At 42.7% G+C, this 122,535-nt stretch overlaps 2 protein-coding genes and 1 pseudogene across 2 annotated transcripts; 1 reads left to right on the forward strand and 2 right to left on the reverse strand.

Moving 5' to 3' along the window:
• Positions 1–15,430: 15,430 nt before the first annotated feature.
• Positions 15,431–15,625, reverse strand: LOC114699179 (annotated as a pseudogene).
• Positions 15,626–29,646: 14,021 nt separating this feature from the next.
• Ribc2 (RIB43A domain with coiled-coils 2) lies at positions 29,647–44,902 on the reverse strand. Its single transcript, XM_028878111.2, is given in 8 exon segments — positions 29,647–29,812; positions 30,675–30,841; positions 33,036–33,115; positions 33,118–33,262; positions 37,840–37,958; positions 40,657–41,001; positions 43,776–43,857; positions 44,583–44,902. Coding segments are annotated over 8 exon segments (1,149 nt in total). The 5' UTR covers positions 44,715–44,902; the 3' UTR covers positions 29,647–29,733.
• A 76-nt stretch (positions 44,903–44,978) lies between these two features.
• Smc1b (structural maintenance of chromosomes 1B) lies at positions 44,979–121,523 on the forward strand. The gene is made up of 25 exons (XM_028878133.2): positions 44,979–45,138; positions 52,011–52,199; positions 53,678–53,790; positions 53,877–54,080; positions 56,433–56,671; positions 58,667–58,925; positions 59,760–59,900; positions 64,031–64,113; positions 65,099–65,306; positions 67,439–67,624; positions 70,042–70,221; positions 74,838–74,984; positions 86,212–86,349; positions 86,905–87,021; positions 87,806–87,912; positions 93,746–93,887; positions 94,722–94,867; positions 96,450–96,603; positions 102,199–102,294; positions 112,954–113,110; positions 113,841–113,995; positions 114,992–115,143; positions 116,861–116,930; positions 119,525–119,635; positions 121,125–121,523. The coding sequence occupies exons 1-25, from the start codon at positions 45,030–45,032 to the stop codon at positions 121,275–121,277; spliced, it is 3,756 nt and encodes a 1,251-aa protein (XP_028733966.1). The 5' UTR covers positions 44,979–45,029; the 3' UTR covers positions 121,278–121,523.
• Positions 121,524–122,535: the final 1,012 nt, after the last annotated feature.

Genomic DNA, 122,535 nt, shown 5'->3' on the forward strand with positions numbered 1-122,535 from the left:
AAATCTGCAATGTCAAACGTCGAACCAAATCCAGCAGTATATAAAAAGAACGACCTGTCATGATGACAACAATGAAGAGGGACACATCATCAGACTAGATCAGTTTAACATTTGAAAATCAATCGGGATGATTCACCACGTTGACATGAATCATGCCACCATTTCAATATCTATGGAAAAAAAACTTGATGCAATCCAACATCCATCCTAGACAAAATATCTCTGCAAGCTGGGAGTGAAAGGAAACTTCATCTTGGGGAAGGTGGGTCTCATACTTGACCTTGAACACTGCCAGGCGTGCTGAAGGACAGCTGGCACCATTCCAGTTTGGAGCAGGAAGAATAAAGGCGTCGAGCCTTCAGAGGTAGCTCAGTGGGTAAAGCAAGAGTAAAAACCTAAGTGTGAACTCCTGGAATCCACACAAAGTCAGGCATGGTAACTCATGTCTGTAATCCCAGGGCTCCTATGGAGAGATGTGAGGCAGAGACTAGAAACTCCTGGGGCCAGTTCGAGAGCTCCTGCCTTAAAGGAGGTGGAAAGCTAGGAGGAACACCCAGATTGTTCTCTGACTGCCACACACACACACACACACACACACACACACACACCCTTACACAAGCGGTAAAAAGATTGTGCATTTCTGCTTCTGTAAGGCGGAGTGCCCCAGCGTTATTTAGCTCCTCTAGGGTGATTCCTGACTGGTATTCAGCCTCATTCTAGAGGGTTATTGAAGGATCCAAACATACCTGCAGAGTCACCTCTTTCTTTTTCAGGTGTAAATATTTTGCAGTTCTGCTCTTTAGTATAGACACATTTTGAATTGCTGTCTTGGTGGGTTGGCCCTTCACCTTCATACACGGCTCCTCCCTGGCTCTGGAAGTTCTGCTTCTGCTCCAAAGCCTGCTTTGCCTGATATTCATACGGCAACATGCTTTCTTCTGGTTAATATTTGCATGATAGATCTTCTTCCATCAGTGAGCTGTCGACCTGCCTCTACAGTTGGAAGCCCCTTGCAAGGGGCTTGTAGTCAGGGCCTGCGTTTTCATTCACGCTGCTAATCTGTGTCTTATAATTGCTCTATGAAACAGTCATGGCTGAGTATTTACTGATACACCAGAGCTGGTGTCTACCCCTTCATCTTTTTGTTCTGTCTGTTCTGTTTCTTGCTTCTTTTTCTTTTATCCTATAAAGTTACCTGACTTTTTTTTAGAATTTCATTTTAATCTCTCTATCATAAGTTTTTGTTTTCTTGCTCTGTAGTCTAAGCAGGCCTTGAATTTTCTATCCTTCCGCATCAGCTCAGCCTAGGTAGCTAGGGTTACAGGCACCATTGGGCCATTTTATAATTATCTCAAGTATTTCCTTCACATCTATTTAAAGCAGTGTTGGTATCTGAAAATAATACGTATTGGGGCTAGAGAGATGACTCAGTGGTTAAGAGCACTAGCTGCTCTTCCAGCGGACCTGGGTTCAGTTCTCAGTCCCGACATGACGGCTCACAACCATCTATAACTCCAGTCTCAGGAGACATGATTCCTCTTCTGGCCTTCACAGGCTCCAAGCATGAATGCATCACACAGATGTACAATGCAGGAAACAACTATATCTTAAAAAAAAAAAAAAACCAAACTTCAAAAAAAAGTTTAAGAAAAAAATTATTTTTAAAGTTCCATTGTTTAGCTACCTTCCTGATAATCTAAGATTTCTTATTTTATCATTTCTTTTCTCTTTCTTTCCTTTCTTCTTTATTTCTTTCTCTCCTTTTCCTCCTCCTTTCTTCTTCTTCTTCTTCTTCTTCTTCTTCTTCTTCTTCTTCTTCTTCTTCTTCTTCTTTTCCTTCTCCTTCTCTTCTCCTTCTTCTTCTTCTCTTCTCCTCCTTCTCCTTCTTCTTCTTTTGAGACAGGGTCTCACCATGTAGCCTTGACTGTCCTGGAACTCACTCTGTAGACCAGGCTGGCCTTGAACTCACAGAGATCTGCCTGCCTCTGTATCCCAAGTGCTGGGATTACAGATGTGTGTCACCACAACAGGCTCCTTTCCTTTTTTTCTATCTTTTTATTATTTCTTTTAATATTAATTTACTTAATTGTGTGTGTGTGGTTGTGTGTGCATCAGCGTTCGCACGCACCTGAGTGAACCTCTGTGTACCATGTGCATAGAGGAGCCTAAGGGAGTAAGAAAAGCTGTTGGGCCGGGCGGTGGTGGCGCACGCCTGTAATCCCAGCACTCGGGAGGCAGAGGCAGGTGGATCTCTGTGAGTTCGAGGCCAGCCTGGTCTACAAAGCGAGTTCCAGGAAAGGCGCAAAGCTACACAGAGAAACCCTGCCTTGAAAAACAAAAAACAACAAAGAAAAGCTGTTGGATTCCCTGGAACTGAGTTGACAGACAGTTGTGAGCCACCATATGGGGGCTGGGAATTGAACTTGGGTCCTCTGGAAAGAGCAGTGCTCTTAACCACAGAGCCATCTCTCCAGCTCTTTCCTTTCTTTTTCAAAAGAGCTTATTGTTTACCACTCATATCTCAGTAACCTTTTTATTTTATTTTTTATTTGTAGTTGTGTGTGAGTGTGTGTGTGCATGTGTGAGAATGTGTGTGAGTGCATGTGTGTGAGTGTGAGTGAGTGAGTGTGTGTGTGTGTGTGCGCGCACACGCGCGCGCGTGTGTGCACGCACGCACATACATACGTACGTACAGGAGCCCATGAAGGCCAGAAGTGTCAGATTACTTGGAGCTGGAGTTACTGCTTATCTTGAACTGTCAGATATGGGTGCCAGGAATGGAATCCTGGTCCTTCGAGAGCAGTGTGTGCTCTTAACCACTGGGCCGTCCTTCCCACTCTGTCCTTTTGCTCTTAACACACATTTTCACTGGGATACATGCTAACTTTTTTCTCTCAGTCTTCTAGAATGTCAAGAGCCTGCCTTCTGACCCCACAGTTAGGAGGAGGACTGTGCGGTAAGTACTGACCCCACAGGAAGCAGCACACTGTATCTCCCTTTGTTTACAGTTTGGGACAGTTTGGCCTGGCGTTGTCTTGGTGACTTCAGTTTGGAGGTTCACTGAGCTTCTCAGAGATTTGTGCATTCCCCTAATTTGGGGAGTTTTCAATTATTTCGTCTCTATCCCCCTTTCTTATTACAGAATCCGCTAACAACTCTCCCCCAGGGTTCTGCTGGGATTTTCTTCTGGTCTTTCTTCTATTGTTCTTACTGGACAATTTCTATTTTTCTATGTCTCTGTTTATATATTTCCTTTTATGATTATTTGTTGAGCCTCTATTTTTCTTTTTTCTTGTCTTCCGGACTAATTGCCTACGGAAACATTTTTATCATTACAGCCTCAAGATCTTGGCCTGATAATCTGACATGCCTGCTACCCCATGGTTGTATCCACTCCTTGTCATTTTTCACTCCGATTGCGATCTCTCTGGCAGTTGGCGTGCTGATGAGTGATTTTTCCGTTGAAACCTGAACAGTCTCGTATTTCAGCTGAGACTCTGGATCTTATTTAAGTGCCCTGCTGCAGCTGGCTTTTTCTTGTTCAGCTCTGGCAGGGGGAGGGGACGCTGCCCCATGACCACGGTGGAGGGAGAAGGCCAGCTTTCCTACTCAGCCTTCCTTGATAACCTGGGCTGGGAGAGGTCTGCTCCTTGTCACTGCTGAGTGCAAGTGACAGTCCCAGCTCTCTCCCAGCTTCCACCGATACCTGCCTGCAGCCGCGGAGCTGGTGGAGGGTCGGCTCCGCCACCGGAAGACATGATGAGAATCTTGACTCCTAGCAGGAACGAGAAAGGTGCCTTGATATTCTGGGTGAGAGCAGTCTCTCCTGACACCATGGCAAGGAACCTGTCCCCCTGGCAGGAATGGAGGTCTTGCTCTCTGCCCCGCAATACCAGCTGGCAGGAAGGTTGGCCACTTCACAGGGTCTGGCGTGTGTGTGTGTGTGTGTGTGTGTGTGTGTGTGTGTGTGGTAGTCACACCCCGACTGTTGTGCTCAGCAGAAGCACACCACTTACTCTGTCTTGGTAGCCTGCAGTGGCCTAGCTCTGTTGGCCTGAGTTTAGTCTGTGTCTGCTCCTGGTTCTGGATGGCAGCCTCCGGCGCTCCTTAGACCCAGAAGTCACTCGTCGGCCCCCACCTGTCTTGGTCAGTCTCCCTGTGTCTAGGGTTTTCAGTTGCATTTGGTGGGTGGAATAGGGAGAGGACATCTGTCTATCTGCCCAGAAACAGACTTCTCTCTGTGTTGTTTTCCACAACTTTCTGTGATTTTTTTTTTTTTTCAGAACTGAGAACTGAACCCAGGGCCTTGCGCTTGCTAGGCAAGCACTCTACCACTGAGCTAAATCCCCAACCCCCTTTCTGTGAATTTTTAATTTTTATTTTTCAAAATACAAAATTAAAAAGAGGAATATAGAAATAGCTCATTGGATAAAGCGCTTGCCACATAAACATAAGGACTGGAGTTCATTAGGCCGATGTATTGACCACATGCAATCCTGGGGTGTGAAGAGGCAGGGTGTCCCTGGGGCAAGGGGCTAGTTAAACTAGCAAAATTGGTGAGTGAGCTGTGGTCCAGTGAAAGAACTTGCCTCAATAAATAAAATGAAAAACAATCAGGGAAAACATCAACTTCAGGCTTCCCTGTGCACATGCATGGGCACTGGCATTTGTGTAAATGCACATACATCCACACACAAGCGCACCCACGTGCATTCAAACATGTATCCACATGTGCACATGAAAAAAGTTAAAAATGACTCCTAATATTGGGGTCTAATTTATTGAAACATGAAAATATAAGAAAGAATTTACAAGCAGGCGGTGGTGGCACACACCTTTAATCCCAGCACTCGGGAGGCAGAGGCAGGCGGAGCTCTGTGAGTTTCAGGCCAGCCTGGGCTACAGAGCAAGATCCAGGACAGCCAGGGCTACACAGAAAAACCCTGTCTTGAAAAACAAAAACAAAAATAAAAAAGACAGAAAGAAGGAAGGAACGAAGGAAGAACAGAAGGAAGGAAGGAAGGAAGGAACGAAGGAAGAACGGAAGGAAGGAAGGAAGGAAAGGCAAAAGTTGATATTTATCCATGCACATCAGTATATAGCAAATGCCAAGAATGGAGTAGTCACAGGTGTAGCGCAACAGTTTGGAGGCCCTGTCCCCAGGAGCAGACCCATTCGGGCATCAGGATACTCACAACACCAGCAGAAGAAGGAGAGAGAAGAGGAGCTGCAGAGAGAGGCCTGAGAGGGTGGCTCAGGGTCACCAAAGCCTTTCCAAGTGAAAAGGATTCCTCTCATGCTGAGGCCTGGTAAACCAATGAGGCCCAACAAGGCAAACCCTAGAACTGAGGGGTCTGCAGGGAAGCCTGCTTGGCCCTGTCTATGACAGGAACTGCGCCTGTCTACGACATGAGGCAAGACCACAGGCCCAGCTGCGGTGGGCGTGTGAGAAGCTGGGCTGGGAAAGTCCATCTGGCTGTGGGCAGCCAGACCGAGGGTGGGGGCCCAGTTGGCCAGCCAGACTCCTGGCTGGAGAAGATTGGAAGCATCTGGAAGGCATCATTCCCTCCAACCAATGGATGCCGAGAGACCAAACAAGGCTACAGTAAGCACAGGCTGGGTGGATCTCCCTGCTTTCTTTTAACCTTCCAAGCAGAATGTACATTTGGATGTGCCGTTTAACTTCAGAATCTCCTGGGGGAGACATGAGCATCTTGAGATCAAGATTAAAAGACATACTGATTTGTCCCACCCGGGCAGCGGGCTGATTTCACAAACATAAAAAGAACCATCCCCGCTAGGGGGATACAATATTTTGTATTTTAATTTGTATTCTCTTTCCAAACCACAGTCCTGGGATGATGAAACTCAGCTGCTGCTCTTCACTATGTCACATCTTGCAGAAAACAGAGAACTGAGTGAGAACCAGGTATGAAGAGGCCCCAGAGCTACAGCATGTGTGCGTGTGGCATAATGTGGAGAGACTGGATCCATGGTGGCCACTCTCCTTAAAGCGGTGGTTCTCAATTTTAATGCTCTGACCCTTTAATACAGTCCCTCCTGTTGTGGTGATCCCCAACCAGTAAATTATTTTCATTGCTGCTTCCTAACTGTAATCTTGCTGCTGTTATGGATCACATTGTAAATGATTTTGGAGATAAAGGATTGTCAAGGGGATCGCGACCCATAGTTGAAAATTACTGCCTTAAAGTAATTCCTTGCTTGGGGCTGTCTAGGACTCTACCTATCCATGGGTCTTCTGATTCTCTGGCCACAGCTCCATCTGCACTTTTTCCGGCGGGTCTTGTGCCCTTCTCCCTCCCCTCTCAGGACTGATACAGCTATTCCTTGATCCTTGTCACTCTTTACACCCGAATTCACGTCGCCAGGCAAGCTGTCCTCCAAATTCAGAAAAACACCCCACCATTGCCTCTTGGATGCTTGTCTGTTTCTTAGAACTCAGCCTATTTTAAACTGGATATGTACCATAATGGCTGCATCATGACCCCCATCCCCAAATTCATACACTAATGTCCTAAAACCCAGGATCTCAGCACCTGACACACTTGGAGTCAGTAAAGCACTAAGGTTGAATGAGGTCATTATGACGTGTCCTAATCCAACATGATGCTGTCCTAACAAGGAGATGGAAATATAGAAACGCACAAAGGAATAACCGTACAAGTACACAGGGAGAAGATGGATGTCTGTAAACAGCCAAGGAGAAGGGACTCAGAAGAAACCAGCCCTGGAAACATCTCGACTTTTCTGTTTTCTAGAAATGCAAGATACCTCGTCCTACACTGCTTGGTCCTGGAAATTTGACTGGGCAACGAGCAATAAGAAAAAACAGACAGACAGACACTTCTACAGAAGAGCTAGGATTGGGTGGGCTATGCTCGCTCTGATGGCAGGCACCAACTGCATCCCAGAAGCCCAGCCCATTTATTTTATAAATCTCAACAGAGGAGGCAGGTTTGTTGCATTCAACTGAGTAAGGAGGCAGGGTTAGCTAGACTATGTAGGAGGTCCCCATAGGGAAACAGTCTCAGGCTGCAACATCCCCAGGAGGAAGCTGTGTTGGATAGTTTTTGCACACATGTCAATCATTCATAAACACTTGGACCAGGAGAAGGCAATGGCAACCCCCTGAGTTTAACTGGGGGAAGGCTTTGCCATTCACATGGGTCTGAAGCATTGGTGTTCAGGAATGGCTGTGCTCATGTCAACAACACACATTCACTAGGACTTCATCTACTCCTTCACACATTGACTTGGGGCTTCCCCACCCCCCCCAGCAAGAAAACTCATTTCTGAAGTCTAAGCCCCTGGACTGTGGTGTGTTATTATAGCAGCCATTGCAAATTCTTACATGTGTCCTCACATCAAAGCCAGCTAACTGCTGTGACTGATACCAACAGCTGGCCAGCTGCTAGAACAAAGCAAGACACTTGGGACTTTCCTTCTTCTCTGGGTTCCATCACTGGCCATTCATGACCTAGATGACCTGAAGAGCTTTCTAGTGTGTTCCCATCTTTCTACCCATGCAACCCCTCCTTCACTTGAAAGGCTGACTGACCACCCAACAGGCAGAGCGGCCAGCTAAGATTGCTTCAGGGCCTGTAAACTCAGCACACAGCAGCACAGACACAAGGGATTATCCTTTTATGACTTCAGGGGTCTGAACGCAGATCCTGCCTCGACAGAGATTACTACATAACCAGGATACTAGGGCCCAAGATGGCACCATGAACGATAATGAGAAACTGGCCATGAAATCCAGGTAATATCTCTTCTTACACACAAGGCAGAGTGAGGTACTTGGGGGCTCTGTGCTTAGGATCCTCGAACCTTGGAAACCCCTCAACCCAGACCAACAGAGCCTGAGTATCCCCCCACCCCCCCCAGGAACTGGGCACTGAGGGTTTGTGCTCACTTCATAGTACATATGGTTCCTAGGTGCTTCATAGCCTCGAGGTTGTCATATGGTGGCACACGCCTTTAATCCCAGCACTCGGGAGACAGCGGCAGGGGGATCTCTCAGTTTGAGGCCAGCCTGGTCGACAAGGTGAGTTCCAGGACACAGAGAAACCCCGTCTTGAAAAATAGCAGAACAAAATAAAAAGTCTCATAGCCTCAAGGTTTTTGGGAACGAGGAGTGAGGGATTGTGCCTCTGCAACACACGTGTGTCATCATGCCTTGTGGTCACCAGCCTTTTATCACGGTGACAAAAGTTAGAAGGAGGAGTGGAGAGATGGCTTGGTTATTAAGGAACACTTGTTGCTCCTGCAGAGGACCTGGGTTCTCTTCCTAGCCTCCCAGCATCCACATGGCCCCTTACAACTACCTGTAACCCCAGTGCAAAGGGATCCGATGCCCTCTCCTGGCCTCTGAGGGCACTGCACACACAGTGCACAGACATACAAGCAGGCAAAATAGCCATACACAAAAAAGTGAAATAAGTAAATCTTTTTTTAAAAAAAAATTAAAAGGAGAAAAGATTGACTTTGTTCAGTGTTTCAGAGGGCTCAATGTAGTCCAGCTGGATCCATTTCTGTGGGCCCGAGACAAGATAAAATATCATGGCAGTGGGAACTTGTGGTGGGGGAGGATGCTTGCCTCACAGCAATGAGTAATTAGATAAACACAGAAGAGGCCAGCAAAAAGACATATCCTGTGGTGATATTGTGTTCCCCAAAATATTGTGCACCCTAATAAACTTATCTGGGGTCAGAGAACAGAACAGCCACTAGATACGGAGGCCAGAAAATGGTGGCACACACACCTTTAATCCTAGCATTCCAGAGACAGAAATCTGTCTGGTTCTCTGTGAGTTTAAGGCCACACTGGAAGCAGCCAGGCATGGTAACAAGAGCCTTTAATCCCAGGAAGTGATGGCAGAAAGCGGAAAGGTATATAAAGGCGTGAGGACCAGGAACTAGAGCTGGTTAAGGCTTTAGGCTTTTAGCAGCAGTTCAGCTGAGATTCATTCTGGATGAGGACTCAGAGACTTCCAGTCTGAGGAAACAGGATCAGCTGAGGAATTGGCAAGGTGAGGTAGCTGTGGCTTGTCCTGCTTCTCTGATCTTCCAGCATTCACCCCAATACCCAGCTCCAGGTTTGTTTTTATTAATAAGAACTTTTAAGATTCATGCTACAATACCCTTCAAAGACACCACCAGTTTCCCGCTTCTTCCAGTCAGGCCCCACCTTCTCTGGTCTCCGCTAGCCTGCTGTAGTCTGGCCAATTATTCATCCTTGATGGATGAACCGATTGTTGAAGTCAGATCCTTCATGATAAACCACCCTGCTATGCTTGGCTCCACTATCTGGACATTAAGCCTTAAGAACCAGTCCCTTTGAGGGACACTTGGCCCAAATCCCACCATGTTTTTGCCCATGTACAGGATACCAGCAAAGTCAGGGCACAGAACAGTGAGGAAAGAGCACACCAGAGGAAACCGTGCAGAATTTTGCCATCATCAGGGGTAGACAGACACTAAGATTCTAAGTTGAAGGTTTAAATTCTCAGTGAGAAGATTAGCTGGGGTGGTCTGGGTACCAGAGGAGGGCAGAGGTCTAAAAGGAGGGTGGCTCAGTTTGGGCTGGAGGATTGGATCCTCTGCAAACTGACTAGTCAGTGTGGGCAAGCCTGGGAGGGATTTGAAGACACAGAGACTTCCTTATCTCTGTTCATCCTCAAAGGAAGTCAGGACAGGAACTCAAACAGGGCAGAGTTTGAGAGAGATAGACCTAGAGACAGGAGCTGATGCAGAGGCCATGGAGGGGTGCTGCTTACTAACTTGCTTCCCCTGGTTTGCTCAGTCTGTTTTCTTATAGATCCCAGGACCACCAACCCAGGGGTGCCACCACCCAGGGTGGGCTGTGCCTTTCTCCCATCAATCATTAAAAAAAAAAAAAAAACATACTGGCTTCCCTATAGTTAGATCTTATGGAGGCATTTTTTAAATTGGGGCTCCTCCTCTCAAATGACTTTAGCTTGTGTCGCTGACATAAAACTATCCAGCACACCACCTTTCCTCTCGGGTCCTACTGTCAACCACCAAAAGTGGACAAAGGACAGTCAGAGGTGTCCCATGAGAGGTGCATATAGTAGGCATGGGAGAACCCAGAAGCAGGAAGAAAGGAGTCACTGTTGGGGCAGAGCCTTGAAACAGCGATGCTCCCAGACAGATGGAGAGAGGAGGAAGGGGAGTTTGCCAGGTGCACTGATGGGAAAGGAACCCAGGTTCATGCAAAGGTTCTCTTGGGTGTAGTTGGTTCTAGAGGGGCTAAGGCTGGACTAGCAGGCAGGACCATTACTGACGGGGCTGTAAAGCCATTGTCCACACCTGAGGTTAGACATGGTAGGGGTGGGGAGAAGGGTGGGGGAGGGATGGGTCCCATAGGGTTTGGGAGAATGATGAAGTCAGGCTGGTTCCTTGGAGGCATCTGGCCCCAAGGTTCTCAGATATCTTCACAAATGCTTCAGGGGCTAGGGGTGTAGCTCAGTTGGTTGGGTGTTTGTCTACCATGCTCGAAACCCTGAAAATAATATGATCTCCAGCATCACCAAAACTGGGTATGGAGGTGCATACCTGTAATCCTAGCACTCGGCAGGCGGAGGCAGGGGGGATCAGAAGCTCAAGGTCATCCTCTTGTTTGAGGTCAACCTTGGGCTACAAGAAACCCCTTTGCAAACCAAACAAACAAAACGTGGCAGCCTTTGTTTCTCCGTCAGATGGAGCTGATAACCCCATGTGCTGCATTGGCCTGTGTCACTGCTGAAGGTCACAGCTGTTCTCAGTTTCCTGGACCAGCAGGGAAGGACAGTTTCAGGAGGATGCAGCCCTTACTGTTGGGACTGGCCTTCCCAGAAGGAGGTCGGAAACCACACAGTCAGGAAGCTAAGCCTAAGCCCAAATAGCAGCATGGATGATGATGAGTCTGTGAGCTGACTAGACCAGGTGTCTGAGCCAAGGACCACACCCATCAGAGAGAGCTAATCTTTGAGGCAGGGCTGGTTTAACGGAACTTCTCTGTTTCACATCTGTAGTGCTAGAGCCCCAGGAGCAGTAAACAGAATGTCAATGTCACCCTCATTGAGGAGGGGGCTAGAGGCGAAGAACAGACTCTGAGAGCAGGACTGAGGTTGGGGAACCCCTATACTAGGAGAGGGGCTCTCATCCACCCCTCCTGGGGCAGAGCCCTTCCTCAGAGCGCACTTCCAGATGCCTATGGGATTCCATGTGCAAATAAAATCTGTACCCTCAGAAGTCACTGTCCCTAACCTGCCTCTTCCAGCCCTGAGTGCCATATAGGAGGGATGAGAGGACACTAGCCCACTCGATCATGCGGCCCTGGTGGCGCTTGCCCTTCTCCCCAATTCCCTGGGCCTTGCTACATTCCTAAAGCTAGCCCCCAGGTTTATTTCCTTATTTGGCCACTTCCTCCTCCTAAGGCTGACCACCAAGGTCCAGCTATCAAAGTATTAAAGTCCAGCAATCAAAAGCCCCCTTTGGTTCACCTAATTAACATGTCCAATTAAAATTAAGCACCTCATCCTCACACAGGGTTTCCCATTTTACCTTTATAAACTGCCATTTGCCTATGGGCCACATCTGTCTCCTCTCTACAAGGCAGTCCTTTGTCCCTCCAGGACAAACACCCCTGGTCCTTTTCCATTGTCCCTGTCCCCTTGTCCCTTGTCCCCTTTCTCTTTTACCGCCACACCACAGCCCATTCTAACACAGACCTTCCCCTTTTCTTAAAAATTACACCTGCAAGGCCAATTGCTGCTGTTTTTCTGCCTGAGTCAGAAAGCAGCCACTTTAACTTTTCTTCCCTGCTTAAAAAAGGGTCTCTCTGAGAAAACAGGTGTTTGTGTGTGGTTTGTGCCTAATCGGGGTCCAGGAGGGAGCCCCTGCTTTGCAGGGGTCTCCTTCAAGAGAGTCTTAGTGTCATGTTGTGCAGCAATTCCCTCTGAGACAAAATGTTCCGTCTTGGAGGGAAGTTCACTAATGCACAGGATGTTCTAAGAGGAAAATATTTTATCCTTGGGAAAGCTGGTTAAGGCACAGGATGTTAAAGGGGAGGGAAACTGTCCTTCCTATGAGGAAGCTACTTAAGACACAGGATTTTCTGGGGGGAGGCGAAACACTCCATCCTGTAGAGGATAGGCTCCTTAAGACAGGAAGTAAACAACTCAAAGGCTACAGGAAGTCCCTGAAACTGAACAGATTCACTAGGCCTCTCCTGCCCTATGCTTATATGGGTAGTAAAAATGGCTGAGGGGAGCTCTCAGATGTTCTGAGCTGCCTGGAGCAGACAAGCCAAAATGCTTGGAAGGAGCAGTGACCATCTGAGCTATCTGGAAGAGGCTGAGACTAGCTTAACTACCTGGAAAGGACACTCTCCAATATGTTGAGCCTCCTGCAGGTAGTGCAGTGAGCTCTAGGTTTCCAGCTTTAGGAAGAGGGCTTTTTTGATATAGCTACCCTTGAGTCATTTCTGTTTCCATAAGTAACCTCTCACCCATACTCCTGTAAGTAACCCTAATAAAACTCACTGATTGACCAAGATGGACTTTGGTGTTATCCACACGGTGGTCTGACCTCAGTTCCCTATCTGGGGTAAGTAAATGTTTCTTCAAGCCTTTCCAGGAAGAGTGTCACACCACACAAATCAGTCCCAGGACAGTCAAGCAAAGCCTTGCATCATTCTCCCTGAGGCTCTGGGGATGGGGAACCAATGGCTGTACTTCCCTGGTGGGCCTTCTTTGTCTGTCTTTAACCTGGTGTGATGGTGACTCATGGTTCCCACAGGGGACAAGAGCCTGAAGTGAGCAAACCTGTGTATAGCACAGAGCAGGGCCTGGCACAGGGCAGGTGCCTCATAAACACTAGCGAGGAGTCATGGGGGTGGGAAAAACACACGCCAGCACTTTCCACTGACGCCCGAATTCCGTTTGAAGGTTGTAATTTGGCCAGCGGTTTGTTTTAATTAGCGAGCTGCAGGAAGAGTGAATTTGGGGGGCTCAAATGCTTGATGATTTCTCCAGGTGGCAGGAAAAAAATATTAAATGATAAAAACAGCCTGAGAAACATTCTCGAGAGCAGGGCCTGTGAGTAGGGGCCTAAATATAGCAAAGGGTATTTTTGTAGATGGCAAAATGGTGCCCAAGGCTTGGAAGAAAACAGCATCTCTCCCCAAGTTTCCATCCAGCTCCCTCATGAATCAAGGTGACTAGCATCAGTTGGAAGCATCCATCTGCTTGAGTATCAGCCCCACAACCTGGCTCTGGGCACTGCCTGGGGCAGAGAGGCAAGAACGAACAGTATTCCAACACTGCCCGACTGTAGGATCCCTGCTCAGCCGCACCTCCAAGGCTTTTGCAAGTCTGCATTTTGAAAAGGAAGCGGGGCTCTGAGGAGGCAAAATTCAGTCAAAGAGCTTCAAAAACAAGCTCGCAGCCCGAGCCCCACAAACCCCTAATTGGGACCAGGTTAGCAGAGCCACAGCAGGGGCCCAGCCATGTGGCGTCCGACAAAAGGCTTCCTCCCCCAGAGGCTTCTTTTCTGATTTTTTGACATAAGCCATAACAAACACCATACAGAACCAATTACTCGGCGCCCCACGGAAGAGGCTGTGCTGTGGCTGGGGTGGCTGGCCGTGGACCCCCCTCTTAGGATGCCTCCTCTGTGCCGAGGCCACCCCACTGCTAGTTCTGTGACCCTGCTGTGTGCAGAGCCAGGCCTGCCAGCCCCAGAAAAACCACAGGGTGATGGATGGTGAATTCGGAAATGTGGGAATGTGCGGTGACTTCCACTCAGAAAGATGGGTTTATGGATGTTCAGTGAATGGATAAAGGCTGCCCAGGGGCTTTCAATGTCACAATCCAAAAGAGGGGCTCACACTAGGGAGGGAGAGTTTGGTGGGGTGAGGTGTTGATTGGTGTGTGACTAAGCAAAGCACCCATGCGCACCGCGGGCAAAGCTCTATTGAGTACTTTGTTCAAAGCTATGTGTGCATGGTTCCCTTAGAACCTGCATCTCAGTTGTCCACGGCCTTATGTGGAGAGAGTCAGAGAATGTGGATGATGAACGAACGGCTGGAGCTTGCTCCGCAACAGGGTGGCGCAAGACGGCCAAGCGTGCTTTCAGGAGTGCGATGTCTGAGTTCCGGGCCTCACTGCCCGGCTGACTTGGTTGCTAAGGGCTTGGAGTTCTCATCCGAAGCAAGGAGCCATCTGAGGGTGGCACTCTCGAGTGGTGTTCCGCAGAATGCGGAGGAGTCTGAGCGAAAGACAGAGAAGCGCTCACAGAACGGATTGTGGTTTCCTCTCTGGTGGAGGCTCTGGGAAGCTCATAGAACCCCACACTGAGTTCTTCTGGGCTTGTCGCTTTGGGCATGTCGGGGCAGCCTGGCAGGGAAGAAAGTCTGAGGGAAAGGGGCTACTTCCTTCACCTAGTGCATGTTTAGTTCATGGCTGCCTTCTAAAAGCAAAGCAAACAAATGCACTCAAATCTGTTATTAATTAGAAGCTCCAGAGGCGGCAGCAGGCAGGCAGGCCTACCTACACCATGGAGATGCTGGCCCAGGGCCAAGCAGCTGACTCCAGGTGAGGGAATGCGGGCCTATGTGGGCCTCCATGTAGAGTCTCCACGGCGAAGTCCTTGTTAAAGGCAGTGGAATGTGAAAGGGAAGTCAGAGAGCAGGTGCCACCTTTAGCTTTTTCTCTCAGAAATCGTCCGTTGCCATCCACTAATGCTTTGCCAGACCCCAGGGACTGACCAAGCCTTTGGTCTGCCCTGGACTTCAGTATCTTCTCTGGTACCCTCTGACCCTCTTAGGACCCTCCTTTGCCAACTTTCCTTCCAATCATTTCTGACTTGGCAGGCCCGAGTCCCTCATGGCAGGATGCTTCATTGGGGGGGGGGACTGAAAGAGACTAATAGAACATCTATTCACCCCAGATAGGACACCAGCAGACAAAAGAAACAATTACATCCAAACCAGTTTGTTTATTGGAGCTGAGTTACGGAGCCTGGGTGAGTATAGTAGTATTTGCTCCGCCCATGACCTTGAGCTATAGGGCCTGAAGGAGGTGGTGCTTCCTGCTGTTGTATGTGACCTCTTAAAAGGTAAGAGAGAAGGTTCATGAACCCCTTCTCCCTGCTGCCTACTTCCTGGTCTGATTGAACTGCCAGGTGGATTGGTTCCCGGTCAGATCAGAGGACGTCTTCAGCTGTCTACTCCGTTCTGTATTTGTGAGTGTATTTCCTCAATTTATATCTTTTTTTTTTTGAGCATCACAAATGTTTATTTATCAAAAAGTTTCATATGAAAATGTACATGAGCCAATTCTACACCCCAGACAAACAGTACTTTGGGGAGGGGGTGTGGACTCCTCTGCTGAACAGCCATTGTTTAGACTCTTTCCAAGACTTGTAATATGATGATGCTGTTTCCTCCTGTGACCACCATTCCAATGCTATTCTATTGCCCACTAGCTGCCATCTCTACACACTCATCAATAACAAGATTCATAAAGACATCAAAGCCCCGTGGTATTCCTTATCCGTGTCGGCCACCATTTAACTTCAATGATAACTTCTTGTCCATACATTTCTTCAGTTCGGGAGTGGGGCCTTGCTCGGTGACTCGGCATGATGGAAAGGAGCAGGCGGCCTCACAAATGCACACACGGCAGATCGGGTGCTGATATCTGACGTTACTACTGTGCAAGGCAATTGCTTTCTGGTAATCATTACTTTCCCTCAATTTGTATCTTTTTTAAAAATGTTTTTATTTAACTTTATTTTATGTGCATTGATGTTTTGCCATGGGTGTCTGGTCCCCTGGAACTGGAGTTACAGACAGTGGTGAGCTGCCATGTGGGTGCTGAGACTCTAACCCAGCTCCTCTGGAAGAGCAGCTGGTACTCTTAACCACTGAGCCATCTTCTCCAGCCCAATTTATATCTTAATAAATCTCTGTTACCCATTAAATAGATTCACATGGATTGATCTTAACAAGTGGCACCCAATGTGGGGCACCAAATGTAGCCAGAAGTTTCTCTGGTCCTGCCCGGCCCTGTAGTCAGGGACAAATCTCTCCCACCCACATCCTGCAGCTACTTGGCCCCAAGTAAACACACAGAGGCATATATTATTTACAAACTGTATGGCCTATGGGTCAGGCTTCTTGCTAGCTAGCTCTTATAACTTAACCCAACCCATTTCTATTAATCTATATGCTGCCACATGGCCGTGACGTTACCAGTCTGTGGGCATCTTGTTGCTCCTCGGGCGGTGAGTGGGCTGGCATCTCTTCCAACTCCACCCTTCTTCATCTCCTCTTCAGTTTGAATGCACCACCTAACCTTATTCTGCCTTGCCATTGGCCAAACAGCTTTATTTATTAGCCAACGGGGGCGACACTTATTAACAGCATACAGAAAGACATCCCACAGCAGGTGAGGGTTGTGGGTGACTCAAACAGCAGGTGCACCATCAAAAAGCATACCCCAGCATAGGTGACCCCAACACAGATGACGATTCACCAAAGCTACACCGCTGCCGCCAATCTTCCACCTCCTTTGTGTTCTAGAACATCAAGGTGGGGTGCAAACAAGGGTGCTGGAGGGGGGTGAGAGAGGGAGTAGCTGGAATCTTAAGCAAGCCTCATCACGCTCCCCCCACTTCTTCCATGAGGAAGTGCTAATAGGCCCAACCCTGTGAGGGCCTCTTGCCGGTTACCACAGTTGCTTTGCTTTCAAGACAGCAGTGGTGTGTGTCACACCCGGGGACAGAGGTCCACTAGATAGGACTTCATCAGAGCTATCCCCCCTGCCCCAGGCTCTGTACAGTACTAAGTCCCTCCACCTGCCCATAGGTACCACTGTGCTGAACATGGTGAACGAGCAGGAGGGACCGGTGCAGCCTGTACCCTGAGCATCAGGCGATAAGGGCAGTTTCTGAAAGGTCTTCCTTGGCCGATCCGAGATGCAAGTTTATATTGATGCCATTTACAATTTTTCCTTGAAGGTGGAGTTCAAATTGAGAATAGTGATGGAGTCACATCTTAATTCGGGCTTTGGGGCTTTGTTTTTATCATGTATGTATATAGGTGCATGTGTGGTTCCTCAGTAATCATTACATTTTATTTTTTTTTTTTTTTTTTTTTGGTTTTTCGAGACAGGCTTTCTCTGTGTAGCTTTGCGCCTTTTCCTGGAACTCACTTGGTAGCCCAGGCTGGCCTTGAACTCACAGAGATCCACCTGGCTCTGCCTCCCGAGTGCTGGGATTAAAGGCGTGCGCCACCACCGCCCGGCCATTTTTTTTTTTTTTTTTTAAGATTTATTTATTTGTTATGTATACAGTGTTCTGTCTGTACATATCGCTGCAGGTCAGAAGAGGGCACCAGATCTCACTACAGATGGTTGTGAGCCACCATGTGGGTGCTGGGAATTGAACTCAGGACCTTTGGAAGAACAAGCAGTGCTCTTAACCTCTGAGCCATCTCTCTAGCCCCCATGACATGTTTTTTTATTGTGTCTGTTTAGTCTATAGTATATATGAGTGCTGGGGTGTATGTAGGCCAGAGGTCAATATACAGCGTCTTTCTCTATCCTTCTCCACCTCTGTGCTTGAGACAGGCTCTCTCACTGAGGCCAGAACTCACTGATTGGCTAAGCTGACTGGCCAGTGAGCTTCAGGGACCTGCCTGTTTCAGCCCTGTTGTTATTAGGGTTACCGAGGTAACCTGACTTTCTATGTGGAGGCAGAGCACCCAAATTCAGCTCTTTGTGATTGCACGGCAGTTGCTTTACTGCCTAAGCTATCTACTTAACTTCGTTTTTTTGAGAGAGGCTTTCTCACTGGGACAGTTTACCAAGCCATCCAGTCTGGTTAGCCAGTGAGCGGGGCTTCTGCTTCCCCGGCACTGGGATTACAAATGTGCACCCCAGTGCTGGGCTTTTTACGTCGGTGTCGGGGATCAAACTGGGGTCCTCATGCTTTCACAGCACTTTCCTGTTGAACTCCCTCCCCAGCCCCACCTTCAGTTTTGGTGATGGTTGAATAGGATCTGTTTCCCCGCCCCCCTCCAAAAAGAAGATCATTTTGGCTGGCGGTGGGCTTGGAAAAAAAGAGGCACTATCGGAGCCTGGCAAAGGAGACTCCTGCAAGGCTTTGGTGTCTGGGGGAGACTGGATGCTGGGACAGGAGCCAAGTGTGTGGATAAGAGAGAATGACGTCAGAGTAAGACATGCCATCGGCTGGTAGGGGGAGCAGGAGGAGGGGTCAGGAATGAGGTCCAGGTTTCTCCTGTAGGACCATCAGCGTGGCATCTGGTAATAGAAGAGCAAGCCAGGTTGGGGGGAAATGATGGGTTTGGTTTTGACAGGTCTGTGGGATGTCTAGGTAGAAGTTTCTAGATGCGGCCAAGGAAGGCACTCAGAGGAGAAGGCTGGAGAATTGGTTGGAGCTGTGGGACATCTCCACCACCCGCCAGAAGCCTCCAAGAGGCCACACAGTCCCAGCCCACCCATGCCTGGAGAGAGGAGGCAGCAGGAGCCCCCAGGGTTGCGACATCCCTAGGTGATTTGTAGGAGAGACGTCTTATGTGTTTGTTTCTCAGCAGGCCTTCCAGAGGGAATCTGAAAGCCCACATTCTGATCCTCGGTGTAATTTCCAGTCATTTCCACCAACAACATTTGGTTCTTATTATCAAAAGATACTCACACAGATGCTGCATTAAAACCTTGGCTTCCACGGATAAAGAAAACAAGATAATCTAAAGTATTGCAGCAGCCCTCAGACATTTACGATTCCAAGAAATGCTCGTTGGCTAACTCTCCAGCAGATCCATTTCCAGTGTTTCTGGGTGGGAAGAAGGCCAGCTGCTCCGGGGAGTCAAGGCTGTCATCTGAACTTGCAGCCAGGAAGGCCGATGGGAAGAGGCCTGGGCATTTCCCCCAACCTCCAGCCTCACACTCAGGGGGGCCCTCCAGACAGGGCTAATCAGGGCTTGTTTACTGAGAAAAGAAACAGGCCAATGCCACAAGTCATCACATAAGATGTGTTCTCATTTGATGTTGCTTACCCAAGGTTCCAGCTGCTTGTCACCGGGAGGGGTGACTTTTCTACGACAAAGATGGAAAAATATTTATGCAGAGCTCATGGTTTGGACTTTACTAGGGAACGTTACCCTCCCCCTGTTGAATCTGATCTCAATGACTTTGGCTCCTTCCATGTAAATTACTGGTATGACACGCTACATGCATGAGCCCTGGATATCCCTGAAGCATTTTTTTTGTTGTTGTTGTTTTGTTTTGTTTTGTTTTTTTATGTAATTGTCATTTAATTCTCAGAATAAGATTAGGATGACAGTGTGTTTATTAACCTCATTTTACAAATGTGGAAACCCAGTCTTGGGACATTTAAGTCATATTTTCAAGCACACGAGCAATAAGAGGACAGAAGATAGAAGTGTAGGATATGACTCTACACACCCATTTGACACTGGGTCTGAGTCCCTGAGGCCACAGTGACCTGGGATGGCCAGTATGTACCTTCTCACATGTCCCATCCACTTACTCATCAATGATGTATGTCTTAGGTGAGTGACTCGGGGTCAGATACCTGGCCGAAGTCACAGGAGGCTGAGAAAGCTGAACCTAGCCCAGGCTCTGCTCCTGTCCCTCCACCCCCAACTTGTGTTGTTGCAGGCAGATGACTCAGACAACTGGACTGGGCTCCATCAAATCCTGGGAACCTAGAACACTCTAGACCTTGGTGAAGTTGTGGCTTCCCCAGGCAAGGCTCAGGGAATCCTGGAGAAGAGGCAAAAGAGCTAAGATCATATGGAGGGAGGGGACCCAGATCCTGAGACCAATGTCTTTCTTTTCCTGATTCCATACTCTTCATCTTATGCACACAGTGGACATGAAACTCAGTCAGCTCTACACCTGCCCTGGGGCTTGCTTGCCTGGCAAGTTTCAGCTGAGTCTGGGGAAGCCTCCTTTCCCCTACATGCTTGGTGCCTCAGTGACCAGTCAGCTCCCCACACCACCCAGCCAGACCTGTCACTTGGATGGCCAACTTGTCACCCCTGAGTGGAGGCAGGACTCCTAGAAAACAGACTCATGGCCGTGGGAAAGACACTGATGCCTCAGACTCATGGGAATGACAGACTTTTCCTGGTTCAGGCTCAGGGAATGGCAAGGTCTTGCCCGGTTCAAGTAGAGATGATGACAGTATTCAGAAAATATCAACCACAGCTTCCTCCTCCCCATGACAGCTTCCTTTACTAATAAAAACATCAAAATTGCTCTCAGCCATTACATGGGGCTATATGAGTTAGGTCTTGCCCATGTGTTTGCCTATTTATTTCTGTCCCTCTGCTCTCCAGACTACATGTCATTTCTTACCCTCCTCCTAATTGTTGGCCTTGAACCTAGGGCATTGAACATGATAAGCAAGAACTTGCCCACTGTGGTGGTTTGAATGAGAATGTCCTCATAGGCTCAGGTGTTTGAATACTTTGTCCCCAGTTGGTGGAGCTGTATGGGTAGGTTTTGGAGGTGTGGCTTTGCTGGAAGAAGTATATCACTAGGGGTGGGCTTTGAGGTTTCAAAAGCCATGCACCAGTTTTGAGTTAGTTGTTTTTGCTTCCTGCTTGTGATTCAAGATGTGGGCTCTCAGTATCCTATTCATGCCTGCTGCTTACTGTCATGCTTCCCTGTCATTATGGGCTCTTATCCTTCTGGAATGATAAGCCCAAGTGAACCTTTCCTGTTATAAGATTCCTTGGTTATGGCATTTTGTCACAGCAACAGTAACTAATACACCCACTGAGCTCCACCCTAGCCCTCTTAACTGCTACAGTCAGGGGCATAGCACGGTGCCTGCCACAGCATCATCTCTCATCCCATGTCAGACGAATGACAAACCGTCCCTCCTTCCAGAGTGTGAGCTCTCTGGAGCAGCAGCCCCAGCCAGCAAACTTGAGTCTACAGAGACGAGTCCCTTGGCAGTAGTATGTGACTTGCAAGGGCTACCAACCAAACCCAGGTTGAATGTGATTCCAGGTGAGTGTGGCCAGCCTCTCGATGCAGCCTTTCCAACTTAAGATGGTCAGCACATTCAACAATAGCAGGCTTGGCTAAGCATGCTCTCTGAGACCTCAAGCTGTCTCTCAGGTGCCACAGCAGGGTTTTTCCTGCCTGGTTGTCCCTCATGTCTCACAGGGGTGCTGGCCATTGGACTTGCGTTGCCCTTCCCAGAGCCAGCATTCCCCATTATCAGCTAACTGGATCAGATAACTAGGTTACACTGTGCAGGAGCCTGTTTGCCCAGGATGAATTGTTCCCTGGTGGCTCCTCGAGCATCATGTCAGTTGATCTCTGATGGGTCAGTATAGTAGAATATTATTTTAGGGTGTGTTACTTTTGTTTATGCTGCATTTGTTTAACTCTGTGAAGCTGTGTTACTGTGCCTGTCTAAAATACCTGATGGTCTAGTAAAGAGCTGAATGGCCAATAGTGAAGCAGAAGAAAGGATAGGCAGGGCTGGCAGGCAGAGAGAATATATAGAGGGAGAACTCTGGGAGGGAAAAAGAAATGGCCAGAGAAGGAACAGGACTTCAGGGGCCAGCCACCAAGCCACCTAGCCACCCAGCTACACAGCAAGCCAAGGAGTAAAAGTAAGATTTACAGAAGTAAGAGAATAGGAAAAGTCAGAGGCAAAAGGTAGCTGGGATCATTTAAGTTAAGGAAAGCTGGCAAGAAACAAGCCAAGCTAAGGCCGGACATTTATAATTAAGTATAAGCCTCCATGTGTGATTTATTTGGGAGCTGGGTGGTGAGCCCCCAAAAGAGCAGAAACAACAATAGGTCGGTTTTCCTCTCAGCTCTCAGGACACTGAGCAGGGATAGCTGTAACAATACCAGAGCCCTGGCTGTTTGGGCTCAGACTGTGAAACTCTTCCCAGACAACTCAGGCCACAAACCTGTGTGGGCCTGGCACTGTTCAAGGCTCTGGGAGAAACGGTGAATGAAGCAGCCCCTGCCCTCACAGAACGTGCATCTTAGTGGCTGAAAGGATGACAAATGATGGTTCTACGAATGAGGTAAAAGGGCCATGGAGGCAGGAAGGGTACCATGGAGCCTTTCTATGTGGGGGCCAGGAAAAGGGCTCCCCCCAATAAGGTAACTGCTAAGCTGAGTTCCTGAGAAAGTAACAGCCATGCCTGTATCTGGAGGAAAGAGCATGCCAAGCAGAGGAAATGGCGAGTGTGGAGAATGCCTAAGGCAGCCATGGGGGCACGACCAGGGCATGGCAAGGAGACAAGGGCAGTGGGTGAAGAGGAGAAGCAGAAAGGGAAGCGGCATGGCCATGTGGACTTCCGGCTCCTCTCTCAGTTGGAAAGATCTGCCTGGCATTTTCACCCTGGCTCTGTGGTGATGGCGGCTTAAGAAAAAAAAAATGTGGGTGGATGGAGAGAAATAGATACACAAGAGAAGAGATTAGGTTGATGTTGGCTTAGATCAAGGTGTCTCACCCAGACAGGTGAGACATACTGAAATTTGTTTTATGCATACATAAATACACACACACACACACACACACACACACACACACACACACACACAGAGATATTTGAAGACTGGCCAACAGGGGTCTCTCTCTTCTCTCTCTCTCTCTCTCTCTCTCTCTCTCTCTCTCTCATGTGTGTATGTAAGAGAGAGAAAATTTAGTGATGAATCCAAATTTTCTGTCCAGAGCAGTTACAAGAATGGGGTTGACATGGATGGAGACAGGTTTGGGGAGGAGGGAGAGCAGCTTGGGCACAATAATTTATTTATTTATTTATTTATTTGTTTATTTATTTATTTAAGACAGGGTTTCCCTGTGTAACTCTGGTGCCTGTCCTGTAGCCCACGCTGGCCTCAAACTCATAGAGATCCGCCTGACTCTGCCTCCCGAGTGCTGGAATTAAAGACGTGTGCCACCACTGCCCGGCCCACATAATGACCTTTTAAAAAGGACTTTATTTTTATTTTATGTGTATGACTGTTTTGCCTGAATGTATATCTGCACACCACCTGTGTATCTACTACTCAGATAAACCAGAAGAGGGCATTGGATCCCCTGGAACTGGAGTTACAGATGGTTGTGATTTGCCACGTGGGCACTGGGAATTGAACCCAGATCCTCTGGAAGAGCAACCAGTGCTCTTAACCGCTGAACCAACTCTATAGCCCGGACACACTGATTTTGTCATGAGGCATCCAAGTTGACTGATCAAGCTGGAATTCAAGACAGAGACCGGGCTGAAGAGAGAGCTGTACTCGGGAGCTGTCACCCACATAAAAGTGGTTGGGGCCGGGTGGTGGTGGCGCATGCCTTTAATCCCAGCACTTGGGAGGCAGAGGCAGGCAGATCTCAGTGAGTTCGAGGCCAGCCTGGTCTACAAACGAGTTCCGGGGCAGCCAGGACTGTTACACAGAGAAACCCTGTCTTGAAACAAACAAACCAAAAGAAAGTAGTAGGAACTTAGCCTAAACTTGTCTCCATAATTGGATGATAAAGTCTAACCCAAAATGGCTTCCATACATAGTGGAAGTAACCCAGCTTGACATTTAAACATGGTAGAAGCTAACTATGAGTATACTTCTATGACTAAGTAACTGAGTCTCCCTGTCACAGCAGTTGAATTACAGCCAATCATAAGTTACCAACTGATCAACACAAGTAATGAGCTTGTTTCTGTGTAAATCTTTTTTTTTTTTTTTTTTTTTTTTTTTTTTTTTTTTTTTTTGAGACAGGGTTTCTCTGTGGATCCTTGGCTGTCCTGGAACCTGTTCTGTAGATCAGGCTGGCCTCAAACTCAAGAGATCTGTCTGCCTCTGCCTCCCGAGTGCTGGGATTAAAGGCATGTGCCACCATGCCCGGCTCCAACTTTTTTTTTTTTTTTTTTTTTTTTTTCTGAGACAGGGTCTCTCACTGTCCTGGAGTTGTCAAGTAGGATAGGCTGGCTGGCCAGCTGAGCCAGGGAGACCTCCTGTCTGCACTCACAGCACTGGGATTACAGGTGTGTGGGACATTTTGATGTGGGTGACTGAACTCAGGTTTGCATGCTTGTGCAAGCACTTTATGGAGCCATCTCCTTGGGCCAGATTTTCAAAAAATATTCATTCTGAAAGTGTGTGTGTGTGTGTGTGTGGTGTGTGTGTGTGTGTGTGTGTGTAGGTCAGAGGACAACTTCTGGGAGTTGGTTCTCTTCTTCCGCTCTGGGTCCCAGAGGTTGAACTCAGGTTGTAGGCTTGCCCAGAGACGTCAAGCCTAACTAGACCAGCTCCCCATGTCAGCTCAATGCTTCAGGGCAGGGACTCTGCTGATGGTTGCCTGTTGGGCATTCTGTTCTGGGGAGGTGGCCAGGGCTTTGAAATCAGAACTGGATTCAAAACCTGACTTCACTTTCCCCGGCCCTGAGGACTTGGGGAAGTTAGTTTACCTTTCTAAGCCACTAATCTTCCTCTGGGACGAGGAATGTGTAAGAAAAGACGGTGAGGCTTTAATAAGATAATCATCACACTGGGCTAGCACGGTCCTGGGCTCCACAGCTGCAAGTCCACTGCTCCTTCCTCATGGGATTAAACTCTGACCCACAAAACCCTCCCCTGGAGAGGATGAGGCTGGAGATGGGGTCTGTGGTGCATCTTCCTGAACTTGAGCTGAGAATGAACACTGGGCCGGTCAGTGGACCACTCTGGACCTCTTATCAGAGAAGCAAGCCAAGGACACTGAGTGGCCTTAGAGACTTAGTGGTGACTGTCTGGCTCCTATTCTTGTCCTCAGAAGACCCAGATACCTGTGAGTCCTGCCCTAGGTTCTGCCTGGACATCTTGTCAACAAAGCTACACTGTGAACCCAAGCCCCAGATGGGAACCTTTGGAGGAATTAATTGAGAAGCCAGTCTGGTGTAGAGGAGATGGCCCTAGCATTTTCTTTCTTCAATTAGCTCTGGGGTGTTCTGGTCCCCAAGTTATGCTTAGTAGAGTTGAAGTTTCTCTGGCACCATTGAAAGAAGGAAGTTTGGAGTGTTTTCTAGAATAACTGTAAGAAAAGACTCCTGTGGGCCGGGCATTAGTGGTAAGTGCCTTTAATCCCAGCACTCAGAAGGCAGAGGTCAGCCTGGTCTACAGAGCAAGTTCTAGGACAGGCTCCAAAGCTACACAGAGAAACCCTGTCTCAACACCCCCCCCCCCCAAAAAAAAAAGACTCTTGTAGTCCTGGGCCTTCTACTGGCCATGTCCCATTTCAGGGCCATGCTAAGATGCTGACCTCCCTCATTCAAAGAAGAAAAAAAGGGGACGTTCTCCAGACAGACTTGGAAAGACCGATTGTTGCCAGATCTGGCAGAGGGCATGGGCTCCACCATGGGCAGCAAGTGCCTGAAGGTAACGGTTGGGAAAGAGACCCGGATATCAGGGGTGGGGCGAGCAATCAGAGACGAAGCCCCGCTCTGTAAATGCACACTCCGCTCAGCCCCTGCCTGGCTCCCACCTCCTGCACCTTTCATCATTGTCTTCACCATGCTCTGCCGGTGACTAGGATTAGGCCTGCCGCTCGGGGACTGCGTGGAGACCTGTCCTGTTGTCCCATTGCACTGTCGCCCAGAGTGGCTGTTGCTCAGGCTGTCACAATGACCTTCCCCTGCCAGCAGCCCCCTTGATTTGCAGAGACACTCCAGCACTTGTAGAAACAAGATGGCCAGGGCTCTGTGGAGGTTGGAGCAGGCGAGCCCGTATCGCCACCTGCTGGTGGATGTGGTAATGGCCGACAGAAAGGGAGCTCTCTTAACACTGATGTCCTGGGGTTTGTTAGGGACCCTCAGTTGCAGAACTGGTGACAGTGGGTGGAGTAACTATTTTTTATCCATGTACTTCCTCCAGTCCTAGCAAGTAGCTACATGTTTCTTTGCAGTCATCCTCCTGCCTCCTGAAAGAATAGTTTTACCTCGAACACGTGTATCTCAGGTCGTATACGCTCTTATCTTGTGTGGTGTTTCTGTTCATGGCTTCATCTCTGCCTTTTGGAGGACTTTATCAGCAACTTATTTCTGTGGTATTATGAATACAACACAGATGTACACTTGGTTACCTGTTGATAAACACTTTGGTTGATCCAGTTTAGGGCTTTAACAAATAGAAACATTATGGCCATTCCCGTAACAGTCACTTTGTGGACATTATTTTCATTTCTTTTCTAGGCCCCAGGGTAAGCACATGGTTGACTTTGCAAAAGTCAATTTCCCACTTGCAATTTGGCTGTGGGATGTGACTTCCTCATCTCACCCATCCTCTATATTATCTTCATATTACCCATCCTCTGATGGTGTCTGTTTCTGTGGGTTTTGGTACATTCAGTGTTCTATAGCCATCGGTACTAATTCTACCACATTCTTGGCAACCACAGGAATTCCATACCCTTCGGTTACCACTCAAGCCTGTCCCTAGCAGAAGTCTAACCTGATTTCTGTCTCTAAAGACCTATTCTGGACATGACCTGCATAAAAATGTAGTCACACTGAGTGTAGCCTTTCGTGACTGGCTTCTTCCCTCGTCATGTTGTCAAGGCCATCCATGCTGTGTGTGTTCTGTTGGCAACTCATCTCTCTCTAGGGCTGAATAGTCACTGTACGGAGACATCGCATTTTGTTGATCCATTTCCACATATAGTGTTTCTGTGGACATTTTACTGTCTCTCTCCTTGTCTTAGTTGATGTGGCCCATAGGCAAATGGTGGTCTATAAAGGTAAAAGCGAAACCTCATTGCCTCCTTCTATTTCTGTGAAGAGATACTATGGCCACAGCAACTCTTCTAAAGGAAAACATTTAATTGGGGCTGGTTTAAAGATTCAGAGGTTTAGTCCATTATCATGGTGGGAACATGGCGGCACACAGGCAGACATGGCGCTGGAGAAGGAGCTGAGAGTTCTGCATCTGGATTGGCAGGCAGCAGGAAGAGAGTGAGTCACTGGGCCTGGCTTGAGCTTCTGGAACCCCTAAGCCCACTCCCAGTGACACACTTCCTCCAGCAAGGCCACACCTCCTAACGGTGCCACTCCCTATGTGCCTTGAAGGCCATTTTCATTCAAACCCCCACAGTCCTCAGAGGAGGAGGCTCTGCCACCTCAGCTGGCTGTCCATTGTCTATCAACAGAACGCCACCCCAAGCTGACTTGTTTGGCCTGGGCACCCCTTGAAGGGACTCTAGTTGGCCTACACATGGCAAACAGGGCTCTGGTGGGCCTTTCCCTTCCCCCATTCCCTCTGCCTTGCTACAAAACCATCAGATTACATCCCTGAAGCTAGCACCAAGGTCTGTTCCCTTATTTGGCAATGAGGTTTCCCTTTTACCTTTATAGACTGCCATTTGCCTACGGGCCACATCTGTCTCCTCTCTATTTGGAGGCAGTCCTCCAGGACAATATTTCTCCCCCATCCTTGTTCTTTTCCCTACTCTGTCTCCCGTCTTTGTCTCTGTATTCCCTGTCCTTTGTGCCAAATACTGGTCACCCTTTCATCAATGTTCCCCATATACTTATCGATACACCCAGGGGCCCCTCAGCACTTTATTCTGTGATGGGATGGCTTGTGGTCCTACCCTCCAATAGCTCAGACTGTAACCTTACTCAGAAGTAGGGTAATTATCAGTGCACTTGTTAACATGGAGTCATCGTGCCCTGTCTCAGTGTGATTGTTGTCCTCCTCTTCCTGGCATCTCCATCACAAACTTTTTTCTTTTTTCTTTCTTTTTTTTTTTTTTTTTTTTTTTTTTTTTTTTTTTTTCTTTTTTCAAGACAGGGTTTCTCTGTGTAGCTCTGACTGTCCTGGATTTCACACTATAGACCAGGCTGGCTTCAAACTCAGAGATCCGCCTGCCTCTGCCTCCTGAGTGTTGGGATTAAAGGCGTGCACCACCACCGCCTAGCTTCCATCACAAACTTCTAACCCTCAGAACTGCAAGGAGCTAGAAGTGTCTGCTGTTGAAGCTGCCCGGTCTCTTAAGGGTCCCTCCTCAAAGCATCCACACCCACCCTTTCTTCCTGGTGTGTTCTTGTCCCATAATGCATTCTTGGAGTTAGAAACTGCTGCTCAGGAAACAGCTGAGTTCCAGAGGTGGGTGCCCTGGGCTGGGCAGTGGGGCCACCCAAGCACACAGGTGGGCACAGTGTAGCCCACAGAGGTGCCTCTGAAGGGGCTGGGCCCTGGTCTCTTCTCTGATGAGTGTTGGGATTAAAGGTGTGCACCACCGCCGCCCAGTGGTTTCCATGGGCCTCTGGCAACATTTTACTCAGTACCACAGGATTCCACATTGCTGTAGAGAAGAGAGGCCTAGTCTACCTGTGGCTGGAGCCTCTCTTCTCTACGGCAATGTGGAATCCTGTGGTACTGTGGTGCGTGTGAGTCCCTGAGGAAAACATGAGGCAGAACAACAGGCCGCAGTTCTATGACAGAGGTACAGGCTGTGTGGAAAGACCCAGGCAAAGTTGAAGCCTGTGGAAAGCTTAGGTAGATCCTGTGACTGACTAAACATCCTGGGCCGCTTGGTCACTACCACTGGACTCTCGGCCCAGGTGGGTGTTTGTAAAGGACAGGCCTTCAAGGGTATCTGTTCATACCTGTGGCCAAAAGTGATGGCCATTGAGAGCACGCTGCCATACTGAACTGGTGACCTCAACTTGGTCTGACCGTCCTGAAAGCCCAGCAGCTGTGGACAGTGTCGGTGGTGGCCTGTTTCCTAGAGAATGCATTTGTGATGGGTAAATGTGGAGGTCTCCTTGGTCTGGACATCCCCTCAAGTCTTTATCATCCTGGGGACACCCAGACCAAAAAGGCGCACTCTTGCTGGCAGGAGGTCAAGTCGCAGTGGGGATGGAGCGGAGGCGACATGGGTACTTTCTGGACCACATCCCTGAAGGGAGGGAATGCTAGGTTCTGATGACCGGGTGTGGTACAGGGTTGCAAGCTGGAGCAGAGGCTAGACCCTAGGATGGGAGCTACACCATGGCAAGGGAGGGAGGCTGAGCAAGCAGCAAGGGTACTGGGCCCTCCCCCAACCAGCGGGGCTTCTAGGGCCACTGGCTTTTGTTACAGCAAGAAATAAAAACTGATGCTTTATGGAAGCCACTGTTGCCTGGGTCTTTGTTACAGCAGCAGGGAGTTGAAAAGGCTGAAAGCCAGACTTGCCGGGTTCAATCCTGAGTGCTGACATTTCCTTGCGGTGGGGAGGAGGGGCGGGAGAATCACACCATAAACCAGATGTGTGCCTTGAAATCAGATTCTCCTACTAGACAATGGCAGAGTTACTGGTCAGCCTCTAGGATGAGAATCCAACAAAGGAGGGCTTCACAGAGCACATAGAACAACACCTATGATGCTCACTGAATGAGCTGGTGACTGCAGCAGCCAGCCCAGAGCTTGAGCGGCACACCGGCCCTCACTGTGCCTGTCCCCTGGTCCACTGTGCCCTATGTCCACAGCATTCCCCACCAAGGTGGTGAGACCCCTGGTCCACTGTGCCTTATGACCACAGCATTCCCCATGAGGGTGATGAGACTTGATGGAGATGTCCAGACCAAGGAGCAGGTTTACTTTGAAGTAAGTGTGAGTCCCAGGGCACCATACTACTATAAACAAGAAAAGAGAGTCTTTTCCATTAGCGGCTTCTTGTATTAAACTGTGAGAAATAATCTTCTGTGGGTTGACTTGAGGAAGCTTCATCCATTCGTTTTTTCCTAATAACAAAAGAAAGGAGGAGCAAATATGTGAGGCCAAACCTACAAGTATTTTATCCTCACACTATAGAATCCATTCCAACACTAATGAGCTCAAAACAAGAGTCCCCCGGGCCTAGAGAGATAGCTCAGTGGCTGGCTGGGAACACTTGTTGCAGAGAACCCAGGTTCAGTTTGCAGGACCCACGTGGAGGCATCCAACAGCCCGGTAACTCCAGTTCTAGGTGGATCTGATGCTCTCTTCTGGCCTCTACGGGCACTGCATGCAAAGGGTACACAGGATTATGCAGGCCAAACACCCACACACGTTATTAAAAATGCGTCTTTTTGTAAAGAGGCCTCTCCGCTACTCCTCAGTGGTGACACTGAAGTCAGAGGAAGGACTTGATGGCAGTGACTCATGGGGCCATCCCACATGCGGATGACTGTCCTTTCCAGCCCCAGTGGAAGCCAGGACAACTGTCAGACACAGTGTTCTGACTGCAGCAGACCCCAGGGTTCCCCTCAGGACCCGAGTTCAGGATAGAAGAACAGCTGTGTGGGCCAATGTCGCCTGGTGCTTGGATGCTAGTTTATCTGGCATGGCTGCATCCTGTAGCCACTCTTATAGCCACTCTTGGGGTTCTGTCTGTCCCCAAGTGACTCTGGCACGTGAAAGAGCCTGGGAGCCCTGCTTCCCTCTGCCTGGAGAGGCCACACAGTAGGCGGCTTCTGAACCCCAAGGCTCAGCCACGGAGACTCCTCCGGAAAGCCCTCCCCGCTTCCCCCGGTGACTCAGAGTTCCTCAGACACCTAAGGCACACACGGTGACCTACGGGTCTGCCCACCTACTCCGCACCTCGGTGAGGTCCCCGACACTCACTGTAGATACTGATCCCTGGCCAAGCTGAGGTTGCTGCAATCCAGGGCCCTGCGCAGTTCCCGCTGCAAACGCTGCTGCTGCCGCTCATGCAGGAGGCTCGCGCGGGCCTTCTGGATCCTGCGACGGTCCCAGTCCATGATGCGCTGGCGTTCTTCCTCCTGAAGCCTCTGAAGGCGGGAAAGGGGGGGTTACCACATTCTCCCGGGGCCAGGAGCTCCGGGGGGGGGGTTCATCTAGGAAACCTGGCCTCTTATGGATGGAGAAACTGAAGCTTGGAGAAGGGGAAGGGAGGTCACGTGACATCACCCACCCTACCCTTATCCTATGTGGCTTGACTGCTTTCTGGCCTCAAATAGCACTGATGCTCTCTTATTCCTGAAGGAACTGGAGACTTGGCTCCCACAGTACTCCCAGCCAGGCTGATCTCTATCAGGTCCTCAGGAGGCTTCCCAGCTGGCTTAGCAAGCCAGATACCACCTCAGCAAGCTGCCCAATATGGGGATCGTCTGTGGAACCCCTGAGCATGCTGCCATTGAACCTCACCCCGTGACAACAGTGTCGCCATGAGGGTGTGGGCAACAGTCTAGTTTGAGATGTTCTGCCTTTCAGCCCTGGCTCTGCACTCCAGATTCTTCTTTGCGAAGCATGAGGCCCTCCAGGGGACACTGGATCAATGCAGAGAAGTGGCTCCTGAGAGCTCAGCTTGGTTAGCTTCCCACAAATGATCTCCCAGGAGAAGCAACTGGGTGGGCCAGGTTGAAGGAAAGATGAGCATCCACACCAGAGGAGCTGGTGGTGTCCAGCATGGCCTCGTGTCAGGGCCAAAAGTCAGCCTGCACTGGCTTAGCCACCTGCCACCTGGGAGGAGTGGCCTTGCTTCTGGGAATCTCAGAGGCCTCTGTACAAAGGAACTGTTAAAGACACCACAGCCAGCAGCACACCTGCCTCAACACGAGCTCCATTTCTGGATCGCCCGAGGACAGAAAACACGGAGAAGCCAGAGCACCAGAGGCATGGAGCAAGGGCCTGAGCAAGATTCTTAGTGTGGTCTTTCTCCCTCTGTGTGGTCCTGCTTCCTGAGTCTTCTAGATTAAAAACTGGACCAAAATGCAGGGTTTAGGACAGGGAGCACCTCTATTCCACAGCCTAGCTGAACAGATGTATGACAGACAGACAAGGTCTTCCATTTTCGCCCTGTGCTCTCCACCACAGAGCAGCCCGTCCTCACCCCAGCACTTATGCCTGCTGGGTTGCTGAGGGGCCAGTCCACATCCTGGGAGTGTGTGGTGCAGGGACTCTTGACCCTCCAGGAACACTTTTCCTCCCCCGACCTCCAGGACATCCCTCTTGGCATCCATCTACCCACTCCTTCCCTGGCTGCCTTCAGCAGGTTCCCGCTTTGGAAATGACGGCCATGCCTGAGCCCCAGACCTCGGGGCTCCTTTCCTGTCTTCCTCACCCATGATCACACCCAGGATTGCTACGGTATTACTTTCTGTAGTTGACAACGCCAAACATAAGGCTCTAGCCTAGACCTTGTTCTGAGTCCTGATCACAAACCCTGCTTCCTCCTCAGTTTTCCCCACCTACACCTTACCTGGAAACTGTAGACAGCAAATGGTAAGAGTCCCAGTAGTCATCATTCTTTCATTCTTAGTAGAGAACCACTAGCGTTACGTTTCCCAATGTCCTTTACAGTTGGAGTAATCTAAATGTTGTCCAACGAAACAATGGCTGGGAATGTCTTGGGAAACTCCTTTAAAATGTTATCCTGACCTCTCCTGCTCCACCGTTTCCTCGTGTGTGTGTGTGTGTGTGTGTGTGTGTGTGTGTGTGTGTGTGTGTGTGTGATGGCTGGTGTTTAAGCAGTCATTTTGCACAAAGGTAGGACCAGGTGCCCAGGACGGCAGAAAACAGCGGCCATAGAGCTGCTATTTGAGCCCGAGACTGTTCTGAGGGCTGATTACAGACAGATTCTACCTTGTTTAAAATGCTGTAGTTGGGGCTTTTTGGTTTCTGTTGCCACAGCAGGCAAACCTAATCTCATAGAGGCCTAGTGGACATCATACAGTTAACACATCCGAAGCTGTACTTGTGAGCCCCAACACCACCAGCGTGCCCCTCCCACCAACTTCCCATCTCTGTAGACACCAGTTCTATCCTCCAAAAGGCCTGAAGTCATCCTTCTCTCACACGCGCCCCACATATCATATGTGCCCATAGCTTTTGGCTCTTATCCCCCCACCAGACTGAAAACTGCCTCCAGCAGAGGAAACTCTCAGAGTGAACATGCATACGGGAGCTGGGTGTCGGGGTCACTCCGGGGTGCAGAGGCGGCTCTGTGGCCCAGGAGGGGCTCACCAGCTTCTCCTGGATTTGCTGCTTCTGAACGTAGTGGATCTCTTCCAGCTGCTCCCGGCTCATGCCCTTCCAGCGGTCAGGACCACACGGTGAGGCCCGAAGGAGCTGGCGGCCTGCTGTGGGTTCTCAGAGAGCAGGTCCCCGTGTAGCAGGTTAGTGATCTCGGCCAGGTTGTCCTCTTGCTCCTGCTGCTTCTCTTGCCTCTTCCTTTCTGCCAGCTCCACAATCTGTGCAGAGAAAGACCTCAGAATACGCTAGCGTGATGTCAGGGTCAAGACCTCATCCCGGCCCTGGCTGCGGGTTCGAGACCCTGGGCTACCAGAGCACTGTTGGGCAGCGGCTGGGCGTTGGGTCGTTCCCCCACTGGGCTAGGTACAACTGTGGGTCTCTGCACCAATCTGTCAAAGCAAGGAGCTGCCCTACTGGCTCGTCTCCAGTGCAGGGCAGTGTGCCTCCCACGGTTCCTAAAACCTTCGGACATCTGCAGGCCACCACCACAAGCTGCCGCAGTGGTGACCTCTAAAGAAAGGTGGAGGCACATTGCGGCCTCAGCAGTCCTGACAGTTTCAGCACAGCCCCCATTACAAATGAATTCCTGCTGATTCACCGCTCAGAGCCTGGAAGTGAGGGCTGTGTGATTTGATTAGTACGCTGGCCCTCTCTGGCCTGCAGGTAGTTCTCTGTACCATCAACAGATGGTGTGATGGTTATCCTGGGTTGTCAGCTGGACTACATCTACAGCTGCTGAGACGCGTGTGAGGGATTTTTTTTTTTTTTTTTTTTGATCATTTGAGGTAGGAAGACCGTAGTGGTTTGCATAAGAATGGCTCCTAATGGGTCATACATTTGAATGCTTGGTCCCAAGGGAGTGGCACTAGTGGAGGATGAGAAGGATTAGGGGGTGTGGCCTTGTTAGAGGAAGTCTGTTGCTGGGGGTGGGCTTTGAAGTTTTAAGAGTCCACACCAGGAGCCGGGCGGTGGTGGCGCACACCTTTAATGCCAGCACTCAGGAGGCAGAGCCAGGTGGATCTCTGTGAGTTCGAGGCCAGCCTGGTCTACAGAACAAGATCCAGGACAGGCTCCAAAACTACACAGAGAAACCCTGTCTCGAAAAACAAAAACAAAAACAAAAACAAAAACAAAAACAAAAACAAAAACAAAACAAAAACAAAACAAAACAAAACAAAAAAAAGAGTCTACACCAGGCCCCTGGTCTCTCTCCCTGCTGCCTGTGGGTCAGGATGAAAAGTCCTCAGATACTGCTGCATTGCCATGATGCCGCCATGCTTCCACCAATGATGATAACTAACCCTCGGAAGCTGTAAGCAAACCTCCAGTTAAACGTCTTCTTTCATAACAGTTGCCCTGATCACGGTGTCTCTTCACAGCAATAGAACACTGACTAAGACAATGACCCACCTTAAATCTGGGCCACACCTGGTAAAGGACACGGGAGAAGGAAGCCCTTGCTCTTTGCCTGTCTGCCCTCGCTCTCACTGGCAAGGTCATCCCTCCACTGGCCTAAGAGCCTACATCCTTGGGACTCTGAGGTATACTGAAGACCACCGGAGACATCCGGCCTCATGGACCAAATGGACAACTACTGGGTTCTTGGACTTTCTGTCAGGAGTCAGCCGTTGTTAGAACAGCCTGACTACAGCCTGTAAGCCAGGCTAGTAAACCCCATTTTTATAGAGAGATTCATTCTATCGGTTCTGTTGCTCTAGAAAACCCTGATTAATAGAGATGGATTAGGAGACACTTCCCAGCGCTGGTTGTTCTTCCTAGAGAAGAATGGGCAGAGGACTTGAAAGGCAGAGGCTTGCCAAAGGCCAGCTGCCTTGTCACTCAGCACAGGCTTTGTGGCAGGCAAGACCAAATTCAAATATTTGCCATTTAGTATTTGGATGCCCTTGGAAAATCGCTCAGCTCTTCTGAGCCTTTTTTAATCAATGAAAAGGCATTAATCAGCTTCTCTGGTAGGACTGTCAAATAGCCAAACATGCTAGGGAATCGTTGCCAGGGTTAAAAATATCAGCCACTGGGGTTGGAAAGAGAGCTTAATGTTTAAAGGCAGAGGACCTAAGTTCTATTCTCAGCATCCACATCAGGCAGCTCCCAGCTTCCTATAACTCCAAGCTCCAGAGCATCTGACACCTTGGCTTCTGAAGGTACCTGCATTCATATGGCACACACGCATGTGCGCACACACAATTAAAAATAATAAATTTTAAAATAAATAGTGGCTACTGTTCAGAGTCCTGATGATGGCCTAACACACAGTGTGCATCCTCAAACTGAATAGAGAGCAGGTGAAACAGTTATTACGGCTGACTATGACATTGTGCCTGACCATTTATTCTGCCCTACAAAATGTGAGCAAGGCACTCGGGAGGCAGAGCCAGGCGGATCTCTGTGAGCTCGAGGCCAGCCTGGGCTACCAAGCGAGTTCCAGGAAAGGCGCAAAGCTACACAGAGAAACCCTGACTGGGGGGGGGGGAATGTGAGCTGATGGTTGTGCAGCTTCCTGGAGGACACCGATGGGACCAACCACATCCTTTTCTTTCTGTGCTGCTGGAAGCCTGGCAGTTGCTCTGACCTAGCCAAGCTGGGAGGGACATGTAGCAGAGGGGAACACTGGTTTCGTGTGGAGAGCCACTGAGGTCTGAGGCCGGCCTTACCGAACAAGAGTTAGTGAATACTGATGGGTAAGGCGGGCATTGCCTTCCCCCTCATTCTGCAGATGACAAAACAGACCTTGAAGGACTTTGCCTAAGGCTGCAGAGAAGGGCTTTTTGACTTGAACCTTGCTGGTAGCCTCTAAGCCTGCATGCTAAACCCCAATGTCACACCACCTTCTTCTTCATTTTTTTTTTCCCGGAAGCTGAGGACCGAACCCAGGGCCTTATCAAGCGCTCTTGCAAGTGCCCTACTAATGAGCTAAATCCCCAACCCGTCACACCACCTTCTAATGAAACGAGCAGTCCCCACTGTGCCTGCCCTGCTGACACAAAATGGCCTGCCTGGAAGGTTCTTTTCTTTTTATGGACAGAGTCTCTTTCTCTAGCCCAGTATGGCCAGGAACTCATTGTACCATAGCCTTGGAGTGCCAGAATTACAGATGTGGACCATCATGCTTGGTGTGGAATTTTCTTTGAATTTTAATGTGCCTGGCTAGATGGCAAAGTCCGGTTCCAGTCAGGAACAGGAGCTGTGGAGGTCGAAGTGCAGCTTCCTCGGGCGGAGGCACTGTGACAGTGCTCCCTTGAATATCCCTTCACCCAGGAGCTGTGCGGTCTGGAGGTAACACTGTAGATGCTTATTAGAACAGTATGGAATGAGCCAAGCTTAGTGGTGCATGCCTTGAACCCTGCACACAGGTGGGCAGATCTCTGTGAGTTCGAGGCCGGTCTGGTCTACATAGTGAGTACCAGGACAGCCAGAGCTACATAGTGAGACCCTGAATCAAAAAAAAAAAAAAAAAAAAAAAGTGTGTGTGCTCATGTATACATATATGTATATATGTATAAGTGCACTGCACGCACATGTGCATGCACAACACACACACAAATGTACAAATCCATGAGTGAGACACCATGGTTCTATCCCATGAATCCCAGAAGTGCTCCCAGGAAGAGCTCGGTCCACATCTGCTGAACTATAAATAAACACTGAGTGACTGTCAAGAGCCATTGAACTGTCAAGAGCTCCCTCCATCCTGCCCTTCACTGTGAGGCCTAGAGCTAAGCCTTCCCTCTGTAAAACAAAAGGACTGGGTTATGTCTAGGTTATGTTTGAGAACACTTGCAGCTTGCAGGTGTGAATCTGTCCTCTGGGTCCCTCACCAACACCGGCAGTCTGCCCACCTTTTCCTCTCCCCACTGCTGGGGACCAGGTTTCTCTGATTCACCTCAGCCTCTCCGAGTTTTGATCATGGCCCATTACAGAGCATTTTACTGCATTGCATCTCACAGATTCAGCTCACGGTGTGTTACTACCAACACCACAAACACAGCATGCGCTACAGAAAACCCACCCGGGCACCTGAGTTCTCTCTGAAGGTTAAGGTGAGGTTAAAGTAAATGCCAGTAGGGTGCAGTGGCCTTTAATCCCAGCACTTGGGAGGCAGAGGCAGGTAGATCTCTGTGAGTTCGAGGCCAGCCTGGTCTACAGAGTGAGTTCCAGGACAGCCAGGGCTTCACAGAGAAACCCTGTCTCGATTTAAAAAACAACAGCAACAACAAACAAACAGAAACCAGTAAATGTGAAATAAATTCAGCCATCTTCTTCCTGAGACCATAGGTCTAGACACAGGGAGAGCTGGTAAATCACCTGAGAATCGAACTGCGGGGAGGAAGCAGTTTCCAAAGGACAAAAGAACTTGGATCAGCTTCAGGAGGGGCTTATGGGGAAGCCAGGCAGTTGAGAAGAGCAGGATGCTATTGGTCTGCACTGACTGCCTGATTACTGAGCTTATGACATGATGAGAACAGAGACCAGCCCAGGCCAGATGGTGTTCATCTGAGCAGATGCTCCTGTTGTCCCGTTCTGGAGGTTTTAAAAACCAACACCCTCCCCCGCCCCTGCAGCTTGCATGGTGAAGTTTCCAGGTTTCAGTCTGAGTTGAGGGACAGGCCAGATCAGACCTCACCTACTTCTATCCCAGGATGAGCCCTGTCAAGGGCTCTGTCAGAGCTGGTGGTGTGAGTAGTCTGAACTTGGGGCCCCTCACAACTTAGGGAGCCCCAGGGGAAGCTGCTGTGTGCATGTCCTTCCCTTCAGACCGAGCTCAGGGTGAGTATACCTGGTTCTTGTTGAACTCTTTCGTGGCGGCACAGACTTCCTTCCTGGTGAGGCCTTCCAGCTTCTGCAAGTCTCGGGCGGTTTCATCAAACTTGAGTCTTGTCTGCAGGTAGTGATCTTCTGCCAGGAGACAAGGTGCCATCAGCCTGAGGGTGCCCACCAGAGGCACTACCTATGGCATGGTGATTCACACTCATTTCTTACCATGGAAGAGAAGATTGAGGGAGTGGAGGGGGAAAAGCTACTTGCCTCCCAGGTTCTGGAAGAGCTGGATGATTTAAGTGTAGCTCGTAGATCTTTGTGAGTAAGGGGTACTAGTGATTCCAGTGGTTGGATGATGTCTGCTGTGAACTGGTGATGTCTGCAGCAGTTCAAGGGTACATTAGTTAGGCCTTGCTAACCCTGGTCTAATCAGGAGGTGGTTTCAGCCTTACAAAGGCAAGAGGTGGCAGGGACCAGGAAAAGGGGCTGTAGAAACCAGACAAGACCTGGAGCAGAGTGCACAGATACTTGTGGAGTGGCAGCAGAAATTTGCCAGGCCAATGGGGGGGTGGGCAAGGTGAGGTGAAATTGGAAGGCATCAGGAGTGAAGTAGAAAGGTTTGGAGTCAGAACAGGCTTCCAGACATGGCCTACAGCAGCTATTGCTTAACCTCTGTGCCCCGCCCCGCCATCCCCCCATCCCGCCCTTATCCGAGGCACAGTGCCGACATGCAGTGGACATATGAAAAGTCAATGGTCAGCAGCTTCTGCTCTGTGTACTTGTGCTTAGAGAGGCTCCTCATTATCTCCAAAAACAAGGAGCATACTCTGTGAGGTGCTGGGGATGCAGGGCCTCACACATGCTAGTCAAGTGCTCTAGCACTGTGCTACAGCGCAGTCCCGAAGAACCAGACTCTCTAGGCTTGGCTTTCTGGCCTCGGCACACCTTCATCCTCAGCTCACTCTTCATCTGTTAATCTGTCAGGCACGGGGCAGTGATCAAGAGCCTAGACTGGGCCCCACATTGCTCAGGATGCACACAACCCAGAGGTGAGAAACTGGGGTTCAAAGCACACAACCTCCCCCAAACAGATGTACAAAGTGTCCATAGAGGAAAGGGAGGATGAGAGGAAATGATGGAAATACCTGACTAGGGGAGTTGGAGGGTAGGGACCAAGAAACTGCTTTTCTAGGAGACTTTTATTCAGATCTGAAGGACTAAATGGTCAGGGCAAGTGCAAAGGCCCTGAGGTGGGAGACATGTGATGGAATCCAGAGTGAAAGAGCCAAAATGTTCGAAATGCCATGAGTAAGGTGGAGACATCAGCTGATGCTGTCCAGGCGAGCAGAGGCCCAACGTGTACAGTCTATGGGCTGTTTTATATCTTATTCTACATCCCACGAAGACATTAGATAGCTTTGAACCAGGACGAGGGCATGGGTGTGGCATGGTCCAACTTGACATTATTTGAGAAGTATCATTCTGCCGGACATGTTAGGAATGGACTAGAAGGGGGAGTAAACAGTTAGGAAGCCACTAGCAGAGGTCTAACCAGGTGAGAAAATTCGATGCCACTGTGGTGCCAAAAGGGATGACGGGAGGTGTGCAGTTCAAAGTATACGTAGGAGGTAGAAGGGGCACAATGGAGGATGGCTGAAGATGGGCTCAGGATGGCCTCTCGGCTCTCTGGTTTGACAGGCAGGGGGAGGCTGGAGGAGGAGCAGCTCCAAGAGGGCAACCAGCGGAAGAACTGGCCGGCAAGTCCAATCAAGGGGGCTGAGGCTGAGAGCTGACTTCAGAGAGGGGAGCAGGAGGTCGTGGGCCAGGCTGGCCACAGCAACGCGAATGGACAAGGTGGCCAGAGGAAGAGGCTGGGAGGGAAGACAGCAGGGAGAAAAGAGGCGTGGAGGGGCCCAAGCTGAGCGAAGGGACTGAATTAACACAGGGACAGGAGCAGTTGAGGAGGGCAGAGCGGTAGCCCCCACATAGCTCTGGTTTGCTCTTCCTGGCAGCTCTTCCCTGTTCTGTCACCAGTGACCTGCTCAGAGCTGGCTGCTGCTGAGAGTGCCTGCCAAGGAGGGGCTGATGGCCTCCACAGAGGCAGGACATTTTTTTGTTCTCCATAGAGAGGCCCTTTCATGTCTGAATCCAGAGGTTCTCTGGGTCCAGTGAGTCCTGGTGAGAACCTGCTAGCACTGGGCCTGGGACTGGGCTCCCAAAGTACCCCGTGGAACCTCCATTTCACACCCAGGCAACTTGGAAGACCTTTCTGTTTTTTTTTTTTTTTTTTTTTTTTTTTTTTTTTTTTTTTTTTTTGGTTTTTCGAGACAGGGTTTCTCTGTGTAGCTTTGCGCCTTTCCTGGAACTCACTTGGTAGCCCAGGCTGGCCTCGAACTCACAGAGATCGCCTGCCTCTGCCTCCCGAGTGCTGAGATTAAAGGCGTGCGCCACCACCGCCGGCGGAAAGACCTTTCTATATACTTTCATTCATCTTCTCAGCAGGCTCTGCTTCAGCTCCTGCCTCCAGGTTCCTGCCCCACATGAGTTCCGCCTTGGCTTCCCTCAGTGATGGACTGTGACCTGTGGGTTAAACAAACCCTTTCCCCCCAAGATGCTTTTGGTCATGGTGTTTTATCACAGCACACTAGGGCAATAGAGTGATCAGAAAGCGTTTCCTGTACTGTGGAGGCACGTTTGGAGATGTCGACTCCTAGGGCTGATGATGTTGTGACTTTTGTAATGTTGGCAGAGCTTTTAAAAGCACCCACAAAAACTGAGCTAGGGGTTTGACTTGCTGGAAAGACTCTTGAGATCCACTTATCTTCTCTTTCATTACCTGCAAGTTTGTGGTCAGCCCGCGCTCGCTCCCATTCTCTGTGCTGTTGCAGAGACCATTCTCTGTTCTGTTCCTCTTGGAACCTCTTCCTCTCTAGGAAGTTTAAGTCCTCTCCCATGAACTTCTGCATTCCTGATATGGTGTTCCTCATGTCACAGTCTGACACCCGGGCTGGGAGATCTTTCTTAAGGGCCAGGGGGTCAGACAGATCGAACTCACGGCGAGTTTCTGGCTTCTGAAAGCTCTGCTGGAAGTCATTGATAGCGCAACAGAGTTGTTTCCTGTCCCTCCGTTCGCGGTCATGTAGTATGCACATGACTTTGTCATTGTGCCTCATTTCAGCAGCTACGAAAGACACAAGCATACATATAAGCTAAGATGAGTAAAAATGAATCCACTTTAAAACCAGTTTTCATGCCTTAAGGACAATGTTCCCAAACTGTAACATAGCCATTAAAAGAACAATATCCACATATGTGGTGATATTGTGTTCCCCAAAATATTGTGCACCCTAATAAACTTATCTGGGGTCAGAGAACAGAACAGTCACTAGACACGGAGGCTAGAAAATGGTGGCACTCACACCTTTAATCCTAGCCTTCTGGAGGCATGGATCTCTGTGAGTTAAAAGTCACACTGGAAATAGCCAGGCATGGTGACTCACACCTTTAATCTCAGGAAGTAATGGCAGAAATCAGAAAGGTATGTAAGGCGTGAAAACCAGGAACTAGGCTGGTTAAGCTTTTTAGGCTTTTGAGCAGCACAGTTCAGCTGAGACCTATTCTGGATGAGGACTCAGAGGCTTCCAGTCTGAGGAAACAGGTTCAGCTAAGGAATTGGCAAGGTGAGGTGGCTGTGGCTTGTTCTGCTTCTTCCAGCATTCACCCCAATGCCTGGCTTCTGGGTTTGTTTTTATTAATAAGATCTTATAAGATTTGTGCTACACACATATATAAAAAGCACCTATAAACAGACCTTAAATACACAGGAAAACCAACTGAAAAATGAGCACAGGCTAGCAAAGGCAAAGCACTGTGAAGAAACCCAAGTGGACAACATACTTAATATTAAGGAATATTAACCTTTCATGGGATACATCAAATGAATATCAGGCAGAACACTTAAAATGCTGTCTATGGCATGCATCAGTAATGATGTGAGGAAGGAGATTGAGACTTTTGCACTCACTGCTGTTGGAGCATAACTTGGTACACTTCTAACAAAGCAATCTGACCCATCAATTTAACTCCAGTACACTCTCACATGTGTACAAGGGACATAATACATGGACATTCACTGCAGCAGTATTTGCCAAAGATATTTTAAAATCTGGGTATGGTGGTATGCTGTGGATATCACTCTATATAAATAAAACACTGAGCAGTGACCAGCAGGAAGTATAGCGGGACAAAGAGAGAGAAATGGGAAAAGAAGAAGGAGGAGAACACTGCAGCCACCACAGGAGAAGCAGCATGTAAAACGCGGAAGCACAGCAGTGAAAGGTATAGATATAAAAATGGGTTAATTAAATAAAAAACAGTAGCAAAAGCGCATGCCATACAGTTTATAAGTGATATAAGTGCTGAGTGATTATTTTATAAGTGATTGTGGACTGCGGGCTTGGACTGAGAGAAGCCCTCCAGTAACAGTGGTACACACCTTCAGACCTAGCACTTGGGAGGGAGTGGCCTGCCTGCCTGGTCTACGTGACCTCTATGCTTTCATGGGCATGCTTACCTGCACATACATACCACACACACACACACAGACACAAAGACACATGAAAGCAAGTTATATTATTAAGGATACATTAACTAGTATATGCATAAACACATTGGAAATGCACACTTCTTTAGAGGAAAAAAAGGGGAAATTATAAGGAGGTAGGGGTACTTGTGTTATATACAACATAGTTCTCAGAACTCTTTAAGACATCTGAGACCAGCCGGGCAGTGGTGGCGCACGACTTTAATCCCAGCACTTGGAGACAGACGCAGATGGATCTCTGTGAGTTCCAGGCCAGCCTGGGCTACAGAGTGAGTTCCAGGACAGGCACCAAAACTATACAGAGAGACCCATGTCTCTAAAAAAAAACCAAAAAAAAAAAAACACCTGAGACCAACATGTCAAAATGACCTGGTTTACCAATAAACAAGATTTAAAAGTTTGGAAAATGTATAATAGTATAAAGAAAAGCAACTTCACTCATAATCCAACCACTCTAACAACGACTGATAACAACTTTTGTCTTTTTCTCATCATATATCTTAAAGCCTAAATTGACACATATTTGTCTCTACAATTACATGTCCAGCTCTTTCATATTTAAAAAATCCTATGATATATTAAAAGCCAAATGTTCAACAATTGGTGAAATCACTGGCCATGAAAGGAAAACTGGATTCTGTTTGAAATTTTGAACTAGAACCTAGTAAGCCTAGTGAGCTGTGGACATTACTGAGTTAGCTCAGAGGTCTGAGCTCCAGGATTTGTGTGTCACTTTACATCAACAGCTGTCCTCCATAGGTCAGCTTTGAGTTTGAAGTGAAGAATGTGCACGAGTGTGTGTTTAAGGCTTTCCCCTTTTAGAGCAAGGATTTTTAAAGAAAAAAATGAAAAACACTCCTTTTATTTAAAATATATTTCCTAAGATGTACATGAAAATTCTGTAACTCCTTTTTCCTGAGAGGAAGAATATGCTCATTAAGTCAACTAAGCACAAAAAATTGTGGATTTTTTTTTTTTTTTGTTTTGTTTTTCAAGACAGGGTTTCTCTGTGTAGCTTTGCGCCTTTGCGCCTTTCCTGGCTGGCCTTGAACTCACAGAGATCCACCTGGCTCTGCCTCCTGAGTGCTGGGATTAAAGGCATGTGCCACCACTGCTGGACAAAATTGTGGAATTTTTAAAAGGAGAAAGACCATGCAAATAATAACCGTGTGTGTGTGTGTGTGTGTGTGTGTGTGTGTGTGTGTGTGTGTGTGTGTGTTTGGATGTTCTCATTCATGCACATGCAGGGGACCGAATCCAGGGCCCCGAGAATACAAAGCATTTGCTCTGGTTTTCACAGAAATGAAGACACGAGGCCTTTAGTGATAGATGAACACTGTAGAAATGCTCACCAAAAGTTTCATCCCTAGCTTTCTCAGTTGCTTCTTTTATCTTCTGGTCACGGACTTGAACATCCCAGGCTTGTGTGTCTCCCTAGGAATGGACATGGGAGGAGAGGTTAGAGCCAGCTAGCATTATTCAGTAGGCCACAATCCCCCTCGTCTGGCCACAGCATCAACAAACTGCCTCCCCATGCTTGTATAGCTTTGTTTATAGCTGGGTGTCCTGCCTGTACTGTCAGCTTTCACCAGAGCATCCTTCACTTCCTTAACACACACACACACACACACACACACACACACACACACACCTCACACCCTGAAACCTGCACACACACACACACACACAACACACACACACACACACACACACCTCTCAACACTCTTCTGAGAAACCCTGCACACACACACACACACACACACACACACACACACACACACACACACACCCTCTCAACACTCTTCTGAGAAAACCCTGTGTGATTTCCCCTTCAGGCTCCGGTCTGTGCTGGTTGGTGCTGATCCCACTGCATTTTCTGTGGCCGTTTTAATAAGGCATTGCCTCTTTCACTACGTGGTAAACTCTGCAAGGTCTCCCACTTCCTGGACCCAACTCGGGCTAGCCAGGGCATTTGTCAGCTGGAAGAATGGAAAACTGAGCGAAGTAGGGGAAAGTAAACCTTGTCTCCATTCCCCCACTGGCTCCCGCTGGGACCCTGCTGGAGGGCTAAGGCTGTTCAAGTCGACCCAGCCAAACCTGGTGCTTCGATATAAACGCTCCTTCCAAGCACTGGCTCCTCTGCGTCCCCGGTGCCTCACCCCAATGATCCTGTTCCTGGCGTCGAAGACTCGTCCCTGCCTGCACAGCTCCATGTACCGCCTCTTGGCTAGGTTAGCGTCCTGGCGCAGGTCCTTAAGCATCGCTACCTCCATGGCTTTGGAATCGGGCATGAAACAGCCTTCAGAACACACACGGTAAGAAAAAGGCCACGGAAATAAGCAAGCTGCAGCTCTGAAAAGCAGCGCTCCCGAAAGTTCCGGCGCCGGCCTGTCCCGGCAGCCACCCGCAGCCCGCTTCCCGCAACAAGCGGCGCCGCAGAGATCGGATTCCCAGGGAAACGTCAACCAAGCCCCGTTGCTAAGGAACGGCGCCTCTCTCGCTCTCTCTCGCGCGCGCTAGTCTCGCGAGACTTGGCCAAAGCGCCTTCCCGCGCTTTTCCCTCCTGGCGCACGCACGAGGAAGCGGCTGAGGCGCGGAGGGCGGCCATGGGGCGGCTGGAGCTGCTGCTCGTGGAGAATTTCAAGTCGTGGCGAGGCCGCCAGGTCATCGGTCCCTTCAAGAGGTTCACCTGCATCATCGGCCCCAACGGCTCTGGTAACCGGCGCCCCGGGGCAGTCCGGCCTGAGGGGACGCGCCGGCCGCTGTCGCCCGCTGTGGACCCGAGAGGACCCAGGGGCCCCGGCCTGGACCCAGGGGCCCGTGGTTGGCCTGAGGGGACCCAGCCACTCCCAGTCCCCACTGTCACCCGCTGTAGGCCCGAGGGGACACCCCACTCCCCCCACTTCCTCTCCTCCGCCCCTTGACCCCTTGACCGCTGTAGGCCCGAGGGAACCCACTGTCGGCCTGAGGAGACCCAGTGACCCCCCAAGTCCCTGCTGTAGACCCGAGGGGACACCCCACTCCCCACCTCCTCCCCCCCTCCGCCCTTCCACTGTAGCCAGGTACCCCTGTCGCCTGAGGAGACCAGTGACCCCCATCCCTGCTGTAGACCCGAGGGACCCCCACTCCCCCCCCTTCCCTTCCCCCCTCCTCCGCCTTTGACCGCTGTAGGCCCGAGGGTACCCACTGTCGGCCTGAGGAGACCCAGTGACCCCCCAATCCCTGCTGTAGACCCGAGGGGACACCCCACTTCTCCCCCCCACTTCCTTTCCCTCCCCCTCCTCTCCCCCTCTTCCTGCCCCCTCCTCCTCCCTCCCTTGAGCGCCGTAGGCCTGAGGGTACCCACTGTCTGACTGAGGGGCCCCAGCCACCCCCAATCCCTGCCGTAGCCCCGCTTCCGGCTGATGCCCTAGGCCCGAGGGTACCCAGGGACCCGGGTGTCAGCCTGAGGGGGGACCCAGGGGTCTCTGTAGCCCGTTGTTGGCCTGAAGGGACCCAGGGTCACCCCCACCCCCTCCTCCACCCCCACCCCCATCACCCGCTGTAGGTCTGAAGGGGACCCAGGAGCCTGGGGCCGCTGTGGCCCGAGGTTTCACGGCTTCCTAAAGGACTGGGGCCAAGAGCCCCAGACTGCTCCGCCACCACCCTTGCCGGCTGTCCTCGCCCATCCCCAGCCCTCCTCCGCTGTCCTTCCCCACCGCCTCACCCCAACAACAGCAAAAACTGAGAATGAAATGGATTTGGCCTTTGTTGGAAAAACAAAACTCATAGTAACCCGAGCGTAGTTAATGTAAAGAGAGGGAATTATAGTGCCTAAAAGATAATTTCTAAAATAGGTTTCCTTACTGGTGCTGCGTTTAAATCATTCACAGCAGAGGTCTCCAGTCTGAACACAGCAGATCTGGTGTATTCATCTTTTTCAGCAAATGATTGTTAAGCTTCCACTGACAGGCCAGCAGTTAATGTTTACTAATCATACTACCTGAAGTTACCCCCTGATTCACCATCCGGCTTATTTTTTTCCATTTTGGATAATCTAGTGGTACAATCTTTTTTTTAAACAATATTTTCATATAAAAATAGTATACATGGCTGGGCAGCAGTGGCACATGCCTTTAATCCCAGCACTCGGGAGGCAGAGCCAGGCGAGTTCGAGGCCAGCCTGGTCTACAGAGCAAGATCCAGGACAGGCACAAAAGCTACACAGAGAAACCCTGTCTCAAAAAAAAAAAAAAAAAAATAGTATACATGTAACATACAAAACTTGAAAATAAGAATAGAAAATCAAACATTTCTTTACAATTTCAGAGATGATAGCTCTGTTCTTTTGGGGCATCTCTATACAGATTTTTCCCTATGTAAACTTAAAAAAAAATGAGTTAATATGTACTGTTTCTCCTTCAGAAGATTAGCCTTTCATTACATGTTCATCTGATGTTCAAATTTAGATTTCCTCAACTAATTTCAAAAAAGTTTTCAGCCAGAACCCTTTCCACTTCAGACCTACATAATGTATCAGAATGTTATATCCTTTAAATTTATCTTTAGTTTAGCTCAGTGCTTTTATTTTTAAATCCTTTCTTGGCTTCCCATAATCTAAAACATAAAGTTCAATTCCTTTAATGTAGTATGTTGTAATTCTTAGATAACTTATCCAGGCTTTTCTTTTACACTCCCAAGTATAAACTTTATAAAAGCAATATTCTGCTTTAAAAAAAAAAAACTGGAATAGTACCATGCTTTTTTTTTTTTTTTTTTTTTTTTTTTTTTGGTTTTTCGAGACAGGGTTTCTCTGTGTAGCTTTGCTACGCCTGGCTCTGCTTCCCGAGTGCTGGGATTAAAGGCGTGCGCCACCAACGCCCAGCTGTACCATGCTCTTTTATTCCTTTGTAACTATGATCAAGTTACTCTCTTTTCCTGGAGTGATATATTTACTTTTAACACTCCCCTCTCCAAATTGACTTATTCCTTGAAACTTAATCTAGAATTATTTCCTACAAAGCTAACTCAGTCGAGAGAAATGGCTCAGTGGTTGCAAGTACTAGCTGCTCTTCAGAGGACCTAGATCCAGTTTCCAGGACCCATGTGATAGCTCACAGCTGTCTGTAATTCTAGTTCCAAGGAATCTTGACAGCCTCTTCTGGCTTCTGCAGGCACCAGGCACACATGTAGTATGCATACACACATTCAGGCAAAACACTTATACAATAAAATTTTTTAAAAAGAGCCAACTTGATCTCTAGCTATTGGTGCTTCTGTTAGGTGTTTCTGTGGCATTTCACATTTTCCCTTAAAGTTATTATAGTATAATTTCCCATATTTATTGGAAATAATGTATTTTGGGAATCAAATATTTCACTCTAAAACATGTTTGACTTTGTGCCTCTTTTGTAAAATGCAAATACCAAGTTTACAAAAATTGTTGCAAAAAAAAAAAAAAAAACAGATGGCAGGTGTCCAGCACCAAAGTGGTTCAACAGATTGATCACATTCTCCCACTATAAGCACTTTAAAGCAATGAAAAGAAAAATCACAGCAAGTTTAAAGAGCTACTTGACTTTTGTTTGTGATTGTATCATCAGGCCACACCTCATTCTATGAAGTAGGATGGGTATTCTAGGAATAATAGAATGGTTGGCTTTTATAAGAACAATAAAAGTGGATTGGCCAACAGTGAGTTATGACAGGTTACTTTCCTTATACCTAGCTGAGGTAGATTGGACTCTCATTGGTTGTTGTGAGCTTCCTGCTTTCAGGACAAGTCTATGTGGGAATTTACTTCCTTCCTTAAAAGTACAGTTTGATTGTGTGGAACTTATATGAGTTATTCTATTGGTTTGGTGTCATAGTCTGGTATCTAGTTAAGAGGATAGTCCAAAACTGTGACTTCCATTAAATTTTGATAGAGCAAAACCTATATTTTACTGCTTTTTAGGCCTGGTACTTAACAGAATGCCTGGAACATGTTCAGAAAATGTTTGTAGAAAGAACGGATATTTTGAGGGCTAAGAGATCAAAGATTAAAGAGGCTTTTAAGAATTTTAAATAGGAAAGGAATGGCAAAAAGAAGAGGTACACAGTTATGTTTCGAGGAGTTTTCAAATCTTGGTTCATTTGTATTAATCAATCATAGCCTAAATTATAGCTCTTTCAGAATAGCTACTTTCTTAATGTTCTTGTAAAATTATTCAGAGCAGGTATCCTCAGTCTCTTGGCTTGGTTTGTTCAGTTTTTTCTTTCTTTTTTTAATAACAGATAGTTGTTAACACTAGTTGACAGATTAGCACTTTTCATTTCTCTTGCAATTATTCTATTCTTTCATCTTCCAGTTTTTTTTCATCTCCCAGTTTTATCTGTCCATATTTATTACCATTTGTAATTGTCTTTTTTGTTTATTATCTGACTGTCTTAAGAAAATACAGCTTTTTTACCTGGATGTGGTGGTGCATGCCTTTAATTAATTCCAGCCCTCAGGATGTAGAGGCAGGTGAATTTGTGAGTTTGAGGCCGTCCTGGTCTACATGGAGTTTAAGGCGGCCAGGGCCACATAGTGAGATCCTGTATCAAAAATAAAAAAATAAAAAAGCAAACCTTTTGGACACATACATTAATTGAGTGAAAAGTTTAATTGAGGAAAAACATTTTTGAGAAGATTTTCAATAAAGATCCATCAAAAGGTGTTGCTATTTGGCTTCCTTACTGCCACATGATTCAGTTAAGTGAATGTTCATTTTGTCCTACGTGTGCATCTTATAGTAGCTTTTAATATGAAGTTTATCAGTCTTCATAAGCCATAGTTTTTGCTGCTTTTTTTTTTGTTTTTGTTTTGTTTTTTCAAGACAGTTTCTCTGTGTAGCCTTGGCTGTTCTGGAATTCGCTGTGTAGATAAGGCTGGCCTCAAACCCAGAGATCTACCTGCCTCTGCCTCCTGAGAGCTAGGATTTAAGGCATGTGCCACCACCACCTGGCTGTTTTTGTAGCATTTTAAAAACTTATTATTGTTCTTTTTAGAAGGACTTTAACCCTCTAAAACCACCTTTGTTTACATTACTTTCTGGCACTGGAAATTCAAATTGCTTGTGTAATAGCTGAACTGACATTATATCTTGGAATTACAGCTATTTGTCTTCATAGTTGTGAAATGTTAGAAATAAGTTTGGGGTCACAAAGAAAAAGACCACCACTCCAGCTGAAGTATCTTAACAGGTGTCTTGATGAAGAGGGTATGCTTGGAAGAGCAAGCTCACTGAGACTGGAAGTACACTTGTTTTTTCTAAGGCAGATGGTGTCTTTTTCCCATTAGCTGGATTCTGACCTCAGTCTTGGCAACTGGCTAGTTTTAAAAGAATTGGGGCAAAAGAAATGAAGGAAAGCAGGAAGCAGTCAGCCAATTAATTCACTTAAGTTACGGGAATATAGTAGAACCTTGTGTAGGAAAGGATTTACTTGGTGAAGAGATAAAATACTTGAATTCCTTGTTTCAAAAACAAGGTTGGTTTTTGTTTTGAGACAGGGTTTCTTTGTGTAGCTTTGGAGAAGCTATAGATCTGTAGACCAGGCTGGCCTTGAACTCACAGAGAGGCCTTGAACTCAGAGATCAGCCTGGCTCTGCCTGCCGAGTGCTGGGATTAAAGGCGTGCGCCACCACTGCCTGGCTCAAACACAAGGTTTTTTGTTTAGTTTTTTGAGACAGGTTCTCACTCTGTAGCCTCAGCTGGCCTGGAGCTTGTTATATAGACCAAGCTTGCCTTAAACTCACTGAAATCCACCTGCCTCTACCTTCTAAGTGCTGGGATTAAAGGTGTGTACCACCACAACTGGCTTAAACACAAATTTTATAGTTTTGGTAGAACTCATCTTAAAGGTTCCCCATATAGTGTAAATCTACCAGTGGGGGTGATGATCTCCAGGACAACCCTCTGGTTTGGTGATTTTCTGGGCAATCCTTCAGTGTGTGGCATATAGTTTACCCAGGGTTGTCATGCATGACAGTGGAGAGGTACAAAGCAAACTCAGCACTGGGAAAAGCTGAATTCTTAAGCAGTAAGTTCTCATGTTGAAACGCCACCAAGAAACCTCATGGACTCTGTGCAGGGTTTTTAGTGGGAGATAGTCATGCCCTCTACCCAGCACATAACCAAATTCCAAACTCCTAGAAAGGAAGCACATATTAAATCCCAGTCATGTCTCACCAAGTGTAGGTACCATATGCCATTCTTACCAAGAAATTATAAAAACCCTGCCCAGATCCAAGTATAAAAATCATGAAGATTCTAGCAGTCTCAATTTATACCTTGAGAATATCCTACATTCAGTTAGCATTTAGCTTTTTAAATTTTTTCTTGTTTGTTTTTCAAGACAAGGTTTCTCCAGACAGCCCAGGCTGTCCTGGAACTTGCTCTGTAGATCAGGCTCGCCTCTTAATTCACAGAGATCTGCCTGCTTCTGCCTCCCACGTGCTGGGGTTAAAGTATTGTGCCACCACTGCTCAGCTAGCTTTTAAATTTTTTTAAATATAGAGGGATATGGTGCTATTATAATGTTTATGTAATTATTTCCCTATTTATAAAATGGGAGTTATGGAAATAGAGATGTTAAGTAAATTGCCCTGTGTGATATCTGTAACATGAATTTCTAAACGGTTGTATTAATGGAAACAAACCCAGAGCTAGGTATTGGGGTGAACGCTGAAAGATCAGAGAAAAGAACAAGCTACAGCCAACCTGACCTTGCCAGTTTCTCAGCTGATCTTGTTTCCTGAGACTGAAAGCCTCTGAGTCCTCACCCAAATGGATTTCAGCTGAACTGCTGCTAAAAAGCTTAAAAAACTTAAAAAGTTCCTGGTCCTCAAGCCTCATATACCTTTCTGCTTCCTGCCATCACTTCCTGGGATTAAAGGCATGTGTCACCATGCCTGGCTGTTTCCAGTGTGGCTTTGAACTCACAGATCCAGGCGGATCTCTGCCTCCAGAATATTAGGATTAAAGGCGTGTGCTAACACTGCCTAAACCTGTTTAATACAGTGGCTGTTCTGTTCCCTGACCCCCAGATAAGTTTATTGGGGTGCACAATATATCAACCACAGATATCCAGGAATAGGATAGAGCTGAGGTCTATGTTTGTTTTGTTTAATTTTATTTAGTTAATTAGTTTTTTATTCATGTGTTTATATCCTTACATTCACACCTCTGCCACAGCTACATGGGAGAAACATCCACCTACTGGAGTTTTTCAATCACATAGATTTTGAACATTGATCAAACAAGAATTCTGAGACTTGCATATTGGCTATATTTCACTTGTGTTGATGGTTTGATTTCTTTGGCTCTCAGAAAGTTTTTCAGTCATTAAGAATGAATCTTTTGGGTGGTGGCGGCACATGCCTTTAATTCTAGTACTCAGGAGGCAGAGGCAGGTGGATCTCTGTGAGTTTGAGGCCAGCCTGATCTACAAAGTGAATTCTAGGACAGCCAGGGCTACACAGAGAAACCCTGTCTTGAAAAACCATACCAATAATAATAATAATAATAACAATAATAATAATGATAATATAATAAGAATCTTCCTTCACCTTTTTTCTTCTTCAGGAAAATCTAATGTAATGGATGCACTTAGTTTCGTAATGGGAGAAAAAACAACTAATTTAAGGGTGAAAAATATTCAAGAACTTATTCATGGAGCACATATTGGAAAACCTGTTTCTTCTTCTGCAAGTGTAAAAATTATATACATAGAGGACAGTGGAGAAGAGAAAACTTTCACAAGGATTATCCGAGGTAATTGTGTGTGTGTGTGAGAGAGAGAGAGACAAACAGACAGACAGACAGACACACACACACACACACACACACACACACACACACACAGAGAGAGAGAGAGAGAATTTTAGTTTAGTGTCTGATTGCCTACTCTTTCTTGGAAGTGTAAGATTTACAATTCATCAGCATAGTGAATAATAAATTCTTCCTTAGAAGCAAATAACAACCTGTTTTATTCCCTAGTAAGTCTCTTGCTTAAGCAGACTCACTTTTTCAATACTTTTACTGTCAAGTAACATTTTTATACTTGGATATTTGTCTAAGATGGAGGGAGCCTATCTCTAAATAGAGACATCATAAAACTTCTTTCTCTGCTTCTATGTGCTTGTTTTCTTAGTAAATAATTATATTTTGGCCTATATACATCTAAAAGCAACTTGAATAATATGTTTATTTCTTATTATTTATTTATGAATTCCCTATATTGCTCTAATAAACTATTATGGCTCATCTGTAATAAGTGTATCATGCAAGGACTTTATAAAGTCATGAAAAGTAGATATATATTTTATTGCTTTTATTTGTTGCTGTTTTCTTTCTAGTTCACTAAGATAAATACTCACTCCCTCACTCCCTTTCTTGACAGGGCCTTGATATGTAGTCCAACTGACCTTTATTTAGCTCACAATCCTACTTAGGCTCTCAAGTATAGACATTGCACACACGTGCTACCATGTCTGACTTCACTACATTTATAAAGTATGAAAACTATTATTAACCTAAATTATATATCACTTTAGACACATAATTAAGTATTTCTGCATTTTATCACTTGGAGTAGTCATTGGCCAATTTTTCTCACTCCCTTTTGGACATTTATTGGTTGTGATGGGTTCTCAATGTGCTGTTAACAAGATCAAGTGATCCTTCTAAAGGTTCTGGAACTCTGGGCCAAGTCACCATACCTAGTCTTTGGCTTTTTAACTGAGAATTCTCCATTTCAATAAAAATTTCTTTTTTCACTGTATTTAAAATTGTAATGATTTCCCCCACATGCAGAAACATCCTATCTTTCCTTATAGATACCACTTTCTCACATGTTATTTATTTTATTTGAATATTTTGTTTATATCTCTAAGATATAAACTTTTTGAGGTAAAACACTTTTTTTCTTTTTTCTTTTTTTGGTTTTTTGAGACAAGGTTTCTCTGTGTAGCTTTGCGCCTTTGCTCCTTTCCTAGAACTCACTTGGTAGCCCAGGCTGTCCTCGAACTCACAAAAATCCGCCTGCCTCTGCCTCCCAAGTGCTGGGATTAAAGGCGTTTGCCACCCCTGCCCGGCGAGGTAAAACACTTTTTATGTTACTACTGTGAAATAATCTTTAGTTTATAATACATATATTTGTTGAGTAATTAAATGAATTTATGTATAGGTATATTAGTTATATACCTACTTCAATAAAAACATTCTATAACAGTTTATTTTGTTTATTTTAGGGGGATGCTCAGAATTTCATTTTGGGGATAAACCTGTGAGTCGTTCTGCATATGTAGCACAGTTGGAAAAGATAGGCATAATAGTCAAAGCACAGAACTGTCTAGTTTTTCAGGTAAGTAGTTACACTCATTTGTTTTGTTTGCTTTTAAAACATGTTACCTTATTTTACATGCTGTTGTGCCTTACTGTTACTAATAGGGAACTGTAGAGTCCATTTCTATGAAGAAGCCCAAAGAGAGGACTCAATTTTTTGAAGAAATCAGTACTTCAGGAGAGTTTATAGGAGAATATGAGGAGAAGAAAAAGAAGTTACAAAAAGCTGAAGAAGATGCACAATTTAATTTTAATAGAAAAAAAAATGTAGCCGCAGAGCGGAAGCATGCAAAAATCGAAAAAGAAGAGGTAAGATGTCATGAAAATGTCACCAATAATTATTACATATTAAATAGAAAAAATTCTGTTTAAATTATAAGTTATTAGCCAGACATGGTGGTGCACAATTTTAATCCTAGCACTTGGGAGGCAGAGGCAGGTGGATCTCTTAGTTTGAGGCCAGCCTGGTCTACAGAGCTAGTTCCAGGACAGCCAGAGCTATACAGAGGAAGTATGTCTCAAAAAAACTAAAAAGAAGCAAACAAAAACCCCACATTATTGGCTGTGGGATACTAAAAGTTTCCATCAGTAATATAAAACAAAATCTGGCATTCAGTAAAAAAAAAAAAAAAATTTAAAAGGTAAATAGTTTTTAACGTTTATTTTGTGTGTGTATGTGTAACACAGATCCATGTGTGGTGGTCAGAACACCTTGCAGGCGTCAGGTCTCTCTTACCATGTGGTTCCTGGGGATTGATCACAAGCTGTCAGGCTTGGCAGCAAGTGCACTTACAATGCTGTGCCATCTTGCTGCCCCAAGATAAACTTTTTCTATATGTCTTCCGTATAAGACAGTACAGTAGAGGTACTCGACACTTTTGGATCTTGACTCTTATACACTTGTAAAAGTTACTGAGAACCAACCCCAAAGAGTTTTTCATAGCAAACTGTATTGCCAATATTTATATGTTTTACTTATGTTTCAACTTTATTATTTTTTATGTGCATGGGTGTTTTGCCTAAATGTGTGTATTTGTATCATGTGTCTGGGGCCTGTAGAGGCCAGAAGAAGACAATGAATCCTCTGGAACTGGAGTTGCAAACTGTTGTGAGCCACCATGTGGAAGCTGATACTCAAACCCTAGTCCTCTGGGAGAGCAGCCAGTGTTCTTAACTGCTGAGCCATTTCTTCCGCTCTGTTTATTCTGTTTTAAATTAAAACTCAATAATTTTTAATTGGTTAAGCTCATTTTATGTTGACATAGCTAATATATTTTTAATGAAAAATAACTACATTTCCAAAACAAATTACAAGAACAACATTATATGTTTTTATATTCTGTAATGTCTGGTTTAATAGAACATAGTTGTATTCTCACAAACATTTCTGATTTTTTTATATAGGTGATACATTATAACTCAAGCTTTCCCCAAACCATTTCCTCATGAAGTATTTACTGTTCAAAGCCTCATTTAAATTGCTGTCTCCTCCTTTCTATCATATTACTAATTTAGTTTCCTTTGTAGCATATAATTCTGTATAAAATTACCTTGTTTATTTTTGTTTGCTTTTTCATTAGTCTCTGAGTCCTCTACCCTCTATTAGAAAAACTGGAATATAAGCTTTGTAAGAATAAGGATGGTTTATCTCATTTTATTCTCAACCATATTCCCAACACATAAAGCAGGATCTGCTTTATAGCTTAGTAAATATTTGAGGAAATAAATGGAAGGTGAATATATTCCTTATTAGTAATATTGCTCATTTTCTTCATATTGCGAATGTGTTTATATGTTCTGTATTTTGTTAGTGAGAAGGGGTGGGCAGTAAGTCAGAACATAGTATTTAAAGCATACTGAAATAGCTTATAGACTAGCAGAACTTAAAACATTTTCATAAAGACAATTAGAATATTCGAGCTTCCTGATTATTTTTTTACAATATCCTTGGCAGGCATCTGTTTACAAGTTACTAGTTAAACTTTGTTGACTAGGACCCTGCCTCATGAGGTGATGGCCTACTCCCTTGTTTTCCTTATTGCTAGCGCAAATGCTAAGAGAATTCTTCCTTTTCATGTGTAATTTAAAATTCTGATAGTCTTATTAGTTTTATCAGTGTAAAAATTACTTCTTAGATCAAGAATTTTACTTGGAGTCACTGTAAAGTGGCTAGGGACCTATTTATATAATGCTCCTTTCACTTTATAGTAAAGAAGATGATTCCAGCAATGTTAAGGAACTTGTCAAGACTTTCTGAGGACCCATGTTGACAGGTGCCACTTCACTGCCACAACCTGGTCACTGAGTGCATGAATGCAAACTCATTTTTTGGTTGCTGTTTTATTTTAGAAGTATATTAAGAAACCTTTAAATAATTCTACTTTTTTCAGGAATAATCTTTCTTAGATGAATGTGGTGGTACACACCTGTAATTCCTGCACTTGAGAGATGAATAGGAAAATCAGTTGTTCAGGGTCATCCTCGGCTGCATAGCAGGTCTGAGACTAGCTCGGCCTTGTCCCTGTCTCCAAAAAATGAGAGAGAAAGCAGGGAAGAGAATTCTAACAAATTTCATTAGCGATGATGTGCTGGTACAGTATCAAGTTCATGAACAGAAGCTTAAATGTATACCCTTATATCTTCTCTTGTACTGTTTTATAGGCAGAACGTTACCAAAGTCTTCTTGAAGAATTGAAAATAAACAAGATACAACTGATGCTTTTCCAACTGTATTACAATGAGGAAAAAATTAATGTCCTGAATACTAAATTAGAGCATATGGACAGGAATTTGAGTGTTGTAAAAGACACTCTGTCTCACCATGAAAACATAATTAAAGCTAAGAAAAAGGATCGTGGCATGTTAACTAGACAACTACAGCAAACAGAAAAAGAACTGAAGTAAGTTTTTAAAATAGATGTTAGCAGTTAGGCTTTTGAAAAAGTTTTTTTTAATGACATTTATTTAATCTGTGTGTGTACATGTGCATGCCAGCTCATGCTTACTGCAGTATGCATGTAGAGGCTAGAGGACAACCTACAGAAGTCAGTTCTCTCCTACCATGTGGGTTCTAGGAATTGAACCTCAGGTTAATTTTGTCAGCAAGTAACTACCCACTGAGTCATTTCTCTGGTCTAGTAGTTGAGTTTCATGATAATTAAGAAAATATAATTGACACTTTAGGAGATAATATGTTTGGGGAGACATATTGGGGACTGAACTTAGACCTTCACACTTGGTAGGCAAGTACTTTACCACTGAGCTATATTCCCAGCCTACAAAATAACTTTTTAAAATTTGTATTTATTTATTTTGTTGTTTTGTTTTGAGACATAGTCTTATGTGTAGCTAGCCCTGACTGCCTCCAAACTCACAGGGATCTGCCTGCTTCTGATTCCTGAGTGCTAGGATAAAAATTTTCCATCCCTGGTGGAAATTGACTTTATAAAATGTACATTTTAGTTTGGAATGCCTCTAGATATACAGAAAAATTATAAATATGGTACCTTTCTCCCATATTCCCATGCTGTTTCTCTTACTACTAACATATTGCATTAGTTTTGTATTTTAAAAACAGTAAGAAGGTGTCACACCAAACAACAGGGTCCCACATGGGAGGTTTATTGGGGGAAGGGCAGAGAAAGGACAGAGACCCACCCATGGGGACAAGAGCAAAGAAGAGAAAGAGAGAGATTGGAGATGTACAAAGCCCACTTTTTATAAAGAAGCATAGTGAATACACACGGGGTTGCTCATAGTGGCTGCAGCTGAGGTATATCCTGTGAGGATCCTAAGGGCAGTCCAGTCCAGATGCCTAAAATGCTAACATTCCTCCCTTTTGTTTATTATAAAAAGGTGAGGAGTTAGAAGGGGTAGTAGATGAATTGAGGATGAGGGCACCATGTTCTCAAGACTGCTTCCTGCTGGCTTTCGAGGAGGGGAGGGGGCCGTTGATCATCTTTGGGGGACCTGAGAAAACTAGGGTGCTGGCCACATCCCAGGGTAGCTGGCTGTTTCACTTTGCTGTTCAGGCTCTGTGGAATCATCCAGCACTGCATGGACCTGGCAAGATGCTGTTCAGAGGGATTCAGGTCAACTCCCTGGAGCTCACAAATCATGATGAGGTCATCAGCCAAAATGGAGGAGAGCCACGTGGTTGCTGTTAATAGTTACATGCACATACACATAGAAGTAAATAGAAAGGGAGAACTGATATGTGCTGAGCAAGACAAAGCTGGCTCCTCCATCTCTGATTTGCACATTTCAGCAAATCAGAACATTTAGAGAGGGAGAGCAGACAGACACAGGTCTTGGAGCAAAGAAAAAAAAAGTGAAGAATTCTTTCTTGGTTCCTGAACTGCCTGGTCCAAAGAATGGTCAGGAGTCTCCAAAAGGCATCCCAATGGGAGTGAGGAAGTGTATGACACAGTTCCCAAGGATGAGGCATAGAGAAGATCCAAAGACCTGAATGTTCTGGTGTCCCAGGGATCCAGGGAGGATCAGATTAAGTGGGTACAACCTGTTCAGTGGAACATCATCCAAAGAATAGGGGCCAAGGGCTAAGAGCCTGAGAGAGACACAGTTGCCTGGTACCAGTATTGAGGGTCTGCCTAACAATCTCTGCAAGTTAATTTTTAGAATTTAATTTTGAATATTTGGTCAAAATTACTTTCCTTTTGGCCAGGCTTGGTGACTCATGCCTTTATTCCCAGCACATGGAAGACAGGAAGATCTCTGCATTCAAGGCCAGCTTTGTATACATAAGCTAGTTCCAGTCCAGCCATGGCTACATAGTGAGGCCCTGTCTTCAAAAATAAATATATAAATAAATAATAAATTAATTACTTGCTTTTATATGCTAACATAAATTTTAAAAATTCCTTTTTCCTTTTTAGATCTCTCGAAGCAATTTTAACTAAGAAGAGGCCTCAGTATATTAAAGCTAAAGAAAATACTTCTCACCATCTCAAGAAATTGGATTTATCTAAGAAATTGATAACAGACAATGAAAAACAATGTTCCAAGCAGGAAGATGACATACGAGCCTTAGAGGCAGAACTGGTTGATTTAGATAGAGCATGGAGAAGTTTTGAAAAGCAGATGGAAGAAGAAATGTTACATAAAGGGCGAGACATTGAATTGGAAAATAGTCAGGTGAAGAAAATGAAAATACTAGAAACATTTTTCTATTGTTTCAGTTTCTCTTTTTAATTTATTAAAAATTTAAAGGATGACATCTCTGATAATTCGTTGAGATTATCCCTAGAATGTACATTGTAGGAATTAAAGATTCTTTAATCTATTCACAGAATCTAAATTTAATCTTGAAACTAAGCTATTTTTCTTCATATAGTTAGATGGTGTTATAACATTTGTGAGTTAGTTAAAGTCCAGTATTCTTGGAATTATACTGTAATAAAAGTTAGGTAATTGTTACTGTTTTAAAGATAAAACAATTCTCTCGGATATTACATAAATTCAAAGATCAGATATATGTAACTTTGAAGAGACTTAATTGACAGAGAAAATTACTTAAGATGATTTTAACTGTTCAGTGATGAGTTAATAGTCAATGTAATACAATATACAGGATTAAAATTATTAATCAGTAAAACATAACTAAACTAAAAACATGTAACTCGGTTTTCAAACATTCTTTCAATGAAAGTGTCATTATTCATCTCTTTCATTGAGTTATGCTAGTCTTGTGTCACAGCATACATACACCACAATCACTGTGACTAGGAAGATAGAAGAAAGTACCATTTTCTCAAGATTTTCTGTCAGAGACCTTATAGAGTTTGTCTTGGTTACTTTGTTGTTCTATCTAAAGAGTTTTTAATAAGGAGATTTTCATATTAAGTTCACATATTTTACCTGGAGAAGATATCTAATTATGATCTAATTTGTATAAGGATTTTGATGAGAACAAGATGTTGTAAAAATAACTTCATTTAGGTGAGTAATATGTCAATGCTGTTTATATAGCTGGATCGTTACAAAGAGCTTAAGGAGCAAGTAAGACGGAAGGTAGCCATAATGACCCAACAACTGGAAAAACTGCAGTGGGAACAGAAAGCAGAAAGAGAAAGACTGGCATTTGAAAAGAGGAGGCATGGAGACACTCAGGTACCATGGATTATATAGTCATAGCTTAGAATTATTCGCAGTGAGATGGTACTCCCTTTTATACTACCTTTTCAATATACTAATGGATTTATTTATTTTTATTTTATTTTATTTTATTTTTTTGGTTTTTCGAGACAGGGTTTCTCTGTGTAGCTTTGCGCCTTTCCTGGAACTCACTTGGTAGCCCAGGCTGGCCTCGAATTCACAGAGATCCGCCTGACTCTGCCTCCCGAGTGCTGGGATTAAAGGCATGCGCCACCACCGCCCGGCTACTAATGGATTTATATCGGACAAATTTTAGAAATTCTGAGGGGCTAGGAGCATATAGCTTAGTGGTAGAACACTGATGTCCTACGTTTGACTTCCTTAGCACAGCAAAATAATTAGTGCACTTTTATAGTTAGAGTAGGCAGTAACTTCGTTCGTGTTTCTGGAAATGTTTTCTGTGCATCTGTATGGTAATGAACAAAGTTTGAGCATGTATTTTAGTTCAGTAGAGCAAGGAGGAGGATGGGAGAAGTAAGTCTCATCATAGAAACGAGTGCAAGGTCATTGAGGACATTAAATACTTTCAGCTGTCTGTATCTGTGGGTCTTGAAGCTGTGGAATCAATTAAGGATCAACAGTACTCAGGGTAAAAATATGTTTACCGAACATTTTTTATGTACTTTTTGTCATTCTCTAAGCAATATAATATACCACCTATTTATATAGCATTTACACTGCACCAGTTATTGTAAGTCTTCCAGAGAGGATTTAAAATATACAGGAAGATATGTGTTGATTATATATAAATACTGTCATTTATATAAGAATTTGAGTATATGCAAATTAGACTAACAATGGGTTCCGGAATCATTCCCCCACAGATCTGAGGAATGACTGTAGTCCAAGAGGAGCTAGTCAGTCTATATTGGAAACAACTGTTGAGATAGTATTATATTCTTCCTCAGACTAAGGTGGACTTGGCTTTCAGCCCATCTTGCTTGTGTAATCTCAGTAAATAACAAAATTATTGGATTTCTCTGGGCCTTACATTTTGCATTTGTGTGTACAGTGAGGATAGGTGTGTCACAGTGAAGGACAAACTCAGCAGTCACTCCCTCTTAATGTTTCATGACTTTTTCTAAAGACTAGGGATTGGGTATAAAACTACTGTCTGTTACTGCACATTCAACAAAGATAGTTCATTACACATTATGAAGTTTCTCTGAACCACCCTGATATTTGTGTATATAGCATGCTAAGTGCTACTGTAAGCCCAATTTGTTGTTGATGTTTCTAAGTAATGGTTTTTCTCTTACCTGTATTCACTGACTTGGTGATCTGTAGTTATACATATTTAAATACTGCACTAAAAATTTGAACATCTAGCTCTCAGTCCTTCAAAACTCAAACCATGTATATCTCCAGCTGCTACTTCAGGTTCTCCAGTTTGGATGTTGAGCAAACATCTCAAAGTTGGACCCCAAACTGAACTTCAGATCTTTTCACCAAAATTTGCTTCATAGTCTTTCCCCTCTTCAGTTATGACATTTTAATTTTATTAGTTACTCAGGTCAAAAATAGGGAGCCAATCTTTGACCCTTTTAGGAAACTGTTGGCTTTACCTTGAAAATATAACAAGAGTCCAATTACTTTTTTCCATGTCTACTGCTACCACTCTGTCCACGTCACTGTATTTTCGGTTTAGATGAGTTCAGAAGCCTACCAGTTTTCTTTGCTACCATTCTTGATCCTGTACAGTAGTCTCAGCATAGCAGCCATAATGCAGTGACTAAGTCAAATCATGAAATTGGCTCTTTATATCCTCCAGAGGCTCCCCAGTTACACATATAAGTTTTAAATCAAAATCCTTAAGTGACCTATGTGGACCTACCTGATTTGTTGATCAATTCTCCTTCCTGTTTTCCTTTCTTTGATCTACTGTATTGGTCTCCTGGAACATACCAAACATGTTTCTTAATGAGAGTTTGCATCTGCAAAAGCAGTTAATGCTCTTAATCACTGAGCCATTTCTCTAGCCCTGAATGGATTTGTTTTCCTTTTTGAGTCAGCCCTGACTGGCCTAGAACTCACCATGTAGATCAAGATGGCTTCTAATTCATAGAAGTTTGTCTTCCTCAGCCCTCTGAGTACTGGGATTAAAGGTGTGTACCACCACATCCAGTTTTGAATGGAACTATTAAGTGAAATAGTATAATTTCAATGTTGGGCTTCTTAATTTCAACGTGTGCATTCCATCAGAAAAGAAAACTATGTCTTGCCCATATTCATTTTTGGGGGGCTGGGAAAGTGGGGAAGACATGTACTGTCTGGTGTGTGCAGGTGAGTACAGGTGCCTGTGTGTATTGGTACAGAGCCCAGAAGAACACAGCAAGTATTTCTCTCTCTCTCTCTCTCTCTCTCTCTCTCTCTCTCTCTCTCTCTCTCTCTCTCTCTCTCTCTCCTCCTCCCTCCTTCCCTTCCTCCTCCCTCCCTCCCTCCCTCCCTCCCTCCCTCCCTCCCTCCCTCTCTCTCTCTCCAGATTTCCAGGTTTCTCACTGAACCTGAAGCTAGGCTAGCAGCCAGCAAGGCCTACCAATTCTCCTGTCTCTGTTGCCATAGCACTGGGGTTACAGGTGTGTACAGCCACTCCTGACTTTATGTGGCTGTTGGGAATTTGAACTCAGGTTCTCATATTTGTGGAGCCATCCAAGTCATGTTCTCAGCCTGTCTTGCTCATTTTTTTTTTCAGAGCTGAGGACCGAACACAGGGCCTTGCGCTTGCTAGGCAAGCACTCTACCACTGAGTTAAATCCCCAACCCCTTGCTCATTTTTTATAACTAGCACCTAGCACACTAAATGTTTGCTTCATGGATTATCATCAGTTAGATGGAAGAAAGGTTAAAGGTTAAAATTCTGGTAGAGACTACTTTCCCCATCCTCTAGTTTCCCTTCCCTTTGTTTCAGTTATATCCCTGGTTAACTAAATAGGAAATTCAAAAAATAAACAATTCACAAGTAAACTTATATTGTTGTATTGTTCTGTTTTATTTTTAGTCACTGTGTCATTGGTACGTTTGCATAGGAGAAAACATGATTTGTCTAGGATACAGTGCTATGTGTGCTTTCAGGCATCTTAGACCTTGCCTTTCTCAGGTGACTTATACTGCTGCTCTGCATTATTTGAATTTAATGGTGAAGGACAAATAGAGCAAGACTTGCATGTCCTTCACTTGTGCCTATTAGAGGCCCTGTCAGTTCTTGCATCGTGGTGATACTTAACTACTCTATTGTAATCACTTATTTTTCTGAGGACAAGGACTCTGTCCCACTCATTATTATATCTCTAGTCTTACTACATGGTAGTCAGTGAATGAATATTTATTGAATGAGTTAGCTTGAAAGACAGATAAGAACTGTATAGGTACTTGAAAATAATGATTTTGAGAAGGAAAAATGGCTAGTGATTAAGAGCACTTGGCATTCTTTTAGGATTTAGTTCCCAGCCCTTAAGATGGTTCACTCACAATAATCCATAACTCCAGTTCCAGGGTATCTGATATCCTCCTCCATGGGCACCAGGCATGAATGTGGTACACATACATACATGCAAGCAAAACATTAATACACATAAAACAAATAAATCAAAATACATTTTTAAAAAATAATATGCTTGAAGTTTGAATTTATAAATAAAATCACTGGAGACCAAATATTTAGCAAAATATAGTCAGAATTGCTCCTCAACCTGTGAGATGTAAAAGCTCTATATCAGATGGCTTTTTGAAAATTAAATTTTTCTTTTATATTTTCTACAATTTTTTATTACATTTATTTATATATGTGTATGTGTGCACGTGAATGCCCAAGCACACTGTGATGCACATGTAGAAGTCAGAGGACAATTTGAGAGAGTTGGCTTTTTCCTTTTCTTATGTCCTGATGATTGAATTCAGTTCATTAGTTGGCTTAACAGCAAGCACCATCATCTGCTGAGTTATCACACAAGCCCTTAATATTTTCATATAGTCATATTTTATACATTTCAAGCTTTTAGCAGCTTATAACATAATAAATTCTAGATGCGTTATTTTTATTGGTTTGGAATGTTGGAATTGATTTTAGTTTTTATTTCCTATTATAGGGAAATCTAAAACAAATAAAAGATCAAATAGAAGAGCATAAAAAACGAATAGAGAAGTTGGAGGAATATACAAAGACATGCATGTGAGTAGAAAACAGTCTTTTCGGTATTTAAATGATCCAGTGTATTGTCTAAATAGTGAATGAATGTTACCATTGTGTGATGTTCTTACTTCAATGTCTTTCATTTCTTTATAGAATGCTAAAAATTATACTTGCCACATGATAAATCTATCTAAAAATTGAAAATAAAAATGAGTAAAATGTTTAAATTTTGAAAACATAAATATATAAAAATAGCAATACTTAAATCTTTTGATATTGATATTTCATGAATAAATAATGAATTTTGGGGGCTGGAGAGGTAGCTCAGTAGCTAAGAACACTGGCTGTTCTTCTAGAGGACCCTGGTTTGATTCAAAGTATCCACATGGTAGTTTGGCTCACAACCATCTGTAATGACAGATCCAGAGGATCCAATGCCCTCTTCTGGCTTCCATGGGCACTAGATAAATGTTCATAGACATACATACAGGCTAACATACTCATACACATATAAAAATAAATTTCAAAAAGTTTAAAAAAATATAATGAATTGTGTCATAAAAGCTAATATATAGTATTTAATCTACCACTAAGGAATTTTAGTTGACTTTGCATTGATATTATTAAGCATGTGATGATTGCTTTGGTTTATATTGGTCTATACTTAACTCTTTTTTTTTTTTTTTTTTTTTTTTTGGTTTTTTTAGAGACAGGGTCTCTCTGTGTAGCTTTGCGCCTTTCCTGGAACTCGCTTTGGAGACCAGGCTGGCCTTGAACTCACAGAGATCCGCCTGCCTCTGCCTCCCAGTGCTGGGATTAAAGGCGTGCGCCGCCGCCGCCTGGCTATACTTAACTCTTGTAGTAATCAGAAATATGTATTTTCAAATAAACAAAGAATAATCAAAATCTTCTTTGCGTGTTTAGAGTTGGGTGGTTTTTTTGTATTGGTTTTTTGATTGATAGATTAAAAACTACTCCATCCTTGTACAGTGCCAGGTGGTTGTTATTCTTGTTATTGTTGTAGGGATTGCTTGAAAGATAAAAAACAGCAAGAAGAAGCCCTGATAAAAGAAATTGACAATACAAAATCAAGAATGTCTGAAGTCAATGAAGAATTGAGTCTTATTACAAGTGAATTGCAGAATGCTGGAATTGATAACCATGAGGGAAAACGTCAGAGGAAGAGAGCTGAAGTTCTGGAAAATCTTAAAAGACTTTACCCAGATTCCGTGGTAATTAGAGTGAATAGTTCATTTTTTTTTTCTTTTTCTGGAGCTGAGGACCGAACCAGGGCCTTGCACTTGCTAGGCAAGTGCTCTACCACTGAGCTAAATCCCCAACCCTGAATAGTTCATTTTAAAGGCTACACTTTCTCATTTCTAAAAGTAGTCTTCTTACTTGGGATCAAAAAATATAATCATTGTAAGGAAGCAGAAGTATTTTAGAAATGTGTTTTATATTTGGTAGTTTTATATTTAAAATATAATAGTAAATAGAGCAAGAAGTAATTTCAAATTGTGTTTGTAAGTAAGTATTGAAAAGAAATGTTTACATGAGCACAGTACCTAGCCAGTATACATTATGACCAGTATCCCCAGACATGGTATGAATTTGTCTTTTTTGGTTTTCCCAACAAGAAACCTCAAAACTAAAGTTCTTTGTGATTTTTGGCAGGTATCGTTGCCATATTTTCATTTTCTGACTGTATCCTGTAGTACTTAGTAGTATTCTTTGGTCAAAATACAATACTATCCTCTGGCACATGGGGTGGTAGCCTCACAACATTGTATTCTGTTACATCAGGGGCCTCACTTCTGCCTCAGTGTTCCCTATGAGTTCTTATGGCCTGTCTTTTAGTATTTGACAATCATTGCTCTGTTTCAAAACACTTACCATACCTTCATGGTGTGTTACATTTTCATGGTCACCTCCTTTATCTCCTTTACATTGTCTTTCTTGAACATATTTTTTTTTTCAGGGAACAGTGTGTGTGTGTGTGTGTGTATGTGTATGTATGTGTGTGTGTGTTTTGCTGGGGACTAAACTTAGGGCCTCGTGTATATGAGGCTACCAACTGAGATATATATATATATCCTCAAGTTTTTGGTGTTATTACTCAGTCTTTACTTTGTTTTTTTTTTTTTTTTTTTTTTTTTTTTTTTTTTGGTTTTTCGAGACAGGGTTTCTCTGTGTAGCTTTGTGCCTCTCCTGGAACTCACTTGGTAGCCCAGGCTGGCCTCGAACTCACAGAGATCCACCTGGCTCTGCCTCCCGAGTACTGGGATTAAAGGCGAGCGCCACCACCGCCTGGCACTCAGTCTTTACTTTGTTTGTTTTTTTTTTTTTTGGTTTTTCGAGGCAGGGTTTCTCTGTGTAGCTTTGCGCCTTTCCTGGAGCTCACTTGGTAGCCCAAGCTGGCCTCGAACTCACAGAGATCCACCTACCTCTGCCTCCCAAGTGCTGGGATTAAAGGCGTGCGCCACCAACGCCCAGCCAGTCTTTACTTTGAATCATGGATGATGATGATAATAGAATAGGGCTAGGTTGCCAAATCTTGTTTCTTCAGTTCATAACAAAATGACACAACCCTATTTTTAAAAAACCCACTAGTGTAGCAATCATATTTAATGGCAGAAAATAGCAATAGTGCAGATTTCTTTTTAAAAGGAGGAGAAAGGGCTGGAGAGATGGCTCAGCAGTTTTAATTATAGGATTGCTTGTTCCAAACTCTATAGAAGCCAAACTGGTTAATTGACTAAATTCTGAAAATTCTTACCTGGTATGCCTTAATTTGGCAAGAAGCACAACGTATGTGCTTGTTTCCTTTCCCAAGTGGAGGGAATTGGTTTTAAAAACTGGGAAGGGGAGGAACCTCAAATGTTCTCTCAATGAAGGGTTCCCTAGGGTTTCTCGTTAAGTTGAGGGCCTATTTTGAATCCCTCCCACCAAACAAAGTGTGTTTTCCTACAGAGGATAGAATTGCCTTGAAACAGGATGCTAATTAAAAACTCCAGAGAGAGAATGAGATATTTAAACAGTGTACTTTTACAATGCATCAGCTGAGCCCTCCTATGGCCTGTCCTCCAAGGAGAGTGAGTAGAGTAGGAATATGGATTCAGTCACTTATTGCTCAAAGAAGGCAATTGGCTAATACTGTGGAAAGGCAATCAAGAGGTTGTCCATTATAGAAAATGAAAGGTCTGAACAGCTGACCAAATTAAAAATATTTAAGCATTCAGTTGAATTTTGAGTGTAACTATTAAATTAGACATATAAATTTTATACAATTAGTTATCTATGCTACTTTGTTACATTAGAAAAACTTACATGTTTCTCATTAATGTATTTGTTTTCTTCTCCTAAGTTTGGAAGACTACTTGATCTATGTCATCCTATTCATAAGAAATACCAGCTGGCTGTGACTAAGCTTTTTGGCCGGTACATGGTTGCCATTGTTGTAGCCTCAGAAAAGGTAGCAAAAGATTGTATTCGATTTCTGAAGGAGGAAAGAGCCGAACCTGAGACATTCCTTGCTCTGGATTACCTTGATGTAAGAAATTTTAATGTTTGGTTATTTATTAGTTACTAAATTTAATATGACTTTTGTTTAATATGTCTTTAATTTAATGTCTTTATTGCTTCAAACTGGCAGCTATGGGACAGGGGTGGAGTGGGTGGTAATGGTGTAACTTGGATGTCAAAAGGCTGGTGTTAATGAACTTGGTGGGTGAATAATAACAAGCAACTACTGTCTTTCTTGATTTATGTTACTTCTTCCTAATCTAGTTTTGCTACAATTCTACCTTAATGCCTTCAATTCCATCATCACTGGAGAAGTATACTACTCTGCCTACTACCAACAATATGTTCTGTTTTGTAACAAACTATAAGAACTGGGTTAAGACATACATGTTGGTAACTAGCAACTCAAGTGTAGGTGTCTGGTCCTGATGAGCAGGCCAGATTTTGAGTCTTGAGATGTGGGTGGTGAAATACATTAACATAACTAAATCTAATTTCCTAAACTAGAAAAGGAACTTTGTCATTACTATTCTTTAGAGATTCTTTTTATTGACAACTGAAGAAAATGTTCTATTTAGTTCAGTGGTCTAAACCCTAACTGCAGGCAGAGTGCATAGTGGTTAAGAACACAGATCCATCCAGCATGGATCCTGCTACTCCTAAGTAGTCCTACCAGTTGGTTCTTAAGTTTTCTGAACTTTATAAAGTAAAGGAATAAATCACCTTGTTAGACTGTTGCACGGGATCTTTACCTGGCACAGTGCCTGCACAAAAGAATGGGGTCAACAAATGCCATCTGTGTTACTTAAGGTCAGACTCACCTTTTGTGCTATGCTTCCATATTTTTGCTTATGCATATGTCCATGATGGAATTTTACTTTTAATTCATTTGCCTGTTAGAATATTTTTGTTGGGGGGGGGGAGGACAAGGTCTCACTATGTAGCCTTGGCTGACCTGGAACTCGCTATGTAGACCAGGCTGGCTTCAAACTCTTAAGAGATTTGCCTGTCTCTGCTTCCTGAGTGTTGGGATTAACGTCATGTACCACCATGCCTGGTAAAAATCATTTTTGCTACTCATTTTTCAAGACAAACACATACTTTACAGAAATCTGATACAGGAAACTCTGAAGTGATGGTTTAGCAGTTAAGAGCACTGGCTCTTACAAAGGACCTGGATTTGATTCCCAGCACACCTACACAGCAGCTAACAACCATCTGGTAACTCCAATCATAGGTCATCTGATGCCCTCTTCTGGCCTCTGTGGGTACTTCATGCATGTGGTGCACAGACATATATGTAGACAAAAAAAATTAAATTAAAATCTTATATAGGAAAAAATAATGACAACAAAAATCTTACACAGGGGCATCAAATGGCTCAGTGGAAAAAGGTGTTTGCCACCAACCATGACAACCTGGGTTCAAAGTTCAGTTCCTCTACCCACATGGTAGAAGGAGAGGAACCAATTCTCATAGGTTGTCCACTGACTTCCAGAGTCATCCAGAGGACACCTACACACAGAGAGAGAGAGAGAGAGAGAGAAATATATTAATTATATAGAAATATATTAATTATATAGAATTATATTAATTATAAAAGGAATATTTCTTTTTAGTACACAGTTCCTAAATTCTACTTTAGATGTTTTTTCTCTACACTCAGGCCATATGAAAATGTGTACACATACATGTGTATATATCTTTCTCATGTACATACATATGCATCTTTTAGTATACATAGGATTTTTGTTTTAACAGAAATGAGATCATATTTGCTAGTTTTCAGTAATACACAGCAGATAAAATTATGACTTGTAGAAAGAAACCTGGAATTACATCTGTGATCTGAAGGCTGTCCTCCTGGTCATTTCAGCCTAGAGGGTTTTTTTTGTTTGTTTGTTTTGTATTTAGATCTCTAAGTACTAAGCTGCTTCTGGGTACATATCTTAAGTGGCAACTGCATTCACCTATGTTTTATGATTTAAAGAACACAATGCACTTCATATATATTGTTTTGTTCCAACTAGTTAGTGGCAGGTAAATCTGGAAGTTCTTCTGACTTTTGATGAAATTTTCCTATTTTTGAAAAATAGTACATGATATAATGTGGCATATAAGTTTCTCATGTTCTTACTGCAAGTACATTGCATATAAAAACACATTGTTAGCTGGGCGGTGGTGGCACACGCCTTTAATCCCAGCACTCCAGAGGCAGAGGCAGAAGGATCTCTGTGAGTTCGAGGCCAACCTGGGCTACAGAGTGAGTTCCAGGAAAGGTAAGGTGCAAAGCTATACAGAGAAACTCTGTCTTGAAAAAAAACAAAACAAACAAACAAACAAAAAGAATACATTGTTAACCCTTGGCTATACTGTAAAAAGAATATAATAAACATTTGATTTTATTCTAGTGTAGCTAATATACATCTCCTTTTAACCCTTCAGATCAAGCCAATCAATGAACGACTAAGGGAAATTAAGGGCTGTAAAATGATGATTGATGTTATAAAGACCCAGTTTCCTCAGCTAAAGAAAGTGATTCAGTTTGTTTGTGGAAATGGCCTTGTCTGTGAGACTGTAGAAGAAGCAAGACATATTGCATTTGGTGGACCTGAAAGACGAAAGGTGAGAAACTTGATCACACTTCTCACTAAATGTTCTCATTTTCTCTCCCTCTCTCTTGCTTTTGTATGTTCTTTTTTGTTTGTTTGTTTGTTTGTTTTGTTTTGTTTTGTTTTGTTTTTCGAGACAGGGTTTCTCTATGTAGCTTTGCGCTTTTCCTGGAACTCGCTTTGGAGACCAGGCTGGCCTCAAACTCACAGATATCTGCCTGCCTCTACCTCCCGAGTGCTGGGATTAAACACATGCGCCACCACCGCCCGGCTTGTATGTTCTTTTTAATAAGGAAAACCAACCTAGGATAACATAAGGTGATTTCAATTGATGTTGGATAACGGGAACTTCTGATCGTCCTGCCTCTGCCTTCCTAGTGCTGGGATTACAGGCATGTACTATCAGGCCCAGTTGTATATGTGCTAGAGATTGAACCCAGGTCTCTGTATATTTAGCCAAGCACTCTACCAACTAATCTACATGCTCAGCTCTGAGTCTTATAAAATTAACTTTTGTAACATTCTCTAAAATTGTATTTTAGAAATTTGATTTCCTATCCTAAGGCAGGTGAGTTTTTCCACTTTGGTGGAATACATACCCTTGCTGATCCCTGTGTTTTTCCTGCATTTTTCTATGTACTACATTTGAATAACAGGAAGGATTTTTGTTGCTTTCTTTACATTCTTTGTTCATACATAACTTAATGGGAATGTCTTTTTTTAATTAATTAATTTATTATGTATATAGTATTCGGCATGCACACCAGAAGAGGCAACAAGATCTTATCATAGATGGTTGTGAGCCCACCATGTGGTTGCTGGGAATTGAACTCAGGACCTCTGGAAGAACAGCCAGTGCTTTTAACCTCTGAGACATCTCTCCAGTCTCCATAGGAATATTTTTATATATTGAAATTTTGTTGTTGGTGGTTTGTTGTATGTGGGGGTTTCGTTTGTTTGTTTGCTTTTGTTTTTGTTTTTTTGAGACAGGATTTCTCTTTGTGGCTCTAGTTGCCCTGGAACTCACTCTGTAGACCAGACTGACCTCAAACTCACAGATATCTGCCTGCCTCTACCTCCCGAGTGCTGGGATTAAACACATGCGCCACCACCGCCCGGCTTGTATGTTCTTTTTAATAAGGAAAACCAACCTAGGATAACATAAGGTGATTTCAATTGATGTTGGATAACGGGAACTTCTGATCGTCCTGCCTCTGCCTTCCTAGTGCTGGGATTACAGGCATGTACTATCAGGCCCAGTTGTATATGTGCTAGAGATTGAACCCAGGTCTCTGTATATTTAGCCAAGCACTCTACCAACTAATCTACATGCTCAGCTCTGAGTCTTATAAAATTAACTTTTGTAACATTCTCTAAAATTGTATTTTAGAAATTTGATTTCCTATCCTAAGGCAGGTGAGTTTTTCCACTTTGGTGGAATACATACCCTTGCTGATCCCTGTGTTTTTCCTGCATTTTTCTATGTACTACATTTGAATAACAGGAAGGATTTTTGTTGCTTTCTTTACATTCTTTGTTCATACATAACTTAATGGGAATGTCTTTTTTAATTAATTAATTTATTATGTATATAGTATTCGGCATGCACACCAGAAGAGGCAACAAGATCTTATCATAGATGGTTGTGAGCCCACCATGTGGTTGCTGGGAATTGAACTCAGGACCTCTGGAAGAGCAGCCAGTGCTTTTAACCTCTGAGACATCTCTCCAGTCTCCATAGGAATATTTTTATATATTGAAATTTTGTTGTTGGTGGTTTGTTGTATGTGGGGGTTTCGTTTGTTTGTTTGCTTTTGTTTTTGTTTTTTTGAGACAGGATTTCTCTTTGTGGCTCTAGTTGCCCTGGAACTCACTCTGTAGACCAGACTGACCTCAAACTCACAGATATCTGCCTGCCTCTGCCTCTCCAGTGCTGGGATTAAAGGCCTGCACCACCACTGGCAGGCATACATTGAAGTTTAACACAATTGAATTTATAATAGCACAATTGAAATGTTAGTGAATACTAGTCTTTCAAGGGACTGACTTTTCTCTCAGAAGTAAATATTTTAGGGGCAGAGGAGATGGCTTAGTGGGTAAGAATGCTTCTATAAGCATGCAGACCTGACTTCAAATCGATAGCACCCACATAAGCCAGGTATGGCTCCACATGCCTGTAACTCTAGCTTTAGATGGCAGAAACATTTGAATCCCAAAATCTAGTTAATCTAAATAACAGGTCTCTAGTTTAGTAGGAAATATTGTCTCAGAACAGTAAGGCATAGAGCAGTAGACACCCCATATCCTGCTTTGGCCTTTACATGCATACACACACACACACACATTTTCTCACCTGAACAATTTACATTATGTTGAGTAATGCTAAAGTGTTGCTCAAGTAATTATTATTTTATAAAGTATACCAGTGCCTAAGCCATAAAGTAAGACTGATGTTATACAGTAATTACTTATATGACTTTAGATAAGTTCCTAAACCCTTATTTTTTTAATTTAAAATTGAGGAGATAATACTCTTTCATAAGATTATGAAGCTTACATTAAGAACATCACATATAATGCTGCCAGAATGTCTAGCAAATAGTTCTCAGCAAGCAATAACCACTTCATGATCAATTAAGTTACCTAAAATGCCTAGTATCAAAAAATCAATACAAAACAAGCTGTTCTTCTGAAAAGAATTTCCATTCTTAAATTAACCATTTTTTCTCACATGATTAATGCTGCATACATTTGGTGCTTCTTAAAAATATTAAGGGTAACATGATCACTATCTTTTAGTAACCACTATCATTGATTTCTATATGTTAAATATAAGCAAATTTAATGCTACCTAGTAAGGTATCTTATTATGTGAAAATTATATATTTATAAAATAGGCTTTTATTTTATGTATATGGGTGTTTGTCTGTGCACTATATGTGTGCCCAGGACCCATGGAGGCCAGAAAAGGACATCAGCTTCCTTGGAACTGGTGCTACAAAGTTATATGTGAGCTTCCATGTGGATGCTGGGACTGGAACTCAGTCTTCTGGAAGCAGCCAGTACACTTAACCACTGAGCCATTTCTCCAGCCCCTGTAAAATAGATTTTTTAAAGATTGTATAAGATAAGGACATTTGTCCCTTCATTTAACACATATTTACAGTTTATTTCTTGTTCACAACATGCTTTATCTCATTATATTGTATCTTGTTCTTACTATTTCAGAATTTTAATTTAGTTTATTTGTCAATATCTCAACTATATTCCAGAAATCTAAAAAAATTTTTTTTTCTTCTGTGTTTTAGATTTGGTAAAACAATTTGGGTAGATAACATATTTTCACAGAAATTCTCTCATCTGCAATTTGCGCTTTTGATTTCTTTTAGACTTCCTATATTTTAGAATTTTACATTTCAAGTGACATTACAAAATAATATAGTTTATTTAAAAAATAGTAGCATGTATAAACTACATACAATACCTACAAATAACATAATGTAAAATCAGCAATTCTAGGCATGGTGGCACCTATCTGTAAGCCCAGAGGACTTGGGGGTGGAAGCAAAAGGGACAGGAGTTCAGGGTCATCTTTGGCCCTCCAATGTGCTTCAGAGCAGTTTAGATTACTTCAGATCTGTCTCAAAAAGAAAAAAGGCAAACAAACAAAAAACACAGCTTCTCACAGGGCTGGAGAGATGACTCAGCAGTTTAGAGCACTTGTCTTCCAGAAGACCTGGGTTCAGTTCTCAGCACCCACATAGTGGCTCACAACCACTTACAACTCCTTTTATAGGTGATCTGATACTCTCTTTTAGCCTCCACAGGCGCCAGGCATGCATATGGTACACATACAAACAAAACATAAATCTTTAAAAACTAAGGAAAAGGATATCAATAAAAGAATAATATATAAGGCTGAGGGTAGAGTGCTTGCCTCGTATGCTTGACTAAGGCTTTAGTTTTTTCTCCTTACACCCACCCTGCCAAATGTATACTAATGTGTAATATAATACCTGAAGGCATTTGTACAAGCAAAATATTTCCAGAAAAATACCAAAGAATTTAAACACAAATTTTGATTATCTCTGGGGAAAGCAGCTGCGGGTCCTAGGGCCAGGAACATTTTTCATTCTAATAAAGTATAGAAACATTTATTAAATGTTGAAAGTTGATTAATTTATTCCATAAAAGCACTCACTAAACTTGGGGCAATTTTATACCTTGACTTTAAATTTCTTTGTATATTCATTTTGGAGAATGCAATTGTTTTGGGGTATCCTAAGGTTCTTAAAGGCCATTTTCATAGTAAGCTATTAATATATATGTCAGAATCTTCAAAACAGGATTATGTAATATAAATTATTTGATATTAAATATACTTTTTGCTTTTCAGAATTATGTATGCTTGGAATGAATATACAACTTGTCTTAAACCTCTGAGATTGCTTTTAATTTGTTTCCTAGCCTTAATAAAAATGGGTTTTAAATTTGTGGTTTGTATTCCTTCATAAAGCAGTATTTTATTAATAAAGTTTGGAAGGTGTTTTTCACATCTATAAAATCTCAGCTTCAAAATGGTCTTTCTTAAAATACATTTCTCTAAGGTAAAATGTTTTTATGATGCAGGCAGTAGCACTTGATGGAACGCTATTTTTAAAGTCTGGAGTCATCTCTGGAGGATCAAGTGACTTAAAACACAAGGCTCAATGCTGGGATGAGAAAGAGTTACACAGTCTAAAAGATAAAAGAGGCCAACTAGTCCAAGAGCTAAAGGTAAATTAAAATTATAAAGTATTAAGGAAAATAATTATACAAAAACCAAGTCATTTTTCTTATTAAGTCCTGTGGGTTGCTTTTTTCCTGTGCCTTTTTCTTTTTTTGTTTTTGTTTTTTATTTATTTATTTATTTATTTATTTATTTATTTATTTATTTATTTATTTATTTATTTTGAGACAAGGGCTGACTCTGGCTATCCTGGAACTCACTGTATAAGTAACACCTGCCTCTGCCTCCCAAGTGCTGGGATTATAAACGTGTGCCACTGTATCTGGCTCCCTACACACATTTTGTATTAGGTATTGTTACATATTTTAAGTTATTTGTGTAACAACTAAGTTAGTACTTTCTCATACATATTGTACATTGCATTTTAATTTGGCCAGGCATGGTGGCACACACTTTTAATCTCAGCACTCTGGAGGCAGAAGCAGGTGGATCTGTGTGAGTTTGAGGCCAGCCTTATCTACAATAGTGAGTTCTAGGACAGCCAGAGTTACATATTGAGACTCGTCTCAAAAAAAAAAAAAACAATCTTCCAGGATCTGCATTTACAGAAGGTTGTGAGCCATCATATGGGTGCTGGGAATGGAACCCAGGTCCTCTGCAATAGCAGCCAGTAAGTAAGTACTATTATTCTGAGCCATTTCTTCAGCTCTAAGTCTATAATAAATCTAAATAAAATGTCAGTATAGAATCTTCATCAGTATAGTGAGAGTATATATAATTAGATAAAATTTGTTCCAAAAACACATGGATTTTTTGATATCACACTTTGCTGATTGGTTTTATGTCAAATTGACATAATCTAGAGTTATTTTGGAATAGGAAACCTCAACTGAGAAAATGTTCCTACCATAATGGTCTGTGATGTATTTTCTTAATTGATGATTAATGCAAGAGAGCCCAGTTTATTGTGTGTAGTGCCACCCCTGAACTGGTGGTATTAGGTGCTATACAGAAGCAGGATTAACAAGCCATGAGGAGCAAGCCAGTAAACAGCACTCTTCCATGGCCTCTGCATCAGTGCCTGCTTCCAGTTGCTGCCCTCCTTGAGTTCCTGCCTGACTGCCCTCAATGATGGACTGTTAACCTAAAAGTGTAAAATAAAATAAACCCTTTACTCCTCAAGTTATTTTTAGTTACGGTGTTTTTATCACAACAATAGAAAACCTAATTAGGACACACTTGAAAATGTAATCCAACATATGAATTATAAAAGTCATATGCTTGTGTATAGAAAAGACATTTTATAAAAATTAAGTACCTAGGCCTAATTAAAATACCTAGTAAAAGATTAATTGGTTCAAGGCTGAAGAGATGTGTGATGGTTATTTTTGGTTGTCAACTTGACTACATCAGGAATTAATTAAAACCCCAAAATGGAGGAGCACATCTGTGAGGGAATTTTGCTTATTTGAAGTGGGAAGATCCACTCCTAATCCATATCTTTGATGTGGAAAGACCCACCTCTAATCTGAGCCACACCTTATGCTGGAAGCCTATATAAGGGTATTGGGAGAAGGAAACTTCAGTCTTTTATAGTTTGCTCTCACCTTGCTAGCAAATCCATTCTTTCATGGGCATTGAGCCTACTTCTTTGGAATTCTGACATATACCAAAGGCCAGCTGAGACATCCAGCATCATGGACTGAAGACCTACTAGATTCTTGGATCTTTCATTCATAGGCAGCCATTGTTAGATTAGCTGGACCACAGTCTATAAGTCATCTTAGTAAATCCGATAGATAGATAGATAGATAGATAGATAGATAGATAGATAGATAGATAGGTAGGTAGGTAGGTAGGTAGGTAGGTAGGTAGGTAGGTAGGTAGGTAGGTAGGTAGGTAGGTAGAGGTAGGAGGAGGAAGGAAGGAAGGAAGGAAGGAAGGTAGGTAGGTAGGTAGGTAGATAGGTATTCATTCTATAAGCTTACACAAGAGAACCCTGACTAATACAGATTTTGGTACTAGAAAGTGATTCTAGAGTTACAGAAGTATAAGGATGAATATTTTAAGTATCTGAAATAGACTTTCCAATTTGCCAGCACTTGGAGTTACTGAAGCCTCTCCAGTTACTGAAGCCTCTCTTAGAAGCTTAGAGAGTACTGATAGCCCATAGTGTGAACTATTTTACAAATTTAAGGAGACAAATGCATTTGATTATCTCGATTCACCAATTAATGGAGTGGCAACAGATTTGGTGACTCATATAAAACTTTTGACAGTTTGTGGAAAAATAAGGAAAATGATGATACTGGTCGCTCCTAACATCTCTGCATAAATTGACAAAGGAAAAGAATGAGATTCGTGATAAAATTAACCAACTTCTAGCATCTCAGAATATGGTGAAAGACAACAATGAACTTAGTGATAAAATTGACCAGCTCTAGATGTACATTAACAAACTAAAGGTTTCTAAGTATGCCCTGGAGGAGAATCTTCTCTCCAGCAGCCACAGCTCAAGTTGCAGAAAATAAAACCAAAGCCTTCATTATAAGGTTGGCTGAATTACAGCAAAAATTCAAGTATCAGCTTCAGAGGGCGTTGGCAGTTAAGGTCATTAATTGGTAAAGAATGGGCTCCTATAACTTGGAATGGGAATGTGTAGTAGGACTCTATTGAAGCTGAGAACTTTGAACTCTCAGAGTCTCAAGGATTTATCTAAGAAAGTAGTCTCCACCCTCCACAGAAGATAAAATTTCACCACTTGAAATGTTGCCTTTTCTGTCTCTGACTGACAATACTGATGTCCTTTGGAACCTACCAATAGTTGCCTCTAGACCTATAACCAGACATAAGGTAAAGCAGGCTCCTAGAGGGGAGGTGGAAAGTGTAGTCCATGAAAAGGGGTACTACACTAATAAAGAGTTTAATGAGTTTGCTAATTCATTCAAACAGAAATCTGAGGAATATGTGTGGGAATGGATTTTAAAGTTGAGGGATAGTGGTCAAAGGAACATAAAACTGGATTGGGGAAGAGTTTATTGATATGAGCCCATTGAGTAGAGGTTCTAGGTTTAATATGTAAGATTGGACAGTTTAAAAAAAGGGGGGGTGGATGGTCCAGAGTCCATTTGAATGGTTGGCTGAAGCATTTTTCAAAAGATGGCCTACTGAAGAGGAGTTGGATATCCCTTGGCTTAGTGTTGATGAAGGGATTTTAAGGCTCAGGGAATTGCAATGCTAGAGTGGGTACACTGGGTAAAACCTAATCCTCTACAATGGGAAATCCCAGAAGTCATGCCTTTCACTAATCCTCTGAGATGTAAAAAGGTGAGAGGGGCACCAGCACATTTGAAGAGCTTTGCTACCACCCTTTACCTTGTGCCAGACCTTAGGGCTAGAGAGGCTGATGCTCGGTTGGATGAATTAAATGCAGTGGGTTTAATTGAGCCCTGAAGTAGCAGAGGCCAGATGGCAGTACTGAATCATCAAAGTCAAGGTGATTGTAGTTATTGTAATGGGCAGCACAAAGTAATGTCCATAATGGCCTGACCCATAATGGTCAGCATAGGCAAAGTGAATGTCATGGTGGCTTGATTTGTATGGACCTTTGGTACTGGCTAATCAATTATGGTGTTTCTAGGCATGAAATAGATAACAAGTGTATTTGTTCAGTTATTATAAGTGAAAAATTATCAAATAAATGAAAGGTCTACCTTCGATTATGACAAAAAAGGAATCTTGACCCATGAACTAATTTTCAGACTTGAACCAGTTTACAGACCCAGAACCCCTTGAATCAAGGGATGGCCTGAGGAAGGACCTAGATGAAATACCTTAAAGTTTTACTATTAGCCTTCCCCCAGACCTTCCCTAGAGGGACCTACAGCCTTTTACAAAGTTACCTGTACATTGGGGGAAAGGAAGTGACCAGACTTTCTGGGGTCTGTTGGATACTGATTTTGAACTGTTGCTGATTCTGGGAAATCCCAAGAAACATTGTGGCCCTCCAGTTAAAGTAGGGGCTTATGGAGACCAGATTATTGATGGAGTTTTGGTTCAAGTTCAACTCAACAGTAGGTTCAGTGAGTCCTAAATTCATCCTGTGGCTATTCCCCACTCCCAGGATATATAATTGAAATAGCTATACTTAGAAGTTGACAGAAATCTCACACTAGTTCACTGACCTGTGGAGTGAGGGTTATTATGGTTGGAAAGGCTAAATGGAAGACTTTAGAGTTGCCTCTGCCAAGGAAGATAGTGAATCAAAAACAATATCACATCCCCAGGAACTGCAGAAATTAGTGTCATCAAGGACTTGAAAGATACAGGGCAGTGGTTCTCATCACATCTCCCTTTAACTCTCCTATCTGGCTACTACAGAAGACAGATGAATAGTGTAGAATGGTAGTTGACTATCCAAAACCACTTACTCTAGTTTCAGTTGCTATCCTAGATGTGGTGTCCTTACTTGAGCAGATTAATGTATCTCTTGGTACATGGTATGCAGCTTGTGGTGGTTTGAAAGAAAATGGCTTCCATAGGGAGTGGCACTATTAGGTGTGGCCTTATTGGAGAAGGTGTGGCTTTGTTGGAGGGTGTGTGTGTGTGTGTGTGTGTGTGTGTGTGTGTGTGTGTGTGTGTGTGTGTGTCACTGTGGGGGTTTCCTATGCTCAAGGTATGCCCAGTGTGGCACGCAGTTCACTTTCTATTGCCTGTGGATTAGGATGTAGAACTCTCAGCTCCCTCTCCAGCACCATGTCTGCCTGCATACTGCTATGTCCCACCATGATGGTAACTGAAACTGTAAGCCACCCCAACTAAATGTTTTCCTTTATAAGAGTTGCTGTGGGCTGGGCGGTAGTCATAACTTAACTCATAACTTAGCTCTTGACCATCTCTTTTCCACAGACTACCACATCACTCATTGTATTAATGGCATTAGACTGGTTTAAGCAAGTAAACAGGAGGTAGCAACCACTTTGGACTCATTGGTAACATGTGTGCGACAGAGGATGGAAATAAATCCAACCAAAATTCAAGGGCCTTCTACCTCAGTGAGATTCTTAGGATTCCAGTAGTTTGAGGATGCAGAGATATTCCTTCTAAAGTAAAGGATAAGTTATTGCACCTGGTCTGTCCCACCACAAATTCAGTAGGCCTATTTGGATTCTGAAGACAGCACATTTCTCACTTGGGTGTATTACTTCAGCCAATATACCAAGTGACTTAGAAAGCTGCTAGTTTTGTGTGGGGCCTGGAAGAGGAGAAAGCTCTTCAATAGGACCAAGCTACTCTACCATTTAGACCATATGATCCAACAGATCCAATGGTATTTGAGGTATCAGTGGCAGATAGGGATGCTTTGACAGGCCCTTATGGATGAAACACAAAAGAGACCTTAGGAAATTCAAGCAAGGCTCTATCGTCATCTGCAGACAGCAATTCTATCTTTGAAAGACAGCTCTTGTCCTGCTATTGAGCCTTAGTGGGAACTGAACATTTGACAGTGGGCCATCAAGTTACAATGCAATCTGAGCTGCCCATCATGAACTGAGTGTTAGATGTGATCCACTAACTCAAAGTGGGATGTACATTGGAGCAATCCATTATCAAGTGGAAGTTGTATATACATGACTGGACCCAAGCAGGTCCTGAAGGCACAAGCAAGTTGCATGAAGAAGTTGCCCAAATACCTATGGTTTCTACTCCCATTAAAATGTTGTCTGCTACCAAGCATGCACCTATAGCCTCATGGGGTGTGCCCTGATTGGTTGAAGACTAGAGCATTGCTTACCAATGGTTCGGCCCAGTACACAGACACTGCCTAGAAGTGGGCAGCTGTAGCATTATGGTCCCTTCCTGGGATAGTCTTGACACCAGCAAAGGGAAATCTTCACTGTAGGCTCAAGCAGTAGACATGGTCATACATTTTGTATGGAGGAGAAATGTCCAGATTGTGATTGTTCACTGATTCATGGGCTATAGCCAATGGCTTGTCTGGATGATCAGGGACTTGGAAAGAGTATGATTGGAAAATAGGTAAGAAAGACATCTAGGAAAGAAGTATGTGGGTAGATCTTTCCAAGTGAGCGAAGGATGTGAAGATACTTGTGTCTCATATAAATGCTTATCAAAAGGTGACCTCAGCTGATGAGTTCAATAATCAAGTAAATAGAATGACCCATTCTGTGGACAGTCAGCCTCTTTACCCAGCCATTCTTGTCATTGCCCAGTGGACCATGAACAAAGTGGCCATGGTGGCAGAGATGGGAGTTATACATGGGCTTGACAACATGGACTTCCTCTCACCAAGGCTGACCTGGCTACAGCTGCTGATGAGTGCCAGATCTTCCAAAAGCAGAGGCCAACACTGAACCCCAGATATGGCATCATTCCTCAGAGTGACCAGCAGCAACCTGGTAGGTTTACTATATTAGACCATTTACTCTGTAGAAAGGACAACACTTTGTTCTTCCTGGAGTGGATACTTATTCTGGTTATGGATTTGCCTTTCCTGCACATAATTCTTCTGCCAAAACCACCATCTGTGAACTTACAGAGTGCTTTATCTACCATCAAAAGTATTGCTTTTGATCAAAGAACTCACTTCACAGCCAGAGAAGTGCAACAGTGAGCCCATGATCATGAAATCTATTGGTCTTACCATGTTCCCTACCATCCTGAAGCAGCTGGCCTGATAGAAAGATGGAATGGCCTTTTGAAGACACAGTTCCAGCACCAATTAGGTGGCAGCAGCCTGGAAGGCTAGGTCAAGGTTCAACAGAAGGCAGTATATGCTTTGAATCAATGTCTAGTATATGGTACAGTTTCTCCCATAGCCAGAATCCACAGGTCCAGGAATCAAGGAGTGGTTCCACTCACTATTACTCCCAGTGACCCATTGGGAAAATTTTTGCTTCCTGTTCTCACAACCTTAAGTTCTGCTGGCCTAGAAGTTTTGGTTCCAGAGTGGGGGAGTACTGCCAGGAGCCACAACAAACATTTCATTCAACTGGAAGCTCAGACTCATCCCAACCTCCTGCCAATTTGGGCTTCTAATGCCCTTAAGCCAACAGGTTAAGAAAGGAATAACAGTGTTAGGAGAGGTGATTGATCCAGATTACCATGGGGAAATTGGGTTGCTTCTCCACAATAGAGGTAAGAAAGATTATGTCTGGAGTACAGGAGATCCTTTAGGACATATCTTGGTGCTACCACATCCTGTGATTGTCAATGGAAAACTGCAACAATCTAATCCAGGCAGGATGACAAAGGGCACAAGACCCATCTGGAATAAAGGTATTGGTCACTCCTCCAAGAAAAGAGCCAAGGTCTGCTGAAGTGCTTGCTGAGTGTGGAGGAAATACGAAATGGGTAGAAGAAGGTGGTTACAAATACTATCTAAGGCTATGTGACTAGTTTCAGAAACAAGGATTGTAATTGACATGAATGTTTCTGTCATATATTTTGTTAAGAATGTGTGTGTGGGCTGGAGAGATGGCTCAGAGGTTAAGAGCACTGCTTGTTCTTCCAGAGGTCCTGAGTTCAATTCCCAGCAACCACATGGTGGCTCACAACCATCTGTAGTGAAATCTGGTGCCCTCTTCTGGCCTGCAGGGGTGTGTGCAGACAGAATACTGTATACATAATAAATAAATAAATCTTTAAAAAAAAAAAAAGAATGTGTGTGTAATCACCAGGTGGTGGTGATGCAGACCTTTAATCCCAGCATTCAAGAGGCTGAGGCAGGTGGATCTCTGTGAGTTTGAGGCCAGCTTGGTCTAGAAAGAGAGTTCCAGGACAGCCATAGTTGTTACACAGAGAAACAGTGTCTTGAAAAAAGAAATGTGTTTGTATAGATATTTGTACAATTTCTTTATCATATAATTAAAGAGACTATCAATGGTTATCATATTTAAGTTTGTGATACTAGAAGAATGTCCTGTAAGGGACATTGCCACCTATTCTAAATTTATAATCTGTTTGCAGTTGTCATGTTAGGTGTAGTTATTATCTGGTTAAATATATGTTTACAAGTGTATGTGGGATAGTTATATCATGTTATGCATAATTATGACCTGGTTGTTTTCATTTGGAATTAATCGTGACATAAGGAGATATGATTGTGTCACGTTGACAAGGGGTAGACTTGTGATGGTTATTCTTAGTTGTCAACTTAACTACACTTAGAATTAACTAAAACTCAAAAAGGGAATGTATATATGTGAGGGATTTTTGTTTCAAGTGGGAAGATCCACTTCTAATCTGTATCTTTGAGGTGGGAAGACCCATATTTAATTTGGGCCTCATCTTCTGGAAGCCTATATAAAGATATGGAAGAGGGAAGATTCACTCTGCCAACTTGCTCTCACTCTCGCTGGCAAGTTCATTCCTTTACTGGCATTAGGGCCTACTTCTTCAGGATTCCAGTGTAAACTGAAGACTAGCTGAGATATCCAGCCTCATGGACTTTGGATTAGCTGGGCCACAACCTATAAATCATTCCAATAAATCCTCTTTCTATATAGAGAGAATCATTCTATAAGTTCTGTTACTCTAGAGAACCCTGACTGATACAGGATGGCTCAACAGTTAAGAGATATTGCTGCTATAGCAGAAGACCTGAGTTTGTTTCCCAGCACCCACGTTGAGCCACTTATAGCCACTTGTAACTCTAGCACCAGGGGATCTGATGCCCTCTTCCAGCCTCCACAGGCACTGCACACACATGGAATGTACACACACACACACACACACACACACACACACACACTCACTCTCACTCACTCACTCACTCACTCAGTTATTAGTGACTGAAATACAACACCCATATGGTCAGGAAATAGGACATGCTCGTGATAGTATACAAATTGAGATTGCTTTATTCTTATAAATAAGTCTTGAAAATTTCAATACATAGTTGTAGTGAAGTGTAAGGGAAAGAACATTCATCCACTGCTTACAGACAATAAATAAAAACAATAATACTGTCAGGTGGTGGTGGTGGTGGTGGTGGTGGTGGTGGTGGTGGTGGTGGTGGTGGTGGTGTGCCACGGACTGGCCCACCGGGAGTACCACGACCGTAGGAGAATCAGGACTTGGGTAGTCAGGAAGGCAAGGATTCGGCGACTGACAGACAGACAGACAACACACTCAAAAGTGGTTTGAATCTGCTGCAACTTTACTTCTGCAAATCAGTAGTTTATATACAGAAAAGAAAACTATCAAGTCATACAGGGAACAAGAGCTTGGCAATAATTCAATTAACATCATCTTTAAAAAAAATCAAGCACACAGTTACTAATCGGCGCTAGACATATCCCTTCACTCACAAGAACTTTATGACCCAAAGAGCAGTCTGTGTTTTATAAACTTAGTACAGTTCCTAGACTTGTGTAGGCTTCTTGCAGCTGTGTCCTTCATCTTTATCTCAGCTGCTCGCTAGTTTATTATTCATTTTTACTTTTCTGGTTCTCATGACCCATTTAGCCAATTTGGATGTTGCAGATCCTCCCTAAGTCTTTCTTCAGTTCTTTACCATATATCTCTTCTAATATAAAACCTTTTTACCTGCTGGAATATGGACACTTGTACTTTTACACCTGTAAGGGGAGGGGGTTCTGCTGTAGTCCTTAAGTTTTCCATGTTGAACTTCCTCAACAGAGGAACCCACTATGTGCCTCCTATGAGATAATGTTTTCTGCCATAAATCACTTTAGTTGGGATTCCTAAAGGATTCCTAGTGGGTGAGTGTTCATTCCCTAGAAGTGCCTGAACTATTATGCTTTCTATTATCTAGCGGCTTGAGGCTTGAGGTCTTTAAGGAATAGTTCATTCTGCTATATCTAAATAAGGTCCATGTCCAGCTTCCCCTTTCCTCCATAGTTCACAACCCAAGCATTCATTAATTTTGGCTGTGTTTTATAGATTAATTAGAACATTATCAGAAAAGCAGTTATACAGAACCCATAGCCCAGAGAGCTCATGATCTGTGAAGCACGTCTCCTTCGAGAAGGAGGCATAACACGGGCACTCTGCCAGGGACCTCCAGGGAGCTTAGTCCCGTGGGACACGTATCTCCCGTCCGCTATTATTGACATAATTGTTCATGTCACACGGACGACACTGGAGTTGGGGTGGCGGTGGCGGTGGTGGTGGTGGTGGTGGTACATGCCTTTAATCCCAGCACTTGGGAGGCAGAGGCATCTCTTGTGAGTTCTAGGCTAGCCTGGTCTACAGAGCAAGTTCCAGGACAGGCTCCAAAGCTACACAGAGAAACTCTGTCTCAAAAAACATAATAATAATATCTTTGACCAATCAGTTTCACTGTAGTGAATGTCTTGCATGAAATAAAACACCAATACTTGAGATATAAAGACAGATGTGTTGTTTAGCATTGTTTTTCACTTTTCATGCCTGTCTTTTCTGTTGGGAAGTTTGTTAGTTTTTGTGGAAGTTGTGTGCTATGTTACTCCAGATGACAAAGGTACTTAACACCCAGTCTTTTATTTTTACTTTATGTGATAAAATATATGATATACATATATATATAGAAAACGGGGGCCGGGCGGTGGTGGCGCACGCCTTTAATCCCAGCACTCGGGAGGCAGAGGCAGGTGGATCTTTGTGAGTTGGAGGCCAGCCTGGTCTACAGAGTAAGATCTAGGAAAGGGGCAAAGCTACACAGAGAAACCCTGTCTTGAAAAATCAAAAAAAAAAAGGAAAAAAGAAAACGGGAAGGGGATGTTCTGGCTTGAATGTATATCTATGTACCACATGCATGCAGTGCCCATAGAGGTCAGAAAAGGTCATCAGGAACTCCATGGGACTGGAATTATACAGTTGTGAGCTACCCTGTAAAGTGCTGAGAATTGAACATCAGGGTCCTCTGTAAGAGTATCCAGTGCTCTTAACTACCAAGCTGTCTCTCCAGCATCCCACCCTTTATGTGTATGAGAGGTTTGCCTGCACATATGTCTGTGCCACCTGAGTGCTTGATGCCTGCAAAGGGTAGAAGGGGGCATTGGATCTCCTGGAACTGAAGTTATAGATGATTGTGAGCCACCATGTGAGTGCTAGGGATTGAACTTTGTTATTTGCAAAAGCAGTCAGTGCTCTTAACCACTGAAACATCTCTACTTTCCCCAGACCATATCTCTTATCAGAAGAAGTTGTTGAATGGTTGTGTGCAAAATCAGTGAGTCTTTATTATGAAAGCACTGAATAGTAAAAGTGTTTTTCCACTGTAAAATGTTTTCATATTTCTCTGTTTAGGAGTTAATGAAGATACTCCGAAAGGAAACAGATCTGAAACAAATACAGACTTTAGTACAAGGAACCAATATACGACTCAAATATTCACAAAATGAACTAGAGACGATGAAAAAGAAGCATCTTGATGCATTTTACCGGGTAATGTAGACTTGTCTAAAGTTTGGTGGAAGTTTGTTTCACAACATAGAATTTTTTTGTTTTTCGAGACGGGACGGGGTTTCTCTGTGTAGCTTTGTGCCTTTCCTAGAACTCACTCTGTAGTCTAGGCTGGCCTCGAACTCACAGAGATATGCCTGCCTCTACCTCTCGAGTGCTGGGATTGAAGGTGTGCACCACCACCACCTGGCTACAACATAGGATTTTAAGAATGGTATTTATGCTAGGTTTTGGTGGCACACACCTTTAATATAAAGGCAGTTCCAGGACAGCCAAAGCTACACAGAAAGACCCTGCCTCCCCCAAAAGGATGATATTTACATAACGTTAAGTAATTGTAAATACTTTATCCCATGTTTAAGATTTTGTTAGAGTCCCTGATGATTTCTATAGTATTTAATCATGTTATCTGGCTGTACCAGAATCCATTGTAGCTAACGATTCTTCATTAATTGTAAAAGACATCTATCATGTTTTTAGCCTTACTGTATAAAAATAAAATAGTCATATTATTAAGCAGAATTTTTTTCTTATTAGGAGCAATCTCAGCTGCAAAGTGAATTGCTGAATATTGATTCTCAGTGTACTATGCTGAATGAAGGAATCAACAAACAGCAACAAAAAATTGAAGATTTGCAAGATAAGATAGATAAGGTAATAAATATTACACTTGTTATTAAATGGCATATAGAATATAGTTCTAGACCAGAGCTAGGGCTTCTTGGCTATGTATACACAACTGTGGATTCAAGATTAGCTTGGGAAATCATCCTTTGGGTATTGTTATTTGTTCATGCCCAGAACAGAGCATGATATCAAAATATGATCTACCAGTACAGAGGATTATGGACCTCTGTAGTTTCCCATGATTTTGATTATCCAGTGGCATTAATGTTACTTTCTGCTGTATCAATCAGTCTTATCACATTTGTGTTTAACTGAAATCCACAAGTTTTTAACATGACTTACTATTAAAATGCTATTGTATTTGAGGCTAGATAGTATTGTTGAATTGAGATTATGCCAGTTTTTTGGAATTTATTACTGATTCTGTGCTCTAATCCTGAGTTGTTTTTACTGTCCAAGATGTTTCATCTTACTCATATAAAGGATACATGTTTGTTTGTTTTTTGACATAGAACATTATATTTTAGCAGGGCTAAAGAACATAGAATCTCTAAAGCTTTTATCAGACCATTTGTAATACCATTTAATAAAGCCAGTTCATGAACTTTTTCATGTATTCATGTTTTCTGAATAAGAACTTTGAAAATAATATGAGCATAGTTTATGGAGATGAGGACAAGAAAGTACGGGGCTGAATGCACTGATTAGCTTTTGACCTAATTCAGGAAAAGCTAAAAGTGAAATATGATAACACTGATTATATATTTTTAAAAATAGTTATTAAATCAGTTGTTTTAAAATAATTTAAAAGGTGGAAGATGAAATATTCCAAGACTTCTGTGAAGAAATTGGTGTGGAAAATATCCGTGAATTTGAGGACAAACATGTTAAACAGCAGCAAGAAAATGATCAAAAAAGGTATTTTTATTTAAAAGTTGGAAACCAGTATTGGTATACATGTAAAAATAACTATTCCCTAATTTAAATGAATTAAGCTTGAGGTAGGCTTTATTTCAGTTCAACAAGAAATAGCTAGTAATGGTAGACTTACAGTACAGTAGTTGATCACACTTGCATACATAAGGCCCTGCCTGGGTTTGATCCTCAGTACTACAGAGGATGGAGAACCTAGTAAAACTTTAGTTTCTTACAAAGAAACCTAACAGAAACTAAAACAAAAAGGAAAGCCATACCAGTTCTCTTTATAAAGAAGTTAATTTCTCCCAAAGTTAATCTGTAGTTTAAACACCACCTGTATGGACATGTTTTTTGTTTTTTGTTTTTGTTTTTTTAAATAAGCTGATTCTAAAGTTCACATAGGAAGTAGACAAGAAAAATATGAAGGAAACTAGTGAGCAGTGGGACTAGAACTCCCATGTACTTTATTTCGTTTTAGAGATTCAAGTTTATATGTGAATGTATGTATGTATGCTATATGCACATGTGTGAGACATTCTAGAGGACAGAAAAGAGTGTCAGAACCCCTGGAGCAGGAGTTAAAGGCAATTAGAAGCCACCCAGTGTGGGTGCTGGGAACCTAACTCAGCCTTCTTTTAAAAAGGCATCAAGAGCTCTTAACCATTAAGCCATCTCCAGCCCCCAATTCCCAAATTTTAAAACATAGTATAAGCCATGAGGAACTAGCTTGTAAGTAGAGTCCGGAAATACATCTACAAGGAGGGATTTGATATGTAATGTCAGCGGATAAAAGTACTCCCCTCCCCCCACCCCGAGAAAGGGTTTTCTCTGTGTAACATTCCTAGTGGTACTGGAACTCACTCTGTAGACCAGGCAAAAGTTGTACTTTTTAATAAATCATGTTGTCAGGCTGTGGTGGTACTCGCCTTTAATCCCAGCACATGGGAGGCAGAGGCAAGTAGATCTCTGTGAGTTCCATGCTAGCCTGGTCTACAAATTGAGTTCCAGAATAGCTAGGACTATTACACAGAGAAACCCTGTCTCAAAAACTTAAAAAAAAAAAAAAAAAAAGAACTCTTAATGTAAAAATACAAATATAAAAATAGTAGAATGTGTCATAAGAGATTTTGTAATATTAATCTCTTGGGGCTAGAGAAATCATTCAAAGTTAAGGGCACTGTATTGGTTGCCGCTGCAGAGGACCAGTGTTCATTTCCAGCACTGGTGTTGGAGGGCTTACAACTATCTGTAATTTCAGTTCCAGGGCATTCATTCAACACCCTCTTCTGGCCCGTGTGGGCATCCACATGCACATGGCATACACACAGAGACAAGCACATATAAATAAACATTTAAAAATAAGCTGGGCAGTGGTGGCACCTGCCTTTAATCCCAGCACTAAGGAGACAGAGGCAGGTTGATATCTGTGAGTTCAATGCCAGCCTGGTCTAAAGAATGAGTTCCAGAACAGCCAAAGCTACACAGAGAAACTGTGTCTTAAAAAAACAAACAAGCAAACAAAACCCAAATAAATGAAATACAATTATATATAAAAACTTACATTATATGGCAAACAAATAAAGAAAATCAGAAGACAGATGGTACCCTGGAGGGCATGTACATCCATGTGTTTAGAAATGGTCAGTGGCTGCCTTAGGAAAGCCGAGATGAAAATCAGAAATTTTAGTTTTGTTTGTCTTACATCTTTTGCATTTTGTACCACATGTATGTATCATCTATTCAAATACATTGAAATATAAAAGTAATACATGTCCTTGAGAAAAAGTGTTTCCAGGTGTGGTGGCACATGTTTTTAATCCCAGCACTTACGAGGCAGAGGTGGATCTCTGAGTTCGAGGCCAGCCTGATCTACATAGTGAGCTCCAGGACAGCCAGGGCTCCATAAGAGAGACTCTGTCTTCCCACCCACCTTCCCCCCAAAAAAGAGAGAAAATGTTTTTCAAATCAAAATTATCAACATTTGACCTACAGTCTTTCTATTAATCTCTGTAACACTTTCATATTTCCTTCATTCATTCAACTTGTATTTACTGTGTGCTTTTCATGTGCTAAGTGCCCTTCCTAGGGGCTAAGAGTACAACAATGGAGAAGAGTCATGACCCTTTTTCTTGTTCTAGGTCCTTTACATTTCTCCATAGGTTTTAGAATCAATTTTTCAATTGCTATTCTGTCTTAGAGTTTCTATTGCTGTGAAAGAGATACCTTGACCACAGCAACTCTTATAAAGGAAAACATTTAATGGGGCTGGCTTACAGTTTCAGAGGTTTAGTCCATTACCATCAGGGCAGAGAACATGGAGGCATGCAGGTAGACATGGTGCTGGAGAAGAAGTTGAGAGTTCTTCTTAATCCACAGGTGTCTGTGTGTCACACTGGGTGTGGCTTGAGCAAAAGAGACCTCAAAACCCGCCCCCCAACTCCCAATCCCCAACCCCGGGCATGGTGACACACTTACTCCAACAAGGCCACACCTCCTCCAATAAAGCCACACCTCCTTATTGTGTCACTCCCTATGGGGGCCATTTTCTTACAAACCACCACATATTCTTAAAAAGAACTTGTGAGATTTCTATTTGGATCCTACTAAATTTAGAGATCAACTTAGGAAGAATTGACAACTAAACACTGATCAACAAACATGCTGTCTATTCTGGGTCATTTTTAATTTCATTCATTAATGGTCTTTAGTTTTCAGTATATAAGTTCAGTTTTGTACCTATTTCATGACATATGTTCCTCAGCATTTCATATCTTTGTGCTTTTGCAAATTGAGTCGTTTTTAAATTTCAGGTTAAAATTGTATGTTAGTAGTATATTGAAATAAAAGTAGTTCCAGTAAGATGACTCTATGGGTAAAGCACTTGCCATGAAGCCTTGTGACCTGAGTTCAAGCCCCAGAACCCTTGGAAAGGTTCAAGGAGAGAATAGCTTCACAAAGTTGTCTATTGACCATACTTGCACTATGGCATATGTGCCTCCACACACATATCATACACACACACACACACACACACACACACACACAAATCATAAATTATAAAACTTAATGAAATAAAATTAGTTTTCCTTAAATTTACCTTGTATCTTGAAACTTAGCTAAACACATTAGTTTTATTAGCCCTTTGACAGATTTCTTTAGAGTTTCTATGTAGAGAATCATATTCTTGACAGGAGGTGGTGGGGCACACCTTTAATCCCAGCACTTGGGAGGCAGAGGCAGGCGGATCTCAGTGAGTTCGAGGGCAGCCTGATTTACAGAGCAAGTTCCAGGACAGGTAGGGCTACACAGAGAAACTCTGTCTCCAAAAACCAAAAAGAAAAAAAAGAGAGAGAGAAAATCATATTCTCAGTAAATAAAATGTTTTGTTTCTTCCTGACTAGTTAGTATTTTTCTTTCTTCTTTTTCTTGCCTGTTGCACTATCTTCATAATGAATAAAGTGGTGAGAACAGACATATTAATTCTTAAGGGAAAAGCATTCAGACTTCTACAGTAATGTATAATGTATATAAATGTTAAGATACTTTTGTCAAATTGAGGAATTCTTCATGGAAATTCTTATCATATGCGAATGTTGAATTTTTAAATATTTTCTCTGGTAACTATTTAGATCCTTATATAATTAGAGTTTCAAAGATATGTTAAGTTTCAGTAATAAATTACATTGAGTTTCAAATGTTCAACAACCTTGCATACATAAAATGTGCCCAATTTAGTCATCATGAACTATCATTTTCAAATATTTTTGGATTCACTAAAATTTTGTTGGGAATTTTTTTGTCTCTTTTAAGTATAATGACCTGTAGTTTTGTTTTGTTTAATATCATTGTAGTGTTTGGTATCAAGGTAATGTTAAACTTAAGCTGTGAGGTCTCTTACTTACTTATGGAGGAGACTGCATAGAATTGATAGTTACTTCCTACTTGGCTACTTACACTTTTTTTTTTAGTTTTTTCGAGACAGGGTTTCTTTTTTTTTTTTTTTTTTTTTTTTTTTGGTTTTTCAAGACAGGGTTTCTCTGTGTAGCTTTGCGCCTTTCCTGGAATCATTGTAGCCAGGCTGCCTGACTCACAGAATCCGCTGGCTCTGCTCCGAGTGCTGGGATTAAAGGCGTGCGCCACCACCGCCCAGCTGAGACAGGGTTTCTTTGTGTAGTTTTGGTGCCTGTCCTGGATCTCGCTCTGTAGCCCAGGCTGGCCTCGAACTCAGAGATCTGCCTGTCTCTGCCTCCCAAGTGTTGGGATTAAAGGCATGTGCCACCACCACCCTGCTGGCTGCCTACACTTTTATGGAAAGGTTTTTACTGCCAGTGTCTTTAATAAATACAGGATTATTCATCATTAGTCTACAGTATATATTTCTTGGGTGAGCTTTGGTAATTTGTGTCTTTCATGAACTTTGTGTATTTTATGAGTTGTCAAACTGATATAAAGTTATTTAAATATACTTTTTAAAGTCCGTAGCATCTTTACTGATGTACTTTTATTGGTGATTTGTCATTTCTCTTTTTTCTTGTTATCATGCTAAAGGTACCTCAGTGTTACATATTTTTTCTAAGAGTGCCTCTTTGTTTCATGGATTTTTTTTCTGTGAGATGTTTGTTTCTATGTTATTAATGTCTATTATTGTTTCTTTCCTACTATTTATTTTTATTTACTTTTCTTTTTGTACCTTTTAAAGATAAGAGTTTATAGTATGTAAGCTGTCTACATATCAAACACTGAATTATTCAAATGTAACTCAAGCTGACCTCAAACTTATGATTCTCCTGCTTCAATTCCAAGGTGCTGAGATTACAGATATGCACTGACATACCCAACTGACATCAATTGACAGGAATTTATGAAACTATCAGAAAAAGAAAGTGTCAGGAACTTCTTAATTTCCCAACCTTGAAGTTATGTATGTAGCTATTTACAAAGACTAAGAATAAATGTATAGATTATAACTTAAAGAAAAAGTGAGTAGATAATTTATAGTATAAAAGTTTTAAGAAACTATCAACTATCTCTAGGCAATGGTGATGCACACCATTATTCCCAGCACTTGGAAGGCAGAGGCAGGTGGATCTCTGTGAGTTCTAGGCCAGACTGGTCTATAGAGTGAGTTCCAGGACAGCCAGGACTGCACAGAAACCCTGTCTCGAAAAAACAAGAAGAAAAGGAAGGAAGGAAGGAAAAGGAAAGAAAGAAAAGAACAAAAGAAAGAAGGAAACTGTCAATATACACATCCTAATGCAAACAACCAGGCTTTTTAGTATAGTATCAGAAAATTTGGCAATGACAGTGATTATGTTAAGGACATTTTTATATTTTTAGGGTATAGTAGTTTGTGGTTATGAATTAACAGTCACTTTCATACAGCATTACTAATGAAATTACCTAGTATCTGCTATTTGCTTCAGATAATCCAATAGCTTTGAATGGTGTTGTAGATAAAACAAGAGTAAACATGAATTGATAATTATTAAATTGGGTAAGTTGCATGTGGTTTGTTATAGTATTTATTCTACTTTTATTTTTGAAATTTCCTATAATAAAAAATTAAAAGGGACTAGAGAAATGTCCCAGTGGTTAATAGCACTTGCTGCTTTTGGAGAGGATCCAGGTTTGGTTCCTAGCACCCACATCAGGCAGCTCACAATCACCTGTAACTCCAGTTTCAAGGATCTGATGCCCATTAGCCTCAGTGAATATTTGTATAAATGTGGTACACATAAACCCACAGATATACATAATTTTTTAATCTACAAAAAAGTTAAAAGAATCAACGTACTTTTCTTACCACTTATATTGATTGATTTTATTATACTAGATTAGAGTTTGAAAAACAAAAAACTCGGCTTAATATTCAGCTTGAATATAGTCAAAATCAGCTTAAGAAGAAACTGAATAAGATCGACACATTAAAAATGACTATCCAGAAAGGCAGAGAAGACATTGATAACCTAAAGAAGGTAATTTGTTATGGGTGGCTAAAGTACCACTTTGTTGACGTTATGACTTCTTTCATTGAGTAGCAATTTTTTGAGCACCCAAGGGTGCCTCATTGGGATGGGGGCAACATATTTTAGAAACATTAAAGTAAAACGAACAGAACTGATGTGTTATTTGATGTTAAGTAGGAAGAGAGAAAGCAGTGGCAGAGAGGACTCAAGCATGTAGATGACAAGAGAATTCTCAACTGGAACTACAGACTTCATAATTACTGGTTGAGTTATGGTTTGCTCTGTTTTCAGAAGCAGTTTTACTATGTAGCCATGCTGGTTTTAAACTCAAAATTCTGTCCCAGCCTCCTGAGAGCTAGATTACTGATTTGTTCCATGTATGGCAGGAATTCCTAGTTGGCAGAGCAAATTAAAAGCATATGACAAGGGCTGAGAGGTGGAGAGCATGGTGCAATGGAGAAACAGTTGGGATTCTAGAAAATTCAGAAATTTTAGGAGGAAAGACGGAAGAGGAGGCAGTATAGAAGCCTAGCACTATAGGAAGAAAGAAGTGATGAAAACTGTTAAGACAGGCTGGCATTTTATAGACTCATGAGCACTTCCACTGGACAAATGGAATACAAGTCAGGTGGCAGCAGGTTGAAAAGAATCCAAAAGGAAAGACAAAGATAGGAAATGATTACTAGCTTCCAAAATCTATAGGATAAAAGGGTCACAATCTGAGCACACGGGATAAGGGGATTTCTTTTTAGGATAAGTAGGTATTTTCACAGATAATAGCAGAACCTTTTTGTATTAATACAAAATGTTTTATGCACGCACACACAAATTTTCTCTGTTCAGACTGAAGAAGAATGTCTAGAAGGTGTGGATGAACTCATGGTGAAGCAAGAACAAATTAAGGAAGTGTTTGCCACTCAGAGTTCCAACATTGAGAAAATTCATACTCAAATTGAAGAGGAACGCAAGAAGTTTCTGGCTGTTGATAGGTAATTAATACTTTAGTTTGAAAGACCTGGCTAATATTCTAAACTTATACTTCCAGTTTGATATTTCTTATCTAAACTTGTTTGAATGTTTACCCTTTGTTGCTCTTGGTCCCACATAACATCTTCCAGATGTTCTAAACATGGAGAAAACAAGGACAGTTTACAGTGAAGTTCTTTTTGGCAGCTGAAAACTGAACCCTTATGTAGTCCTTTACTCTGAATCTCTTTTTTTTTTTTTTTTTTTTTTTTTTTTTTTTTTTTTTTTGGTTTTTCGAGACAGGGTTTCTCTGTGTAGCTTTGCGCCTTTCCTGGAACTCACTTGGTAGTCCAGACTGGCCTTGAACTCACAGAGATCTGCCTGGCTCTGCCTCCTGAGTGCTGGGATTAAAGGTATGCGCCACCACCGCCCGGCTCTGAATCTCTTTTGATACTGGTATTTTCCTGTCATTCAGGGATTCCCTCTTGTCTACGTCTGCACTTAAAGCAGTATCTGGTACCTGACAAGTATATGTGCCATCACGATGGGGACAATCAGTGCCTTGAATTAGCTGATTTGTGTCAAAATGACAACTGCTGTCCTGTGATTGACATGAGCATTTTTCTTTGCTCAACCCTTGGCCTGTCATAATTTTCCTCACTATCTAGAGACCTTCAGTGCTTTGAGATTTTGCCTCTTGTATTTCATTTCAACAGAGCTGTTTCTGCTTCTCTTTACACTCTCGAAAACCACTCATCTTCCTCCACCTCCCCATGTATCCTGATCTCTTCTCTTTTGTTCTCTTTTTCTCTTTTTGTTCATTTTCTGATGCTTTTTAAAGGTCCTTGTTTACTTAGTGTTAACACTCATACCCCACTTTCAGTTCCCCACTTGCAGTTAAGGCATTCTGTGAGTGATGGAAACCAAGTTGTCAGAGATGCAATAACTGATCTTGTATCTGTCTGCTAAGAGACATTCTCCTAGTTTAAGATTCTAAAATACACAGCCTATCTGAAGAGGAAATGCAAGGTGAAAATTGTACAGATTTAAAAATAAAGTATTTTGGGGGCTGGATATAGAGACACACACCTGTAATCCCAGCAACTGGGAGTTGGAAGCAAGATAATACAAAGTTTGGAGTCAACAGGAGTTAAATAGCAAAACCTTGTTTCAAGAAAAATAATTAAAATAACTGAAGGAAGGCAGGGTCTTTGCTATCTCTGATTAAAGAAATGTCTATGAAAAATGTTTTCTTAGATCAAATGCATACATTGATACTCTTTCTCAGGAATGATAATGTGTAATTCAGGAACTGTCACTTGGAGCTCTCATAAGAAAGTAACATTTTCAGCCAGGCAGTGGTGGCACACACCCGTAATCCCAGCACTTGGGAGGCAGAGCCAGGCAGATCTCTGTGAGTTCGAGGCCAGCCTGGGCTATAGGGTGAGTTCCAGGAAAGGCGCAAAGCTACATAGAGAAACTCTGTCTTGAAAAACCAAAAGAAAAAGAAAAAGAAAGTAACATTTTATGTACATTTATAATGTAACATGTTATTCTTTGGTATAATTACATAATGAGTAAAGTCATTCATACCTGTATTTACAGGGAAGTGGGAAAATTACAGAAAGAAGTTATAATCGTTCAGGGTTCTTTGGAACAGAAGCTACTAGAGAAGCATAACTTGCTGTTGGATTGCAAAGTTCAGGACATTGAGATAAGTCTTGCGCTGGGGTCATTGGAGGACATCATTGAAGTGGAGGTATCTAGCCAAAAATATAATATGTGATGTCTTTAACTGCTTGTGCTGTGGTTTCTTTAGCTCTTTCTAGGAAAGGAAAGAGGAAAATGTTTGTGTATTTCAAGGCAGATATTAAAATATTAAGATGAATTAATAGGAATCATCTAAAAAGGAAAGGTTTCTAAAATGGTGCAAGACTGTATAGACCTCGCACTTGAGGGATTAGAAGGCTGAGATGATGATCAAGAGTTCAACCATTTTGGGCTATATAGTGGGATCATATCTCAAGTGTGTGTGTGTGTGTGTGTGTGTGTGTGTGTGTTTATTTTTAATTTTTCTTTTTGGTGTTTCAAGGCAAGGTTGCTCTCTAGACCTGGTTGTCCTGGAACTTGCTCTGTAGACCAAACTAGCCTTGAATTCACAGAAGTCCGCCTGCCTCTGCCTCCTGAGTGCTGGGATTAAAGGTATAAATTACCACTGCTTAGCGACCTTGCACTTCTTTATGTTGTAACCTTCTGAAGTGATATCAGGTTCTCACTTAACAGTGTCTGCTGCCCGCTGGAGAAATTACTTTACCAGAACCTCATCTTCTGAGGTTAACAGTGCTTAAGTGTTAACAGTCTGGTGTGAGCAGTCCTCCACTCCAGGCATCTCTCACCATCCTGTCTCACCTAAGGAAGAAAAAAATGCACTGAGAAGCTTGTGAAATTCATATTCCAGGCACAGAAGCTTGCTAAAGATTGGCACCTAGTCACTGGGCTATAGGTGCTTCTCTCCCTACACCTCTGAAGGACTATTTATAGTATCTCCTTTTGCTCAGCACATAGCTAGCTAGCTGTCAGGAAAAGTATGAGAACCAACATCAGACTTAAACTAAGAAATGGATGGGGCTGTTGGTAGTATCAGGATCAAAATTTAAGACAAACGAGATTAATAAACTGAGAACTCTACTGGATGGATAGTCAATGTGTAAGGATAATTTAAACAGGGGTGGGTGTTTTAAGCAGAACCAAAAGAAACACTAATAAAAATGAATACTTTATATGGGCTTACTAATAGATTAAACAAAGCTAAAGATCTCTGAGCTTAAAGATGGCTTTATAAAAAAAAACCCAAATGTAAAAAACAAAGAGAAAAAAGGCAGAAAGAAAGAGATTTTCCAGGTACTCTGGGAAAATTACAAAAGGTAGAAAGTATATGTACTAAGAAAGAAGAAACAAATAACAGATTCTTCCCAAGAGAAATACTGGAAGACCATCTGATGAAAAATTGACTTCCATGACTCCTTGATGGAAGAGGCAGAGTAGAAGCAGCCCTGGTAAAAAGAAACTAGCAATTTTGCCCTAGGACAAGCCCATGAAAGATTTCAAAAACTTAGAATCCTATTGGGGATCGTGGTGAGATAGTGATTCCTCTATCGTGGTCGGTCAACAAGAGAAAGTAATTCTTCTTTGTCACTTCCTATGGGCTCAGTGCTATCTTGAGAAGAAACCTATTTAAGACTGAGCTACTTTGGGAGCCTGAAAATCAGAACAGTCACAAGTAAAATTGTCTGGTGTCAACCTGACACAGCCCCCACAGTGGGAGACATTCAAGGAGGCATAGTGAAATGGAAGACTAGATGCTAACACACCAGGAAGTTCAGGTGGTAGGAGGCTTAGTTAGCTCAGGCAATGAAAAGTACAGTGTGGGGCTGGAAGAAGACTCAGCAGTTGAGGGCACTCGCTGCTCTTGCAGAGAACCAAGCTTCCTACACCTGCATCAGGTGGTTCATCACCTTCTTTGTAACTCCAGTTCCAGGGAATCCATTGCCTTCTTCTAACATCCACAAGTACCAAGCATACACATGGTACACATACATACATGCAGTCAAGACCTTTACACATAAAATAAAATGTTTAAATCTTAGTCAGTATTCTATTGCTATGAAGAGACACCATGACCATGGCAGCTCTTCTCTGCCCTGAGATGGTTTCTCTGTGTAACAGCCCTGGCCATCCTGGAACTCACTTTGTAGACCAGGTTGGCCTCAAACTCACAGAGATCCACCTGTCTCTGCCTCCCAAGTGCTGGGATTAAAGGTGTGCGCCACCACTGCCTGGCTGACCATGGCAACTCTTATGAAGGCAAGTATTTCATTGAGGCTTGTTTACAGTTTGAGAGGTTTAGTCCATTGTCATCATGGCAAGGAACATAGCAGCTTGCAGGCAGACATGGTGCTGGAGAAGGAGCTGAGAGTTCTACATCCAGATCCACAGGCAACAGGAAGAAAGAGACTCTGGATTTGGAATGGACTTTTTGAAACCTCAAAGCCCAACCCCAGTGACACACTTCCTCTCTCCAACAAGGCCACACCTCTTAATCCTTTCAAATTGTGCCACTCCCTAGTGACTCAAGTATTCAACTCTATGAACATATGGGAGCCATTTTCATTCAAACCACCATAAAATCTATTAAGTTTTAAAGGAAAGGGTTGATAGACCTGCTTTTGATGGTGCTTTTGAGCCCACCACCTGAGGATAACTGGAATCTAGACACGGCCCTTGGAGCTGCCTATCTTCTGTGAGGCTTACTGTTGACAGGACTCAGAATTCTGAAGCTCCAGTCCAACATCTCGTGTCCTCAGCCTTTCTCAGCAAAGTGTTTAACACCTACCAGGTTTTGAAAAGAAGGTGATCCAAAGTCAGGGGGAAAAAAATCACTTTTTCTCATATATAGATCCTTCCTGGCCTATAATGTATATATGTGTGTGTGTGTGTGTGTGTGTGTGTGTGTGTGTGTGTGTGTGTGTGTGTAACTGGTATGAGTGCATTACAACAGTATAACATTGAGAAAGGAAGACCTAAGAGCTGGATGTGGTTTAGCAGATGCCTTTAATCCCAGCACTCAGGAGACAGAGTAGAATGTGATAAGGAAGGGTGGAGTGCAGGCAAAAGGACACATAAGAAAGAGGATATAGAGCTAATTATTTTCCTAGTTTCCATGACAAACACTTTGTCATGGTGTTTTGGTGTGTGTGTGTGTGTGTGTGTGTGTGTGTGTGTGTGTGTGTGAGAGAGAGAGAGAGAGAGAGAGAGAGAGAGAGAGAGAGAGAGAGAGAGAGAGGGAGAGATAGGTAAGTGTAGAAATGTAAGCAATAGTGAAAGTGTAAAACTCTAGCTGGGCCTGGTAGTACAAACCTTAATCTAGCACTTGGGAGGCAGAGGCAGGCAGATCTCTATGAGTTTAAAGCCACCCTGGTCTATGTAGCAAATACCAAAACAGCTAGGGATATACAGAGAAACCCTGTCTCAACCACCACCCCCAACACACAAAACAAAACAAAACAAAAAACCCTAAAATATATAGTGTTTGAGACTGGGCAAGTGTTAAGGTGGCTACCTTAATCTAGTTGTGTGATGTTTTTATTTATCAGTTCATTACAGTTTATTTCTAATAGAAAAAACTAAGATATAACATGTTTTGGCATGATGCTTTTCCTACATTTAGGAAGTGTTATTATTAAATGAATAAATAATACCAGTAAGAAACAGAATGTGGTAAAAGAAGGAGCTGAGATTAAAAACAAAAGGCATAGAAAAATCTATTAAGTAAAGCTTTTATACATACCAATAATAAACTTGCTGAGAAATAAGGAAAAACATATTCACAACAGCTTCAAAAAATAAAATACCAAGCTAGGCGGCAGTGGCACTTCCTTTAATCCCAGCACTTGGTAGGCAGAGCCAGGCAGATCTCTGTGAGTTTGAGGCCAGCCTGGTCTACAGAGTAAGATCCAAGATCTAAGTACCAAAACTACATGAAGAAAGCCTGTTTCAAAAAGCAAAAAAAAAAATAAAATAAAATACCTAGGAATAAACTGAATCAAAATGTAAAACGCGGCGGGCGCACCCTTTAATCCACACTCAGAGAGACATCTGTATTGACACTGCTAAAGAGTAAAAGCAAAATACCAGAAAACTCGAAAAAAAAAAAAAAAAAATGAAAACTTTAAAATTCTAAAGAAATTGAAAAAGAGAATTGAAGACATAAAGACCTCTCATGCTCATGGATCAATGATTAATATTTTAAATATGGCCATCATACTTGAAAGCAGTGTACAGATGCAGTACAATTCTTACCACGATTTTAATGACATTCCTCACAGAACTAGAAAAAGAAAACAATCCTAAAATTTATATGGAAGTACAAAAGACTTAATAGCAAAAGCAACCCTAAGCAGAAAAAGCAGTGTTGGAGTATCACAATACCTGATCTCAGATTATATGACAGAGCCATAATTAAACAGCATGCAACTAACATTCAAAAAAAAGATCCACAGACCAGTGGAACAGAATGAAGGATCCAGAGGGAAACATGTATATACACTTTAGCAGTGTGATTTTCAGTAAAAGAGCTAAAGTTAAACATTGGTGAAAAGACAGCTTCAGCAAAGGACACTGGGAAAATTATATGTCACATGTAGAAGAATGGAACTCTCCTTCCCTATCACTATGTGAAAATAAATTCAAAATAGACAGAGACTTTAATGTGAGATCTGAAATTCTAGAACTGTGGAAACAGAACACTTGAAAATATAGGTAGAGGCAAGAACTTAATGAAAAGGATTTCAACAACTCAAGAACTAACAGCAAGAATTGACACTTAGATTCCTTAAGTAAAACAACAAAAACCTACCATATGTTACAGATAATCTACTACTCTGTATGTGCCCTAAGGAATCAGCATACCACCCATACACTTGCATATCTGTGTTTATTACAATACTGTTTACAATAGCCAACATATGGAGCTAGTCTAGGTTCTAGTCAACAGATGAATGAGTAAAGAAAATGTATATGCACACACAAAAGTTTGTTCAACTATAAAGAATGCTATATTGTTTGAAGGAAAATAGAATTTGAGATCATGACAGTAAGCAAAATAAGTCAAACTCAGACAAATGTTATGTCTTCTTTCCTATGCAATGGAGTTACACTCATGAGATGTAGAGCTTCTGCAACACATTTTATATTCAGCTTTAACTTGCATTTGAACTATTTTAACATATAGTATGCAAAGCATAAACTTAATTCAAAAAGCAGTTTCATTGAGTTTACATTGCTAAGAAGTCTACTAAAGGATGAATAATGCTTTCTTTTTTCATTTTGTAAGTTTTGGTTTTCATCAACATTACACCAACAGCCAAACAATAGTTGAATACAGTAATTTTCTCCTCTTTTTAATTTTTTATGTTAGATATTCATACATTCTAACAGGAAAAAAAAAAAGAAAAGAAAACCTAGTACTGAGTGGGTCTCAGAGACTTAGATAGAAAAGAAAGGACAGCTTAAGGGAAGGCAGCTAGGAGGCAGCTGAGATGAGAATTGAGCAGACATGCAGGGTGGACTGCATTGAAGTATGTCAGCCCTGAGAGTGGCTTCCAACTGCTTTATCAGTAAGGTTGTGTGCTTGCAACAAAGTGAGCACAGGACACTGGTGCATGATTATGTGAAGAATGACTGAGACCAGGCCTTTGTGTCTGTTTGGTTGCTATACAAGGGGTTAACTTTTGATCTGAATGACTCAGCAAGTGGCTGGAGTAGAGGTTACTATTCAAGTGTGTCTGTTTTTCAGTTAACTGAAACAGAAAGTACCCAGGCAACAGCTGATATCTATGACAAAGAAGCATCCATCCAAATAGACTACAGTCCTCTAAGGGAGGATTTGAAGGTAATTTAAAGATTTGTTTGTGATTAACAGTAATATTGGCTATTAAAATACTATAGAACCATTTTTATATGGTTAGGTTTAAGATATTTGAGGTGGGTGGTTGTTGTTTTGTGGGGGAAAAGACATTAAAGGGAGAAAAGAAAACTGGGGTGATGATTGCAAATGCCTGCATTCCCAGCACTTAGGAGGTAGATGCAGGAGAATGACTGTCAGTTCATGTGTCATGAAACCCAGTCTCCAAAAACCAAAATATGAGCTGCAGAGGTTGTTCAGTCAGTAAAGTGCCTGCCAAGCAAACATAGTAACCTGAGTTTGGTTCCCCAGGACCCACAGAAAAGGCCAGGTGCCGAAGTTTTAAGTCTGTAATCCCAGAACTAGGGAGTCAGAGACAGGGAGGTCCCCAAAGCTCACTGGCTAGTAGTCTAGCCAGTCAGTAGTGAGCTCCAGATCCAGTGACAGATCCTGTCTCAAAACATAAGGTAGAAAGCTATAGAGTTGGCTCAGTGGTAAGAGTAGGCTGCTCTTCCAGAGGACCCAGGTTTTGTTCCCTTTGCCCACATGGCAGCTAACAAGCATCTGTAACTCCAGTTCCAAAGGATCCACTATCCTCTTCTCGCCTCCATGGGCACTGCATGCAGGTGGTGTACAGACACACATGCAGGCAAAAACACTCGTAATTTTTTAAAATTAATTAATTACATAAAATGGAGAGAAACTGAAGAAGATAGCAAAGGCAGCCTCTGGCCTCTACACATACATGTGCACACACACAAATATGTACATACACCACCTAACATCTGTGTATAGTGTTTCTAACACCAGAGGAATAGCAGTTTAGTTCTCTGAACACCAGCTGGAAATGTTAGAGTTCAGTCTGCCACTGCCTGTCTGGGGTAGCATCAGATTCCAAAAATTCAGGGCACAGACTGCCTCCACTACAGATGCCAGTTACCCAGGGGTGCCTCAGCCCTCAAGTACAGTAATTTGCTACACTCATATACAGAATTCAGGGTAATAGTTTATTATACATTTACCAATTTGTTATGAAAGATACAACATGGGAAGAGCCAAGTAAGAGAGATGCATAGGGCAGGAATGGAGGAGGTACAGAGCTCCCATGCCTCTGCCTCCTGTAGGTGTGCCGCCCTGCCAGCCTGTCCATGTGTCCACCAACCTGGATGCCTGCTTCCCTCTGAGCATGACTGATTCAACTGGTAACTGGTGATTAAACTGAATCCCTAGTTTCTCTTCATTCCCAGAGAGGACATGATAAAAGTTACAAGCTTCTAACCCTATTTGGTACACCAGCAGTCAGTTCTTATTCTTCAAAAGTCTGTTTATTAGCATTACTTCATTACAGTAGAAAGGGGCAGACTGTGAATAACAGTAGGAGCTCCTTTCATCTCATCCCTTGGGAAATGTCAAGGGTGTTATTTCTGAGCCTGGAACAGGATGAATGCCAAATGCCTATTACAAATAGCAGAAAATAGGTAACCTTTTTCTTTTTTATGAGATAGTCATACTATAGGCTGGCTGACCTGAACTCATTGGACACAGTGACTGCTGCCATCTGGGCTACCTACCCACACTGCCAGCATCTTCGGGGAAGTGAACCTGCCTTTTGGGGTAGTACTGTTCTAAAACTGAAGTTGTGCTCCCTCACCATGAATAAACACGGTCCCACCTGAGGTCAGACCAAACCCCTCTTTCTGCCTTCTGTCCCTATACATCTGTCTTTAAATATTCTAAGAAAGTAGGCAAATGAAAACTAAAGAAAACATCTGCTGGGGATATAGCTCAGGTAGTAGAGTGCTTGCCTACTTTAGAACTTCAGTTGGTCCTAGAAAGCCTAAGCTATTATTCCCTTGTTACACTGTGATCTAAACAAGTCACATGTTCATTCCTGAGCCAGTAGCTCAAGTGAACTTAGCCTTACTCTGAGTCAGTCATTGCTATTCCTAGTCCCTCAACACAGCCCCACAGGTAAGAATGGCTCACCTTCTCAAAGTATGGGCAGTGTTGAAAAGCGAGGATGATGCTGAGTAACAAAGCCCACATCTTTAAACATCATGTGTTAATGTATTTGGGAAACTTGTTGGATTATTTGATTTATTTGTGATGGCTTTTGTCTTCCTACAGTTTTTTTATTTACTGCTTTGTCATTTTACATTAGTTTAGAAAAGTCCTTTTCTACCTCATTATCCAGTAAATTATTTTGTGTTGATGGTTTTCTGGAATATTTAGTTTTATTTTGTTGGTGTTTTGAGACAGGGTTTTATGTAACCTCAAATTGAAACCTAATGGCCTCAAATTCACTATGTAGCTGAGAATGACCTTGAACTTCTGATACTTTTGCTTCCACTTCCCAAGTACTGAGTTTAGAGGCATGCCTCACTATACTCAATGTATGAAGTGCGAGGGTGGAACCCAGGCCTCTGTAAATACTTGGCGAGCACTCTACTACCTGAGCTATATCCCCAGCAGATGTTTTCTTTAGTTTTCATTTGCCTACTTTCTTAGAATATTTAAAGACAGATGTATAGGGACAGAAGGTAGAAAGAGGGGTTTGGTCTGACCTCAGGTGGGACCGTGTTTATTCATGGTGACGGAGCACTTTTGTCACTCATGTGTGTAGATGGCCCAATGCCTACAGAAGATGGGCGGCAGCCTTAATAGGGATGGAAACAACTTCCTTAAGCCCCTAAAGGGAGCTGGGAAATGTAGTCTCTCAGCAGGAAACTATCATTCCTAACTGTAAGTGGCTATTAAAAAGATGCAGAGGCAGGAATGTTGTAGCTGCTTTCTGCTGAGGAGGGTCTTTGTTAGAGGGGTTCCTTTGGTCATGTAGCAGGGGAGTCTTAACTTAATTGGCTTTGATGGATCAGGCATTTGCCATCCTGTATTCCTAAAGAGGCTTGAAAAATAACTAGAGGGCTGTAAGGATGTGATTTGGTTACAGAATAGAATTGAAGATATTTTTGGGAAGGTTGAGGGGTAGAAAGGAACAGATGCAAGAGAGACGGGATGGGCCAGTGAGAGAAAATGTTGGTTCAGGTAACAGTGACTGGTTAGTCACATTGCTGGAACTGTTGCACCAAAACAAGCTAGCAGAAGTAGCAGGGAGCCACAGAACATCAAAGAAAGGGGACAGGAGAAAATAGAGGACTAACAAAGGAGTATATCTGGCCTGGGGTGAAAGAGATGAAGTCCCTTTTAGCCAAATTCTCCACAGCATCCAAAAGGTCTTTTTTGCAGATGGATCAGGAACAAATGGAGTTGTTGCAGAGTGAGAGCTATCAGGAGAGCTAATGTGAAACATTTTGTTCGTGTATAGGGTGAAGTTCAGTAAGTAGAACTTATAAAAGACAGGGTAAAAACATAGGTATGTGGGGGAAGGGGAGGGGGACCCGGGAGAAGGGAGGACAGGGGAATCCGTGACTGATAATGTAAAATTAAATTAAATTTTAAAATTTAAAAATAATAATAATAAAAACATAGGTATGAGGATAATAAGGAGGAAAAAGTGATCAAGGGGAGGAGCCAGAGTGGGAGGGACCAGAAATAATTTTGTTTGGTCCCTGTCTTTTGGCTTCATTTAAAACCAGTTAGGATTGATTGATTGTCATAGAGGCAGCATTGTTTGAGGGAGGCATAAATCCATCCTTAGCAATAGTCAGAGCTGGTCCTTTTTCATTATGGAGTACTGCAGCAGTCAAGCAGTCAAGAAGAGGAGGATGTGAAGCTGCTCTGAGCTGATGAGACACAGGTTAGTTGACTCAAGGAAGGCTTCAGTCCCGCTGTTAGTTCTGAGTCCCAAAAACAATGTCCAGCGTGGCAAAAAGACAGATGAGTTGGATGACCCATGGCCCACTAGGCCCCTTTTAGAGGTCACCCAAACTTCATTTAGGGGTTTGGGAGTGTGGCTCTTTCAGTAACTGCTTCAAGGCTCACAGAAGGTTGATGAGAGCAACAGCCAACCAAGGGACCATGGTGAAACTTAACTGTTGGCAAAGATCAAGAACATAAGTCAGGAAGTAATAACTACAACTTTGTGGGGAACTTTAAGAGACAGTTAATGAGGGAATTTTTACATAAAAATTAACATGAGTCAATATAATATGAAGTTAAATGAAATTGTACAACTGACTGCACCATGTACTGGATTCTATAGAAGGATGAGGTGACTGTAACTAGCTGTTTATATCAGACTCCTGCATAAGGAACGAGGACCTGGAGGCTCTGTGAAGGAAGTCAGTTAAAGTAATCATCCAAGGAATGGATCTGAACAGAGAGTGTCTTAAGTGATAATGAACAAAAACAGTATCTCAAATAAAACAAAATTTCTGGTTAGAAACAATTTGATAAAGTAAAATTGGGGCTGTTACCTTAAATGTCCATATCTAGTATTTGAAAACATGACAATATATATTTTTGTTAACATCAAATTGTTACACTTATATTCCATGATTATACAGTAAATGTTTTATATTGCTAGGTTATATAAAAAGACATTTATTCTAAATTGTATTCCCCGAAAAATTTTTTTTTTAATTTTTTAATAAAAGGTATATTCCCAAAGATAGTGACTGCCTTGTTAAGAATAAATGATTCATTTTATAGTTTTCTAAAATTAGCCCTATTAACAGAGCCTTGTAAGATTTTTATAACATTTCATTCCATACAGTCAACAAATAGATGAAAAATGAAAGCAATTAGTCATGTCAAATCTGTAACAAATAATTGACATGTAACATGTACTGAACTAACAAAGAAGTCCAACTCTTTACTCCTACTGTTGATGGACAGATCGGTAGGTTACCACATACTAACAGTAGTAAGCACATTTCTTAATATCATTCTATTGATTACTTAGAGGTATAATTTGTAAAGCAAGACAATCAAATTAAATAAGCTTTGGGCTTTTGGAATTTTTTTAATTTTTTTTTTCTTAATAACCTCCCTGAGCTCGCCTTAGGACACCTGTATTACCGTTTGACAGGTGTACGGCCCCAGTCAAACTCGCCACCTGGCACTGTCCCTGGAGCAGGTCACGCCCGCCCGCATTGGAATTTCTAAGAAATATCCACAATCATTATCCCAAAGCCTGTGTACTTCTTGTAGGCTTCAAGGTAAGAGTGTAGGCACTGGCCCTGGAGCTCTATCTGGGCAGAGAATAGATTATATTCTCAAAACACTACAGGTGAGCCCAGGTTGAAGACAATCTCCTTCATCTAAGTCATCTCCTGATGAATCTGAGGGCTTAAGGGTTAAAGGATATCACTTAATAGAATCATCTGTTGACTCTACAGATAGAAAAGCCAACTGTCAAAAATACCACTTGGATAGTCTGAATAACTTTTCAAAGCTGTGAGTTTGATGATGGAGTTTCTGGCAGCCTCCTTCAATCAGGGTACATGGTGGTTAGGGTGTGGACCCTGGGATTAACTTTTGTTAAGAGGAAAAATTGAAAACCAGGGTAAAGGATACTTCCAATTGAACTAGCATACAAGCCCAATACCAGTCAGGTGGTAGACTTAAGTACAAGGTTTCCCTGTTCACAGCATCCTCAAATACTAATTTGGGAGACATTGAGGACAGAGTAATTGCTATTTGCCTCTTTGCTGTTTGAGACACTTAGAATATGGGTGCAGGCTCTGAGATCCTCCACTGGGCATGAAAAATCCATTTCTCTGTCATGTGTGACATGAAGAGTAATTCATCTTTAAATAAGGAGGAGTTCTGATTTTTTTGTTCTGGTTTTGGTCAGACCTACATGCCCAGAGCTGGCCAGGCCAGAGCTGGTCAGACCTACACAGCCAGAGCAGAAGCAGCAGTCTTTTGGCAGGTCTTAACTCCCATGCGACCTTATCCTTTAAGGAGGCTAGTAGGCATCTTACTATGGTGGGATGGTACTTCATCTAAGGGAATGATTTGAGCCTGGGAACTTCCTGCCATACAAATATATTGTAAATTTATCCTATTTTTCTCAAGCATTCAAACTTCCATGACAAATTTTTTATATACCTGATTTCGAATATTATTTTACATTAAACAAACTTTGTTTACTTTATACTTGTTTTGTTCTTAATCTTGATAAATATACAGAATACTATATGATGGAAGATAAAAATTATTCTCTCTGAGCTTGTCATTTGGAATTAAATGAATTACATTTGTCCTAAGCTTTTTTTTTTTAAAAGATTTATTTATTTATTATGTATACAGAAGAGGGTGCCAGATCTCATTACAGATGGTTGTGAGTCACCATGTGGGTGCTGGGAATTGAACTCAGGGCCTCTGGAAGAGCAGTCAGTGCTCTTAACCTCTAAGCCATCTCTCCAGCCCTGTCCTAAGGTTTTTTACATCTAACTGGCCACTAATTTTTATATCTTAACAGTTTACAAGTTGGTACCTTTTATAAGATTAGGATCATACAGTTTTTAAGTTTGAGTCTTAAAACACTCATAATTTGTAAATTAAAGGTCATTAGTATCAAAGTAAACTTTAAACCATAAATACACTCCACAGAGACAGGGGACCTCATTTTCATGATCCATTTATAATGTATTTTTACAAAATGCGGTATTTTTTATATGATTCAGTTTCATCAGATAGCTAAAGCTTAACAAAATTAGCAAAGACATAAGTGTAACTAGAGTTTTCCTGCCTTGCCCACAGTCAGGACAAATCTCTCTTACCCGCCAGTCCCACAGCCGCTCAGACCCAACCAAGTAAACACAGAGACTTATATTGCTTACAAACTGTATGGCCGTGGCAGGCTTCTTGCTAACTGTTCTTATAGCTTAAATTAATCCATTTCCATAAATCTATACCTTGCCACGTGGCTCATGGCTTACCGGCATCTTCACATGCTGCTTGTAATGGAGGCGGCTGGCAGTGACTCCTTCCACCTTCCTGTTCTTTCTTTTCTCCTCTCTGTTAGTCCCGCCTATACTTCCTGCCTGGCCACTGGCCAATCAGTGTTTTATTTATTGACCAATCAAAGCAATTTGACATACAGACCATCCCACAGCACATAAGTGAGGTCACCCTAACCAAGATCACAGTGAAGTCACATGGCATGTCCTCTTTTTAACCGTAGTAAAGTTGGTGGCCAAGTCACATGATTGCTAGGTCATCAGCCAAGATGTGGCAAGCTACCTTTTTCCTGAACAAGAGTTGAATCCACATTACATAATAGGATGTTCTAGCAAATTAAGATTATCTGTGCATTCTTTTAAAGTCCTACTCAGTGAACTTACAAATCCTAAAATACAGAAAGTTAAAATTTCAAAAAAGTTTTAAAGATAGTAAACAAAATGAAGGAAAAGTGGGGAGAATTCAGAATTAAAACACCTTTCCTTTTGGGGGGGGGCAGTGATGGTGCATACTCTTAATCCCAGCACTCGGGAGGCACAGGCAAGCAATGACTTCGAGGCCAGCCTGGTCTACAGAGTGAGTTCCAGGATAGCCAAAGCTACACAGTGAAATCCTGTCTTGAAAAACTAAAAACACCTTGCCATTTGTAACCTCTAAGGGAATTAGTTGGCTTCTTAGTTATCCTCAAGAACAAAGTGTCTTTTCTTGGGCTGTTTTGGTTTGCTCTCCTCCCTGTCACAGAGTCAGGTGACAAGCCTGACCTAGGACAGACTTTGGAAGAAACTTTTTTTAAATACACATGCTTAGGTCCAGAGCAGACAGGCCAAATTCCAACTCCAGAGCCTACCTTCTTGGTTGAGTAGAACAGCAGGAAAAAAATTTCAGATACCCAAAAAGACATTCAACTCTCTCTAAGATTAAACCCAGTGATCAACATTATCCATAACCAGTTTGTGTGTGTAGGCAGCTGGGGCAGACAATCCAAAATGCCTACCTCTTAGCTTTAAAGAGGAGAGACAGGCTAGGCCAAAAGCAGAAGGCAAGAGTTCTGTTTAGTCTCAGAAATAGATAAAGATTAGAGCCCCCCCCCAAAAAAAAAAACAACAACAACAATGGGAGTCATTCTGACTCTGAGCATGGTTGTAAGCCAGAACCTTGAGAAAGATTAAAGTTAACTGTGAGTTTTATGGGGGAGGGAGCCTCAGACCATGCTGCCATTCCATTATTATCAATTTAGATACTAAAAGTTAAAAGTTCCAAATGGGCCAGCAGTGGCCATTTCTCTGTATTTTGAGACCAGATTTGCATTAAAAGGTGAAAGAGAATCACTGGTTTCAATTCTACAGAAAAACTTGAAGCAGATGAGAGACAAAGGCAAAAAAAAAAAAAAATGGGTCAAATCCGGTTGCATAGAGCATCCTCTATGTCTTGCAATGACTAAATGTACCTAGAAAACAAGGGGGTGTCCCCAAACATTAAAGTTTCAGTATTAAGAAACCACAGGTGGGCCGGGCGTTGGTGGCGCACGCCTTTAATCCCAGCACTCGGGAGGCAGAGCAGGCGGATCTCTGTGAGTCGAGGCAGCCTGGCTACAAGTGAGCTCCAGAAAGCGAAACTACACAGAGAAACCCTGTCTCGAAAAAACGAAAAAAAAAAAAAAAAAAAAAAAAAAAAAAACCACAGGGTCAGTGGAAGGTTCTCAGAGCTTTTGGCTGATCTAGTGGTTCTCACAATGGAAAGTCTCAGGTGCCTTCATCACAGCTGGTCTTAAGGCAGAAGAAAGCTCTGGTGAACTCCCAAACCTAACCAGAGTTAAGTGCAGCCAATTACCTTGTCCTGGCATTTTGTTGTGTTGCATATGAGTTTTGGTTGAATGTTATCGTGGCCTCCCACCTAGGTCAAACTGTGTCAGGATGAGACAACAAGGTGAGAGAAAGGGCTGAGACAGAGAGGGAGAAAAAAAAAGGCCCTCAGGTCCTAGAGTAAAGGCTTGGAGTTACCAGCTTGGGGAGGTGTGGGACGGCTTCCACCTCCAGATGCCTTGCTTGGTCTTTTGGCACCAGTGTGTTAGATTATTTACAGGCAGCTGTAGAGAGACAGAAAGTAGAAAGAGAGGCTTGGTCTGACCTTAGGCAGGGTCATGCTTATTCACAGTAGTGGGGCAATTTGGTCGCCCATGAGTGTGGGTGGTCAAAATGCCTACAGAAGAAGATGGGATGCCTGCCCCTTATAAGGGTGGAAAGGACTTCTGTAGTCTGCAGGGGAAACTTGGAAGCATAGTATTTCAGCAGGAAACTATCATTCTTATCACTTAAAATGTATTTATTTTTAAGTCACCCAAATAAGCAGCTTATTTCAGTTTCCAGATAATCTTTCTCTTAGTAAGTTAAATATTATCTTTATTACATATTAATTAACCGCCTTTAGGAGTCAAAGAAGTTTTCCTGGAATAACACAGCTACACTTTCTCCTCCCCTTCCTTATTCATTGGCTTTGGAGTTAAGCATTACACCTTCTAGGTCATTTGGATTCCTTCTGTCTGCCCTGTAGCACCTGTGCTCATCCTGTGAGGTGGTGTTTTCATCCTGGTGTAAATGTCAGTTTGTATTTTTTCCTTCTCTGAGGTTTTTTTTTTTTTTTTTTTAATGTTTTTTATGTGTATGGGTGTTTTGCCTATATGTATGTTTGTACCACATTCATGCTTAGTGCCCTCAAAGGCAAGAAGAAGGTGTCAGATCCCCTGGAATTGGAGTTATAGATGGTTGAGTTGTCATGTGGATGCTAAAAATCAAACTCAGGCCCTCTAAAGAGAAGACAGTGATCTTAACCACTGAACCACCTCTCCAGCCCCTCTGTGAGCTCTTTTAAGGCAAAGACTAAATAGTTTTCAAACTAACCCATAATAGATGACCAATATTATTTTTAATGAACAAAAAGAAACAGATGAGGCCAGGCGGCGGTGGTGCACGCCTTTAATCCCAGCACTTGGGAGGCAGAGGCAGGCGGATCTCTGCGAGTTCAAGGCCAGCCTGGTCTACAAATTGAGTTCCAGGAAAGGCGCAAAACTACACAGAGAAACCCTGTCTCGAAAAACCAAAAAAAGAAAAAGAAACAGATGATAGATGAATTTTCACATTTTGGGCATGATCATAATCTTGGGAGGTAAAGAATGTTCGCAGAGCAGCATGATACAGTGTTAGAACAAGAAAGGCACAGCTGGGTAGGGAAGCTGCAGACGTTGCCTGTGTGACTGCAGTACCAAACCCAGAATGGCTTACAAAGGGGGCACAGAGAGGCAGAGTAGAGTCAGATAGCATCCTTGCCAGGTGTGGTGCCACACCTGTAATCTCAGCATCTGGTAGTCTGAAGCAGGAGGATCGCTACAAGTTTAATACCTGTCCAGGCTACATGGTGAATACCAGACAGTCCAGGATTATATAACAAGACCTATCTCAAGAAAGCAAAATAGATAGATGATGATGGAGTGAGGGAAAGAGGGACAGGGAGAGAGAGAGAGAGAGAGAGAGAGGAGAAATATGATAGCAGCAGTCTTAGGCCAGCAAAGTGGCCTACCAGATGAAGGCACTTGCCACGAACCCTGACAACTTAAGTTCAATTTCTGGATCATACATAATGGAAGAAGAGAATCAGTCCCCAAAGCTGTCCTCTCACCTCCACACACATGCTGTGGGAGATAGGCTCACACATACAAAGAATGTAAGTCTTATACCTTGGAATATTAAAGGCATGCCAACCCATGCTGTTCTTTACTAATGATAGGCTCTACAATCAGATAAGGAAGTGGAAGACCACCTTAAACTCCTTCTAGAGCAAGTAGCATCCCAAGAAAATACTCTACTGAAGACTGCAGCTCCAAACCTACGAGCACAGGAGAACTTAAAGGCTGTCAGAGACAAGTTTCAAGAATCTGCAGATGGTAAAATTGAGTTTATAGTTGTTAGCAAGATGATATTCATGGGTGTTTTATTTCTGTATGTGCCAACAACCTCCTTGTATTGTACCTTTCTTTTGTTGACATGTATTTTTCTCTGTTGCCTTATATTAATGTGTGTTTTTTAAATACTGAAACACAAAATGTCTTCCTTCATGAAGAATGTCCTGCTTTACTTTAAAAATAGGTTTATTGAGGGATGGGAATATAGCTCTGTTGGACAAATACTTAATGTACATGAAGCCCTGGGTTCCATTTCTAAATCCTCATAAACTGGGTTTAGGGCATGCACCTATAATACAAGAACTCTGGAAGTAGAGGTAGGAGCATCAGAAGTTCATGGTCACCCTCAGCCACATAGTGAGTTTGAGGCCAACCTGGTTACATGAAACTCTGTCTTAACAAAAAAAGTAGGCTTATTAATTATTTTAGAACATATAATTAAGATTTTTCATACCAGAAAAATAAATATATTAAATATACTGTCAGGATTTGCTAATATTATTTAGACATTAGCTCTGCCAGGAAAAGACTTAGCGAGTTTAAAAGATGTTTTCTCAGACTTTAGTAGTAGTTAAGGTATCTTGGAGATATATATATATTTAAGAAAACCAAACTCAAAAATCAGTTCTGGAAATACTTTATGTATTAAATTTTAAGAGAAGAACCCAATGGTCTCAAAAATAAAGAATGTTGATCTTTTTTTTTTTCTTAGCTTTTGAGGCCAGCAGAAAGGAAGCCAGAGTATGTAGACAAGAATTTGAACAGGTGAAAAGACGGAGATATGATGCTTTCAGCCAGTGTTTTGAGCACATCTCAGTCTCAATTGATCAGATCTACAAGAAGCTCTGCAGGAACAGCAGTGCCCAGGTGTGTTTTTCAACCCCCAATACTACAGGAGCTTAGTGTAAATGATGGCGTTGGTGTTGTTTTCTGGTGAGAAATAAATGACCATGGCATAGTCCTTAAATGATGTAGGTGCAAAGCCAGTGTAGGAAAACTGGTCATCTCAAGACATGTGTTCTGGATTCCACCACTATCCTGACAGCACAGACTAGTCAGAGCCACTTTGGGCCTATTTTTTCACCTGAAACATGAGTGGGGTTGGATCATTTGTTTTCTAAGTTTTTTTAAATGCTGAAATTCTATTGTCTGCTACTAAATTGACTTTATGGAACTACTGGTCTCTGTGGTAATAGTGGGTTCAGGGTAGAAGAAATAGTTGTATTGATCAGTATATCAAAAGTGAGTGGAAGACTAAAGGTGGGATCAAATCCAGATAATATCCATTTGAATGAATCTCTTGGCCCATTGTATTATCCACTCCAGTTGTATTATCAATAGCCACAGCAAAAATACTTGTAGAATTAAATGTGGAAAAAGATGTAGGTCAGGATTTATGTACCAGCTCTGCTTGAGCTCATGTTATGACTGAGATGATCCTAATTCTGAATTTTAGAATTTCAACAAAACATAACTTATTTAGTAAAATAAGCATATTAATTCTTTGAAAACAGGATTCATACATATACCTACAGTATGTGGCCCATAGTAAATGCCAAGTAGATGGACCAACAAATAAGTTGATGGAGACTGTTTTTGTAAGTCTACAGCATCTGTTGCTCAGATTTGACTGGAATTATGATGGAAAGACCTGGGCCTTGGATACCTGAACATTCTCTTTCCCTCATCCCAGATAACTCTGATGTCTGTGGTTAAATCTAGAATTAAATATATTTACAGGCATTTACATCAAAATTGAGGAAAACCTAACCAAGAGAAAGAATTTTTTCATTTAAATATGTTGCCACTCAACTTGAAATATATTGATTACTTTTCTAATATGGCTAAATAAATGTGTTTCAGGCATTTCTTAGCCCAGAGAACCCTGAAGAACCTTATTTAGATGGAATTAGCTACAATTGTGTGGCTCCAGGCAAACGATTCATGCCTATGGACAATTTGTCAGGGGGAGAAAAGTGTGTGGCTGCTTTGGCTCTTCTGTTTGCTGTACACAGGTAATGAATGCTACATCAAGTTACCAAGTGCATCTTTCTACAGAAAAAAATCTATCATTATTTTCTTTAATAATATTTAGCAAAGCTATTTTTTCAGTCATAAATTGAAGTTTGTTTTAGGTCTATATCAAGTTAGAGAATCTACAAGTACAGTCTTTGGCAAATGTTGTCAATAGCTAGTACTGGCTTTATTTTTAAAAGGAAAGTATTTGGATAATCCACATAGGATATCAAGATTGCCAAAAATGAACATTAAGCAGTGACCTAATTTACATACTATTTTCCTAGGCCATATCAGAGCTCTGCTGTGTAACAAAAGCAAATATTTGTTCCTTTAAAAAAGGGAGTGGGGGGGTTAATATCCTCATTTCCACTGATGGTTGTACCATTTCTCTTGAAATACAAATCAAGAAACAAAAGTTGGGTAAATTGAGACAAACAACAGCCTTCAGCCTTCACAGAAGGTGGCAGCAGTGTGAGTGCTGCCTCTTCCCATCACTAAGAAAGATCACAGGAATCTGACTTCTGGTGTCAAGAAAGGAATGGGACAGGCCCCCACAGGAGAGGTACAGAGACAAACCCTGGTCGACTGGGGAGGGACTCCAGACGCAGGATCACAGCAGAGTGAGATTCTCACTGGGTAGTGATTCTCCATTCACTCTACTAAATATTCACACTTTCAGGTACTGTTGCAGGCTCTGTGGAGATTCCTGTGAACAAAACAAAGTGTCTTCCTTAAAAATACTTCATTTTGCCCAGCAGTGGTGGCACATGCCTTTAATTCCAGCACTCAGGAGGCAGGAGCAGGTAGATCTTTGAGTTTGAGGCCAGCATGGTCTACAAAGTGAGTTCCAGGACAGCCAGGGTTAAGAGAGAAGAAAAACAAAACAAATAACTTCATTTTTGCTGGAGCTATAGCTCAGCAATAAAGTACATGCCTCCCATGTATGAGATCTTAAGCTCTTGTACAAAACCATTGTGGGGTGTTACAAAACACATTTGTTGTAAAAAACAAAATTGTTTTCAGGAGGAGATAGTGAAGTATATTTGTAAACTATTTCCCTAATGTAGAGAATATTTGAAAATTACAAATCCCATGAAGAAAAAAAATAAAGGAATTGAGATATGGGTGGCCCTGAAGCACTTTACAACAATAAGATAAGATTAGATTAGACTGGGTAAGAATTAAGGAAACAAATTGTGTGGATACCTAAGGCAAAAATGTTCTAGATATAATAAAGAATAGCAAATGCAAAGACCCTAAGTCCAAAGTAGGCTTAGCATGTATAGAGGATACTTTATGTGGCAGTGATAGGCACAGGGTTAGGATGCTATGGTAACAAGCAAGGTAAAAGGTAGTGGTGGCTTAGGATAGTATGAGAGATAGAGGGTGCTAACAGACAGGCATGGAATGTGAAGGGGTCAGTCATGACTCCATGGGTTTGGCCTAAGTAACTCTAATAATTGCTGCCACTAACTGCCCACAGGAGAGAACAGGTAGAGGGGAGGGGAGATGATCGCTGAATACTCATATGGAATCCAGTATGCAGATATGTGAGAAGAGAGCTCAGAGCTGTCACTGAAATGTGTGGGAGCTGGGTATGGTGGCACCAGAATTTCTAAAAGGTTTTGTATACCCTAAGTACTATTACTCCTTGCCTCTGAGTCTTCATAAAACAAATAAGTTGTTACTCATGTACATGTAATTTTTTTCTAGTTTTCGGCCTGCTCCATTCTTTGTATTAGATGAAGTAGATGCAGCCCTGGACAATACTAACATTGGCAAAGTAAGTTTTTTTCTGCTTTCAATTCCCCACCCCCTTTGGTTTTTCAAGATAGTGTTTCTCTGTATAGCCTTGGCTGTCCTGGGACTTGCTCTGAAGACCAGGCTGGCCTCCAGCTCAGAGATCCTCCTGCCTCTGCCTCCTAGAGTGCTGGGATTAAAGGTGTACACCACCACCACCACCACCACCACCACCACCACCACCACCTTGGGCTTCTGCTTTCAATTTCCTTTTTTTTCCCCTATTTTTTTGAGACAGGGTTTCTCTGTGTAATGGTCCTTGCTGTCCTGGAACTTGCTTTGTAGACCAGGCTGTCCTTGAAGTCACAGAGATCCACCTGCTTATGCCTCTGCCTCCCAAGTTCTTGGATTAAAGGTATGTGCCACCACTCTCCAGCCTGCTTTCAATTTCTAATAGAACATTTTTGTTCTAGTTTTATTCTGTTGCTGTGACAAAACCATGGCCAAGAACAACTTAGTTCATGTCCATGCTGGTAGATCAGAGAGACAGAACAAGCCACAGCTAACCTCACCTGGTCAACTTCTCAGCTGGTCTTGTTTCCTCAGACTAGAAGCTTCTGTGTCCTCATCCCAGTGGCTCTCAGCTGAACTGCTGCTGGAAAGCCTGAATGCTTAGCCAGCCCAAATCTCTAGTTTCTGGTCCTCACGCCTTATATATCTTTTTGCTTTCTACCACCACTCCCTGGGATTAAAGGCTGGCTTTCTGGGATTAAAGGCGTGTGTCACCGTGCTTGGCTATTTCCAATGTGGCCTTGAACTCACAGAGATCCAGAGGGATTTCTATCTCTGGAATGCTAGGATTAAAGGTGTGAGTGCCACCATTTTCTAGCCTTTGTATCTAGTGGCTATCTGTTCTCTGACCCCAGATAAATTTATTAGAGTACACAATATTTTGGGGAACACAATACCACCACAAAGGACTTACTTGGATTATACTTTAGGTCACAGTCCATCATTGAGGAAATTAGTACAAACACTCAAGCATAAGCTTGAAGAAACCATGGAGGAAGACTAGGCCATTTGATGGTTTGCTTGCCAAACAAAATGACAAAATAAACATACTGTAAGACGAATTGCTAAACAGTCTTATTAATAAAAAACCCACAGCACTGGGTTTGGTCCTCAGCTCTGAAAAAAAAAAGAAAAAAGAAAAAACCCAGAGCCAGATACTGGGATGAAAACTGAGAGATCTGAAGAATAGGACAAGCCACAGCCAACCTGACCTTACTGACTCCTCAGCCTCCAAAGAGACTACTTCTTGTATATCCACGCCTATATGCCTCTCTGTCCCTGCCCTCTTACTTCCTCTCTCCGCCCAGCTCTATCACTTCCTGTCTATCTGTACAGACCTCCAGACCTTCGTGGTTAGTGTTGGGATTAAAGGCATATGCCACCATGCCTGGCTCTGTTCCCAGCGTGGCTTTGAACTCTCAGAGATCTGGATGGATCTCTGCCTCCCAAACGCTAGGATTAAAGGCATGTGCTACCATTGCCTGATTTAAATATAGTGGCTGGCTTTTTACTCTGATCCTCAGATAAGCTTTATTGGGGTACACAGATAAAATATCACCACAACATACCACTCAAAACATTCAAAAGTTCAAAACTTGCCAAGTCCCTAAGATTGGTCTGGGTCAGAGTACACTGGTCCTAAATGCTCTGAATTCACAATAACTATGCTTCTGAAGTACTATCTACAGTGAATTAATGAGATAGGCTAAAAATAAAAAAACCACATTCACAGAAGGGACTCTGGTTTTAGAGGCCATGGCAGTAACCATGATGCAGGAATGGAAGTCTTGGACTAGAGATGTGATGTGATGGTCTGTATATAAAATGCCCCCACATAAAGGTTATGGCACTGGGAAGGGATTTTCTTCAATTGAGCTTCATAAAGGAAGCTCTTAAGAGGGCAGGGCCTTAGTGGAAGGATGTGATTTCAGGCATGCCCTTGAGGATTCTAGGACCTCCCTCAGATGCTTTGCTTCTCTGGAATTATAGGTGTGCACCACCACACCCCAGTTATTTTACTTATTTTTTTGGAATTGAGCTTCCCGAAGGAGCTAGAATTCATCTTTAACCAAGACTTGATTATGAAATCATATACTACACTTTCCACATTTTCCCAATCTATTTTTTGGTTTTTCGAGACAGGGTTTCTCTGTGTAGCTTTGCGCCTTACCTGGAGCTCACTCTGTAGCCCAGGCTGGCCTCAAACTCACAGAGATCCACTTGCCTCTGCCTCCCGAGTGCTGGGATTAAAGGCATAAGCCACCACCACCCGGCCCATTTTCCCAATCTTTAAGCTTTGAGTTATCAACTCAAAATTTTAAAAACTAAAAAGAGCTGGGTGGTGGTGGCGCATGCCTTTAATCCCAGCACTCGGGAGGCAGAGGCAGGCGGATCTCTGTGAGTTCGAGGCCAACCTGGACTACAGAGGGAGTTCCAGGAAAGGTGGCAAAGCTACACAGAGAAACCCTGTCTCGGGGGGTGGGGGGGTGGGGGGGATCATTATTTCCAGAGCCCAAAGGAGGCCTTGCCTTGCTGGTGAAATGTGTACTTTTTATTTCCTCCCAGGTTTCAAGTTACATCAAAGAGCAGAGTCAAGAACAGTTTCAGATGATAATCATTTCCCTGAAAGAGGAGTTCTACTCCAGAGCTGATGCACTGATAGGCATCTACCCAGAGGTAAGAGACATGATTCCCTTCCACATCCATATAGTCCAGATGCTATTGGCTTTCTACAGTGGGTCATTATAAACCAAATTATTATTTTATTTTTGGTTTTTTGAGACATGGTTTCTCTGTGTATTTTGGAGCCTGTCCTAGAACTCGATTTGTAGACCAGGCTGGCCTCGAACTCAGAGATCCACCTGTCTCTGCCTCCCAAGTGCTGGGATTAAAGGTGTGCACCACCACTGCCTGGCATGATGTTTTTTTAAATATTTATTTATTGTATAGTGTTCTGCTTGCATGTACACCTGCATGCCAGAAGAGGGCACCAGATCTCATTACAGATGGTTTTGAGCCACCATGTAGCTGCTGGGAATTGAACTCAGGACCTCTGGAAAAGCAGGCAGTGCTCTTAACCTCAGAGCCATCTCTCCAGCCCACCAAATGATTTTTAAAGAGTAAGGTTTAAACCTTACCTGACCGAGAGAGACTTAAGACATTTTAAGAGAACGAAGAAAATTAAAACTGTAGTTCATGGCCCAGCAGATGGCTCAGCAGGTTCGGGCACTTGCTACCAAGCCTGTTGACCTGAGTTTGATCCTCCAGCCCCATGTTATAGAGGGAGAAAACCAACTCATCCCTTCCACACACACAAGAGTAAGTATGTGCAGTAAAATATATATATATATGTATATATATATATAATATATATATATATATGTAAATATATATAATCTTTAAACAGCAGGGTAGTGTGATAGTTGTGTTTTGCAAAACAGTAGTACATAGTAACATAGAACAGACTATTAATACTGTGCTTTTCCTTTCTAACTTGTGAATATTTTATGCAAACATGTACTATATCCAAAAACACTCAGCACTCCAAGGGGTACAGGAACTTTTACAATTTCAAAAACACCTGTCTTAAAGCCATTCAAACAAATACTTTGGTCAAAAACTGAGCTAAGGCCATTGAGATGGCTCAGCTGGTAAAGGCACCAGCTGCCAAGCTTGACAACATAAGCTCCATCCCCCAGACTCAGGAGAGAACTGAGCCCTGAAAGTTGTCCTTTAACGTCCTCACCTGTACCCTGCAGGCACACACACATACACAAAATAAAATCTTCAAATAATTAAAGACCTGAGCCAAGGGAGTAGAGGAACAATTCAAGACCTTCAGTTTTTAGGCAATTCCCCTTTAAGTTAAGATAAAAATTAATTTACCGAACCAGGTGTGGTAGTGCATGCCTTTAATCCCAGCACCTACGAGCCAGAAGCAGGCAGATTTCTTTAAATTTCAGGACAGCTTGGTCTATGTAGTGAGTTTCAGGACAGTCAGGGATACATAAGAAACCCTGTCTCAAAAAAAAAAAAAAAAAACAAAACAAAACAGGATAACTAATCCCTTTTAAATGCAAATCAAGATTAACTAGTGACCTACCTCACTTTGAAAAATAGCTCTCCTGTAAACTGGAGAGCTAAAACTGGCCTCCCTCCATTTCAGCACGATGAATGCATGTTCAGCCATGTGTTGACTCTGGACCTCTCCAAGTATCCAGACACTGAAGACCAAGAAGGCAGCAGGAGACACCGGAAGCCCAGAGCATCACGAGCATCCCAGTCCCCACAGTCCCCCCAGTCCCCCCAGTCTCGCTAGAAATGAGAATGCCTGTACCCTGACCCTGTGGAGGTTAGGTCAGTCTCTGTTTAGTCCCATGTGTCATGGAAAAAATTGCTACAGTTTTAATAATACAGTTATAGCCCACTCCAGTTAAGGGGTGCTCAGCCCCATTCCAATGGAGGTTTCCTATGGCAGCAATGAATGAAGTGTGTGCTTTTCTATTGTTTGTTTGTTTTTTTTAAGAACTTCTGTTTTGAAATAAATTGGTTATAAAATTTTGAATTCTGCAGCATCTTTACTCTGGTCTTGCCTTGCATTTATCTTTAAGGGAAACAGCTGGTTTGAGGTTTTAACTTTTGTGGTCCTGGAGATGGAACCCAGACCCTTGTGTTCTACCACTGAGTACCTCCCCAGCCTTGATATATGGGAAATTATTTCAGAGGGAGTGTGTGTGTGTCAGTACTGAAAACAGGTAAAGTAATCTCACAAGTTTTAAAAGCAGAAAACTTTTGAGGGTGAAACTGAGTTATCTGCTTTAGTACAATCCTAATTTTTCTAAATCTAGTTTATCTTAAGGATGTACAAAACTATAAGGTGTTGCCTAGTAACAGTGACTTAACGTAAATGCTACTGCATGGAAAAAGGAATGTGGACAGCTGAAAACTGTGTTTGTTCCAGTTTCAAAGAGAACAGGAGGACTCTGCAGAGCTTCATGGAAGTCTAATTTGGTCCAATTGCTGACCCAGGAGCTGCCTCATGAAGCCATGGTCACTTCTGAATAGAACTTGTTTCTTGTACACAGAACATGCTCTGTGCCTACTTAGTGGACTGAGTCACAAGATTTAGTTCCACCACAGTATATACACACAGATACAAATACACAAAAAATAAAATGTAATAAGGTCATTGAACTATACACCCCCCAGAAAAGCAAAGATAGCTTTTCTATATAGTTATGAAATACATAAATGCTACAATTAATAGTCAGTTTGCCCTGAATAGCCCTGATATTAACTTATGGGGAAAGTGGGTATGAAGAGGGCTGTCTAAAGCTCAGTCTACTGTGGAAGGAGGCTCATGGTGTACATGGGAGGTAAAAAGCTTCTTAGCTTTAGGGAGCTCCAGAGTGAAGATTTCAGGGTATTCTCTCAGCTCCAAGGATGTGATCTGCAGTACCCAGTTAGGACAGGATCAGCAGACTTCTCGAAGATCCAGCTTCCAGCTTTAGTGAGGCTCTTAACGAGGTTCTCAGGTAGTTCATATGGAATACTTGACTCTTAAGCTCTGGGAAGTA

Source organism: Peromyscus leucopus, chromosome 20 (assembly GCF_004664715.2).
Source record: "Peromyscus leucopus breed LL Stock chromosome 20, UCI_PerLeu_2.1, whole genome shotgun sequence".
In the NCBI taxonomy this organism is placed as follows: Eukaryota; Metazoa; Chordata; class Mammalia; order Rodentia; family Cricetidae; genus Peromyscus; species Peromyscus leucopus.

Excerpts from the sequence above, each read along its gene's own strand:
- Smc1b (XM_028878133.2), top strand. The coding sequence starts at position 45,030 with ATGGGGCGGCTGGAGCTGCTGCTCGTGGAGAATTTCAAGTCGTGGCGA. Across the intron at positions 64,114-65,098 it reads GAATATACAAAGACATGCAT|GGATTGCTTGAAAGATAAAA; the intron begins GTGAGTAGAAAA and ends TTATTGTTGTAG. Across the intron at positions 102,295-112,953 it reads CTCTAAGGGAGGATTTGAAG|GCTCTACAATCAGATAAGGA; the intron begins GTAATTTAAAGA and ends TACTAATGATAG.